The sequence below is a fragment of the Desmodus rotundus genome, chromosome 2 (assembly GCF_022682495.2).
Source record: "Desmodus rotundus isolate HL8 chromosome 2, HLdesRot8A.1, whole genome shotgun sequence".
Taxonomy (NCBI): Eukaryota; Metazoa; Chordata; class Mammalia; order Chiroptera; family Phyllostomidae; genus Desmodus; species Desmodus rotundus.
This window is the reverse complement of record NC_071388.1, coordinates 121303887-121448065: the sequence shown is the minus strand read 5'-3', so window position 1 is coordinate 121448065 and position 144179 is coordinate 121303887.

The following is a 144179-nucleotide window of genomic DNA, read 5'->3' as shown; positions in this document are numbered from 1 at the left end:
ATTTTCCCCTTCCATGCCAGGATCAGTTTGCTGAGGTAACATAGCTACACAGAATAATATAAAAATATTAGGTAGCACATCCTCTCTTTTACCATGTTGCCTTTATAGTCAGTCAAAAAAAGAAATAGAGGACATTTTAATGGCACCATTTTTGTTGTTTATATACTAACTGTCTGCTTCAAGGAATTTGGAAAAAGTGCACTGACTTTCCTCTGAGTGTCCTGGGTGTGAAAATGTGCTGCTCTGTGTCCTGGAAAGAGACCATTCCCAGTTAATCTTACATAGCCATGAAGCATCAACAAACATTTGAGGCTAAAACACCAGTTTCTGTAATGCTTATAGATATGTGAAACACTTTATCTGTCAGGCCATTAATACTATTTACATGTTTCCGACTATTAGTAATAAAAATATGAAGCTAGTATAACGTATTAAGATTTCTTTCCTCTTCCTTACTGGAGTAATCTTGTATATCTTTCATACACATATATCTTGCACTCCTTGTTCATATTTTTAAGCCCTTTTCTTAACAAAACAAAGTGTATTATATTGTCCAGGAATGTTTCCACTACCTCCATTTCAACAGAGAATATTATTTGGATCTTCTATTTGTCAATATTTACTTCTTAGCTCAACAGGATGTGTAAGAATCAATTGATAAAAACTCAACTATAAAAAAATTGTGGTGATCAATATTTTATATTAATGTATCTCAGTGTTTCACAAATTGTATATAATATCCCTTGCAAATACCAAGGGGACTTGTAATAAGTCAGGAAAAGTAAAAAAACACACACACAAAGTTTTCTCTATAAGAACTCTAAGAAAATAGTGGCTTCTACTTATAGCTGAATTATGATTAATTTGAAATAGATTTAACACTAGAATTTTGCTTAACTTTGGATCTGGCATTTTATGTGAACTATAAAGCAATTTTAGAAACTTTCCCCCACCATGGGATCTTTCTTTCACAAAGTTCTGGAATATGTGGCTTTATTGGAAGAATTCAAAATTCAGGATAAATTAAGTCACATTATATAGAAATTGTTAGAAAGTTAGAAACATGATATGGTAAAAAAATAAATGTAAAGGAATGGTAAAAGTTGATGATTAAGAGACATTACAGAAAAATTACCTTAAAATCATTTTTAAAATCTGGAGAATAGTATAGGAGACCATTCTGTGTGGCGTGGGCCCAGCTCCCACTCTTAAAGGCCAGTGGAAAGTGCGGTCCAGCACATAGGACCCACACCCACGGGTAGGTTCTTCCGTGGGGAATCAGGCCTGCATTGTACCTGTGCCTCTTTGAGACTTGCTTTTTGCTAAAACTGCCTAACCCTGAATAGAGGCAGCAAACGTTTACTGCCTATCTTTAAAGTGACTTCCTAAAATCTATGCTAAACCTCCCAAGGACAAGCATAACCAGTTCAACCACTTTTCCCTTTACATTTGCAAACATCCTTATTCTGTGATGTAATTATCAAGATCCTCTCCTTTGTTTTCTGTAAAAGGTAACCACCTAAAGCGAATCTGTGCATAGTAAATGAGGACCATCCTCAATGTTATGTGCCCAGAAAAGCAATAAAAGCCTGTCCAGGCAAGGGACTGCACCAGCCCCCTCTTTCTTTGAGAGCGTGATCTTGTCATCCCTTTTCCTCCACAGGATTTGTGTAGTCCGTGGGAATTTGTCTCGTCTCACCCATAACGCTGCAGACACTGCGGGCCAGTGTCTGCATCAGAATAGTACAGACAAACCTAATATTCAGCTATTGATAGTAGGAAGAGTTTGAAAATATTTATACTTTTGGGAATGTTCTAACAACCAATAGTTATTAAAAATATTTTCTTATTTGGACAAATAACCACTCACAGGAATCTAGCCACTGAAAATACATATTACATAAAGGAAAAGAAGATCCACTTCAAAACAGAGGTGATGAGAAGAATATTAAGGAGCAAAAAAATAGAAATAGACTGGAATATGATGTATTTTAATTAATTTAGAGTGCATTGTATTTATATTTAATTAATCCTTTTTGGTACAAATGTGTTTATGTGGTTTTGTAATAGGATCATAAGAAATTTGTTTTGTAAACTATAGTTTTCTATAATACCTTAAGTTATTTAAAAGTATTTTTTTCTACCCCAGAGTTTTATTGACCTCAATCCCTGGTTCTTCAGTGATTATATAAAGTTCACTTTATACCATATTTTCCACTTGTTCATGCTAATGAAGGTAACATGTTTTATTAGGAAAAAAAATACTGTCTCAGATATTATATTCAGAGGAGAGTCCCCAAGTTCCTGCCAGGGCATAGATCACGTTCTGTAATGTAGACCATTTAATACTCCCATATTAACCCTACCTAGAAATCAACATTCACTCTCCATTACTTTGCACAAATATTCCAAATACATCATATTTAAATGTATCACACAGCTAATTCATGTTGTCTAGAGGTTCCATTTGACTCTGTGGGGCTTGAATGTTTAAACAGTCTCAGTCTCCCTTTTATGGCATTGCTACCTAATCATTTTCTGCTAGCATCTGATTCAGTTTAAAACAGGTATATATTTGAGGAAGTATAGGAAAAGATGTAAATATTATACCTTGTAAAAAGTGCTTTCTTTCTAACACAAGTATGCACCTCTATTTGGATAGTATATTTTCTTCATTAATTAATTGAATTAATTAGTTAACCCAATATTCAATTATTGAAAATAATTCGGTAAGTAATTATCTATAAGTTACTATGGAGAAGGTCAACAATCTAGTGATAATGGTACAGGGGGAAGATATAAAAATAAGTAAGTTTTGTGCTGTCAAGGAACTTTAGTCTATTAATGAAGACAAGCTGTACATAAAGACAGTACATGAAAGAGAGTAATAAGTATCATGAGAATGAATAAAAGTATTTTGTTCTCAAAGAAGAGAGAATGCTCTTAGCTGTGATGATTGGAGAGTTTATGCAGCAGGTAACATATTAGAAAAATACAAATAAGGAGTAATATTTAAATAGAATGTTAAAAGCAGCAACAACGACAGTTCAGATTTGGGAAATCTCAAGTTATATTTAGAAAATGATGCCTGCTCTGAGGAGAGCAGAGGTCCTCTTCTGTCAGGTAGTAAACCATTTTGTGAAGGACCTTGAAGGACCCAGGAATTAGTCTTGGGTGGAGGAGGACTCTTCACAGTCTTTGAGCAGAGGAATCATATTACATAATAGAATTGCTGGAGGGGTACACTACTGTATGATGTTTTGACGAAGGCTGGTGACAGAGCCTTGTTAGGATGAGGGAAAACTTGTGAAGAATGCAAAAGGTATTCTGTAAAGCAATCAATAAAGTGTTTGTCATAAAGAAACAGGAAAAATTAAGTGCCCACTCTGAGGAGCTGGTGAAATATTTAACAAGAAAATGAGAGGCTGAAGTAGGAGGTACTGTGTGAAAGGAAAGACATAGTAATGGCAATATAGAGACTGAAGTGTGGATGTGCAGATGTTTGATGGGCCAGAAAATATGAGGAATAGATCACAGGAGTTATCTGGGTCATTCGAGATGTAAGTCTTTATTTACTTAAGCATTATATTTTGCAGGCTAACTACTGATGTTGAAGCATTCCATAAGGATTGGGAGTGCTGGCCATAGGAAATGTAAAAGATACAAGAATATGAGACATCCAGAGGTCCAAATCCCATCAGAGCTCTGGTTATGTGCATGAAAGCTTTATAGGACAAAGGAATGGAATGTGTCAAAAATCAGAATGAGTTCTAATTCTTTTAAAAATTTACCCTAATTTCCTTACACTACTTGCATCTAGTCTTCGGATACTACAGATTTTTTTAATAGAACAGTATAAAAATTCTGTTCTATTTTTTTATTTGGTGAACATTTGTCAAATGTGATGTATGTCACACACAACTTTGAGGTCAAGATCAAGGCTGCAGAGAAAGAGCTGCACATGGTACAGACAGAGGATGAGGTAAGTATCAGAGGTAAAAGCAGGTTGTGGAAAAGGATAAACTGGGCCAGCCATAGTCAGAGAGATGACAGTGTGCAAGGATGAGGGAATGCACTGGGCCATAATCCACGTGAGATGACAAAACTCAGAGGTTCACAGATCTGGGGTGCAGAGTAAGAATGAGAGCTTTGAAGGCCTGGGAAACAGGTATGCATCAAACAGCAGAGCAAGCCAGCGAGGGGCAGCAGAATAAAGTAATAATTTAATGGCCAGGCAATGTCTAGTCAGTAAGAATTTAAGCATGTATAAACTAATAACTAAAATGTGACTGGAGGGTTTAATTCATTTGCTCATACAGTCAGCCCTCCAGATTTGGAACTCGCAGATTCAACCATCTATCAATTAAAAATATTTTTTAAAATTACATCATTGTTACTGTGTACTATGTGGTTAGGGCTACAATGCTTGCTTCTGTATTGAACATACACAGACTTTTTAAAGAAAAATTGTAATTATCCCCTAAACAATACAGAATAAGAACTATTTATATAGGATTTATGTCATACTAGGTATTATATGTAACCTAGAGATGATTTAAAGTATATGAAAAGATGTGGGCAGATTATGCAAATACTATGTCATTTTATATAAGGGACTTGGTCCTCAGATCTTGGTATCTGCAAAGGGGTCCTGGAACCAGTGCCCCACAGATACTGAGGATACTGTATCTTATTTTGTTATTGTTTTGCAGCAGCAAGTGAAATTTCTTACAGAATCTCTGTATGTCATTGACTCTCAACTTCAGGTACACATCTGAGTAAATTTTAAATGCATTGGTGATGGGGACCCTCCCTGAGATTCCAATTTAACTCTCCTGATGGTAGCCTGGGCGTCTGGAATTTTGGAAGCTCCCCGGATGATTCAGCTTGCCAAGGCTGAGAACTGCTGCGTGTGCGAAGCTCACCCCAGGGGTTGCTCGCAGGGAGGGGACTGGGAGAACCTGTGGGCCAGTGCCACACCAGGCCAATTCCATATGTGAAGCAGAATCCCTGGGAACACTTAGAAGAGTACAAAAGCTTCAGTTCCACCCCAAATCTATTGAATAGGAATCTGAGTGCTGAAGATACAACAGGGCATAACTGATGCTATTTACGATGCACTGCCATAGGTCTCTCTTACACATGCTTTGTAAAGATTTTTTACTTCATCTGAGTTTCCAAGCCTGATATGAAAGATAATACTTTGACTTGATTAGGATTTAATGATTCAATGCTATTAGTTTTCCTCTTTATAGTAAAAATAATTAATACTACTAATCAGGGCTATATAACAATATTCTGCTAGTTTCTGAAAATTCAAAGAGTCTAGCCATGATTTTTTCACCTTAAGGAGCTGTTGATTTAGCTGAGGAAAAAAGTGGATATTTACAAGGTGGTGGCGCAGTGGCTAACCGCTCTAATAGAACTGGAAGGGGCGTGTGGGGCTGGCATAAGCAGGAGATCAACAGCATTGCCCAAAGGAGCCAGCGGGAAGCTTCCTTGATGGCAGAGATTCAAAGACTCTGGGTGGCTAATGACAGAACAGGATGTGTTAAAAGGGAAGAATGTGGAAAAACAAACTAGAAAGCAGACAACACTCTAAATCATGCAAATTTCAGGGTTTAAGCAACATACAACCTGCTTTCTATGGGAGCTTGGTGATACCTCTCACCCTCCTCCTCTTTGGAGCCCTGACTAATGAGGTACATGTATAAATGTCTATTAGTTTGGCACAGGACACATGAGAGGTTTCAGGAAGCAAGTATGCATCTTTTTAGAACCAGCAACTCTGCCTTCTAGTAAAAGAGGACATAATTAGTTTCCATCTCTAATCAGTCAGGTTGCCTCTTCTTCCCTTATTGGGAGATGGGTTGAAGGTGGGTGATGAAGCAGAGCAGGGGGAACAGGGCTGAGATTTCTCTCCCAGTCCCCCTGTGACAAACACCGCTAGTTGCTTATTAATACTTATTTTCTCCTTCTACTTTAAAAACATAACCCAGATTTTGTTGAGACTGTTACTGTGTTCAGTTCCTTAATTTATTTAACTTTTTTGGGTAGGGGAGTGGTGGTATCTCGGCTAGTTGTAGAATAATTATGATTCCTGATACACTCTTCCTCAAGGGAAGAAATAACAAAAGTAAATCCTCTGTTTTATAAAGCACGGAAGCAAAAATGCTTTTCTTTTTACTTAATGATAGCCAGTAAAATCTATTGACTTAAACATGTATATATTGCACCAAATAGTATACCGAGCAATAGCTGGATAAAGCAAAAAAAGACACTACAAAATCCTCCAAATCTGTACTACTTCTCTAAATAAGAGAAACATCTCATTCCTAAACAATGGTAATAAGAACAGCTTACCATTTCATGTTAAGTCGACTCCTAACATTATTTTGGAGCACAATCCTTCCAGCTTTTCCCAATTATTAAGTGAGAAATTTGCCAGAGCTGGCCCAGGAAGGGTCTGGGACAGGATCTGTGAGTCTCTTAAATGGAGTGACAGCTGCTGGATAATGCTGGAGCTCTGACTTCTGCCTTCTGCCCACCCACAGTGACAAAGCTGTGATGATTTACCTTATGCTATGAGTATAGACACATCCTTAATGAAGAAGAGTGAGAAAAATACCAACAGTATTTCTGCTATAAAATTGACTAAGCAATTTGTAAGAGATCTGCTCAATTATCCTCACATATTTTTAAGGAGCTGATTATCATTGTGAACATTTCATTCTTTTTATGGCTTGGACTTAAAATTAATGATGGTCCTCAAGCTCTAATGATCAACTTTACAATAATGTTTTCCACAAGTGTTTAGGGATGCAACATTAGACACTGGTCTGACATTGCTCATCAGTAACAATATACCCCTATAGAGATCGGATGCTCAAGAAAAACAACAAAAAAACTTTTTATTAACAAAAAAAGGAATTAACCATAGTAAAAAATGTTATTTTCCCATTGTTTCTTTTACTAAAGAATTACATTCTATCATGCCTCTGATGTTCCAGTATAACTCTCAACCCAACACATTCCTGAAGCTTGTGGACACAAGGGTTTAAGCTTCTTAAATCAAGACACTGGGTGCACTTGCATTGTGGGACTGTAATTCAGCATCGAGATCCCAACATTAGACTTGACAGTTTTCAAAGATGCTTTGCTAGAAGCAAATATGTAAATGTAGAGGTGCAGCCAACATAGAACATTTATTTTAAAAACTTAGTGAAAATCCAGTTTGGCTGCCTGTCTATATGTTTTGGGGAATCATATTTTCCGGATTATTATTCCATCTTTAGAGACCATTGTAATTAGAATACACTGCTGAGTCCACATTCCAGCTAAGTCATCCAGCTAAGCAGTAAATTAAAGAATTATACAATAACCTCCATGATATTTTGAATTAGAATAGAAATAGACAATATTTTTGGTATCTTGAATAGGAAAACTACTGGATAAATTTTATTACCGACAAACTTAGCAAAGCTGGAGACAGGAGGAAGACCAGGAGAGCAAAGACTGTTGTTTCATACTCCACACATTCAATAGAATTATGAAGCCCTAATTCCACACATAATAACTATATAAATATCAGCAAAACATAAAATCCAATCTGGTTCTGCCAGCCCCCTTTACTCAGATATTAATTTCCCCTACACCAACAGGCAATTTTATTTTATTTTTATTTTTACCAAAGTTGGACAACAATAATAAAAGCTCTTCTTATCACTCACTTTACACACATCTCTTTCTGTCTTATTAAGACTACATTATTGTTCTGGAGCGGTGACATGGAAAGCCAGGACCAGGGCTCACGAAAATGCCAATGTGTCAGAGGTTAGTTAGCTTTTGCTAAGCTCGTTTCCCACACTTCTTTGCAATTAGATGTGTCTAACACATCTTTCTCTTTCCACTAACTTGATGTAGATAGGCTTGTTAACCTTGGAAGTCATGTGTTCAAAAATGATGAAACCATGAGATAGATGAAAATTAAATATCTAAATTATTAATTGGTGGAAAGCTCCTGCCGATTCAAAGGAACTATTTGGTCTTAATGTGTTCAAGAAATGAACTAAAATATAAAACTTTGGTGTATTTGTTTGCTAAAATTACCTTAAGTAAGCACAAAAAGAATCATTAGTATTCCTTTATTTCAGTGATATCCTGTTCATTTTGAAGATCTTTCTAGGAAATCAGTCACCTATGTTTGCCTACTATAAGAGTGCACACGTTTCTTCTAATAACACTCACCTATTTCTTTTATTAAAACTGACTCATCCCTGCCTCATGTCTTCATGAACTTTTTTCTTTGTAAAATAATTAACTAATTCACTCAAATGTGTAAATATCTAAAAGTGATTTAAAACTTTGTCCCGCAAGTGCTATCTCTTTTATATTTTAAGACTTTAAATACACTAATTTAAATGAAGGACTAATATAAAAATATAAATCAAATTACCAACTTTTGGAAGACACTGATTTAGGAGGATTTTTTTATCACATACTGTAATGTGTTTCCTGTTATAGAATATGCAAGGGATGCCCCCAGCTTGACCATCCACTGGTAGAACCAGGTTAGGGACTGTATCCTCACCATATCATCATAACCTCATCACTACCATCCTCCCATCTACTTACCTCAACACCTGCCCTGCCATAATATTTGCATTCTCTGTAGTCTTTGGAATTGGGATTATTCCAGTGTAGCTGTTAACTGTCAACCTGTTTCCTTCTTCCTCACTGACACCTGCTGACCCATAGAGCAGGAAGTCAGGGTGATTTCACTGGGGCATATGGATTGATCTGTAAATTTCCCAATTTACAAATCAGTTAGAATATACCCCAGCCTACATTAAGATAAACTAAAATATGTGACTTCACGGAGATTTACCAAATAATGCCTGCTCTTAATCCTGTTTTGTTAAGTGTACTTGATTTATTAGAGAGATATTCAGTTGAGGTCAGGTCCATTAACACAGGTCAAAGTGTTAATGTTCTTTTCAGAAAGTTTGCCCACACAGCCACTTCCAAATTAGCTATATTGTAGGTGATTTGCTCCACCTAAGCTGCTGTTCTGGATGGCATAGCCTGAATAAAAAAGTCTATAAATCTGGAAAGGTCCAATTCTGTTTGAATGCCTATAGGGATCTAAAACCTGGTGGCGTATTGTGGTTGTGTTAAATGAACACCAATTCAGGCCTCACTCTGCCCTTCTTCAAAGGTACTGGGTCTTTTCCCAGTGAGTTTATGGAAGTGCAGGGGCTGGCAATGCATGCAAAATGGCTTGATCTTACAAGGGCCCTTAATATCCAATTCATTTGTATTTGTCCCCGTGTATTAGAGCAAATTGCTAAAAAAATGCATAAGATTATTGTAGTTTTGTTGAAGTTCTGATATATGATTGATGTCTTAATTAAGCCTGTTAATAATAGTCTTTACAGGGTATGTTGTAATAACAGTCAGGTTGGGATTTAGGGTCACTGTATTAGTTTGTGCCATTAAATGAGTTTTTCTTTTCAGAACCAAATTGCAATTTTATAGCTAACTCATAAACTTAACTCAGCTCAAATACGATTTAAAAGGCTCAAAGAGGTGCTTATTTACCAAGCTTTGAACCACTAAGCTGTAAACCGTAAAAGCTGAATTCCAGCTATTAGAATTTTCAGTCTTCACTTGATAATAATTCTCTTTTAAGTAGTGTTCTACATTTAATAAAAGAGAATGTGTAAATTATACTACACTACAGAGAAAATTGTGACAGCATGGATAGAACTGGAAAGTATTATGCTAAGTGAAATAAGGCAGCTGGAGAAAGACAAATACCATATCTCACCTATAAATGGAACCTAATCAACAAAACAGACAAGCAAAATAGAACCAGAGACATAGAAATAAAGAACAAATTAACAGTGACCAGAGGGGAGGAGGGAGGAGGATAACAGGGGAAAGAAGGGGAAGGGTCAAGTCAAGGAACATATATAGAGCACCCATGGGCAGGAACAATGGGATAGGGACTAATTGTGTGAGCGGGGAGTGGGGGTGGGAGTAGGGGAGGGGTGGGGGCTTTGGGTAGGGCAGGGGAGAGCAACAGGGAAAAATGTGGGATAACTGAAACTGAACAACAATAAAAAAAGAGAAAGTTGTAAGTACACACATACTAGTATAAAATTGTATTTACTACTTTTAATCAAATTTTAAAAATTGTAATTGCTTTAAGTTCTCAGTGTTTTTATTAAGCCTAATTTCAATCAACAGTGAGAAGTACCAAAAAAAATATATTTGGTTTCAAATATGCCATAAAAAATTCCTTAATAGCTGAAATTTAATATGGGTGAGTCTCCTTTACTCCCATTTTTAACTTATATCTATGTTATTATTTTATTTAATTCTATATTTAACCTAAAAAGACTTTGGCATTCATCACATTATTAACGGCAGAAGCATTTTATGCATTTAAAAGAAAATTAACATGCTTAAATTCTGATTCATGAATAGTGTACTTAGAGAGATAGACAGAAAAGTCTATGTTTATCTAAATCAGCACAAACATCAGTTGCAGAGATCCTACTAAACCCACATATTTTGATTTGTGTACTAAACCTTCCTTACTAATTCTCATAGCATATATAACATATTGACAGAAAAAAAATGAGCTAAATAGAAAGATACAATTAAAAAGAAAGTTTGACAAATAAGCTTCTATTACTATGACAATGGAGGTAACACAAAACCAGGCCCATCCCGTAGGCCACTGAGACATAAGGTCAACTTGGTTGTGGAGTTCCTCATACTTGTAGAGAAAATGAATGCACTGGAAGACAAGTGTTTGATGGTTTGATAGAGAGGCTGTTCTGGCTTAATATGCAGACAATGAATCCAAACCAAAGAAGTCTGAGGTCCAGACGAATGTGGATAAAGGTAGGTTAAAAAATAAAGCAATACAAAAAAAAAAAAACAGGAAAAATTGAGAGAAAAAAGTTTCAGAATGAGTGAGTAAAGAATGGGAAGGCTTGTGAGATCACACTCCTAAATCTGCAGCAGAGTACAACATGCTCCCAGTGCACATCTGCAACCAGATATGCAGGAAGACTCCTTGCTGATAGTGTAGAACAGGTTGGTGGGTTCAGGACCAATGATAAGAATACCTAATAACCAGAATGCACATAAGATAAACCATTGTTGGTAATAGGATTATTCATTTGGTCTGTTCACTTCATAAAATATAGGCTCAGACTCCATGCATAATATTACTTACATACATTAAGGTCATTTTTACTAGCATTTAATTAAATCAACTTTATTTTGGAGAATGACTACTGAATATCTGTTCGTTTTCAATATATGATGTATTAACTAATTAATTTTTCCTTCATTCATCAACAAATATTTACTGAGAGCTTATTTACTGTGTGCCAAGCATGCAAAATAAAAATGATAGCACAGTAGAGATTCACGGAGCCTACAATCAAATCCTGAATCTAACATTTACTTGATGAGTGACCTTAGACAATATGACCCTTTTGTACCTTAGTTTCATTATTTTTATGATGGAAACAATATCTACTTTACAGGATTGAATTAAGAATTATTTTTTTTTTCAAGAGAACTACTTACAACACTTCCTGGTACAGTGTAAATAATATTTACATTTTTTTAATTTTCTATTTTTATAGAGAGGAGAAGAGAAGGAGAAAGAGAGGGAGAGAAACATCAATGTGTGGTTGCCTCTTGCTCACCCCCCTTGGGGGGCCTGGCCCACAACCTAGCCATGGGCCCTAACTGGGAACCGAACTGAAGACCCTTTGGTCTGCAGGTTGGCACTCTATCCACTGAGACACACCAACCAGGGTTAAATTGTTCTTATTATGAAAGAAAATAAGCCATATTTCTTACCCTCAAAGAAAATACATTATAACACAAAACAAAGAAGTTATATAATAGAAACATGTCAGGGGTATGATGTGCATAAATAGTGACATGTGATACTAACAGGACATTCTCCCTCTCAAACAATCATTTCATAGTAATATGCAATGAATTTGAGTTCTCTCTGAGCTCTAAGACCTGTGCCAGTGCAAGTGAAAGCACCAAGAATAACACATTAAAAAGGCATTGCAGTTTAACTACTGAACGTGGATTCTGATTCACGAAGCAAGTGGTGTAGCAGAAAAGACAAACTCAGATATAGATTTCAGTCTGGTTCCAAAAACTATTTCCTGGTTAACCCATCAAAATTTGATAAAACTTTCTATACTTTCTTGGCCATTTTTTCCTAGATATCAGTTATTCTGCACAGGATCTACTAACCAACAATAGATGTTGAATACATGGCAGCTGTTACTTTCATTTTTATTTAACATATAAAAATATGTGACATACAAAATCGGAATGTCATTTCTCTCTTTACATCCTTCAATATGTTTTCAATGTCTACTCCCTTAAGCTTAAACCTTCAGGACAATGAGGTCTGATCTGCATCAAATAATCTGAAGAAAAAAGCTTTGGGTCTGTTGACCACAGAGACAGTCTATTGGTCAAACTAGAAATAACAACTAGGCCTTGGTTATATTTCAGCTCCAGGCCCCAAAATGCAGCAAGGCCAGGTGGAGCAATGCCATGACTGATGTCAAGACAAGCTGTATTCACCAGTGACCCCCTTGCCTTGGTGCTGACCAATCAGTAGAGACCATAACTTTGGAAGGACACACCTGCGAAGTTGATTAATATAGTGGTATCTTGGTATTTATCATTAATTCATTCTGATGACTGGTGAGCAAGCGACAACTGATGAAGCATTTTCTCTTGTGGGGTGGCATTGTGCCTTATACCAGTTCTAGCAAGTGAGACCAGTGGCGAGCAGGCGCAGAGTGCTGAAACATTTTTTTTCATCAAAATGAAATGAGTACCAGGTTTGACAAGTTCTGAAGTCACTGAGTACTGGGGTATGACTGTGTTCTATTGACATCCTCTCCTTGTACTTCCCTTAGGGTTCTTTTTTTCTGGAAAGCAGATAAAAGCCCTCAAGTTGAAGGACCCAGTTTGTGCTCTCTCTCTTGAGCACAGCCTGCATCTTTCCCCACCTCTTTCTTTGCCCAGGCACTCTCTCTCTGGAGTACACGTGCATTTTCCCTATTCCCTTTCCCCCAGGCAAGTTTTTTTTGCCTTCCTTACTCCTAAATTTCAAGGATCCTGGTTTTGTCTCTGTAACTTGTTTCTTCTACCTCTGTGACCTTCTAAATAAACTTTCTCTTGTATTTGAGTCCCTTGGCTCTGAATTCTTTCCCAGCAGAAATCAAGAACTAAGGCTGCTGAACTTAGGTTTAACATCTGGTGCCATTCATTGTTAACATTTACCATACTTCACTTTTTTTTTATTGTAATGTATAAAATAAGCTCCCAAACTGCGATTCTCCAGACCATTTTCTCTATCCATTAAGTTTTGCTTCCCGGCAGTTGTCAGTTTTGCTCAACTAAATTCATTAAAGTTCTCTACAGAATTCTGAAAGGCAGTGGGTCCAAGTGTACTTGGTCTCTCTATCTTTTCTGAATGGTGCCTTCCTCGTTCCTTCCTGGTCAAGGGCAGTGGCAGTAAGAGCATGGCCCCTCTAATATGTGTGATGTGGGCCAAGAAGTGGCCACAGAGATGGTCTGTGGACAGGTGTTGGATGTAAGGTCTTATTACACCAGTCTCTCCTATATTTGCAAGGGCACCTACAACATGGATTGGAGCCATTATGGATGGAGTGACACCCCAAGGTGCAATAATGGTCCCGCCAAGCTCCTTCCCTTGTGCCCATTCTCAGCATCATAGCATTAAGCCTCCCTAGTTTTGAACTGTATCTGTGAGCATCTGTGTCCTTATCTCAATTGATTTTGTGTATGTGTTAGCATGATGTATCCTGAGGTCATTGCTTCTTTACATCATCTCAACTTATGGAAGATTTACTAGAAATGCTCTATCTTCAGAGAATGGGGAAACCTATATATGTAGATAAGAAGAAAAAAAGACATATAGTTGATAAAAACATTCTTTGAAATATGGTTTCTTAAAACTAAAATTTTGTTGAGTTTTTTTTTTAATTTATCCACTTCACAGCGCATTTTACTTAGATGTCCGTGAACATATGGGGGCAATAAAATGGCAGGAATGTGTGATGATGGTACTTTAAATCAATAATATAACCTTGGATTTTCTCAGTATGTCTTCTTTGTTCCTTTCAACTCGAAATTCTGACTATTGATTGTATTTGGGGACAGGTAATTTCCCTCATGTATCTTTTATACAAAGACAGAAAATAATGTGTGGATCTAAGATTCAGTGTTTAAACAAAACACTTGCTCTGAAAAGCAGTAGCGGTACCCCGCAGCGTGGATTCTGTAGTCCTGCTAGAAGTTCCTTGATGCTCTGCCACAGTGCTTCTTTGGTGAAGTGTATCTTGTCCCTGATACTGACAGCCAGTCTGTGTGCTGAGTTTCTCAAAGGATAAAGCTATTTGAAACATTGTTTTTTAAAAATTATATTTATTTTTATTGGGAAATACTGTCAATGGGGAACTGTTACTTCAGAGGTATGTTCATGTTGGCCTGTTGAATGCTGTCCCTTCAAATGGCTTGTTAATGTTTCTCAAAATACATTTTCATCATTTCAATTTTTTGCATTTGTCATGTAGAGTTAAAAGTATAGTATTTCTTGTTATATTTACCATCCTTCAATATTCACATAGATATTCATTGGGAAAATATAAAATGTACATTCAATGCTATTTTACCTTGTTCAAAACTTATTAAATTATTAATTTCAGGAAAAAATTCGACATGTTTGGACATTTCTTACATTGATTTCAGGAGAGAAAGCTTTCTCTCTCCAACTTTTAAGAACATATGATTATGCATCTCTGTCTCTATATGACTATTTTATTTATTTTTTTCTCAACCAAATGTGTTTTTCCTGTTTCTCCATATAAGTGGCAGAATATGATGGCTTCACAGCTAATGAATTTACATATTTTCTCAGTCTGAATGTTTTAACAGAAACTAAGTGTGTGTCTCCCTAAGACATACACTTGATAATGACATAACTTGATAATCAATGAACATATGGTTAATAAAACAAGGAATAGTTTCAGGACTTCCTCAGTTCTTCATTTTAACATATGTTCCAGAACTCTCCTCAAGACAGAGACTCTGCCTGTTAAAAAAATAATAATTTATTAATCTCTGGCAATATGCCAAACACTCTTCTATAAAGTTGACTTATAATCAACATTTTTGATTCTTGTAAATATCTGGGTTTTAGATGTATTAATTCATCTATTTTATAGATGAGAAAACGAAGGAGAAGAAGGGTTAATTTATGCAAATCATACAACTAGTAAAGGGAGAGGAGAAAACAATTCAAATTGAGGCTGGCTTGGAGCCAGAACTAAAACCACTACCTATCTTTGCATTCACCTGTATTACTCATCTTCAATTTCCTAGCACTTTGGACATTACTGATGTTAATCCAATAAGTAAAGCATGCATGGAAACTTCTCTCTAACTGATCTCCTTTAACAGTTTATTAAGTTAAATATGCTTTCCATGTCTTAGTAAAACAGAGTGACTCATATGTATGTATTTCTCCTCCCACTATTTGACATATTCCTCTGTGTCTGTTTGAACTCCCAGTTTAATTATATAATTTCATCAAGTAAGGAATAAACTGATTAAAAAGAATCATGAAGAGTTTTTTTCTATGAAAAACAAAGTAAGCGTTTTCTTAGAACTTAAGTAAAACTAGCTATATTACTAATAGTCTCTTTAAATCAGCTTAGAAAAGATAGTATACAAGAGAGAGGAAACATTATTAACTCCTACAATAATGGGCTAAGAGAAATTAATAAAAATCTTAAAATTCTTGCTCCACTTTAAAGATTTTATAACTGGGAAGTATTATTCATATTATTATACAAAAGCATGTTAATTTCTATTAATAGAGAAATGCTTAGAGCTCACACCAAAATTGTCAAATAAATATATATTCATATGTTGTAGGGAAAATAAGATTTAAAGTAGACAGGTATATTTTTAAATTCTATACTCTTATTTTTATATAAAACCATTTATTGAACACTTTTTGTCTTATATACATTAAAGTGCATAATTATCAATCATGAGTGTCAACTGTAAATAGTCACTACTATCTAAATCCACAACATATTTAAACCCTAAGAAAAATCTTTTACTCATTAGCAGTATCCCTTTTCTTATCTCCTCCACTCCCTGGCAACTACTAATCTACTTTTTTGTCTCTTTAGATCAGTCTATTCTGGACATATCATATAGATTAAATTATACAACAGGCTACATTTTGTCTGAGTTAATTGTGTTATCATGGTATTTGCAAGATTCATCTGTGTTGTTGCATGGTGTCAATACTTCGTTGCTTCATATCATCATTGTAAGGGCATACTACATATATTTATCCATTCACCAGTTTATGAACATAATAAGTTTCCACTTATTGTGCTATTATGAATGAGACTGCTGTACACGTTTTTGTCCAAGTCTGTGCGTGAGTGTATATACTTCTTTTGAGTGTATACATGGGAGGGGAATTGCCGGGTCATATAGTATAAAGGTTAGTTTTATATGTCAACTCAGTAAGACTATACTACCAATTATTCAAACATTAATATAGGTGCTCTTTGGAGGTATTATGAGTATATGAATATAATCAGTTGACTTGATTGTCCTTAATAATGTAAGTAGGCCTCATTTAATCAGGTTTTAAGAGAAAAACAGGTTTCTATGAAAAGAAGAAATTCTGTCCCAAGACAAAAGCATCAACCCCTTCCTGAGAGTTTACAGCCTGCTGGATGAGCCTACTGGTTCTGGATTTCACAGTTCTCACAACCATGAAGCCAGTTTCCTGAAGTAAAGACACCCATATGTCCAAATGGTTGTGTTTCTCTGGAGAACACTGATTTGTTCGAATGGTGGTATGGAGTGTTGTTTGTGAAACAAATTTTAAATATGAGTTTTCTGCTTTGGTTCTGAGTTTTTTGGAATTGATTATCTAATTGGATTAGATTTCATGTTACTAATGGCTATTTCCAGTGGTAAAGAGGACACCACTCATCTCTGCGGCAAAGATGTAAAAAATATCACTATTCCATACTCGTAATCAAATACTTATAAAAGGCAAGTTTCTGGATGACCATGTATTTGAAACTTAGATAATTTTTGTCAAACTAATGCCTAATGAGATTGGTTGGTTGCCCCTAACTGCTAGAAAGTAGAGGGCATTAGTGATAAGCCAGGACTTCAGACATTGCTTTGCATAAGTGACCTGAACATTACTACATCCTGAAAAAACAAAAGATATTATGTCTTGTAGCCATAGGGCTGACATTTTCTAAATCCAACCCAGACTCTCATCTTTTAGTGGCTACATCACAACACAAATTAAATTCCTAATCTTTCAAATGCTACTCAAGTGAGGGCATTGATTGGGACACTGAAATTTTGAATGGAAACAAATGGAAAGACCACAATGAAGATGGGACATCAAACCCCTAAAGTCTGTTATGTCTTATTTGACGGTAGTCTGGTATACCATTCTGTGGAGTTCAGACCCTGTCTGAGGAGATTAACCCAGCTTCAGTGCCTGAAGAAACTATAACAGCCTTCCCAGAGGGCATCACTTTGCAAGCTACCTCCTCCACATATCTTTTCTTCAAGGCTTATAACTCAGCTCATGCCCCAGTAAGCCCAGAGGGTGAGATCAATGTATAAATTACAGAGGGATGGACTGTACATCAAAAGTAGTGTGACATTTTCTTAAATGTGCCTAGAAATCTAGGGAATATGTGTGGGAATTAATATTATGGGTATGGGGTATTAGAGCAAGGGAAAAATACTGGATTAGGCTAAATTCATTCACATGGGGCTATTATCAGTAGACAACAAGTTCTTGTAGTGTCATGAGGAAAATAATTCCCTAAGACCTACATGGGAGGATGGGGTTCCATGGTAAACTTCATTGATGATATAAAACTAAGGGGGGTTCCCCTCCTGACATCCCTATGTCCCATCTCTATCCATCTCACATTGAAAAGGTCCAATCTTGTCCTCAGTAGGGCCAGAATAAAGGCCACTGCTAAGTTTCTGCTCCACATTAAAGTCCAATCCAGTCCAGTATTCAGCAAGCTTAAATTTAGCATGTGTTTCCAGCTGCAGTCCATTGCTCTGCTGTGGTGTTCAGACTCCCTACTGGGGCCTGCATGTGGAGTCCACATGGCCATGGGCCATTCAGCTGCTTAGGACCACATGGCCATGGAGAGAATAGGCAAGGGCACAGTGGGAGTGCAGGTCAACAGGTGAGAAAAGAGAGAGAGAGATTCTCTTTTCCCCTGGAATTATATTAGCTTGGCTGGGCAAAGACCAGAAGCCTTTTTAAATTAGCCAATGAACTTGCCAAGTTTTTGCAGGCCTTGGTTGGGTTTATATCCCCTAGTTAGACTGACAGGCCTCTTTGTTCAAACATCTTCCCCTGTGCCCCCCCAACAATCCAGTACCAGATGGGGTAAGGAAAGGTTGTTAATCCCCTTAGTGGAGCAATGCTGTAATCCCCTGGGGTAAAAACTGAAGCTTCCTGGCTAGGCAAGCAGGCATATGCTCCCCAATTTATTAAACTCAATGTTCAGTCCCTTTGCTCCTCTTTTTAAAAAATTAATAATCAGGTAAATCCTGATGTTAACAGGACCACTGAGCAGAAAATCTGGATTCAATGTTGCAGCTCAAGAGATTAAAAGGGACTCTAGTAATTTCATTAATTGGTTGGGTGAAGCATGGACCAAAAGTTGAAATGTCAGAACAGACCTGATCTACTGTATAAGCAGGTACTGGAAGGCTTGGTAGGAGTTGAATGGTAGAGTGGATTTATCACGTAAGACCTATTTCTGCTGGAAGTTTCCAGAAGGCACACCTTTCACCATAATATGAGAAATAAAAATGTGAGGGATGTACCAGCTTCCTTGAAGTTCTCTGTGGTTGTACTTCCCTATAGGTCAGAATTTATAGTGGGAGCTGTTCCCACTGAACTGAGATTGTTAAATTGAGGGGGGAATAGTGAGATGCCAGGGTACCAGAAGCCAAGTGTTAGCACTTAATTGCCAAAGACAAGGCAGGCATAGTTGCCTTAATGGACAGAAAGTCAAAGTAGTAATCAAAACAGTCTCACTCACAGAGACCTAAGATTTGGTCATGGTATATAATCTCACTTTGTCATAGCATATAATATTATTTGAACATTTTGAATATTGTTTGCTAATATTTTTGTACAGGTATTTGGTATGAGAGTTATTGATCTGCAATCATGTTTTTGGTGCAGGCAGGCTGACTTTGTTTACATGTGGTATCAAGGTAATAATAGTCTTAAAAATTAGTTGGGCAATATTCCATTACCTTCTTTTTTCTGGAAAGAATTGTGTAAAACTTGATTAACCCATCTTTAAATGTTTGATAGAATTCTTTGGCAAAATTCTATGTTCTTGGATATTTATGTTTTGGGAGCTCTTAAATTATGAGATCAATTTCTTTGACAATCCTTCAGATTGTCTATTTAATTTTGTTTGAGTTTTGGTTGTTTGTGTGGTTTTGGAGAAATTGATCCATTTCTTCTAAGTTGTCAAGTTTATGAGTACAAAGTTGTTTCAAGTACTCTCCTGCTATCTTTTGATTGGTGCAAGATCTCTGGTGATATTTTCATTTTATTCCTGATAATTCCAACATTTGTCTTTTCTTATTTGATATTTATCAATCTTGTTAGAGATTTATCAATTTTACAGGTGTATTCCAAAGGAACAACTTTTTGTCTTATTGGCTTTTTCTTTTGTTTTACTATTTCGAATTTCTTTGACTTTTGATCCTAATTGTTAACACCTTCCTTCTGCTTGTTTTGGGTTTATTTTTCTTTTACTGGTGTCTTATTATAGGAAATTAGGTTATTCATTTGATAACTATTCTTATTTCTAATGTAAGAATTTATTTTTATAAATTTCTTTCTCATCACTGCTTTAGAATCATTCCCCATATTTTGTTTTCTTTTTTCTTTTTTATTCAGTTTTTGCAATTTTGAATATCCTTTGAGCCCATGGATTATTTAGAAATGTGAATTTTTAAAAATTATGTATATTTTAAGAGATTTTTATTGTTCTCATTTTAGTTTTGATTTCCAGCTTGATTCCATTATGGCCAGAGAACAACACACTATGTACGTTTAAATTCTTTTAAATTGGTTGAAACATTTTTATGACCCAGAACATGGTCTCTATCTTGGTAAATATTTCATGGAGTCTTGACAATACGTGCATTCTAATATTGTTGGTTGGTGTGTGTGTGTGTGTGTGTGTGTGTTTTAACATGCCAATTAGATTCTGTTGGTTGGTTATTTTCTTTTTTGCTTTATTTATTTTTTATTTTAATTGAATTTCAATTAAATTCAAATTTAATTGAATTTTTTAATTCAACTTTATTTTCAATTGAATTTTAATTGGGCAGAGGGGTGACAATGGCTTGCAAAATCATACAGGTTTTCAAGTGTGCACATCATTGGCATACTAAATCATGCACACATTGCCCCAAGCAAAGTCTCTTTCCATCCTCATTTTCTGCCCTCTGACTGCCTCCATTTACCCCTTACCCCTCTTTCTCTCTGGTTATCACCATCACCATACTGTTGTCTATGTCTATGTGTTTTATATATTTTTTTCTTAATCTTTTCATCTTCATTCATCCAGTCCCCTAACCCCCTCTCCTCTGGCAGTTTTCATCTGTTCCATGTATTCATGTTCTGTGTATATTTTGTTTGTCCATTAGATTGCACATATAAATGAGATAGTACAGTATTTGTCTCTTGATCAGGTTGTTCAGATCTTTGATGTTTTTGTTGATTTTCTGTGCAGTAGTTCTATTGGTTGCTCGGAAGGTAGTGTTGAAGTTCCCAACTATGATCATGTTTATTTTTTTATTATAACATTATCAATCATTGCTTCATGTATTTTGAATCTCTATTGTTGGTGCGTACACTTTTCAAATCATTATACTTTCTTGGTGGGATTGATTTATTTATCATTATGATCTATTTATCAGTAATTCTGTCTCTAGTAAGGTTCTTTGCTCTGGAGACTAGTTCATTTGATATTCATATGGCTTCCTCTGTCTTTTTTAAAATTAATCTTTGCATGCATATCTTTTTTTCATTCTTTACATTCAATCTACCTATTTTTTTATTTGAAGTGACTTTCTTGTAAGTAAGTAGCATATACATATGTCATTTTTGTTAGTCAACTCTGCAAATCTCTAGCTTTAAGTGGTATATTGAAAACATTTCCTTTAAGGTTATTATTGATGTCTTATGGCATGTCTGCCATTTTCTTATTTGTTTCCTCTGGTTCTTATTTCCTGTTTCTGCCTCTTGCCTTTCTATGGAATACTTAAAATTTTTGAAGTGTATGAATGCCAAATGTTTCTGAGTATATATCTTTGTATAGTTTTTCTAGTTGTTGTTATGTGTATTACAATATACATGTGACTTACAATAGTCTTCTGGTATCAACACTTTTAATTAAATTTGAAAATGTTACTTCCACTTAGGTCATTTTGCCCTCCCAATTTTTAAATATTAGCTCATTGTGGGGGCAGCTCTGGGGTGGGCTGCATGGTGGCATGTTCTTCATTTACTACTGAAGAGTTTTCATGAGTTATAGAATTTCAATAGGCATTTTCTTTCAGCAATGAAACATGTCAGGCCTCCATGGTTTTGTATGGAAACTCCACTACTGTTGGAATTTGAATATGTGTTCTCTTATAGATAATAAGCTGCTTATCTCCTACTGCTTTCAAGATTTCTCTTTGCCTTAGGTTTTCAACAGTTTAATTATGGTATATCGTGGAGAGGATTTCTTTCAGTTTATCTTGCTTAGCCTTTACTCAACTTCTTGGATTTATGAATTGTGTCTTTCACCAAATTTGGAGCATTACATTTATTTCTCCAAGTACTCTCAGTCAGCCCCACATTCTTTTACCTAACATGGTAATATGAACTTTGGCCCTTTTGTTTCTATACCACAAGTTCTTGAGGCTTTGTTTATTTTTCTACTCTATTTACTCTCTGATATTTAAATTGGGTGAACCCTATTGTTTTGTCCTCAAGATAATTAAATATATGTTTTGTCATTTCTCCTATATTATTGAGCACATCCTATGAGTTTTATTCCTATATTGTATTTTTCAGTTCTAAAATTTTCATTTGCTTCCTTTAAAAGAAAGTTATACTTCTTTGTTGAGGTTTTTCATTTTTCATTTGTTTCAAGAGAGTTTATAATGGATTGTTCAAACATTTTTACAGCTATTCAAAATTTTAATATTTGATCATTTGAATACTTGATTCACCTTGATGTCTATAATGTTTATTGTGTTTTCTTATTAAAGTTATATTCTTGGTTCTTGGTTTAATAGGTAATTTTTTTATTTATCTTGGACATTTTGTCTATTATGTTAGGAGACTCTGGAAATTATATGAATCTTTTATTTTAGCAGTGGTCACCTTTTTATGTTGAACTTGTAGGTGCTGGTCTACTCCATGGTCTCTGGTTCCAATGGCAGTTTAATTTTCAGAGGCTTTGTTGTTGTATTTTGCTCTGTTTGATTAATCTGGTACCATTGGAGTTCCCATTAGTCCTTGTTGGTGGTGCATGAATGATCAGAAGGGGTTCCCCCACGCCTGCCACTGGGATGCTTTTCAGTTAGGGAGCCAGTCTATCAGGACTACGCCTTCTTCCACCCTCCTACTGCTCTGATGTTTCTGGGAAGTAGAGAAGTGTCTTATTCATAAGGAGAAAGAGGTTTCCTAAACCAGTCCACTTTCTCTAGCTGGTTCTCTCTTGTTAGCTCCATCTGACCCTGTTATACTTCAGTATCTCTTAGAGGAAAAGGGGAAGTCTCAGGTCCAACAAGGGAGGATGTCTCCTCTGATAGCTTACTTTTGGCAGGGGTCCTGAGTAATTCCCTTTGTTGGTGGTGTTGTCCAGCTCATCTGAAGTTGTCATAAGGGCTCCCTGCTATTTGCAGAAGGAATGAGCTGCTTTTGTTGCTAGATCAGGTCAGGACACACTGGGTCTGTGTGTCCTTTCTCTGTTGAGGGGTCAGGGGGATAAAAGATGCCCTGTGATTGTATTGTTCTTCTCACCTTAAATTAGATCAATTATTTTTACTACTTCACAGAGTTCTACTCTGGTTGTTTCTTGGGTCATTTTAGAGTTTCTAATTGTGTTTGGCAGAGAGGGACGGGAAAACAGGTGTCTCAAAAAGACAAGAAAAACACTATCTTGTCTTTATGAGACAATTTATAAATTGAGGGAAAAAAGACAAACCTCACATTCAGTGTTTAAGTGCATATGATGTAAAGAAGTATATAACAACAAGATCTTCTATGCTAGAAAAACTTTTTTATATGTTGTATATAATAGATCATTATTCCTTTGATATCTTTGTTAAGTTTTCTTTTTGAAAGCCCTCTGTGGTTCAGAAATAACTTTGATTTGAAGATTTTCAAGTATGATGATGATGGGGGCTCCAATGTTTAGACTTTCCCTTTATGTTTCTCCAGGTTATGTTTAAACTTATCAAGATGAAAAGTGTAAAATACAGAGAGAATAAAAATCTATGTGGTTACTTTGCCCAAGTAATGTTGTCACCCTCATGCCAGAACTTAAGGAATTTCAGTGACATAGAAGAGTGATGAAATTGGAATCAAAGAAGAATGATGAGTAACTTCTAATCAAAAACAGCAATGAGATGGTTGTGGAGAAGGAAGACAAACCCACACCAACACCCACTCCTAAATTGGAGGGTGAGAACAAGCCACAGGACAGGCAAACAGAACAAAGAAATGTGGTAAGGGGGTGCTGGATGAAGAGCTGCTGGTCACAAGGCTAGGGGTCAGAGTAATACACCCCAGTTCTTTATGTACTAGAGTTTCACCAGGGCAAGTTGTGAAAAATAGCCCCACAACTGTGAGCATAGTAAGAAACACCTGATGGCCACAATAAGCAAACCTGACTTCAGAGTGAACTAACTTGGGGAAAATCTCTCTGGATTGATGAAAACTACCTTAATTCAAAAGAAAGTTCCTACCCTGAAAACTCAGAAAATCCCTTTATCTAAAATAGTTACTCTGTAGAATCAAGAAAACAATTAGGCTATATTTTATTTGCATGCATTAGTACAATAAAGCAGACACAAAACTAGATTATACAGTTGTGAAGAAACAATAATAGGAGATTTCTATTCTGTTCATGACATACCTATTCTATTTCCACCAAGGACGTCCAACCTGTGGCCCATGAGCCACATGACGTCCAGGATGGCTATGAATGCAGCCCAACACAAAATCATAAATTTACTTAAAACATTATGAGATTTTTAAATTTTTGTTAGTGTTTGTGTATTTAATGTGTGGCCCAACAACATAACTCTTCTTCCAGTGTGGCCTAGAGATGCCAAAATGTTGGACACCCTGAATTTTCTGCCATGTGATCCAGAAGTTAAATTAGTGCAAGGAGAGAATAAGAGAGGAGTTGTGGGAGGTTATAAGAAAGTGAGTAAACTTTTTCATCAATATAATAAAAATTGTGTAGATATTCAAAAACTTAAATGAAGTGACAAATTTCCAGTGAAGGGTAGTTAAGAACCAGATACATTTTTTCCTTAAAAAGTGGTTTCCGTAATCTGTTTACATACCCTTTGCTTTAATTTAGCTGATTTTAAATGCTAACATCAAACAAATATTGTTAAAATCTATGTATTTATTGTATAAGACCTTCTAGAAGGTTACACATACAGCTTTGGCAAGTGTATCTCCAAACATCCCAACAAGAAATCATGCCAATCCCCAAAAACATGTCTGGGCAATCTTACAGTAGCAATTTTGAAAACTGGGATATAAGATTCTGTAGTCACAATGAGAGCAATGTGCTGTCAAAGAGGATAAGAACAAATGATGTAAAGGTGGCTTTAGCAGAGATAACTATGTGCTTATATCTGGGAAGTATTCCAAAGGACAGGTCCTAAAAAACAAACAAACAAACAAAAACCCCCCACAGTACTGGCAATGGACCAGGTAGATAATGAGGCAAATTCTGTGATTCTATACCACTTACAATTTAGAGCAACTCAAGGGATGAAACTTGAAAAGTGAAATCATGGTAATAATTGAGCCATAATTATTAGCATTTTAAAGAGAAAATTAAAATTAAACTCAATGTGCTGGATCTGTTCTCTTTCAAAATGGAATATCCTATGGGAAGAAATAACTCTGAGTAAAAAGTCATCCCAATTATGAAAACAAAATTATATTGAAAATCTGGAGGTCAGGGAAGCTGTGGTAAGGTCATTTTACTTCAAAATTTTAATATATATTAGAAGGTATGGCTATTTCTTGCCTAGAAACTCACTCACAGAATTCAGAGAGACTGAGTCATATTCAGATTTCTCAAAATACATTTTGTATTTGTCTGCTCAGTCTGCCATAACAAAACTCCACAGCCAGGATGGCTTAAACCAGGGGTCTTCAATCTCCAGCCATACAGGAGGTGAGTGGCAGGTGATTGAGTGAAGCTTCATCTGTGTCTATAGCCACTCCCCATCATTGGCATTGCTGCCTAAGCTCCACCTCCTGTCAGATCAGCAGCAGCATTAGATTCTCATAGGAGTATGAACCCCACTGTGAACTGCACATGCGAGGATCTAGGCTGTGTGCTCCTTATGAGAATCTAATGCCTAATGATCAGAGGTGGAGCTTGAGACAGTGATGCTAGTGCTGGGGAGCAGCTGCAAAAAGAGATTATCATTAGTAAAGAGGTTTGCTGCACAGAGATCACAATAAATCAACTGCTTGCCGACTCATATCAAAACCCTATCTATGAGTAGCAAGTGACAATTAAGCTGCATCTGCTGGCAGGCTTTATAGTAGCAAGTAAGATGACGTACTTCAATTGTACAGCTGCATCTGGTGGAATGCTTTAATTCAGAATCTGACATATATTTTAGTGTGTGTGTAATCTACCCATTATTTATTTACCACTTCCATCCATGCCTCTTTCCTGCACTACAAACTTGTCTCAGTCACATTTTTGGTAAGCCCACCAAGTAACCCTATGCAAAAGGAGTAAAAAACAAATGTCACTGGAGTGCTTCTTTGCAAAGAGGGAAAGACCCAATGATGAGACAATAGAAGACTCTGTGACTGCCCACACAAAGAAAGCTGCATTTACAAGAAAATATTGAGTCCTACTTAAATTATGAGGTCATTGCAACAGGTGATTCACATTATCCAAGCCCACTTTGTATAATATGTGGCAACTGACTATTCAACAAAGCTATGAAAACTTCAAAACTGCTTTGCCATATGGAGTCCAAGCACCTTGCATTAACAGGCAAGCCTTTGGAGTTTTTCAAAAGAAAAAAAAAATGTGAGCATGAAAAACAGAAGCAGTTATTGAAGACCACCATTTCATCAAAGGTGTCTGCACTGAGAGCACCATTCTTCATAACTCATTGCATTGCTAAAGTTAATAAGCCTTTTGATATTGGTGAAGAGTTAATCCTGCGTGCCGCTACAGACATTTGTTGTGAACTTTTAGGAGAGGCTGCAGTTCAAAAGGTGGCACGTGTTCCTCTTTCATCCAACACCATAACTAAAACAAGTGATGAAATAGCAGAGGATATTGAGGTGCAATTGTTAGAGAGGATTAATGAGTCACCATGGTACACAATCCAGGTTGACAAGTCTACTGATGTTGACAACAAGGCAACAATGCTTATTTTTATGTGATATAATTTAGAGGAGGATGTGCATGAAGGTATGTTATATGCACTTTTGTTGCCAACCAATACCACAGCTGCAGAACTATTTGAGTGTTTTAATGATTACATATCAAGAAAACTGATTGGGTCATTTTGTGTCAGTATATGCTCAGAAGGAGCAGCTGCCATGACTGGATGGCTTTCTAGTTTCACTACTTGTGCCAAAGAAGTCACTTCTGAATGTGAGTTTATGCACTGTGTCATCCATAGAGAAATGTTGGATAGGTAAAAAATGTCACCTGAACTTAAAAACATTATGCAGGATGAGATGAAAATTATCAACCATATCCCATGTAGCAATATTTTTGCTGAAATATCTCCTAGGGCAAAGTAAATAAAGGCAAAAAAAATAAACAAATGGGATTACATCAAATAAAAAAGCTTCTGCACAGCTGAAAAACCATCATCAAAATGAAAAGGGAACCAAAAGTATGGGAGAACATATTTGCCAATGATGCATTGAACAAGGGTATGACCTCTGAAATATATAAAGAACTCATAGGATCAACACCAGGAAGACAAACAATCCAATTAAAAAATGGGCAATGGACCTGATCAGATACTTCTCCAAGGAGGACATAGAGAGGGCCCAGAGATATATGAAAGGATGTTCAGCATCATTAGCTATCAGAGAGATGAAAATTAAAACCACTTCAATAAGATATCACTTCACAATGATCAGAATGGCCATCTGTAGGGTAAGTGGAGACAGTCTGGCTTCCTAACCTAGATGTCTGAGTAACCTAGGGAAGCAGTGTTCCCATAGCCTTAGAGGGGCCTGATAACCAGTGTTCTCATAACCTTGAGACTGGGTCCAATAAACTGTTCCCATAACATGAAGTGGGCTCACATGTGCAGAATTATGTTGTGTTATGTAATGTTCTGGCAGTTTTCCAGCTTTGTTTCCCTCTAGTACTTAGCAGGTAGGGACTCTCTGCTGGGGGCAGTTATGAGAGACATGCAAGGGTACAGGTGCCATGAAGGGCGGTACACGGGGGAGCAAAGGCCATGACATGTGCCACATAGAGATGTGCAGACAGACATGCAGCTTGCAGTGTGTGTGGTTCACCCACTGACAAATAAGGGCATGCCAGACATCCCGATGGCTCCATGAATATTATTGTGTCTGTGTGAATATCATGGACCTGTCTGGCCTTGAATGGTCACAACACACCATCATAAACAAAGCAACAAACAACAAGTGGTGGTGAGGTTATGGTGGAAAGAGAACCCTAGTGCACTGTTGGGAATGCAGACAGGTTCAGCCACTGTGGAAACCAGTATGGAATTTCCTGAAAACACTAAAAATGGAAATACCTTTTGACCCAGCAATTCCACTGCTGGGATTATACCCTAAGAATCCTGAAACACCAATTCAAAAGAACCTATGCACCACAATGTTCATAGAAGCACAATTTACAATAGCCAAGTGTTGGGAGCAACCTAAGTGTCCATCAGTAAATAAGTGGATCAAAAAACTGTGGTACATTTACACAATGGAATACTATGCAACAGAAAGAAAGAAGGAACTCCTACCTTTTGCGACAGAATGGATAGAACTGGAGAATATTACGCTAAGTGAAATAAATAAGCCAGTTGATGAAAGACAAATACCATATGATCTCAACTATATGAGGAACCTAATGAACAAAATAAACTAATGAACAAAATAGAACCATGGGCATGGAAACATAAACCAGACTGAAAGTGACCAGAGTGGAGGGAGGAGGGTATAATTGTGGAAAGAAGGGAATAGGACTAGACAAGGAACATGTATGAATGACACATGGACATGGACAACAATGTGAAATTGACTATGTGAGCTGGGAGTGGGATGGGCAGAGGAGGGCAAAGGGGGGAAAGCTGGGATAACTATAATAGAATGACAATAAAAATCATTTAATAAAAAATAATCAACCACATTAAAGTACATGCCCTTAACATGTGTCTGTTCTCACAGCTCAGTGAGGAGATGGACACAGAGAACACATGTCTTCCCTTCTACATGGAAGTGATATGGCTTTCTACAGGTAGATCACTGGCCAGAGTGTTTGAGTTACTAGAGCTGGTCCAGAGGTTTCTTTTGGAAAAACAGTCACCACTGGCAGCATGTTTCAGTGACACAAAATGAGTTGCAAAACTTGCTTACTTGTGTGACATATTTAACCTGCTCAACAAACTCAATCTGTCACTTCAGGGAAGAATGACAACTGTGTTCAAGTCGGCAGATAAAGTGGCTGCATTCAAGCCATACTGGAATTATGGGGCAATGAGTGATCATTGGGATTCTTGACATATTTCAACCATTAGTAGAGATTTTGAGAGATTGAGTCAGGGCCTTCTTTTTCCCAGCTGGTATATGATCACTTTTCTCAGCTTTCAAAAGAGTTTGAGCATTATATAATGATTTAATTATATATTGCAGTGTAAAAATAATAGAAATAAGGTATACAATAAATGTATATAAATATAATCAATGTAATATAAATATATCCTGAAACCATCTTCCCACCCCAGCCTGTGGAAAAATTGTCTTCCACACTGGCCCTTGGTGCCAAAAAGGTTGGGGACCACTGGTTTAAACAACAGACAGTATTTATTTGTCACATTTCTGGAGGCTGAAAGTCCAAGATTAAAGTATCAATTCAGGTTATGGTGAGAGCTTTCTTCCTGGCTTGCTTGGGTCATCTTCTCACTGCATCCTCTAGATGGGGTGGGGGTGGGTAGTGTTTAATAAGGTCACAAACCTTACCAAATTAGGAGCTCACTCTTATGATTTTACTATACTTTAATTACCTGATACTGGATGTTAGATCTTCAGTATACAAATTTTAGGGGACACTATTCAACCATGGCACATTTGAATGTTTCATTTGAGTCAAAGGCCATACATAGTAGGGTCAATAGAACCTGCATCCATGGGCTATATGTTTAAGCCCTACTCTGTATCTCTAATATTTCTGTCCACTCTATTTAAGCATCCTGACCTTGTTAAAATGCTAAATATATTCTCCTCTTGGGGCCTTTATAGACAGTACTTTCTTTGCCTGCTTTACAATAGTTTCTATGCATTGCTGATACACTTCAATCAAATATCTGCTCAAGTGTAGCCTCATTATTTCTTTTTTTAATTATTTATTTTTTATTTTCATTAATAGACTGAGTTCAATGAGAGACACACTGTTTTGCCTACTATTTATTGCATAGTAATAACTACATTTTTATTGAATCAATAAATGAATCTTGAATTAAGTCAAGAATAAACAATTTTAGGGACCAACTCTATTTTACTTACATGTCAAGGAAGACCTAAATGTCTTTCCTTTTTCTCATTTGTTTATAGGTAAAAGTCTCATGAACCTGACAGCAAGCTCATGTGGAAGGGTTGTCCACTGTACTCTGTGGTCCCACCAGTCTAATACACATTCATAGATACACACATCTAACTATTTTTTTAGATACCCAGTATACTCAATAACTTGCAAGAGCACACATTTATTCACATCTCCACTTAGGGGCATGCTTTCTCAAAGGCATTATGAGATGCCATTGTAAAGGAGGCTCTCAAATGGGGCATTAACAATCACAGTCTTACCTCAGGAAATGTAAAATTCATGTTATTGAACAGTTTAAGAAGAACACAAAGATCTTTTTTGTAAAAAGTACAATTTGCAGCAGATTAAGTAAAAACATGATTTATTAGAAACCAGATAGTGAAACTGAATCCACTGATAATCTATGCCACTGCCTTTGGATGGTATCTACAATCTTAGTGACAGCAAGGAGCAGAAAGAACAAGCAAGGTAGCAGGTTGACATGTTTATAGAAAGCCTTCATAATATGCACTAACTATGCACTAGGAGAATGGCTCTATCTTCTCTCAGTTTTAGCGTTTCCTTCTTTACTGCAGTGGCCAGCAGGTAGAATTTGAGGCCATATAAATAGTTGACACTATTCTACTTAAGGTATCAGTATAAAGTAAATGGTCTTAATTATTAAACTCATCATTCTTTCTCTTACTTATAATCCAAAGCTCATTCTCCTGTCATTTCTTGCTTATCCATCCCCTCAAAAAACACTTATCACAATTCCCTAGGACTCCCTTAAACGTGAAATACGGGCAATCAACCCAAACATGCTATTTACTTCAGTTGAGCATGGTATTTGTTATTACAGTATGTTTGGCATTGGGAGGCAGTTATACAAACGTCCACATGGAACATCATTTCCCAGTTTAGCCAAGTTTGAACTTCATTTGAGTGTAATTGAGCCATCCTATCTATCTCAGATATGTCAACTATATAAATTAATTTTTTACAAGCCAAGGTAATTGTGACATAGCATTTAAAGTAATCAAAGTATTTTGTCCATATAATCACCATTATAATGTTGCTAACTTTTTAACAAATAACATTAACTTTTTACTTATAGGATGACATATGTTCACTAAAATTACCATCAATTTTTATACAATACATTTTGTTGTTCATTTTGTAAAGACCTTACAGAATGCATGAGAGGCAAAGAGAACAGACTTGGGGATGACAGGAAACTAAAATGTCCCAGAGGGTTATAAAAGGAAAGAACAGTCACTACCTTGATGATCTTAATGTTGGCTCCCAGCATATTTATCAGAAATTCTTTTTGTTCTCAGAAGTATCCCAGTTTGAATGTTAAATTATACTACCACTGTTATAATAAGACATCAAGCTATTGAACTATTCATTGTCTGGTCCAGTTCCACAAGTTAAGAAGCCTAAATGTCAGTGAGGGATCCAGTCGTGAGAGTATTCATTATATCTAACTGACTTGTCTTTAAAAATAAGTGTGAATATAACTTATGAATCTATTCCCATTCTTTCTTCTGTTTTTTCCCTTGGGGAAAAATAGAGTACAGGAACCCTTGGGATTTAAAGCTGAAATTGTATCTGAGGCTCACTGGGGAGAAATTTATGCCCAAGTACATTTCTTAGAGTGTGAGTGATAAAATGTGTGAACAGAGAATGGTTAAAATCATTACAAACAAAATAGAAAATTTAATGCAGGGGATTGCATGAAGCCTGAAAATACCCCAGAAAATTGAATAAATAAAAAGAGATTTAGAAATAGCTTCTCTAGTGATCAAAAACCTGATCTAAAGAGATTGCTTTTTTATCTATATGCACATGAAGTACTTTCTGTTAATAAAGTGATCTGCAGTGTTAGAACAAACCAAGGAACTATTTCTGCGATGCTACCACACAAATACAAGGAGAGGGAAAGAAAGCTGGTGGGCTGCTGCTACCTTTCTCACTTTTGCTTCGGAGTGAGAACTGTTTCTTCAAATCTCTGCCAGGAGACTCCTGTTAGGATTTTCACTTTCACTGTTGTTGCCATGGTTCCAAGGAATGAACATTTTAGTGCTGCAGATAGATCTTCGAGAAAGAAATATCCATGTGCTTTGCCTGCGTTCACTGAGAACAATCCTCTAGGCAGGGGTGACATAATAGTGAATCAAATTAGTTTGACAAGAGGAAAATATGAGGTATGTACAATGGAAAGGATAATTACTTCTCTTTCTCTCTTTCTAATATTTAATCATTTAGAATTATTATCTTTTGTGTTAAATTTAAGATTTTTTTTCCCATGGAAAGGGATTGTTCTACAGATAAAATACAAAATAATGGCTAGAATTAGAACTCTTTTAATGTTTTAAATATGTAGGTTTCACTTCAACAAATTACATGTGAGCCATTCTTCTAATGATTTATTTGAAATGCTTTGTGAAATTGCCTTGATATGAGAAAAAACTTGTATATTTATAAATACAATACGTATTCTTATTGATATATGGAACAATACAGATATGTGAATTATGGCAGCTCATTGTGTAAAAGATGTCTTTTATTCCAAAAACATGCAAGTTTTTTTTTTTTGGGGGGGGGGAAGGCAGTATGAAACTGATACACCATAATGGAAGCAAAAACTTTTGACCAATCAGGCCTTAAGTAAATAAGAGGAAGGAAGAAACAGAGAGAGACAGAGAGACAAAATGAAAGAAAGACAGTTAGAGACAGAGACAGAGAGAGACGGAGAGATAGAAAGGGCAAACAAATTAAGCATTTCACTCAAGGATTTGGAAAAGTAAATAATAGGAGTGCAAGGAAAGAGGAAGGATATAATTAATAAAGAAATAAAAACACATCTGAAACAAATGTAACAATAATATGTAAATCCAAATGTGATTTATTTCAAAAGCAATAAAATGTAATCTAATCAGGAAAAGATAAGAGATGAAGCAGACACAAAAGATTAGAGGCTGTATGGTAAAGAACCAACAGTGCGGAGGAAATTAAAGAAATGAAACAATTCATCACTTCCTTCAAATCAATAGAAAGATGAAAACAGTAAATTATTTTCTGAGAAAATGCAAACTGCTCAAATCAACACATAAAGTCACATAAAACATAAACAGACCAATCGCATGAGAGAAACTGAGCATGTTCAAAAACTAGCCAGCTTCCTCCTCACCATTGCATCTCTAATATTCTGCAAAGACCAAAAACCACAGGTTATTAGAGGTGAATTTTATCAATATTTCAAGGAATTGATCATTCTGGTGCTATTTAAACTTGTCTGGAGCACTGAGAGCAGAGGAAAAGTTCAAAACTATTTTTAAAAATCAAACATATCCTTGATATCAAACCCAAACACATCACTACAAAGAAAGAAAACTCATTTAAAAATATTGATTTAAGTTTCAAATAAAACAGACTTTAGCAAAAAACTAAACTAAAAAATACCATAGAAACCTGGAGTTTTTCCCCAATAAAGACTGACAATATTAAGAAATATATGTATATAATATAGTGTAAAACAAATACGAGTATAAAAGCATTCAGCATAATAAAAAAAGGTATAAAACATATATAGCATATTATGCAATTAGTATAAAACATAACTAGTATAAAAATATATGGAAAATCTAGATTGATGGCCATTAAATATGATAAAATTTTAAATATATTTTATTAGAATCACTTAAATTTTAATAAAATAGTAATTGATTGATACTGGCCGTGTAATGTTTAATAGTAGAGCACAGAAAAATGTATCATTACATTCAAGAAACAGAAAAGATATGTATCATTACTATCACTATTATTTAACATTATCCAAGAAATATTAGTAAGCATAAATACACAAGATATATATATGCATAAAACATCTTTGTTAAGGACGAAACAAAATAATTTTTATATGAAATGATGATATCACATGGCTGGTTAGTTCAAGTATTTATGTTTAAAATCTACTAGAACCTCTAAATAAATTCATTACTACAGGTACAAAATTAATATACACAGCTTTCACGTTTACAAATAACAACCTTAGAAATACAGATTTCATTTACAATAGTGAATGCATGCAAATAAATTAAATAATAAAATTAATAGGAAAGGTCTGGGACCTAGAGGAAGAAACTTTAAATATCTATCAGTCATTCATTACTGTGTTACTCACTACCTCCAAATTCAATGGCTTAAAACAAGAATAACATTCACTCATATTTCTTTTGGTTGGCAGTTTGGGCTGTGCTCCGCTGGAACAACTCACCTCTGCCCCATGTGGTGATATTGGTCTTCACTGTCTCCACATGACTCATAGCTGGCTCAGGCTTATTCGCATGGTCACAGCAGCATTCTAAAAGGTTCAGAGTATAAGCCACAGGTTATTTTATTTCTAACCTAAAAACTTGTAGGGACCCACTCAGAACCTTCGAGTTGGTTTAAAGTTTAATTTAAGCTGAAGACATTAGAGATTCAACAGATGCAGAAAGAAGTCTTGTCAGAGCTTCCCTTATGTGACTAAAAGCAGAATGTCTGGAGGAATGAGGATTACCATAAATTCCCTCTTTGGGGAGGCTTCTATTCCCAGGAGAAGGCCTGAAAGTAAATCTGCTAAAATTTTTCTCTTTGGGGAGTTTTATGGCCCTAAAAAACTCACACATACCTGTATACACAAATATTATTATAAGCTTACTTATCTCTCAATTCTCCTAAGAAATCATTTGTCTTTTCTAAAAAAATCTATTTTGTCTTCCCACATACACCGTTTCTTCCACATCCCTCTTGGCAACTAAATTATTACATAAATTGTCTCTCTCTCCTTGAGCTGGGGCGTTTATTTTCTCCTGCCCTCAGACATCAGAGCTCCTCATTCTCTAGCATTGGGACTCTTGGACTTAAAACTAGCAGCCCCTTGGTTCTCAGGCCTTTGGAATAGGGCTGAATCATACCATTGACTTCCCTGGTTCTCCAGCTTGCAGATGACTGACAGGCAACTTTCTCAGCCTTCAGAACCATGTAAACCAATTCTAATAATAAATATGCTTATCTATCTATCTATCTATCTATCATTTATCATCATCTATCTATTCATTTTATTTGTCTGGAGAACCAAATGTAATACAGGGGTGAGAGAAAGTTATGGTAAAATGTATAAACAGGTAAAGTAGTGTACCTATAATTAAAATGAACTGACTCATAAACAAAATAAAGCAAATTGCAAGGGCATATCACACTATACCAGCAGAAATAAACCAAAAATGTTGACATGTGATATTTCTGAGCTTTATGAAAGAATAAGCTAAACCATTGTTAACTGTTGGTAGGAAGGCAAATTAGTAAAAGCAACGTAGAGAACAATTTTGCAATATTTAAACACAAGGTGTAAATATACATACTTTTTGATCATTTGGATATAAGTTTTTGACCTCCAGCTTAAACAATATCAGACAAAAAAGAAGAGTCTATTGTCTCCAGTTCTGAAAATATCCTGGAGATGGATGCTCTTCATTTCTTTGCTCTGCTTTTTCTCTTTTGACCCCTCAGACAGATTTTCTTCATAAGATTTTCCCATTTTTTCCATTTAAACACATTATTTCATGGGGACATTTTTACAGGTGAGCAAAGATTTATGTGAGAGGATGTTTATTGTAGCACTGTGTTATACAGCAAATCTAAATATGTGCACTTGTGCATCCCCAGTAATAAGGTCTAGTTAAACAAAATGTGGAAAATGCATATAATAGAATAAGTAATTTAAAAATAAAAAATAGGGTTAGCTACTTGTGCTAAAATGTAAACTTTCAACAAGATGTTTTTTTGAAAACATAAAGTTTTAGTACCATATGTGCAGTTGGCTTTCATTTGTTATTATATTAAGTGATAAATAGATATGTTTATATGAAGAAGTTCTTTTAGAAATATAGATAACACCAAAGATTATAGTTTCTTAAGAGGTGGAGGCATGATTTTTGCTGGCTGATAGTTCGTTCATACCTAATTGTAGGATCTTTTGTATTTGAAATATTTTTTAAAATAAAGCAATAAGATAATTTTATTTAAAACTACTAATTCTGATCACAAATACTTTAGTGTTTATTATGAGAAAGAAGGGCCAGGTAGATAAATGTTCTTATAGGGGAGCTAGGGATGTTTTTAATAAAATGCAATTTCTGAGCTCTAGCTTAGGGAATGAATAAGTTTTGAACTTGGATAAGTAGACAGAAATGGGATCAAACTCATGTCATTAAAGTGAATTATTCAACTTGGAATTGGCATAACATGTTTTTATTATGCATTTAGACAAATTTAGAAAATTTTCAAAAAATAATTAAAGAAAAACATTGTTTTTAATATAATTCCAAAGAACATAATTGTAATCAGGACTTTTTTTAGACATCCAACTTAAACAGAATTAAGCAAAAAGAGAGCTTATTTTCATGTTCTGAAAATGTGCTGGAGATAGCCTAGCTAAACCCAAAACCCAAACAACACAGTTAGAATAAACACCCTTTATTTCCTAGCTCTGCTTTTCTTTACTGGTTTTATTCTCATATGGATGTTCTCCACAAGGTAGAGTCCAGCAATTCCAAATTTATTTGTTGATGGATATCTCAGGCTTTTCTGAGACAAATGTTAACACTAGTTGAACCATTTTGCTTTACTGCAAAGGATACTAGTCTAATGAATTCACCACAGCGTAACTTCCAGAACATGCACCCAAATCTTATTGCACAGAAACACAACATTGTGGGGAGGAAAGATCGCCACTGGATTGTGTTTGTAGCCTGGCTCTGTCCACAGTGCTCGGAGACTCTGGACAAATCTGGTCTTTCTTTTAGTCACAGGTCCCGTCTGTTTGTATGAAATGGATATAAGGATGTGTATCACCAGGATTGTGAGAGTTGAATGAAGTTTAGGTACAGCCATATGCTGCATAACAACACTGGGTCAGTGATGGACTATACACAATGCTGGTCCCCCCAAATTATAATAGACCTGAAAAGTTCCTATCACCTAGTGATGTCATAGTGTTGTAATGTCATAACACACAGGTGAAAAAAATTCAATGAGGCTGTGGTTGAGACGCCAAACAACTTTAATCTGGGTATGGATAAAGATGACATTGAGGAGCTCCTAGAGATCATTCTGAGGAATTGATTCACGAGAAATTATTGGAACTGAAATAGGCATGCCAGCTGAAAAAGAAACCAGAATAAAGGAAACTGTAGGAAACAAGAAGACTCCTCCCCCCTCAAAGGAAATTCACAGCAAAGAGTTTAGCAGAAGCTTTTGCAAACTGCAATAAATCCCTTAAAAAGTTTGCAAACATGGACCCCAACGCAAATGATTTGCACTAATAGAGAGAAATGTTCATGTTGCATTTTCTGCTTGTAAGCGAATCTACGATAAAAAAAGAAACAAACCAAGCAAACCACCAAGGACATACTTCTGAAAAGAGTGAAACCTCCTCAAGAAGAGCCTAGACAGGTCCTTCAGGAGGTGTTCCAGAAGAAAGAATTGTTTTCACAGGATTTGACAGCCCATGTCTATTATTGCCCCTGGAGACCTTCCAGTGGGACAAGATGTGGAGGTGAAGACAGTGATACTGATGATTCTGAGCCTGTGCAGGCCTAGGCTAATGTATGTGTTTATACATTCCATTTTAGCAAACAGTTTTAAAATAAAAAAAATAGAAAACATCTTATAGAAAGAATAAGAATTTAAAGAAACAACACATTTTTGTACAGTTGTCCAATGTGTTTGTGTTTTAAGATATGTTATCACATAAGAGTTAAACAGTTAAAAAATTAAAGTTTGAAAGTAAAATAGTTACAATAAGCTAAGGCTAAGAAAGACAATTTTTTAAAATAAATTTAGTGTGGCTTAAGTGTGTACTATGTATAAAATCTAAGTACCACGTTGTAGGCGTTTACATTCACTTACCAGTCACTTGACGCACCCAGAGCAATCCCCAGTCCTGCAATCTCTATTCATAGGAAGTGCCCTCCACAGGTGTATCATTAGTCATCTTTTATACTGTATGTTTACTGTACCTTTTCTATGTTTAGATATGTTTTGATATACAGATACTTACCATTATGTTACAATTGCCTATAGTATTCCATACAGTAACATGATGGACAGGGAGTAGCCTAGAAGCAATAGGCTACACCATATAGCTTAGGTGTGCAATAGGCTACACCATCTAGGTTTGGGGAAGTACACTCTATGATCTCCACACAAAGATGAAATTACCTAAGGATACATTTCTCAGAATCTATCCCTCCCCTTAAGTGATATATGACCATATAAAGGATGCATCATATTTGTGGAATCATAGCCTCTTTTTAATATATGAGACTTTCCTTTCCCCTTCCCTTGCACATACCTCATTCCTACTCTTTACTGTCCCTGCTATTCAAAGTTTTCTCAGCCTGAGTGCTTGCTAACATGCTCAGTTTCCATTTTCTAACCCAGCAGTTGCCTTTATTTGAAGTATTTCTGGATTCTTATTTCCCAGAACAACAGTTCATGCCACACCAGACAGCATCACAGTGGGTGGCTTCTGCACTCCGTTGAAAGATCAGAAACAAAGAACCCTAGAGGTCAGAACACTAGATGCCCGAGGGAGGGAGCTGCTGCAGAGAGTAGCAGCAGTGTTAGGTCAGAACTGACTGTCACCCATGTTCAGTGGGCAGACAGTTCTCAGGACTTAAAAATGTCCTTTGTAAATGACCTGGGATAAGCATGATTCTGAAAGCCTGAGGGGACAAACCTGGTGAATGTCCCACCAGCTGGAAGTTACAAAAGATCGCTAATTCAGTGTTGTCTACCTAGAGAAGTCAGATGTTAGGCAAGAGAGAAGCTGGCCACACTCTGATGCGAAAGAAGCAGGATTCACAATACCCTTCAGGGCACACAAATGATTATTGCAACAAAACAATCTCTATAAGTTAACTGCAGAGAACCTAAATTAACCTACTTTTTGTTCTGTGATAAAAACCATTCTAGGTGGGAAAGTACTTTCTTGCTTTTGTGCTACATGATATTGGACCCTGCAAAAAAGTATCTGCTTGATTTGGAAAATACATTGTTCTATAAACCAACTAAAGAGATTACTTTTTAAAGTTAATAGTTTTCTTATCAAGACTTACTTTAAAAATCCTCACTTCATTTTACTGTCCCCATTAATCCAAAATTTTTTAAGTCATATACTCTCCCTGCTTCGTCTCAACCAAGTCCCCATTTTATAAGACTTACCTTAAAATCAGTCAGCTCAGGCTATAAACCCAAAATACCCTGGATCCCAGTTTTTCCACTTTGAGGCACTGCTATGAATTGGTCAAGACAATGTTCTGCCTTACTGCTCAGCTTGGCTTGAAACAAATGTTACTGGAAGTCTTGCAGTGGGGGGCATTGAAAGTTGAATACATCAATAAGGACATTCTGGAATATAGGTCAAAGGGCACTAGATGTTAAATTCAAATGTTGTTAGGTTGGCAGTAACCTACACACTCATCACCATTACCTAAATGATGATACTTTTTACAGTCATAATCATTCGGTGTGTCCTTTTCTATATGTGAATGAAGAACTTGATATCTAAGGATGTGAAATGAATAGTCAACACTAATACAGGGAATTAAAGACTCAACCTGGGCTACAGGCACAATTTCTCATCTGTCAAAGTTAATTGTTCCATGCCAGTCTCTGAGGAAGTTTATATATATTTGCCTTGAAATTATTTGATGAAATTCAAAATGTTGATTGAGGCACTATAAAAATACTATTATAAGTAAAAATATTATCAAAATACAATTCATTTATTTCAGGAATATGTGCAGAGTTCTGAATGAGAGATTCTAAAACTCATCTAGCAATAAGATTGCTTAGAATTCCTGTTAAAATTATATATAATTGGCCCCTCCTTGATCTACTGAATATTTTATATGCATGAGAACTTGCTTGTAAATCAGATTGCCAGATGTTTCCTGACCTAAGGCAAGTGCGGGAAATGATGCATCTAAGCCAGTGGCTCACAACCCTGTCTGCACCCTTGAGTCACCTGGGAAGCATTTTCTGCAGATCAAATAAATTAATGCTTTTTTTTTTAGAGAGTGAACTAAGCATGTATGTTTTTATATCTCCTCAAGTTATACTAATGTACAACCTAAGACTGAAACCTATTCTATCAAACCAGAGCTTCTCATTTATGTGCAACAAATCTTAGTAAAATGCAAATTATGATCCAACAGATCTAGTGAGTTCTGAAATTCTGCATTTCTAAAAACATTCCAAGGAAGGTTGATGCTGCTGTTTCTCACACCACACATGAATAGCAAGAAATTGGAGTAGTAATTCTCTAAATCTGATTTCCAGACCAGCAGCATCAGCCTCACCTGGGAACTTGTGAAAATACAAAGGCTTGGGCCCCACCCTACTCAATCAGAAACCATGGGGTCTCTGGGGCCTTGTCTTTCTTTATAATGCACCACTGTACCCTCATGCCACCAGCACATTCCCTGTCCTTTATTTTACACACTGAGCTCCCACCAATAATTTTGCTTAAGAAAGTCTGAAAGAAACAACTAATAAATAAAACTCAGTATGTTGGTAGACAATTGAAAGCACCACATGTGCAGGAAAACTAAGCATTTGGAATCAGAAAAGGAAATTTAAAATTTCAGCTCAATTTCCTTAGTTATATGAGCTTGGGTGAATCATGTAATCCCAGGCCTCAGATTTCTTGATTGAAAAACATTTTTAAATGAATACTAATATCTTCTTCATCTACATGTTAGCTGTGAAAGACCAAGTTATTATTGTAGGTTGTAGAAATGTATACTTGTTAATGACAGGTAGAGTGGGTAAAAAATGTAAAACTTAAACTTGGTTCCACCATAGACTTTTAACCTTTTTAGAAACAAAAGTCAAATAAACACTAAGAAAAGCAAAAAGCCACTAAGAGAAATAAAAGAAATTATAGCAACATTTACTTAAGACCCATTCGGTGCTTTACATATGGAATTTCATCTTTCCAACATTGCAATAAATTACAAGCGAGGAAATTGGGATTGAAAAGAAATTCAATGAATTGTTTTAGGCTAAAAAAAAAAAAAAAAAGAATTGTTTTAGGCTATATTAATGGGCTTTTGTGTTAGGTGACCTAAGTTTGAGCAATACACTGTCAGTAGCTATGTGATCATTAATTACAACTCTCTGCTTCAGTGTGTCTTCAATTAAATGTTAGTATCTGTCCCACCAAATACTTCAGTATCCATAAACTCAATAAACGATGTGAACTTGCTATTAAAATTTCAAGGATTGTTAACAATAAAACTCATTGTTATGCAAAATAGCATGTAAAAATCTTTTAATAATGACTACAATAATATTAATATTTTGTTAAATTTTCTTCAATTTATGTGACATACATATAGCAAAGGCAATGCTGAATTGTGGAATATACACATCTTTAACCTTCATTTTTATTCTTTTTAATTTATTCATTAATGTTAATGAATATTATTTACTAAGAATTCAGAGGACTCTGAATAATCAATCCTGTTGAAGCTTTTTGTCTGATTACTATGTCATTTTCATTGTATCCAGAAGGAATTTATCTACAAGTGTTTAGTTTATTGGCAACTTCTATAGTTCCTGTACTTTATGTATTTAGAGTTTTGTTTAGCTGGTGTTTAACAGGGGAAGGTCACTTTCTCTATCATCTCTAGTGGTTTTTGCAGTTGCTTCCACACAGCTGCCCAGGACTCCCTGTTGAGAACTGGGCCTCTGTGTATAGCTTAGTTCCTACTCCATGGTGTCAGCAGATGTTACTGATCCAATGACTGAGCTGGTAGGGATGTGTCTGTCCTGCTGCTTCTGAAGAAAACACAGATACAGGAGCCATGTTACCAAGCAGTTTTTGCATTTTTCATCTTTTTCACTTTTTTTAAGCAAAGGTCTTTTATCATGTCTTGCTTTTAACATGGTGACCCTAACTCCATTTCCTCCCCTGTTGTGGAGAATGTCTTTCCTTGACTCCCTGTATGAGTCAAATGCTCAGCTGTGTCTGTATCTCGAGCCTGGAGTGTTCATGGCTTCAGCTCTGCACTGTGCTTTGCTTTCTGGTTTTCAGATATGTATTTATTTAATTTTATGGCATGGTTATATCTTTTTAAATGTTTCTTTTATCCACTATAACTTTGTCGTTAGAGTTGAGGAAGGGCCTCAGAATATAACTTTCAATTCTAGCTTAGCCAGAATGATCTGAACGTTGCAGATACCAGAATCAGAAGAGTGAGAAAGGCATCATGAAAAAGGGCATGAAAGCAGCCCACCTAGGCAAAATCAGATCACCACTACTAATTACTGTGTGTTTACTCTGCAACATGGAAGCAATGCTTGCCCAGCCTCAGTGATGCTACAGCTGAGCCAATCCTTTGTCCTTTTTGTTATTGTCACTTCTTTGCTTTTTCTCACCTGTTAGCCCCCAGACTCATGAGCTGCTTTGGTCTTTCCAGAGCCTTTAAATTGGCCATTTCCAGTTGAAGTTCCCTGCAGCCAGCTGCCACTAAATCGAATCAACATTTTGCAACTTGACGATTGTTCTTTACTCTGTCAGCAAGAAGGCTGAAAAAGAGTGTCAAGAAAGTTGTCAGATTTGTATATTTTCCTAAGGACAGAGTCACTTGCCCAATCAATGCCCTGCTTACAAAACCCACCTGTTTGTTTAACACTGAATTATAAAATACATAAAAAATCATGAACTAAGAGCTATATATGGATTTTTTTGTCATCTTTTCAGTTGAATGGGTTATATTGACCCATGGACCATAATTTGGCAAAATTATATTGTTATATTACCTTCTGGCTTTGTCTGAATGGAGACACAGTTCTTCTCATCATTAGAAACTTACTTTGAATAATATCTCAAAGTTACTATAATGTGAAAAATTACAATTAAAAATTTAAGTGGTTCATTCTCAGAATCACTACTGAGCTTCTTCATTTATCTTTATGAGAGTGGGAAATATGGGCAGATTAAGAAAATTTTACCAAATTAAAGTGATCTGAAACAACATATAGAGGTCTTAAAATGGACTTTATCTAAACATCAAAAATATTTAGAGAGAATAAATATAATAAATATAATTTTTCATTAAGGTACACTTTTTCTTTAATTGGCAATCTGGAAAATAATTATCAATTATGTAAGTGGTGGATAAATCACTTTGTGGTGGATTAATCAGTGGCAGATTAAAGAATAATTAAAAATAATAGTAGTATATGATGTTGGAAAAAATTTAAATATGAAATTCACTTTTTTTATTCAGTTAAGAATATTAATAGAGGCCAGACCATCAAGGAAGCAGAGGTCAAGAGATTGTTAAGCAAGTTTTGGAAGCCTCACTTCATTCTGCTCCTGGATGGATTTCAGCAGTGAAAAATTCTCTGAGGAGTGGAGTATGCCATATGTTTCCTGGGAAGACAGGTTTGGACTGGTTTGTTTCTAGCTCCTTGAATTTGGGCTTCAATATATGAATACAGGAACTTGTATATAGTTTACTCTTAAAATATCCTCTCGTTGCAGAACAGAAGAAATGGGCAAGGGTGAAACCAAACTGTTCTACCAAGAATGAGCTAACACCTTGCTCTTCATGCTTTAGGCATTGACCCAAGATAGTAAGGGTCTGCACTTGAAAGGATTATGTGGAGGTGTCCTTCCTGAACCTACGGCTTAAGGGCTATATAATCAGTTATGTCAAACAACTACAACTATTAATTAGCTAGTAATATAGAGGGGTCTTTGAAGAACACTCAGAAGTATACCATGAGAGAAAACATTTGAGCAACTTTGTTTCCTAAATATACCAATACCACATTACATCTCTAATAATAAAATCATTTCTAAACTTTATTTTCCTCCTCACCTATTATTTAATTCTGTAGAAGCCAACAAGAGTAGTGAGGAGAAGGTTATGAGAAGTGTCCATATATAGGAAGAGACGGAAGGACTGAAAAATGCTTAAATTTATGAGACACTTGGATATGATATTTAATACTTATTATATTCTAATATCATGATACATAGTAGATACTATATATGTAAGAGGTATTCATTAAGAATATTCTAAATATTAATAAGTCATATGAAGACCACCATATTCATGAGGTCTTAGTTGGGCCACCTATTGGTCACACCCATTATCATCTCATATGCTCCATATTCAAGAACAAAAATAAAGCTCATTCTATTCATTAAGTTGATTGACAAGCTGTAGTTGATGTAGCCAAGCATACTTGTCCTTGTGTCTCTCTGATAGAACAAAAATGTCACTGATATCTTCCACAGAAAGTGTTCTGTCTGTGAACTTTTTTGGTTAAATCTTAACTCTGGTTCTCATAAAAATATCATCAGTGTGAAAGATGATGTGGCTGAGGGACAAACAGAACATAGGAATAACGTATACAAAAAATTAAGGTAGTGTGGATAATGTAGCCCTTCCAACCCTCCACACTATATCTTCCATATATTAACTTACTCTACCCCTTTCCCACTGCTTATTCCTGTGTGCATTAAGTTGATTTTAATATACCATGTGATTCAAGCATTTCAATTTGGTCTGGGGTCAGTTCAATTTTTTTCTACCTTTTGGATTGCTTTCATAGCAATATGCCTTTAGACGACCATTGCCTTGAAGTCAAATATAAGAGCTTCACATGCTGTAGTCTAGTTTTCATTTTAAGGCTTGTAACAAAATATCTGTTAGTATATTTGTATCTTCCTTACTTGATATACTGTAAATACAATGAACTATGAGATATTTCTACAGTGCTTTGTAGAATGTCCAGAATATACCAGGTATTCAAGAAATATATAGTGACTAAATAGATGAATACAGAGTAAGTAAAAAGTAGGTTTATAGTTATTCTAATGGAAAATAATACAATATTTAATAAATAATAATACAAGAATAAACTCTGTATTTTGCATATTCACAACTGTAAAGCTACTTTGCCCCAGTAGGATACTTTTTATTTTTAAATGTTTTAGACTTAAAGAAGAGTTGTGGAAATAGTACAGAGAATTTCCAGGTACTCTGCACTCAGCTTCCACTAATGTTAAGATCTTACACAGTATATTATCAAAGCCAAGGGGTTAGCATTTTTACACTATTAATTAAACCATAGATTTTATTCATTTTCAACATACTTCTACTAATAAATGTTTTCCATTTCAGGATCCAATACATGAAGCCCAATTGTATTAACTGTTGTGTGTCTTCTTAGTGAACTATGCAATAGTGGCAGTTCCTGAGTATCCATAACCTTGATAGTTTGGAGAATATTTTTCAGGTATTTTGTAGACTACCACTTGATTTGCATATATCTGATGTTTTCTCATGGTAAGACTAAGGTTATACAATTTTGGTTATGTGCCGTTTCTAGTGTATCATATCAGATGATATGTGATGTCAAGTTCTTACTACTATTTATTACTCTTGAACATATTGATCATAGTTACTTTAAATAAATTTTCAGTTTCTACATCTGTGACATATATGAATTTTGTTCTGATAATTGCCCAGTACCACTTGCAAAATGAACCCAGGCCCAGCACTAAAGACAACTGGCACTGGTTTGCAACTTGACTTCTCCTGGGTACCATCAAAACCAGCAAAAGTAGCAGCCATCCTCAGCTCACTTTGTAGCTCATGCTGAGTGACCCCAGGCAGGTGGCAGCTTACCTTGGTGTACACTTCTTGGGAGGCCCCAGGGCCAGTGCACCTTTTGGACACTTTTAAACCACCTCAAAGAACATTCTCAAGCAGCAGACTTTTAGGCACCAAAGCCCTGCTGAAGTAAGTCCTGTTCTGTTGGGTCAGTCCCTGCATAGCTGATCCTCCACAGTGACCACAACCAATGGGCTTGGGGGTAAATTTCTCCAATTAGGTAACAACAGCAATGAAGACCTAACTACAGCAGAAGGGCTTGCACAGCCTACACAGGAGATACACCTGGAGTGCCCAGCTTAGGTGATCAGGGAGGCTGTGCCAGTGGACACTGTAGGGTAACAAACTACATTAGGCTATTACACCAAGCCCAGGAGACATAGAAGTTCTACTTAATACACAGAAACTAACACAGGAGGCCAGGCAAAATGAGGACAAAAAGAAACATGGATCAAATGAAAGAACAGAACAAAACTACAGAAAAAGAACTAAACAAAATGGAGACAAGCAATCTACTAAATACAGAGTCAAAACACTGGTTATAAGGATGCTCAGTGAACTTATGGGAAGAGTAGAAACTAGTGATAACTCCAACAAAGACATAGAAAATATAAAAACAGAGATAGAAAACAAACAAACAGAAAAGAACCAGTCAGAAATGAAGAATACACTAACTGAAATGAAGAATACATTACAGGGAATCAACAGTAGAGTAGATGAAGCAGAGAATCAAATCAGGGATTTAATGGATAAGGAAACAGAAAACACCCAAACAGCAGAAAGAAAACAACATAAAAAAAAGAGTATAGTATGAGGAACCTCTGGAATAACTTTAACTGAAGCAACTTTTGCATCATGAGGATGCCAGAAGGAGAAGAGAGAGAGCAAAGAATTAAAAACCTATGTGAAAAAATAATAGCAGAAAACTCCTCTAACCTGGTAAAAGAAACAGACATACAAGCCCAAGAAGCACAGAAAGTCTCAAACAAGATGAACCCAAAGAAACCCACAACAAGACACATCAAAATTAAAATGCAAAAGGTTAAAGACAAAGAGAATCTTAAAAAGAGCAAGAAGAAGAAAAAAAGCATTTAGTTACCTACAAAAGAGTTTCCATTAGACTGTCAGCTGATTTCTCAACAGAAACTTTGTAGGCTAGAAGGGAGTGGCAAGAAATATAGAAAGTGATGAAAAGCAAGGCTCTAAACCAGGATTAATTAACCTAGCAAAGCTATCACTTACAATCAGAAGATGGATAAAGAACTTCCCAGACAAGAAATGCTAAAGTTTATCACCACCAAAGCAGTGCTAAATGAAATGTTAAAGGGTCTTCTTTAGCAAGAAAAAGAAAAAAACTATAAATAATAAATTGACAATAAATAAATAAATAAATAAATATATCAGCAATTGCTTCAAATGCAAATGGATTAAAGTCTCCAATCAAAAGATATATGAAGGCTGAATGGATAACAAAAGAATACCCTTACGTATGTTGTGCACACGACTCACTTGAGATCAAAAGACTCATACAGATTTATAGAAAAGAGTAGAAAAAAATATTTCATGCAAATGAAAACAAAAAAGCAAAAGCTGAGGCAGCAATACTTGCACCAGACAAAATAGGTATAAGAGACAAAATAAATAAACTAGCAGAACAGAAACAGACTTATACATACAAAGAACATATTGATGGTTGCCATTTGCAAGAGGTGTTAGGGGACTGGATGAGAAAGATGAAAGATTTAGAAATACAAATTTAGAAATACAGAATACTCATGGCAATGTAAAATACAGCAAAGGAAATATAGTCAATAACATTATAACTATGTATGTTGTCAGATGACTACTAGATTTATCAGGGTGACCACTTAATAAGTTATATAATATCTAATAACTGAGTGGTATACTTGAAATTACATAATATTGTATATCAACTGAAGCTGAAAAAAAAGTAAAAAAAATCATGTTCTTATTTTAGTGTGAAAAAGGTATGTGAGTTTTATCAACTCAGCTCACCTCTTTCACATGATTTTTCTAATATACAACATAAGAATATGGAACAAGGACATTTCTAAAGTCTTTTCGAGTCATAAAATTATTTAGAGTGAAATAATCTATCATATTGGTAATTTCAATCTTGTTACGATAAAAATGGTTTTCTACATCAAAGATTTAGAGAGAAATGCCAACAAAAATATTTCTTGCTGCTTTTGTCTTGCATTGAAGTTTTTCTCTCTCCCTTAATCTCTCCTTTCTTGTCTCTTAAAAAGCAATGAAAAAATGTCCTCAGGTGAAGATTAAATATATACACATTAAACTATATTATTAAATTATTAAGTATATAATATATTCATATCATATACATATATTATATATAATTTATAGTATACACATACTTATATATAAATACTATATATATATATAAATAATATATGTATATATATACACATATATATAAAATACAAAGTGGTTGTGTTATTCATTTAGGGCATTTATTAGTTACTGAGTTGATGTAAGACAAAAAAAGAGAAAAAGACCTGTAAGAAATAAGAAATATCTGTGAAAGCCACATCCTTAAAAATTTCAACCAAATTCCCATATGTATATTTTATTTCTCTTCTTTATTTAACACTGTTTGAACCAAATATTTTATTATTATGCCCCAGACTACTCTGCTGGCTCAAATAAATAATGGATTCCCCAGATATAAAATGATTTTTACCTTTCAAAGGGGTTTTGCAGGGTTCCAGTGACCTGCTCCTTAAGCAAACAAAATGTCTTTTTCTGCACATAATTCTGAGTTGAGAGAAGATAAATTGAAATGACATTTAAAATTTTAAAATTAGTTTTGGTAAATTCAATATTGACAGTGTATTACTTGAGGGAACCTGACACTTGAGAGATCAGAGATCAGACCTTCCTCAGAGAAATCCTGCTTTTCTATGTCAAGAGGGATATTTATTTACTTTTTTGAATATTTTAATGTGAAATTGAGCATCAGAAATAGCTAATGCCTTCCTTCCTTACTTCCTCTGTCTTCTTTTTACATCCATGGCTAGTCCTGAATTCTAACTTCTTAATAACAAGTCTGCCAAAATACTTTCTCAGATTTTTAGCTCCCCCCAAATTTTCATACAGTCCATCACTTGCTTTTCAGGAGTCTCAGTTTGCATATACAGTATAAGAATTAGACAATATCTGAACTGGAGGCAATTACCTACACATTTCAGGGCTGTAGTGGCTTTTTCCTCTTAAGTTTTTGTCACCTGAGTATATCTGAACTACAACTGTATCCCCTGCCCAGTTTGACTGCCTAAATCTTCAGGCTACCATGTATTCTGTGATAGGCAAATTGTCTGAGACAATACAAGAAGTGAATGGTTTACCTGGTGTACTTTCACCCCCTGCCTGCCTTGGTTGCTATTATATGTCTTTAAAAAGTAGTTTTAGGTATTGTATTCATCCTCTATATTTTCTTTCAGTGATACGATCAATCTCTTAAAGGTTCCATTTTCACGGTTGGAAATGAGAGTGATTATTCTTCTTTTTTTTAAGTAGGTATGAAACACATTTTACTGCTGAATGGAAAAATAGAAGAAGTAAACATTAAGAGGAAGTAAATATTGCCTGTGATCACACAGCAAGGCATTTGTGGACAAAGATTAGTATTTTAGTCTCAAAAACTTTTGTACAAGCTTTTTACTCTACACACTTCCAATTTGAGATAAGCTGGACTTCCATGGTTAAATCTTGGTCAGATCATATTGAAGAGGAAAATTAACAAACCAACAATCCCATTTTGTAACAGAATATAATCTTGAGTGCATTCTTACAAATGCTGATTTAATTAAATATTTCATTAAAAAACTAAGAAGAATTTTCCTTGAATTAGCTATTGATGAAGTTCACAATCTAAAGGTAGTATATAGAATACTATGGAAACAAAAAAAAATGATTCCTAACTTTAAATATCATTACCTTGTCCAGAGGTCACATGACAACATATTGAGTGAAGTATTGTATTCAAATATCCAAACCAGTGACTAGTAAGTGAACCTTTTAAATGAATAATAACATTCATTTTATAACATGTTATAATGTTTATAGTGATTTTCAATTGCTAAGAAGTATTTCACAGTGACACTTTATTATAATTCCATATATTGTAGAGAAGAAAGAAAATGGGTGCCTAAATATGATCACAGAAATTTACCAGGGCAGCGAAGAATTTGTGACAATTGGAAGTAAAACTGAGCTATTTTGTCTCAAGCTCAGATCCATTCCCCTCCTGCTATACTGGAAAAGCTGAATGTGTTGTGGGTACAGCCTAAGAGCTTTGTTTTACATTACATCTCTAGCTCTACCCTCCGGCACTAGGAAATACAAAATGAACTCCATGGGGAAAGGTTTCTGAAGCTTAGAATGAAAATATCCTGGGAAGCATCTGCTGTTTAAAGTGTAACTGGAATCTTGCTCTCTTTTAATTACCATATGCTCTCATGGGAAGTCCAATCCTCTGCACAGATCTTTTCTTGTTTCAGGAATTTAGGGAGTTCCCAATGGAAATCTCACATGAGAATCAAGGACATTTACACAGATCTCAACATGAATAGACACCCCTTGAGTTGGTGATACATTAACCTTGGGATCAAGTGCCCTTCTGTTCTCTTCCATGTTCTATCAATAAAGGTTTTAGCAATGTCCCACATTATAGTTGTCACTGCTTTTCCAGACACAATAAATCCTAAATATTTTCTGCAACTGTTCATGAGATTTTCTTTCATGCAAATTATTTATAAACTGTTTGATGCCCCCAAGCAATTAGAATGTCACATTTTTACAAAATACAAAATGAGAGAGACTGAGTCTCTTCTTTGTGTCTTACACTCTGCCAGAGAATCCTCAACACAGTGATACTTGGTCTTGAATATGAGACAATTAATGAAAAATATTTCCCATTCAGTTGCTATGAATTTTATGATATCTATGTTAGAAAATTGATACTATTGACAAAAATTATGATGTATTCACAATTTTATTTTTCCTCTGATGGATAAACCATTATTAGGTATAAAACTTTTTGTTCAAAAAAGGCCCTCTCTGATTGAATAAGCTGTTTCAAAAAAAATTACTATCTTAGTAGCTCAACAATCTTAAAAGAAGCTCATAAATATCTGCATTTCTCAGAATGTAATTGGAACATCCCACTATAGGAATTAAAATTGACTACATCTATAAATTGAAGAGACTGGCTAGAAAAGAAATGCACAAAATAAATAAAATAATGTGCTTATGTGAAATCTATATAATTGGTTATCAGTAATCATAGAAACAAGTATTCCTGGATGGCATAACCATTTACCTTGTAACTAGACTATAATAATCCCAATTTTCCAATAACTGATTTATTTAAAGATATCATTACATTTTATAAGTTGGAGCCATTAATTTCTGAGTTGTCATAGTAATTTTTATTTTTACTGAATCTAGTTTTACATTCTGTAGAACTTAGTGAAAATAGAGATATCTTTAATTATAGCTTTTTTCTGATTTTTAGTATGGAAAAATTGATTAAATTGTACTAGAAGACACTTTTACAACAATAGTCTAGGTAAAAACTATTTTACACTTTCCTTGAGACATATGAGTTATTCAAAGATTATCATTTCATAGGCTAATTTTCTAAAGTGAATGAGTCAGATAATTCTATGATTTCTTTTCTTAGGAGTTATCAGTTATAGCATGCCTGTATTCTATTCTAGAATTAAATATTTTAAAAAGGCTTTCTAATTTCTTTCTTATTTTGCTTAAGAATTCAGAAAAGTTCAGGATTTAAAAAATTGCATTTTGTTCATAATGAAAGTACTTGAGAAAACAAAGTGTTTGGGGGGGGAAGGAAAGAAAGGCAACTGTGGTTAAGTTTTACCTTGCGAGCAACAGATACACAAAAGAATTTGTGCATTAATGCCAACTGCTTTAAATTTAGTTGTTATATACACTGAGATCTAACTCTTTCTTTTTTTTCTTTTTTAGCTCACAAAAAACACTGTGCCTTGAAAATCTTGCAAGTATGTGGCATGATTGCCTCAGAATAGCAAATTAAACTATCCCAGTTCTTGTGATTTATGGTGGAAGCTCACCAGAAAGAGATTATTTCATATTCATGACAAAAATAATTCAATGTTTAGTAAGATAAACATTATATATCACTTCCTTTAAAAAAAAAGTCCATTTAACACTGCATCCAACAGGTCATCATTGCTCTTGAATGTCTAACATTTTTGAGAAGAAAATGACAGTAGCTAACAGTCAAGGAAATATTAGTTAATTACAGCACTTCATTTGTGGGGTTGCTTTGAGAAATATTGGCATAGACTCAAACATCGAGGAAAGTATTCCTTAGAATCTAGAAAGTGTTTATTTACTGTATTTTTCAGATGATAAGACACACCAGACCATAAGAGGCACCTAGGTTTTAGAGGAGGAAAATAGGAAAAATACCCTGCTCCACCGCCGCCCCCTTCCCCACAGCGAGCCAGGTAAGCTACATTAGGACTTTAAGACGCACCCCTATTTTCCTCCCAAATTTGGTGGGGGGAGAGTGTGTCTTATAGTCCAAAAAATACAGTAAATATTTGAGGGCAAGGCTGTGGCAAAAGTTAATTTGACCCTAACTTCATAGATAACAAACTTAATACTACAAAGATAATTATCACAGTATAAATGCTCATTTTTAATTACATGGCAACTTTCCCCCATATATTTTGTGTAGTCTGGTAGCTTCTCTCTTGTATGCACAAACTTTTTTATGTTGTTATGAGATAAATGCCATGCCCGTCAACAGCTAGTATTAGAGTACAGTCCCAACCATGCCTCTGGATTTATGTTTTTACATGGCATCAAGCCCTTCAGAATTCTTTTTATTAATTTAGCCTCCATAACCCAATTTTTTCTTTACTAATATTTTCTCAATATTTTTTCATTTGATTTCAGTCATGATGATATATTCTTTTGTACTAATATTCTCATTGAAGACTTCTTAGGTATTGTTTTCTGAAGGTTCACCAAGCGAGACATGATTGGTTCATGGCTAAAAATAAAGTCTTGTTTTCTGTCCTTTACATCAAGCTGGAAATTTATTCAAAATATTTTTTAAGACAATGTATATTATCACCTCAGCTAGATTGTAAACTAGCTACAAGTCTTCTATGATCTTCCTATTTCTCCTTGGTACCCAGTGAGAGAATTATGTATTTTTATTTAACATTACAATAGTCAATATAAAAATAAGGGAGAGACAAAAATGTTTTTAATCTTTCTGACTCCTCTAGCTGATATTTCTTTCATAGTAAAAAGTTATATGTACATTTTTCTATATATTCTGCTTTTATAACATATATTTAGAATCCTTATCAGATTGTCTCATGATGGGATTTCTTCAGCTACTTAAAATTTGAGCAAAAAAGGAAAAGGACTCATTGATATTAACAACAGTGGACTGTGGAGGGGGCAGGATGGATGTGGAAGTGGGTATCAGGGGCATAAATGGTAATGAAAAAAAAAATGCAATTAAAAAAGTTCTGGGACTTTGGGCCAAGATGGAGGTGTAGGTAGATACACTTTGCCTCTTCATACAACCAAAAGAAGGACAACTACAAATTTAAAGACAAAAAATAGACAGAACTGCCAGAACTGAATTGAACTGTATAGAAGTCTGACAACCAAGGAGTGAAAGCAGAAACATTCATCTAGACTGGTAGGAGGGGAAAAGAGAGGCAACTGAGGTGGAGAGGACTTGGGGCAAGCCGGCAGCTAGAGGACTGGGGTGGGTGAAGCTGTGGCTGGAAGACCAAGCAAGGAAGTGACTGGCAGATGGGGCATCTGTTAAATGTTAAAGGGACTTATCTAAGAAAAAGAAGATCAAAAACTATGAACAGTAAAATGACAACAAACTCACAACTATCAACAACCAAACCTAAAAAAAAAAAAAACAAAAGAAAAATGAACTAAGCCAACAACTGGAACAGAAACAGAACCAGACAAATGGAGACAACATCTAGGGTTATCAGTGGGGAGGGGGAGGGAAGAGAATGGGAGAAAAGGTACAGGGAATAAGGGGCATACATGGTAGGTACAAAAAAGACAGAATAGACAGGGAGAGGTTAAGAATAATATAAGAAAGAAAGAAGCCAAAGAAGTTATATGTATGACCCATGGACATGAACTAGGGAAGGGGAATACTGGTGGGAATGCAGTGCAGGGCAGAGGGGAACAAAGGGGAGAAAAAGAAATGGGACAACTGTAATAGCATAATCAATAAAACATATTTTAAAAAGTTCTGAGCTCTATGAAATGCATGAGTTTTTCAAGGTTATGTTAATTCAGATGTTGTTGCCAAGTTTTGGTGATGTAAATGGTCCAGTTGTGCAAATGTCAAAATAGGTATCCTCTTATGTTTATATAAGCTTGCCTTGGATATATTGTGAGTTTGGTTTCATGCCACCCCTTGCAATATACTTGTATAGTGAATAGTGCAATAATGTGAGTCACATGAATTTTTTCATTTCCCAAGGCATATTTACACTATACTGTATTCTATTAATAATACAATAATATTTCATGTGAAATATTTACATACCTTCATTAAAATACTTTATTGCTTAAAAATGCTAATTTTATGAGCCTTCAGTGAGTAGAAGTAATTTTGCTGTTGGAAGGTCTTGCCTCAATTTTGATGGCTGCTGACTGAACAGGATGGTGGTTGCTGAGGGTTGAGGTGGCTGTGGCAATTAATTAAAACAACAATGAAATTTGCAGCATCAATTGACTCTTCACTGATAATTTCTCTGTAGCATAAAACACTGTTTGATATCATTTTACCCACAGTAGAACTTCCTTCAGAATTGCAGTAAATCCTCTCGAGTCCTACCATTGCTTCATTAACTAAGTTTATTCAGTATGTAAATCCTTTGTTGTAATTTTAACAATTTTAACAGCATTATTACCAAGAATAGATTTCATCTCTGAAGAAACAACTTAATCATTTGTAAGAAGCAATTCCTCATCCATTTAAAGTTTTATCATAAATTGCAACAATTTGGTCACATCTTCAAGCTCCACTTTTAATTTTAGTTCTATTTCTACCACATCTGCAGTGACTTCCTCTGCTGAAGTCTTAATCCCCTCAATGTCATCCATGGGGTGTGGAATCAACTTCTTCCAAACTCCTATTTATGTTGATATTTTGACTTCTTCATACAAGTTAAGAATATTCTTAATGGCATCTAGAATGGTGAATTTTTTCAGAAGTTTTCAATTTACTTTGCCGAGATCCATCAGAGGAATCATTATCCATGGGAACCATAGCCTTACAAAATATATTTCTTAAATAATAAGACTTGAAAGTCAAAATTACTCCTTGATCCACAGGCTGTGAAATGGATGTGGTTTTAGCAAGCATGAAAAACACACTAATCTCATTGTCCATCTCCATCATAGCTCTTGAATGACCAGTTACCTTGTCAATGAGCAGTAATATTTTGAATTTTTTTTCCAAGCAGTGGGTTTAAAGTATTCAGTAAACCATGTTGTAAAATTATACCAATAAACTTGCTCAAAAAAGCAATACCTGCAAAGTGCAATGAAGTGAATAATAATAAAATAAGTTATGTCTGTACTGCTTGATGTCTACAATAAAGTATTCATTCATTTACTTTCACTTTACTTTTTCTTTATCTACCTTGTTTCTTGTCTCGTTACTTTCTCCCAGCAACTATTTCTCAAAGGTTTATTATAAACTGGGGGGGGGGGGGGCACAGAACTTCCAAAGATGTTGTAGCACAATCGAGGCTCAGACTTTCAGAAGCTCAAGTGGGGAAATCAATTGCTGAATGAAACCTGTGTGCAATGAAATGATCTCTGTGGTGAGGTGATTTAGAAAAGACTGTGTTAATTAATTTACTAGGGAAATTGGAGAAGATTCTATTTAAAAGATGACACTCATAACAGGTCTTGAAAGATAAATAAATTTCTTAAAATGAAGAAAGTGTGGGATGTCTTTTAGGTAGGCACACAGCAATTGCAAAGTCACAGAGACATGAAAGATCACAGGGTATTGAAGAAGAATAAGTCTCAGCGGATTCATATGCAATTGTGATTTCTTTGCTCCCTTATCGTAGTGAAGGAGTTGTAGGAGGGATGACACAGAAAGGACTGCCTCCATGGGACAAATTAGTAAAAGGTTACTGTTGCAATTGTTCTCTGAAGATGGTGGTTGATAATTATTTTTCCTGCAAATTGCTCTAGGAACATAATAAAAAGAAACATATTTAGATTATCACACGAATAATTTTGAGAACAAGAACGACACAACCACAAACCATACTTCCAGGAGTGACACACCATTCTTCATGTGAAAAGCAATCCCTTAAAATCAATTGCTTATGATACAATTTTTAAAAAGTCAAAATATAGGTTCACGTGGCCCTGTAGCTGAGAAAAAAATATGGTTCTCTACTCAATCTATCCATTGGGCAGAGTCAGTTAATCAAATTTATGTTATCCTGGTGAACATATTTTTTCTTTTAAAATTAATATCCTTTCCCTTAACAAGGTATGTTTTCTTCAATGCCAGTAGCTATTTAAAATCAAGATATATTGTTAGAAAATGTTTGTCCTTGGCAATCTACTCCCCTCAGCATACTGAAGAATCTGAAGAAAAAAATATATATATATACTGAAGAATATATACATATATACAGAAGAATATATATAATGAAGAATATATACATTTTTCAGTATGTTATATATATATGTGTGTGCTATATATATTCTCTATATATACATATACACACACACATATATAAACATGCACACATGCATATAAGATCTTTATCCTCACCAGAGGACATGCTTATTGATTTTAGAGGAGAAGGGAGGGAGAAAGAGAGACATCAATTGGTTTCCTTTTTTATATGATCTGACTGGGGACTAAACCCTCAACCCAGGACTGTTTCCTGAAAGGGAATCAAACCTGTGACACTTTGGTTTGTGGGACAACACCCAACCCACTGAGCCACACCAGCCAGGACAACACATGGACATTTTCTACCCGTTAGGATTAAAGACTGTGCCAGTGGATTGCATGAACAGGTGTACTTATTTTTATTAGCTCTTGGTAGTACAATCTAATTAGAGAAAATATTTTGAACTTTAAAAAGAGCTCTGTCGGAGAGAGAAGTTAGTGGTGAGATAGGTGGGAGTGGAGTTAACTTCCCCCTGCACTTGGGTGAAACACCTACCCACTCTACTGAGAAACAAAGCGAACAGCCAAAAGCAGCCCAGCGTTTATGAAGATAGGAGACCAAAAAGTACAGAGGACACTGAGAAAACAGAAGGTAAGGGGATTGCTTCAAGACAAAAAGGTCCCTGGGAGCAACAGGGGGACCAGGGCGGCTGCAGTCCCAGGCCCGCTCATGCGGGGCCTGAGGCAGGACTCCTGGGAGAGAGCCCGGTTAAAGGCCCCCTCTGCTGCCAAACAAGGCCTGAGCAACACTGTGAGAGACCTGGTTGCCTAAAGTCGCAGGGAGGGGAATAAGGACGAAGTGGAAAACCCAGGGAGACTGCAGGTGCTGGCCGAGGAGAGTTGAAAGTTGGGCCGCCTGTGATCCTGACCCAGACAGCCCCCAGCCTAGCTGGAGAGGTGGGCTGTGTGAGAGGTCAGGCCCTTCCTTGTACAGAGGGAGCCACAAGATCCAGCAGGAGGATTTTTCCCAAAAAGGAAAAGACCCTCTGGGGCACTTTGGCGAATTCCCCTGCAGCAACAGCTCCAGTCTCCTCTCTTCACCCCACCACCCATCGGGGGAGTGCTCGCACCTCATCTCGGAGTGAGCTGAGACTACAGGCACCACCCCGGGCAGGGTGCCCAGCAACCAGGAGTGTGCCCATCCACCGGGGAGTGCTCTCACCTCATCTCAAAGGGAGCTGAGACTACAGGCACCACCCAGGGCAGGGTGCCCAGCAACCAGGAGTGTGCCCATCCACCGGGGAGTGCTCTCACCTCATTTCAGAGGGAGCTGAGACTACAAGCACCACCTGGCACAGGGTGCCCAGCAACTGGGAGTGTGCCCAGCTACCTGGGAGTGCCCGCACCTTATCTCAGAGGGAGCTGAGACTACAGGAACCACCCGGGGAGGGTGCCCAGCTAATGGGAGTGTCTGCACCTCATCTTGGAGGTAACTGAGACCACAGGAACCAGGGAGAGAGCTAATCAAGGAAGGCTCTGCACGCACACCCATAGCCCCAAGAAGGCCTACCATAAAAAAGAGTGGGTAGAAGCTGGGAACACCAGGATTCCTTCTGGAAGTGGAAACCCACCAACATAGGACTCACCAACAGATAACAACAGAAGAAGGTGAAGGAGGGAGTGGAAGTCACACTAACTCAACCCAGGAGCTATCTGGAGATACAACTAAATAGTGAGAACAAACAACTGCACAAGAGCAAGAGAAAAGCCTCAAAACCTTGTAAACATGGAAGAACCAGCTCCAAAACAAACTGCCCACACCTGCACAACAGAAGACAAGAGGTGGGGGACAGACTGACCCTCAGACCCAAGATCAGTAAGATCAGGAGATCAAGGAGATTGTACCACTGAATCTCACAGGTACTCTACCACAGGAGTTTACACCAAAAACTCAGGGGGTCAAAAAAGAGCAACTTAAGAAGCAGAGGCTAACAGGAAGAGTCTCACAAACAATGGGAAACAAAGAAACAATCCCCAAATGAAAGGAAAGGGGGAAGTCTCAGAAACAATGCTAAATGAAAAAGAGGCAAGTCAACTATCAGATTCTGAGTTCAAGGAATTGGTTATGAGGAAGCTTAATAAGCTCACACAGAATTACCAAAAACTACACGGAAACTACAATGAACTCACTGCAAACTATATCAAAATGAAAAAGGAAATAGAAACTATCAACAAAGGCCAAGAGGAAATGAAGAATACAATTTCTGAACTGAAGAACACAGTAGAAGGAATCAAAAGCAGGCTTGATGAACCAGAGGACCAGGTCAGAGAACTGGATGACAAAGTAGAAAAAAACACCCAGAATGAGCAAGAAAGAGAAAAGAGGCTCAGAAAGAATGAAGAGGGGTTAAGGGAAATGCAGGACAACATGAAATGCAATAATATCGGTATAATAGGGACACCAGAAGGAGAAGAGGAAGAACAAGGGATAGAAAACCTGTTTGAAAAAGTAATGATGGAAAATTTCCCTAATTTGATGAGAGAAAAAGTCACACAAATCCAGGAAACACAGACAGTCCCAATGAAGAGGAACCCAAAGAGGCCCACTGCAAGACACATCATAATTAAAATGGCAAAATCCCAAGACAAAGAGAGGATCTTAAAGGCAGCAAGGGAGAAACAGGAAGTAACATAGAAGGGAGCCCCGATAAGGTTAGCAACTGACTTCTCAATGGAAACACTCCAAGCCAGAAGAGAATGGCAAAAAATATTCCAAGTAATGAGAACCAGAGGCCTGCAACCAAGATGACTTTACCCACCAAGGCTCTCAATCAAGACAGAAGACCAAACAAGGAGTTTCTCAGACAAAAGAAGTCTAAAAGAATATACATCAACCAAACCAGCTCTGCAAGAGATGCTAAAGCAGCTGCTGTAAGGAAAGGAAGGAAAAGAGAGAAAGAGGAAAGAACACAGGTACAAAGAATCAGTAATGAATAACTACTTATCAATAATAACCTTAAATGTAAACGGATTAAATGCTCCAATCAAAAGACATAGAATAGCTGAATGGATAGGAAAGCATGACCCACACATATGCTGCCCACAAGAGTCCCACCTCAGGACAGAAGACGTACACAGACTGAAAGTGAAGGGCTGGTAACAAATATTCCAAGCAAACGGACAGGGAAAAAAAGCAGGGGTAGCAATACTCATATCAGACAAAATAGACTTCCAAAGAAGGGCCATAAAGAGAGACCCAGAAGGTCACTTCATAATACTCAAGGGAAGAATCTACCAAGAAAACAGAAACATTGTAAATGTATATGCACCCAACATAGGAGCACCCAAATACATGAAGAAAATCTTGGAGGACTTCAAGAAAGATATTGACAGCAACACAATTATAGTAGGGGATTTTAATACTCTACTGTCAAAGATGGACAGATCTTCTAAACAAAATATCAACAAAGATATTGTGTCACTTAACAATGCCCTAGGTGAAATGGACTTAACTAATATATATAGAGATTTTCATCCCAAAGAAGCAAAATACACATTCTTTTCAAATGCACATGGAACATTTTCAAAGATAGACCAAATGATAGGACACAAAACAAGCCTCAACAAATTCAAGAAAATTGAAATCATATCAAGCATTTTCTCTGACCATAAGGGACTGAAAATATAAACAAATCTCAAGGAAAAACCACAAAACACTCAAAAACATGGAGATTGAATAGTATGCTATTAAACAATGAATGGGTGAAAAATGACATCAGAGAAAAAATCAAAAAGTTTCTGGAAACAAACGAAAATGAACTCACAACAATCCAAAACCTATGGGACAGAGCAAAGGCAGTCCTGAGAGGGAAGTTTATAGCAATACAGGCCTACCTAAAAAGAATAGAAACAGCTCAAATAAATAACCTAACCCTACACCTACAAGAACTCAAGGGACAATAACAAAGACAGTCCAGAGCAAGTAGAAGAAAGGAAATAACCAACATCACAGCATAATTAAATGACATAGAGACTAAAAGCACAATTGTAAGGATCAATGAATCCAGGAGCTGGTTCTTTGAAAAGATAAACAAAATCGACAAGCCCTTAAGCAGGCTCATCAAGAAAAAAAGAGAGAGGACCCAAATAAACACAATCAGAAATGAAAGGAGAGACTACAACTGATACCACCGAGATACAAAGGATTGTAAGAAACTACTATGAAGAACTATATGCCAGAAAATTTTAAAACCTAGATGAAATGGACAAATTTCTAGAAAAATACAACCTTCCAAAATGCAATGAGGAAGAAACACAAAGCCTGAACAGACCAGTAATGCCTGATAAAATTGAAACAGTAATCAAAAAGCTTCCAACACACAAAAGCCCTGGACCAGATGGTTTCACAGGAGAATTATACAGAGCATTTAAGGGGGAGATAACCCCCATCCTCCACAGATTATTTCAAAAAATTCAAGAAGATGGAAGACTCCCAAACTCGTTTTATGAAGCCAACATCATCATAACCCCAAAACCACATAAAGACATAACAAAGAAAGAAAACTACAGACCAATATCAGTGATTAACAGATGCTAAAATCCTCAACAAAATATTGGCAAACCGCACCCAGCAATACATTAAAAAGATCATACACCATGATCAAGTGGGATTCATGCCAGGGATGCAAGGATGGTACAATATTCACAAATCAATAAACATAATACAAAACATAAACAAAAGCAAAGACAAAAACCACTTGATCATATCAATAGATGCAGAAAAAGCATTGATAAGGTACAGCACCAATTTATGATAAAACCCTCAACAAAGTGGGAATAGAGGGAGCATTCCTCAACATAATAAAGGTCATATATGAGAGACCTACAGCCAACATCATACTCAATGGACAAAAAATCAAGAGATTTCCCACTAAGATCAGGAACAAGACAAGGATGCCCTCTCTCACAACTACTATTCAACATAGTACTGGAAGTCCTAGCCACAGGAATCGACAAGAAAAAGAAATAAAAGGCATCCAAATTGGAAAGGAGGAAGCAAAACTGTCACTGTTTGCAGATGACATGATAGTGTACATGGAAAATCCTACAGACTCCACCAAAAAACTACTCGACCTAATAAATGAATTTGGCAAAACAGCTGGATACAAGGTCAGTAAAAGAAATCAAAGGTGTTCCTGTATACCAACAATGAAACTGCAGAAACAGAAATCAGGAAAAAATTCCCATTTGATATAGCAACAAGAAAAATAAAGTACCTAGGAATAAACCTAACCAAGGAGGTAAAAGACCTGTACTCAGAAAACTACACCACATTGAAGAAAGAAATTAAGGAAGATACAAACAAATGGAAGCATGTACCATGCTCATGGATTGGAATAATTAACGTCATCAAAATGGCCATACTACCCCAAGCGATCTGTAGATTCAATGCAATCCCTATTAAAGTACCTATGACATACTTCACAGATATAGAACAAGCAGTTCAGAAATTTATACGGAACCATAAACAACCCAGAATATCTGCAGGATTCTTGAGAAAGAATCACAAAGCAGGGGGGATCACACTACCTGATATCAAACTGTATTACAAGGCCACTGTCATCAAAACAGCCTGGTACTGGCATAAAAACAGGCACATAGACCAATGGAACAGAACAGAGAGCCCAGAAATAAACCCAAGTCTCTACAATCATTAATATTTGACAAAAAGAGGCAGGAGCATAAAATGGAGCAAAAATAATCTTTTCAACAAATGGTGTTGGGAGGTCTGGACAGCTACATGCAAAAAAATGAAACTTGACCACCAACTTACACCATACACAAAAATAAATTCAAGGTGGATAAGACTTAAATATAAGTCGTAACACCATAAAAGTCCTAGAAGAAAACATTGGCAGGAAAATCTCAGACATTCCACACAGCAACATCCTCACAGACACGTCCTTTAATGCAAGGGACATAAAGGAAAGAATAAACAAATGGGACCTCATCAAAATAAAAAGCTTCTGCAAGGCTAAAGAAAACAGCGTTAAAATACAAAGAGAACCAACAGTATGGGAAAACATATTGGCCAATGATACCTCAGGCAAGGGCCTGATCTCCAAAATATATAAAGAACTCACAGGACTCCACTCCAGGAAGACAAAAAACCCAATTAAAAAATGGGCAAATGACTTGAACAGACACTTCTCCAAGGAAGACATACAGAGGGCCCAGAGACATGTGAAAAGATGCTCAGCATCACTAGCCATCAGAGAGATGCAAATTAAAACCACAATGAGGTACCATCTCCCACAGGTTAGAGTGGCCAACATAAACAAATCAACAAAAAAATGTTTGAGAGGATGCGGAGAAAATGGACCCCTAGTACACTGTTGGTGGGAATGCAGACCGGTGAGGCCACTGTGGAAAACAGTATGGAATTTTCTGAGAAAACTAAAAATGGAACTGCCCTTTGACCCAGCAATTCCTCTGCTGGGATTATACCCTAAGAACCCTGAAACACCAATCCAAAAGAACCTGTGCACCCCAATGTTCATAGCAGCACAATTTACAATAGCCAAGTACTGGAAGCAACCTAAGTGCCCATCAGAAAATGAGTGGATAAAAAAATTATGGTACATTTACACAATGGAATTCTATGTAGCAAAGAGAAAGAAGGAGCTTATACCCTTTGCAATGGCCTGAATGGAACTGGAGAGCATTATGCTAAGTGAAATAAGCCAGGTGGTGAGGGACAAATACCATATGATCTCACCTTTAACTGGAACATAATCAACAAAAGAAAAAATCAAACAAAACATAACCAGAGACACTGAAATTAAGAACATTGTAACAATAGCCACAGGGAAGTGGGGAGGGGATAGTGGGGAGAGCGGTCAATAGGAGTTATAGGCCAAAATCAAGGGGGACGGTAGAGGTGGGAGAGGGAGGTGGGACTGGCTGAGGTGGGGAGGAGGGAAGGGGAGAAAATGCAGACAATTGTAACTGAATAAAAATAAATTAATTAATTAAAAAAAAAAGAGCTCTGTCATGGAACTCACTGAAATAAGAGCCTTACAATGGTGAAATTCCTATTGCTACAGCAAATAAAATATAACTTGAAATGTCATAGTGAGCATATACAAGTATGCTTTTCTATCTTCAGGAAGACTTAGATTAATGTTTCTTACATTTAAATTGTATACTTATATGTTCTAAAGAGAAGAATATATCTGTTGGTGCGCACAAGTGCACGTATAGATGCTTATAAAATGAACACCTGAGAATAAATATGGAAAACCTAGTTTCAGAAACACTTCAGTAAAAGGTAAATGTTGATTTTAATTTATGGTCGTGCTAGATAATAGACACTGAAGTTAGCATCATCCCAGAACAACTGAAAAATAGACATTATACATGAAACAATGGTTTTAAGACATCAAACATTGGGCAATGCCAGACAATACTTGAAACAAAGATAAATAAAATTAAACCAAGCTATTTTGTTCCATTTTATTATCAAGGGATTTTAAAACTGAAGCATAGGCACTTAGGAACCAGGTGAAGTCCAGAGATATCTCTGAGTTAAAAAGACAGAGGAAAGAGCCCAGAGGGACCAAGGCAGGTAGAGTTCACAAGAGTACAATGGGAGAGACATCTGTAGATATTTAGTCACTCTTGAGTCTTCAACAGACTACTTATCGGTACATCCTTGTGAAGAAACTGCTAAAGTTGAAGAGCAAACTATAGAACTCTCTGAAGGCAACAGGAGTGATTCTCTATTGTTATTATTAAAGGGAAATTCACATAACATAAAATTAACCATCTTAGGGTAACAGTTCAGTGCCAGTTAGTACATTCACCATGTTTCAAAATCACTACTTCTATCTAGTTCCAAAATATTTTCATTACTTCTATAGGAAATTAAACCAGTCACCCCTGTTCTCCCCTGCCCCCTACCAATTAATATACTTTTTATTTCCATAAATCTAACTATTCAGAATAATTCATATAAATGGAGTTATATAATATGTGACCTTTTGTGTCACACATTATATATAAATTTATAGATTCATCCGTGTTCTACCATGCATCAGTTCTTTATTTATTTTTAGGTTGAATAATATTCCACTGTATGTATATACCACAATTTCTTTATTTTTTCTTCTGTAGATAGACATTTGAACTGTTTTCACCTTCTGCCTATTTTGAATAGTGCTGCAATAACATGTATATGCATATACTTTTTAAAGAACCTATATTGTTCTTTTGCTTATATACTTAGAAGAGGAGCTTCTGGGTCATATGGTCATTCTGTTTTACTTTTCAATGGGCTGACAAACCATTTTGCACAGTGGCTAAACTTTTTATCATTCCTATCATCAATGTACTAGGGTTTCAGTTTCCCTATACATTCACCAGCATTTGTTATTTTCTTTGATTTTTAAGTAACCACCATAGTGGTGTGAAGTGGTACTTGTGATTTTGATTTGCATTTTTCTAATGACTAGTAACGTTGAGCAACTTTTTATGTTCTTGTTACCTGTTATTGTACTTTATGTAAAAAATGCTTATTCAAATTTTGCCAACTTTTTAAAATTCTCACCTAAGGATACCATACATGCCCCAACTGGGGATCAGACCCACAACCTAGGTATGTGCTCTCACTGGGAATGGAGCCTGCAACCTTTTGGTGTAGTGGATGATGCTCCAACCAACTCAGACACCTGGTCAGGAAAAAATTCGTCCATTTTTGAGTTGTTATTATTTTTCAGTTGTAAGAGTTTTTATACATTATGGCAACTAGATCTTTATTAGATACATGATTTATAAGTATTTCCTTTCATTCTGTATGTTATCTTTTAACTTTATTATGTCTTTTAATTTTACAGAAGTTTTAAATGTTGATAAACTTCAACTTAGCTTATTTTCTTTTTGTTGCTCCTGTTTTTGGTATAATCTCTCAAAAATCATTCCCAAATCCAAGGTCATATTTTCTTCTAAGAATTTTATGATTTTAACTATTTTATTTATATCTTTTGTCCATTATGAGTAAATTATTGTAGATGTAATAACTTAAAATTCCCACATTCAAGGATAAGTCTGCTTTCAATGATTAAATAGGAAAACCTCATAGTCTAAGGGGTATAGAGTGTATTATTTGAAATAATATTTAGAGGGAGTTAAATTAGCTCCATAAGAAAGGATGTTTGTGTCCTGTTCAACAGAACTAACAAGACTCCTTGAAGGAATTCAATTGTTTCCAAGCAATTTAACTGCATACTAGAAATATATACAAGTACAGTTTAAAGAGTAAAAAGTATATAGAAAATCCAACAAAGTAAAATTACCAGCATCTAGCATACAAAAATAACAGGAAAATCAAATTCATAAGAAGAGCAAAATCAAACAATATATTATTGCTATTATTGAATGACTAGGAAAGTGTATTAAATAATTTTATTTTGTAATTGTATTTTATATGTTTAAGAAATAGAATTAGAAAATGATAGATATAAGAAAGTTATAGAAAAGTTAAATGTAAACTTTTGGAATTGAAAAATTTTAATATCTAAGATTACAAAACACAATGGAGTTGATACTGGTTAGGTATATTAAAAACAAAGAATAGTGAACTTGAAGATATAAATATTGAAACTGCTAAAAATAAAACAAAAAGTAAAGCCAAAGCCCTCAAGAAAAGGGAACAAACATGATTTTCTTTATTATTCAATTTTGAAAATTGATTGCACATTTTGAAGACTAGTTCTACACTAGATAAATTATTTTAAAAATATATTTTTCTAGTACATGGCTTTTTCACTCTTAACCAATACTCTTAAAGTATAGAGATTTTTGACAAGAAGTAACAAACAAAGGAGTTCTGATAAGGCTAGCAGCTGATTTCTCAACAGAAACACTCCAAGCCAAGAGAGAATGGCAAGGAATATTCCACGTAATGAAAAGCAAAGCAAAAAGCAACCAATACTACTCTACTCAGTAAGGTTCTCAATTAAAATGGAGGGTGAAATAAGGAGTTTCCCAGATGAAAGAAGGCTGAAAGCATACACCCTCACCATACCAGCATTGCAAAGTATGCTAAAAGGACTGCTATAAGAAGAGGAAGGAAAAGAGTTTGAGAGAGAGGAACATAGGTACAAAAGAGGAAAAAGAATAGGTACCTATCAATAATAACCTTAAATGTTAATGGATAAAATGCTCCAATCAAAAGACATAGGGTAGCTGAATGGACAGGAAAACATGACCCACATTATGCTGCTTACAAGAGACCCTCCTCTGAGACCCACCTACACAGACTGAAAGTGAAGGGTTGGAAAAAAATATTTCAAGCAAATAGACAAGAAAAAAAAAGACTGGGGTAGCAATACTTATATCAGATAAAATAGACTTCAAAACAAAAGTCATAACAAGAGACACTGAAATACACTTCAGAATACCCAACATAAGAATCTGTCAAGAAGACATAAACATTGCAAACATATATGCATCCAACATAGAAGCACCCAGATATATAAGGAAAATCTTGGAGGACTTCAAGAAAGATATAGACAGCAACACACTTACACTAGGGGATTTTAACACCCCACTATCAAAAATGGATAGATCTTCCAAACAAAATATCAACAGGGATATTATGTCATTAATCAAGGCTCTAGATCAAATATACTTAACAGATATATGTAGAACCTTTTATCTCAAAGAAATGAACATTCTTTTAAAATGCACATGGAATATTTTCAAAGATAGACCACATAATAGGACACAAAACAAGCCTCAACAAATTCAATAAAATTGAAATCATATCAAGCATTTTCTCAGACCACAAGGGGCTGAAACTAGAAACCAAATCAAGGAAAAAACTTAAAAACACTCAAATTTGTGGAGATTGAATAGCATTCTGTTAAACAATGAAGGGGTTAATAATAAGGTTGAGGAAGAAATCAAAAAGTTTTTTGAAACAAATGAATATGAACATACAACAAGCCAAAAGCAATGGAACACAGCTAAGGCAGTCCTGAGAGGGAAATTCATAGCAAAACAGGCCTACCTAAAAAAAGATAGAAACATTTCAAAAAAACAATCTAACACTATATCTACAAGAACTGGAGTAACAACAACAAATGAAACCCAGAGTGAGTAGAAAGAAGGAAATAACCAAGATCAGAGCAGAATTACACGACATAGAGACTAAAAGGATAATCCAAAGACCAATAAAGTCAAGAGCTGGTCCTTTGAAAGATAAACAAAATTGACTAGCCTTTAAGCAGACTCATGGAGGTGTAGGTAGATACACTTTACCTCCTTGTACAACCAAAAGAAGGATGACAACAAATTTAAAAACAAAAAATAACCAGAACTGAAACAAAGTCCAACTATATGGAAGTCCAACACCCAAGAAGTTAAAGAAGAAACATTCACCAGACCATTAAGAGGGGCAGAGATGGGCAGCTGAGGTGGAGAGGGCCTGTGGCAAGGTGGCATATAGAAGGCTGGGGCAGGTGAGGTGGCAGCTGGTGGAGCAAATGGTCCTACATTTGTGGGCAGATAAACTGGGAGGAACAACCAGGGAGGGAGTGTGGGGAAATAAAGACTCAAAACCTCTGACTGAAAAAAAAAATTGTCACGGTTGGGGCAGTGGGAGAAACTCCCAGCCTCACAGAAGAGTTCATTGGAGAGACCCACAGGGTCCTAAAACATACACAAAACCACCCACCCAGGAATCAGCACAACATGGAACCAATTTGCTTGTGGATAGCAGGGGGAAATGACTGAAAGCCAGCTGAGAGCTAAGCAAGCTTCATTGTTCCTTCTTGGACCCCACCCCTACATACAGTGCCACAGTGTGGTAACCTGAGTTTCCTCACCCTGGTCAATACCTAAGGCTCCACCCCTTACTACATTAATAGGAGTGCCAAGACAAAAATGTATGGCCCAGATGAATGAACAGATTAAAGCTGCAGAAAAAAAATACAACTAAGTGATGAAGAGATAGCCAACCTATTGGATGCAGAGTTCAAAGCACTGGTAATCAGGATGCTCACAGAAATGGTTGAGTATGGTCACAAAGTAGAGGAAAAGTGCAGGCTATGAAAAGTGAAATTAAGGAAAAAGTACAGGAAACCAACAGTGAAGGGAAGGAAACCTGTACTCAAATAATGGTTTGGAGCAGAAGGAAGAAATAAACATTCAACCAGAACACAATGAAGAAAAAATAATTTAAAAAATGAGAAGAGGCTTACAAATCTCCAGGACACCTTTAAATGTCCCAAAATCCAAATCATAGTGGTGCCAGAAGAAGAGAAATAGCAAGAAATTGAAAACATATTTGAAAACACAGTGAAGGAGAACATACCTAACCTGGCAAAGGAAATAGACTTTCAGGAAGTCCAGGAAGCTCAGAGAGCCCCAAGCAATTTGTACCCAAGGAAGCACATACCAAGGCACATCATAATTACATTACCCAAGATTAAAAATAAGGAGAGAAGCTTTTAAAAGAAGCAAGAGAAAAGAAGACAGTTATCCACAAAGTAGTTTCCATAAGGCTATCAGCTGATTTTTCAAAAGAAAACTTGCAGTCAAGATGGGACTAGAAAGAAGTATTCAAAGTCATGAAAGGCAAGGACCTACACCCAAGATTACTCTATCCACCAAAGCTATCATTTAGAACGAAAGGACAGATAAAGTGCTTCCCAGATAAGGTCAAGTTAAAGGAGTTTATCATTACCAAGCTCCTATTATGTGAAATGTTAAAGGGACTTATGTAAGAAAAAGAAAAAGATCAAAAATACGAACAGTAAAATGACAACACACTCACAATGATCAATAAGTGAACCTAAAAAATGCAAAGACAAAAAACAAAAATGATCTAAGCAAACAACCAGAACAGGAACAGAATCAGAGAAATGGAGATCACATGGAGGGTTATCAGTGGGGAGGAGGAGGGAGGAGAATGGGAGAAAATGTACAGGAAATAAGAAGCATACATGGTAGGTACAAAATAGACAGGAAGAGGTTAAGTATAGTATGGCAAATGGAGAAGCCAAAGAAGTTATATACATGACCCATGGACACAAACTAAGGTGGGGGAATGCTGTGGGAGGGGGACAGCAGGACGGAGGGGAATTGAGGGGAGAAAAAATTGGGAGAACTATAATAGCATAATCAATAATATATTTAAATATATTATTTATTATCAGTAAACATATTTTAAAAAGTGTATATTCAAAAAAAGAAAAAGAAAAAAGGAGAGAAGACCCAAATAAATAAAATCAGAAATGAAAGAGGATAGATTGCAACTGATACCACAAAAATAAAAAGGACTGTAAGAAATTACTATGAATAACTATATGCCAAGAAATTTGAATACCTGGGTGAAATGGACAAATTTCTAGAAAAATATAATCTCCCAAAACTGAATGAAGAAGAAGCAAAAAGCCTGAACAGACCTATAACAGCTAATGAAATTGAAGCAGTAACCAAAAAACTCCCATCACACAAAAGCCTTGGACTGGATGTTTTCACAGGAAAATTTTACAAAACATTTAAGAAAGAGTTAATTCCTACCCTTTTCAGACTATTCCAAAAAATCCAAGAAGATGGAAAACCCCCAAACTCTTTTTATGAAGCCAGCATCATCCTAATTTGAAAAGCAGATAAAGACACAACAAATAAAGAAAACTATAGGCCAATATTGCCAATGAATGTTGATGCTAAAATCCTCAACAAAATATTGGTAAACCACATCCAGCAATACATTAAAAAGATCATACACCATGATAAAGTGGGGTTCATCCCAGGGATGCAAGGATGCTGCAATATTCACAAATCAATAAATGTAATATATCAATAGATACAGAAAAATCATTTGATAAGGTATAGAACCCATTTATGATAAAAACACTCAGCAAAGTGCGAATAGAGGGAATATACCTCACCACAATAAAGACCATACACAAGAAACCTACAGCCAATGTCATACTCAATGGGCAAAAACTAAAAGCTTTCCCACTAAGATCAGGAACAAGACAAAGATGCCCACTTTCACCACTTCTATTCAACATAGTACTGGAAGTCCTAGCCACAGTGATAAGACAAGAAAAAAATAAAAGGCATTCAAATTGGAAAGGAGGAAGTAAAACTATCATTGTTTGCAGATGACATGATAGTATACATAGAAAACTCCATAAACTTCACCAAAAAACTATTTGACCTAATAAGTGAATTTGGCAAAAAAGTGGGATAAAAAGTCAATATTCAGAAATTAAAGGCATTTTTGTACACCAACAATGAAATATCAGAAACAAAAATCACACAAAAAATCTCGTTTGTTATAGCAACAAGAAAGAGGTAATGGAAAAGTTGCTTAATCTCCCTAGGTCTAATTTTCTTCACATCTAAAATGTGGGTATGAACTAAGTAAACGTTACCATTCTCTCCACGTGTATAGTTGATTTTTCATCATTTTATATATATATATATATATATATATATATATATATATATACACACACACACACATATTATTATTTTTATTATTATATATTATTTTAAACAAATTTTTATTTTATTTTTAATATTTTAAATAACTTTTTTTTTCATTTTATTTCCTAAGTCTAAATCTTTTCTGTAGCTCTTCAGTGTTGCCTTACTTGAGAACAATTCATTTGCTCATTAATTTATAAAATACTTACTGAATTCTACCTACTTCATGCTGGGCATTAGGTTATAAAATGAAGAAATTACCCCTGTTTTCTAGATACTCTGTCTGTGGTAGACCTCCATCTTTACTGTACATCAGAATCACTTTAAAGACAACTAGGCCTTTCCTTGGGAGATTATTTTTTATTAGGTGTTGGCAGAGCCAAGGCATCTATAATTTTACTTATTCTCACAAATGATAACTCTATGCAGCCAGTATTAGGAATTTGTGGTTTAGTGGAGGATAAAAGTATAGAAAAGAAGGGATCACTTTGCAGTTATATGAGTAAGGAAGTCAAGTCAAACAGCTTTTATTTGCTTTCCTTCTCTCTTTTTCTTCCTTCCTTCCTTCTTTTTTTTAAAGATTTTATTTATTTATTTTTAGAGGGGGGACGGGAAGGATAAAGAAAGGGAAAGAAACATCAACATGTGGTTGCCTTTCATTTGTCTCTTACTTGGGACTTGGCCCACAACCCAGGCACGTCCCTTAGTCTGGGATTCCAACCTGCAACTCTTTGGTTCTGAGTCCGGCACTCAGCCCATTTAGTTACAACAGCCAGGGCTCTTCATTCCTTTCTTTCTTCTTAACAGGTCTTGAAGGAATTTGTTGTCTGTCAGATATTAGTGATCACAGGAAACACAGTGGGAGCAGTGTAAACTAAAAAGCAAGGACCTGGTTTGAGGCCACTACTCTTCCAATATTCTCCAGAGATCTTGGACAAATTGTTTTAACTCTTGAGGTTCAATTCCTTCACTAGTAAAATGAGAGCTTTTGGGATTGTTCTCTAAGAATCCTTATATGTCTATATGCTCAGCCCTATCTCCTAATAGGCAGCCTGGAATTTTAGGAAGTAGGACTGAGTATATAGACACGCCAGAAGTTTTCTAAAGGTTAACTGTTGATACAAGTTTTTGAAGTGGTCTTATTTCTAACAATTTTCTGATATCTCCTATAAGTGGGTTCAGAGGAGGGAGAGGGGAAACAAACCAGTGGTTTAATATTCTGTTTCCTTAGACTCCACCCATCAGTGCTTTTATTTTGGAAGAGATGATTGTGTCTTCTGGGTGGTTCAATAAACATCATGTACTTTCAGACTGTAGACCTCTCTTTACAGCAGTCTAAATAATCAAATAACCATGTTCAATGCTATGCTTCCAGAGTATCCTCTTGACTGGTAAGTAAATTTAAAAACAAGAGAATCCACTTAAAGAGACACTTTCTTGGGAGAAAACTAAAACTCAAAAGGATAATATCAATTGAAATGCAAATGCTTCATCTTAAATAGACAAAAAATCTGCTCCCTCATTTACCCTAAAAATATGAAATTTCATCTACTCTCACAGAACTCTTTGAAAAAGGCATTTCTCAGAGTGATTAATGTGTCTGACAGACCATTCTGTGGGCAATATGCAATGAGAGAAATGAAATTCTGTTTAGTGTGATTTTTCTCTAATACAAAAGAAGTGAATGTTATGCCATCGTGTTAAGCCTTTGCAAGTTTTAAAGCAAAGTGATAGATTTTAATTTTACCTTTGCCATCACAAAGCAGGCTCATATGTCTAGCTTGTAAAAAACATGAAGGACAGTGGTTTTAAATGTAGTGAAGGCTGGCATTGGTTAAGAAAAATAAGAAAAGGAGGAAAGAAAACACAATTTACTAAATGGTTGGAGTTTCCAATGGAATTTTAGTTTGATATATCAAGAAGAACATGACTGAACTATGTATGGTTAAAAAGACTGTTTATGATTATTAATATTAATAGCATCATCATTTCAAATAATGACATACAAGTGCAAGTTACTTTACAGACCATTATAATCTGTTTATGTTATTTAAGTTAACTATCTTAACCATCAAGGGGAATAGAAAATTATTGCACTTATTTTAAAGATGAGAAGCTCAGATAATTTAAGTTCTTCATTCAAGGTTATGAAAATTATAAGAGGAATTCAAATTTAATTCTCCTATGCAAACACTTCAGTCAATGTTCTTCTCTGTCCATTCCCTGGAAAATCCCCATCCTAGCAACAAAGTTTAATGTGTGTAGACAACAGAATGCCTCTTATGGTGCTGGGTAGTGAACTGCAGCTTACAGTAATTAGTCGCAAATAAAAATGTGAATGTTTCTGTTCATATGGAAGCCAATGCTCATGATGACTGTAATATACACCTGCCATTAGTAGGAGCACTAGCCAGGGCACTGTTGACAAGCTGAAAATTTTGCTGGTGGCTTTTCTGACCCCCCCCCCTTGAGAGTCTAGTGGGTTAAGAATTATATGAAGAACAAAATACACCCAAACCCCATAAAGGCAAATTGTTTAAAACACATTGTAAATGTCAAATGCGTTCAAATATCTTGTCAATGTTGAATATTATCTTAGTAATGAAATGTTTTCAGACGTTGTCTTTCTCTTGATAAGTATCATGTGTTATAACCTACAAACAGATTACTAAGGCTGGAAATATCTCAGAGAGGTCTTCATGATTTTTCTGATGCTCTCCTGCACAGTGGGGCTGAGCTTCCTTGGCATACTGGCAGTCTTTTCTCTTTCATCTTGCTTCATTTCTCCATCCATGCCCTCAAAGCTAAACCACCACTTGTGCGTTATGTTAATATGTGTGAGAGAGTCTTGAATTCTATTAGTGTATATATTACAAGCAACACACCCTCAGTTGGGACTCCAGTTTTACTTTTGTGCCAGGCTAAGATAAAACTTTTCTAGTTACATCATACTTGCTGTTTATATACCCTCTTTGTTTGCTCACTGTTAGGGTCCATGGTGAGTTTAGTCAGATAAATTCATCTTCCTTACTTTTTTAGTCAACATGATTGTCCATTCTATTCTAGTGGGTTTCCCAAAGAGCCTAAAAAGATGGCATTAACTCAGCACTATAACATGCATATTGTTGTATTCCAGAGGTACCTAGTTGCCTTTCAAAAGTATTCAAATGATAAAATAGTTCATGTATCCTAATCTTCCCTTCAAAGGCCTCCAGTGGATCCCCATATCCAGGTAAAAAGGTAAAAGCCATCATCTGATCATTAGCCTATAAGTACTACATGAATTCCATGAGCTTTATGACCTTCTACTCCTACTCTCCCCATCTTTCACTTTGCTTTCAGCCACAGTGTCCGTCTTGCTGCTCCTCAAAGACACTTTGGGGGTTTTGGCACTTGTTCTCTCTGTCTCTCTATATTAACACAGGCTGATTTCTTCCCATCCTTTAAGTGTTTGTTTATATGACATTTGCACAATGAGGAATTGTGTAATAACCTTATTTAAGCTGCAACACTCACATAGAAATTTTAATTCCTTTACTCCTTATCTAATATATTTTTGATGTTCCATTTAATTCATGTTTTGTTTTTATTTTTCTTTCTGTCTCCTCTCACTTGAATATGGTTGAAAGTTTGTTGTTGTGTGTATGTTTTTGTTCAATGTTAAGTTCCCAGGGTCAGGATCAAGTGTCTGGCCCATGATCTCCTCAAAAAATATTTGTTTTATAAATGAACATGTCTAGGCAGTTCCTGTGTAGACTCACACTACTCATTTTCTCTGCCAGGTATAAAGAACAACAAAGTGAAGAAGAGAAGTCTCCAAATGTCTGGGTTAAGAAACCAATTTTCAATGCAAGTTTTCATTGAATCTCTCATGATGGAAAGTAGATTCTATTCATTAAGAAATCACATACTAACAATAAAGTTAATTTAGCAACTTAAGATTGACTTAAGTCAATCTTCACCTTATTAATCAAAATTACATGGCAAATAATTTTTCTTACCTTACAGGTACTTTTTGGGTCCTAAAAAAGATTCTTTAGAGCCTTACTGACTCAGATATACAACCATGAGGCCCCAAATCCTCCTGAGCTTAAAACAGATGGTTTCTTGAGCAAACAACTGAGTTTCAGTCCCAACACCATCTATACTTTCAGCCAATAAACTTAGTAATTTCAAATATCTTATATAAACAAGGTAGAAATACAGAGAATGGTGATATCTAGCATATGAAGTCAGAGAAAATGCTTGTTAGGAACATTCTTTGTTTCATCTGAGATAATTAGTATCAATGTATACTTATTACAGGAAAAGCAAATACTCTCATTTATTTCTTAAGGGTATTAACAAATCCTAAGGAAACTTCCTAGAGCCTTTCCTATCCCAGATCATGATTTTCATACCCAGAAACACACAGTTTAAGGAGGGATTATATCAAATAGAAAAATTAATAAAAGTTAGAGACAAAAATTTCAAATAAAACTACCAAATTTCGGTCTTGTCTAAGTGGGTCTTCAGTTGATATTGTACACTATTATATATATTTTATAAACTTTCTTCATCAATGTTTAATAAAGGTGTAATATAGATTGATAATGATTTTCTATTGAAAGATATAATATCCTGGTAGCCTAGAACAAAGATTAGAGTTTAGCAGCATTCTTTAACTTATAATATATATATATATATATACCCACTGTCTTAGAAAGAATGAATTGCTTTTATTCAATGAAGTCAATATTTTACTAATTTTATCTTTTTTTAAATCTTGACAGTACTCAGCACTTACCATAATAATCTTTTATTATAAAATTCGGATTGCTTCAAAGGTTTTATAATTTGGGGTAAATGAAACATTATTTTAACATACATAAAACTGTTCAACACCTTCTAATGTAATATTTAATTTAGTAAATAAAACTAGCTACCACAAAGAAACATCTTATAATTAAATGACTGAAAACTTCTACATAATATTTTCATCTAAATAGAAGTATGCATCTCCTGTAACTGCATCACAGGTCAGATGAACATGAGACTTATGTTTCCAATTCCAATGTAATTTATAATTTGATGATGAATGGTGGAAACAGGTTGGTTTTACGAAGTAACTGCATTTTGACAAACTACTCTATTTGTTTATAGTTGTAATTGTAATAGACCCAGGCAAAGATTATTTTAGTTATGATCTACCTGAAAATACATTGTAATGACTCTATCAGGAGTTTTGTGTTTCCAAGACCTAGCTGAGTAAATGAGCAGTCTGCGAGTGTCAACTGAAAGGGAGAGTGACAGGTGCAAACTGATTCTGAAATCTTCCTAGCATTTCTGATTCTGAATAGGCCAAAAAAAATGCCAGTTTTATGAAATTATTAAGACCCAGTGAACTCCTCTGTGATATATTTTTTAATGATCTAAACCTATTAAAGAAGGATAACAAATTTAAGGATAGCCTTACATTCTTTATCATTGATCTTTGCACAGTAGGTACTAAGAAATACAATTGATTGACAATAATTTTATATCTTCCTTATTGTTCCTATTTATCTAATGTCTGTTCTGGCCCTAGGAAGTGCAATTTGAATTAGACTCCCTACCATTCTTCAGGAGCCTCCATTTAACACTATTCAGTTTTCTTGGAGCAAGACCAAAATAAAATTGAGAATTCTTCTTTCAGAGAACAGATGAATGAGAACATGGAGCAAGAACTCCTTAGGACAGATTGTAGCTATCTAAAAGATAAAATGATGTAGATTTCTGTCACCAAAGATGATTCTTGGCAGGAATATTCTTGTCTAGTAAAAGGGGTTCATCTTTTATTTTACTACTCCCACTTCACAAAGTGTCTTTCTAGATCCTTTTGTCAGGATTCTATGCTTAATATAAAGCTACTGTGCTCTTTATTTTGTTTCCTTCAAGCTTTAAAATTTTTTTCATTGCTTTTCTTCATTTATTCTGGCTAAATTATATTTTGTGCAAAATACCCAATTAATATTTAACCCAACATCTCAAGTTCAGTTTAATTTTTTAAGAGTATGTTCTTTTAGTTTTCTTATGCAAAGACAATTCTTTTCAAAACTATTAGTTGGCAGGAATTAGCCAAAAAGTAACATACTCAGTATGAATATTTTGTGGTAAGTCCCTGATTCCCTTACAACATGGATGTATAAGCGTTCTATAATGTATGAATGGAAATGTGAGGCACTTGGACCCACTACTGACAGAGAATATATAGAGAGGGGAGAATGATGAAGGACTGCACAGTAAACACCTGATTCTGAGCAGCACACACAAGCTTCAGGAGGAGATACATGGAGTAAGAAGAGAAAGGGCAGCTGTGGTTGGGATGGTGACTGTGAGAAGCATGCAAAATAACACTAGAGTTTTAAAAACAATTTCTCCCCCCGCCAAAAAAAAATAAAGATACCACAAAAGAATACATTTGATTGATACTTTCTATAACACGTTCATGAGCTGAAATTAATAGATAATACAAAATCGTTGAAAGTTATTTCTGCCACTTCGAAAACCCTAACAAATCATTCACTTAGCAATGACAAGTTTGTATACATTAACTAAAATCTTAACTTTTTTTTGCTTTCTTTGGATTTACATTAGTATAGTATGGCAATGAATATTACGTGTTACTTATCAGAATATTAGTTCATCAGTTTGGTGATGGTGGTAATAATACAAAAGGTAACATATAGATTAAACTTTCCAAAAATACTTTCTCTTTCCTGTGTCACTTTTATAGGAGACATATACTTCCCATATATGTAATTTTAGATTTATCATACTATCATAAGATGGGTGTGTACAATATGATATACTCTCTTGTATCTCTGCTCCTATCTTGAGAATAATGTAACCTCAGTCATCTGCTTATGCAAAAAGAAACTTTTGAAGTAAAACTGTCCCTAAACAGTTGCTGAAAGCCACCTAACTACCAACCATGGATCAAACAGTATCAATTAATTCACCAACGCTTGAGGAAAAAACAATCCTTATTGCTATATATACTAAATTACAAGTATAGCAAATAAATACTAATAGATCTGGCTAGAAAACAGAGGAAGGAGCTTCTTTTCTTGATAAGAAAAATAAGTTTAGAGTTTATTTATGAATAATGAGTACTTTTGAATATGTTTAGGAAGAGTGACTTGGAATTCCTGCTTAGGCAAATCATTTAGTTGGATCAGTAGAGATATGTTTATATTTGGAGGGTCACAAAAGATGACAATGATAGAGGAAAGGGGCAAGGGTGTTAATGCACATATTCAAAAGAAAATTAAGATAATATGCATTTGATAATTCCTAGCAGTATGAATATTGCTGTGTGATAATAAAGTTGGACTCTGTAAACAATTCACCTTACAGGTATGATGTTGAGCATTAGCAGTAGAGGGCATAGGAAGGAAATTGAAAAAAGAGGGTATTTCTTTCCCTGGTTTGCACGTGCTGTCTTGAATTTTTTTTCCTTCTGCCATACAGGTGCATGTCCAGAGCACTCAGTCCATAGATAAGTTTGCAGCCTTAGTTCTGACACAGTTACCACCTCACCACAGTCTTTCTAATGAGGTCACTCATGCTGGCCATTCAATGAGAAGGCTGCTGAGTCAAACCTACATGCACCCATCTATGTGCCTTCATCAACCAGAGGCATGCCAAGTAACACCTAACAGACACCATATATGTCAGGCCTCACATTCCCCAGCCACTTAGCAGATCCTAAAACCCTGATCTTGTTTATTGACTTCCTAACTGGAGTTGGTCACCAGTACCTCAGAGACAATTTAAAATTGTCTGCTTTAAAATTCTCAGAGACAATCTTTACTTACCTACCCTGGACAGGTGTTCTCTGTTTGCTTGGAAAGTATAAAACAGCTTTCATCTAGCTAAAACCAGAAAATTTTTCTACCAACTGGTGATCTGCCACCATACTTGCCCCAGCAATATCTCAAACCTAAACCTGGAAATAATATTGCTTCCAACTTTGTTTTTCCTTTGATATTCTCCTTCATCCCTATTATATTTTTTAGAGTTATCCTTCATTTTATACCATGACATAGCTAATTCTTTACATTGTTTCTCCATTTCAAATTACTATGTGGTTTCTGTCTCCTGATTGGATTTAAACCGCTAAAGAATGATGTTGAATTAATTGTGAAGGTGAATAAAAGATTAGTCAAGGATGTTTCTAAGATGGAGCCTGATTAATAGTGGCACTCTTGACTGATATATGAAGTAGAAGCAAGTAGGGGAAGAAAATCAATTTAATTTGAATCTGGACAATGTGAAGTACTTGTAGGGCATTCAGAGGAAATTGGCCATCAGGTAGTGAGATAGCATAACCGAAGCTTAGTGGAAAGAGGGCAGATAGGAAATATGAATTAATGACTAATCAACATTCAAGAGCAAGTTGAAATTATGACAGTGGAGGTGATCACCTAAACTTCCAACATATGATGAATGGTAAAAGCAGAGACTCAAGGACAGAAATCCATGGAAGACAAATACATAATAATTACCAAGAAACACTTAGAAGTATTTATGAAAGGAGACATTTTCTCAAGTATGGAGTAGCTAGTGATGCCAAATATAACAGAAAATTGTATAACATAAGGTCAGAAAAATATCATTAAATTTGACAATTCAGTTCTACTAAGAAAAAAGGTAGTTCTTTTTTGAAAATTGAAACTAAGTCATCATGTTGAAAAGTAAATATCAGGTGAGATGATAGAGGGTAGGTTTTATGTGTGTGTGAAGTTTAAGTAAAAAGAGAAGATAATACATTATTGTGCAGGACACATGGTATATGAGGCAAAGGAGGAATTAGTTTTTAGCATGCAGGAGTGTTATGCATGATTAACAAAAGAATGCAGTCAGAGAGAGAAATTCAAGTAAAAGGAATGCAGAAATAATCAATAGTACTCAATCTCTGGGAGATAAAGGGTATTCTGATTAAAAACATGTGGAGAAGTGGCTTTAAAATCAAGGTGGTACTTGACCCTTTGTAACTGGAGGATATTTTGGGGTTTACAAAGTTATTCAAGAAAGGCAGGGGAAATCAAAGAATTTTATGCTAAATGACAAATCTTCCCAGTGAGTTGATCTACTGAGATTGATGAAATGGGGATGGGGTGGCAAATATAATGCTCTATAAAGGAAGTACATGTAGAATATGTTGAGAAGCTTGGGTTGGGAATTTGTGACCCATATATATTTAATAGCAATAATCAGCAGGAGAGTATGTAGGTATGTGTTTGTGTTTCCGTGTGCATATATATTCAAAAAGTTCTTATTTGCAAATATATCATATATGTGTGTATATATATATACACACACATATATATATACACATATATATATATTTACTTTTCCCAGATTACTTTTGAAAAATATTTCCTTCAATTTGTTTTCAACTGGTAGTGTATAAACGAGACTATCACATTGCCTAAGTAACATTTAAGTAGAATTACACACAGCACTCAAAGTCAATTGCAAATCCCTATTTTGGATTGCGTTAAACCAAACATGGTATAGTGGAAAGACCATAATTTTGGTATGAGAAAGACCTCATTGACCTTAAAAATACAACAGGCAGTTATTTTTCTCTTTTTTATTTATTTTTGACATTTTTACAAGTGTCCCCAAATTCTCCCCCTTTGCCCACTTCCACTCAGCCCCTGCCTCTCTTCCCTCTGGCCATCACCATACTGTTGACTGGGTCCATGGGTAATACATATATGTTCTTTGGCTAACCTTTTCCCCTTCTTTCATCCAATCCCCTGCTCCTTTCCCCTCTAAGAGCTGTCTGTCTGTTCCATGTGTCCATGCTTCTGTTGCTATTTTGTTTGTCAGTTTATTTTTATTAATTAGATTACACATATAAGTGAGATCATATAGTTTTTGTTTTCTTTCTGACTGGTTTATTTCACTTAGCATAATAATCTCCATGCTTTTGCAGAAGGTAAAAGTTCCTTTTTGTGACCACGTAATATTCCATTGTGTAAGTGTACCACAGTTTTTTTTTTCTTTTTATTATTCACTCATCTGATGGGCACCTATGCAAAGAAACTTTATGCCAACACTCACTCATGAAGAATACCAAATTCTGGAGGGATCAGGTAGGGATAAAAATACCATGCAAAAAGAAAATAATTTTTGTCCTTCAAAATTGCATCTTCATACCTGTGTCTTCTACTACTAAAACTATACAAATTCTTTCCAACTTAATGTGAACTTCTAACTCTTAGAAACAGCAATTTATATTCAAAACACCTAAAAGGAAGTACTGGGAATAGCCTTAGAATTTTACTCACATCAACCAGTACCACAGATGATGCTGATGAGGTCCAAATGGCGTGAAGCCTAAATGGCAGAGACACATGATTCCTATACAAAACAGCAAAAATCAAACTAAGTCTCCAAAAGATAAAGCAAGCAAAGAATAACTGTAACCAAATACTGAGGTTTCTTTCTTTTCAAATTTAAATTTTTTTACAAACTTCTACTACTGTCACAACCTTCTATACTTCTTTCTACAACCTTCACACACCTTCTTACCCATTCAGAGATAACCATTTTGGCCTAACTCACTTCCAATCTTTGTCCTTTTAACAGTGGAAACGACCATATTTTAACTGTATCAGACAGCCAAAAATCCTTAGTTTTGTGAACACATTCCAAAACTTCTTGAAACACAGGCTTTTTGTTCTTATTCCTTGCTAAATCCTTATTGTGTAGTAGGGCTTTGGGTGGCACTTCCCTTTCACCCAAGCAGAATAAATTTGCTAAGGAAGCCACCACCTGGGAAATGCAAAATGGAAGAAATGGAAAGCTTTGGGATCTTCTGTCCCTTTCCTAAACAGGAATTTTAAATCTTTTCAGGAGGTCCAGCTTTCCCTTTCAGTATCAACCAGCAGCAGGGTCCCAGTCCTCCTCAGGTGACACCTGCTACATTCGTGTGAGGTGGATCCAAGGTTTGACTCCCTCAGTTTTAGAGAAGAGTGTGTTGTTAGCAGAATATCATAGGGATCTATTAACTGCTTGACTAACTGCTGTTTAGGGCCTTGAGTCTTCCAGGTCTTTATAACACTCGGTCTCTGGGCCAGAATGGGCACAGGGGCTTGACAGCCAGATAGATGGACCTACAATGAGCAAACTTGTGCAAAATTGTTGGTGTTTGCCTTAAATATTGTACATATTGTTTAGTTTTTGATTTTATCTCTAAATCTGAAGGGGACATACCTAAAACAAAGATTTGGAAGGTTCTCACATAAACTATTTCACAAGGGCTCAATTTAAGCCCACTTCTAAGTACTACCCTAATTCTACTACCCTAATTCAGAGCAAGGCAATAGAGAGTGACTGGTCCCATTTCTAATGTGTTTCTTGGCATATTTTCACCAGGGTCTTCTTTATTGTGTGGTTCATTTTCTCAGTCTTTCCTATAGATTGAGGTCTCCAAGATGTATGTGGTTTCCATTGAACCTGGAGTGACTTTTCAATCTTCTGGGAAATCTCTGAAATGAATGATGGTCTATTGTCACTTTGAATTATTTGAGGAAGTCCAAACCCAGCTCATCATTGGCCATTTCCCATAAAGCCAGTCCCATGTGTATATAATTCCCAGCCAGGTGCCATAAGTAGCTTGTCCAAGCAATCATGCTGGAGGGCCAAGTTTCCCTGTGAATCTGGGAGCAAGGTGGCCTGGTCCAAGGTTGTGGTAGTCTATAAGGGAACATTTGGGTTGTCTAACAAAATAGAAGGGTTGGGCACCCTAGAATTATAGTCCTGGACATTGTGATTTATAGCTACTGGTTGAATCCCCTCTAAGGTTTTCCTTTCTTTGGGTGTATTGTTTCTTCTGTGGGATCCATGCCACTTCTTTTAGGCTAATTTTTAAGGGTTGGATGTTAACTGCTCTGCCTGTGGTTCCATCAGCCCAAATGGCTTGATCAACCTTCTCATTGATCTTGGGTGAGACGAGTTTATCATTGGGTCCTTCTGGACAAGTCAAGAGTGCCTGGAGGTGAAGAGTATGGTCCAGCAGGGCTTTTACACATAATTGCTCCTTCTCAGGAGAAAGTTACTTGGGCATGCAATTTACAAAGAAAATGTCAGCCCAGCAATGGAATGGGGCAGTCTGGCAAGTAGAGAATACTATGCATAACATTTTGATCCCCAAGCTGAAATTCTACAGGTTGAAGAATTTTAGGAATTGTCCAGTCACTCCAGTAACCATTACTGCAGTCAAACTTTTCTTGCCTAATTTTGTATTTAATTAGGAGTACATAGCTCTTGTATCTACAAGGAAATCAATTAGCTTGTTTCCCACTATCAGTTGTACCTGGGGCTCCTGCAGGGAAAAAATAATAAGTTGTGACATGTCTAGGGAAGCCCTTGGACCTACTCTTTTTTCATCAGATTCCACTTCCCTTCCTAACACTTCTCGGTGAGGATTTTTATCCATTTTATTGCTCCTTTTGAATTTCGGGCATTCCCTTTTTCAATGACCCTCCTCCTCACAACAGTCACATTGGTGCCTAATGGGCCTTTCCCTTTTCCTTTCAGATTCCATCTCTTCTGGCTTCCCCACACTGTTTCTAAGAAAATGGTGGCCTGCCTTAATTTCCCTGTTTCCTGGGCACTGTAAGCTTTAAAAGTTATGTCCACCAACTAGGAGAAATTCATTCCCAATGTCCCACCTAAACACTGGAGTTTCCTTCTGATATCTGGGGCACTTTGCCTAATAAAAGTCATGTTTACTATCTGGACATTTTCTGGTGCCTGTGAGTCAGCATCAGTGTACTTTCAGTAAGTCTGATAGATCCTTTCTAAAAATTCAGAAGGATCTTCATCGGTTTTCATTGAACAGGAAGTATCATATTCTGGATTTTTTGCTAAGGCATCCTTTTTGTTAAACCCTTCCAGCATGCACCTTGTGTAATGTTCTAGAAAGGTAAGGTCTCCACTATTTATGCCCCAATTTACCTCTGTCAATGGAATTACCCCAGCTGGGTTGGGGTTCCCATTGGGATTCTCTTGGTAGAGTCACTGAGTCTCTTCATTAGCTTTATTTATAACTAACAACCTTCATCTGCTGTCAGCAGGATGTTAAGGAGAGCTTGTATATCCACTAGAATGAGGATTGGCAAAAAAGGACATGATAAGGTCTGTCATTTTCTGAGGATCCTCCTTATGTGAAGGGTTGGGATTCCTCCAATTTAAAAACTGTAAAGCAGTAATCAGAGTATGGGACCAATAGTAGCCTGTGGGTTGGCCTTCCTGATTTACTCTACCTACAGGGTATTGCCTCAAATGGAATTATCTTGCTCTGGACAGGGGTATTCCCTGGACAAATTGGGTGTGCTGATTGGTCTTTGAGGGGAGACCATCCCCTTATCATACTGGGGTGGGACCAGTGGCTCTCTGGGCCCTATTTCAAGGGTATCTAGCAGAGGATGTCTTCCTGCTACTAATACTGTGTCCCCTGAGTTCAGGGCATTAACAAGACCTTCCTGTGCCTTACTATCACGGAGGAGTTTTGAGGCCACTTCCTTTCTATACATAATTCAGTGGTTCCCTTTCCCTGATGAATCCTTATTATATAATGACATAAATACTCTGATGTAATGGATTTCATCCCATTTGCCTAACAGTTGGCAAAACAAATCTGACTGCATGATGGTATAGTAATTTGGGGAACTATTTAGGGGCCATTTTCCCCACAGTCCAAAACATACATAGGCCATACAGTGTTACAATGAAAAAACAATTCCTCCTTAGACATTGAATGATGGCTGTATATGGACCAGTCAGCTAAAATGCATCTCAGTGGGCTGCCTCCAGTAGCCAAAACAGAACAGTCCCTGATGACCTCAACATGCAACCAAAAAACAATGACCACAAGAACCTGGGTGATCTGGGAATGCATGAACAAAACTTGAATCCACGCCTCCATTATTTCAAACAAATGTTCAAAAACAAGCTTTAGTGTCTTATCTTTTGCCAACTGGTAATGCAAATTGTGGCCCTAAAATCAATGGTCCCCCAAAACTTAGGTTATCGTCACCATCTTTTAGAGTCTGTCCCTTACTCATGCATTTCAGGTGGCTGGTGCCTTAGGCAGGAGTGCAGGGAAATTCCAGGAGAATGGGAAATCCTGCGGTCCTACTCTTGGGGTTGGCCTGCCACAGGCAGTTAGTGCTCTGCATTCGTCACAATTTTTGTTACTGAACAGCAGTGGGGTTTGGCTGCCTGCTGTGACTCTTAGGCAAGTTCCAGAGGCAGAGTTTAGTTGAGAAAAGGAAAGGTGTTTTATTCAAAAGCTACACAGTATGGGAAGATGGCAGGATCCTGCTTCAAACCCAATGCCATCCAGAACACGCAGAGAACCCAGGCAGAGTAGTCAAAGGCTGTTCCAAGAGTTCCTGCTCCTACTTAAAAATACTGTCCTTTAGGAACCTCAGGCAGCTGTGGCATGGTCATCCAGGTGGCTTATCTTGTTCCCAGTTGCAGTGTGGCTTTAGGCTCCTCTGTGGAGTCTGTGTGTGTTGTCAGAGCCACCTTTCAGCAGGAGGCTTCCAGGATGAAAAAGGTCCCCCATGCCCCACCCTACATCCATGCCATGGGTCCAAGAGTAAGTGCACATTTTTGCCATTTCTCTGTTTAAATCTCTTGGTCCAAATTTTCGAATCCTTCAGGAGGGTCTGTCCCCTTCAGCAAATCTCATCCTTTGCCCAGGCTAGACTGACAGGGAATCAGCCAGTGACCTTTCAGTTTCTGGGATGACATCTGACCCACTGAGCCACACCAGTCAGGATTGCCCATGTTTTAATTGGATTGTTTGTCTTCCTGGTATTGAGTTTTGTTAAGTCCTTTATATATATTGGAAATTAACCCTTTATCAGATGTATCATTGGCAACTATGTTCTCTGATACTGTGGGTCCCCCTTTCATTTTATTGGTGCTTTATTTTGCTGTGCAGAAGCTATTTAGTTTAATGTAGTACTATTTCTTTATTTTTTCTTTATTTTCCTTGCCCTAGGATATATATAAGCAAAACTAATGCTATGAGAGATGTTTGAGAGTATACTGCCTATATTTTTTTTCATGGTTTTGTGACTTACATTTAAGTTTTTTATCCATTTTGAGTTTATTTTGTGTATTATGTAAATTGGTGGTCCAGTTTCACTCTTTTGCATGTACCTGTCCATTTTACCCAACACCATTTATTGTAGATATTGTCTTTACTGCATTGTATGCTCTTGCTTCCTTTGTCAAATATTAATTGACCATAAAGATGTGGGCTGATTTTTGTGCTCTTTGTTCTGTTCCATTGATCTAAATGCCTGTTCTTATGCCATCACCAGGCTCTTTTGATTACAATGGTACTGTAGTATAGCTTTATATCAGGTATATGTATATTCAAGAAAAGGGAAGACCTCCAAACACTCTTTATGAGACCACCATTAACCTAATGATTTTTTTTAAAATTTTAACTATATTTTATTGATTATACCTATTATAGTTTTCCCAATTTTTCTCCCTTTTATCCCCCCTCCACCCTGTAACCCCAAACCTCCAGCATTCCTCCCTCCCCTTAGTTCATGTCAATGGGTTGTACATATGTTTTTTGACTTCTCTATTTCTTATAATATTCTTAACTTCTCCCTGTCTATTTTATACCTTACCAGTTATGCTTCTTATCCCCTCCCCACTGAAAACTCTCCATGTGATCTCCATTTCTCTGGTTCTGTTCCTGTTTTAGTTGTTTGCTTAGTTTTTGTTTTTGTTTTTTAGTTGTTGATAGTTGTAAGTTTGTTGTCATTTTATTGTTCATAGTTTTTGATCTTCTTCTGTTTCTTAGGTAAGTGCGTTTAACATTTCATGTAATAAGGACTTGGTAATGATGTACTCCTTTAACTTCACTAATTATAAAACCAGATAAAGAAAGGAACTTACAGGCCAATATCCCTGATGAATATAGATGTGAAAATCTTTAACAAAATATTAGCAAACCAAATCCAGCAATACATGAAGATATTGCTACAACATCTTCAAATCAATAAGTGTATAAATAATGAAAGATAAAAATCACATGATTATATCAATACATACATCAATGTATTTGATATAATACAGCATCCGTTTATGATAAGAACTCTCAATAAAGTGAGAATAGAGGGATCATATGTCAACATAATAAAGACCATATATAATAAAACCTACAGTCAACATCATAATCAATGGGTGAAAACTACAAGTATTTTCCTTAAGATCAGGAACAAGACAGGGATGTCTGCTTTTACCACTCCTATTTAACACCGTACTGGAAGTTTTAGCCACAGCAGGCAGACAAGAAGGAGAAATAAAATTCATCCAAATTGGAAAGGAAGAAGTAAAACTGTCATTATTTGAAGATTATATGATACTGTACAATATGATATACTCTCTTGTATCTCTGCTCCTATCTTGAGAATAATGTAACCTCAGTCATCTGCTTATGCAAAAAGAAACTTTTGAAGTAAAACTGTCCCTAAACAGTTGCTGAAAGCCACCTAACTACCAACCATGGATCAAACAGTATCAATTAATTCACAAACGCTTGAGGAAAAAACAATCCTTATTGCTATATATACTAAATTACAAGTATAGCAAATAAATACTAATAGATCTGGCTAGAAAACAGAGGAAGGAGCTTCTTTTCTTGATAAGAAAAATAAGTTTAGAGTTTATTTATGAATAATGAATACTTTATATTATATATATTATATGATACTGTATATAAAGTAACCTAAAAATTCAACCAAAAAAACTACTAGAGTTGATAAATGAATTTGGTAAAGTAGCAGAATACAAAGTATATATCAGAAATCAGTTTCATTTTTGCAGACCAATAATAAACTATCAGAAAGGCAACCTAAGAAAACAATTTCATTTACAATTAAGGAAGATGCAAATAAGTGGAAGCATATACTGTATTCATGGATTGGGAGAATTAACATCATTAAAATGTCCATACTACCCAAAGCAACATGTAGATTCAACACGATCTTTATTAAAATACCAGTGACATATATCACAGATCTAGAACAAATATTCCAAAAATTTATATGAAACCAAAGAGGCCCCAAGTAGCCTCAGCAATCTTCAGAAAGGAAACAGGAAGTTATTTTTACCAGTAAAAATTGGTTTATTTAAGAATAGCAGAGAATTGCAATTCTGGACAAGCATGCTATAGTGAAAATTATGGGCAAAAACAACAAGCAAAGGAGAGGAATGTTACTTTGTGGAGAAAAGAAGAGAAAGTTGGAGTGGGGTGATTTAAATGACAGCCCACTGGAGGAAAGCATGGGTTCATAATGGTGATGGCTTTTCATTGAATGAATTGCAAAGATTTCCAATGGCTGAACTTGCTGCTAGGAAAAGAGGAAATCTCTCTTCCTCCCGCTGGGATGTTGAAGTACAGACATTTCTTACTGGAAATGAATGCAAATTATGTCTCTTCCTGGGGGTCTATAATTGATGTTTCTTCCTGTGGGGTGGTAATTGACATCAAGTTGTATGCATGAGAGCTCCTCCTTCCTTTTAAAAGTTTTTTTTTAATATTATTGAGTCTCAGTTTCCTCATGTCTAAAATCAGAATGATCTTTACTCTGTAAAGTTGTTGTGAAGATCAACTGAATTAATCATATATATATATATATATATATATATAAAATCCATGCCTCACTGAATTTACAAATTTTTAAGTTACTGATTGAAAATTAACAGAAAGTATAGATTTCCTTAATTTTCTTACTGACTTCTCTTTTTCAGTCCAAACATTTAAAGCAATCCACATACACATTAATTATATTAACCATTTGTTCTTTCTTATATTGGCTTTTACTCCTCAGAGCCACTATTAACTATTATTGAGGACAGAAAGATTTTAATTGGCAATTAATTGGTCATAGTTGCAAACATCACCAAAAAGCAAACAGAAATCATTAAGAATATATTTATTGAGAAATGAGTAGAGAATCTTTAAATTTGCAAACATAGATGAAGACTCCTATTTCTAGAAATATAGCACATTAAACATTCCGGGGGGGCGGGGTGCGGAATCTCTTACTAGAAAAAATAACTAGAAATCCTGGATAAAATGCAACAATACCCACATAAATGCATATCTAAAATAACAAGAAAGCATACAGACAGAGTAGCTGAAACCTGCAATGAAAATAAGAAATAAGATAAAGGTTTCCTTACACGTATTTGCTTATACCATAAATTTAATGCCTTGGGTTTTAAGGCCTCTTAAGGAAACAAAGAGGTGTCATTGAGTTTACACCAGGAAGGAAGTAAAATGAGACTTTTTTTTTTACAAAGATAGGGACCTTATCTACAATAAAGTTGTGCTAAAAAATATTTGCCTTCACATGGTATTTGGGGTTTGAACTTCAAAGATCTGCATAATCCTATAAAACTCAAGTTGAGAATTTTATTTAATGTGTTCTCAGGCTAATATTACCCTAGATTCCTGATACTCAATGTATGATCTACAAACAACAACAGCATCTGTATCACCTGGGAACTTGTTAGAAATACAGAAACTCTTACTCCTTCCTAGTCCTACTATTCAAATTCTCTTTTTAAATAACATCCCAAGGTGATTTACATACTCTTTGTTTTGTTACTATAATAAATTTAGTGGAACAAACTGCTATAATCACAAAAAGTGGAAAACGACACAAAATGATTATGTTGCTGAAGATCAGAAGTCATAATATCAAGGTGGAAGTCTGTTATTTTTTCTGGAAGCTTGAGGGGAGAATCTGTCACTTTGCCTTTTCAGGTTCTTAGAAGCTGCCTATAACCCCTCCATCTTTAAAGCCTTCGGGGGTAACATTTCAAACCTCTTCCTCTCTTTCCATTCTGTTTCCATCATTGCATCTCCTTCCTTTACTATGTGAGTATTCTTTATGCCTCTTATAGGTCCCCTTGTGATTACTTTGGGACCACCTGCATAATCCATTACCATTACCCTAAGCCTATCTGCAAAACTCTTTGGCATATGAGATAACATACACACAGAGTCTGGGAATTAAGATATGAACATCTTTGGGGAGTTTTTCTAATTTCTACCACACATATTAAAGACTGAGAAGCACTGCTTCAGAGAATCATAAAGAATCAAATGTAAAAATTATCTAAGGAAACTCAAGCTCAACCTAGATACTATGGGATTTGAATTAAATAAGATCAGCTGAATAAAAGTTTACAAACAGAAATTAGAAATCAATTAAAACAAACATCATGTGAAATATTCAAGAGAAAAGGTAAACAACAAAATGAACCAAATGCAGAATTAGGACTTCAGATGCTATGAATATGTATTTAAAAAAGTAATATTCTCAATAAAATATATGCACATGGCTTTCAGAAAAAAATTGGCAAATGTAAAAAAAACTAGTATATTACAAAACAAATTAAGAACATATTAAAAGAGAAAATTAGTGTACTGACAAATACATGTATAAATGACCCAAAATGCAACACTGAGACACAAAACAAAGATTTTAAAGAAGATTTATACCCATTCAGAATATAAAAAGATCCAATATACAAATAATTGGAATCCAAGAATAAAATAGTGAGAAAGGATAACTGAACATATTTCAAAAAGATATCTGAGAACTTTTAGTTGTTGAAACACAATAATATTCAGGAATTATAATTAATTCCAAGAAGATTAAATAACAAGATGTATTTAGATATATCAGAGTGAAATTATACAACACCTTTGCAGGCTGTGGTGGAGGGGAGACATAATGTACAAAGGACAATATCACAATATTGAAAGCCAGATACAGTAAGCTATCTTTGTAGGACTATAAGAAATAATTTAAAATCTGGAATTGTATAATTAGCTAAGAACTAAGGTTTAAGTGAGCCCTTTATCAACATAATTATTATATTGCACAAGGATATATTTGTGTGTGTAAACATAAATTAACATTAAAAATGTAGAAATAACAAATGCTGATTTATCAGAGTTGCCAGTTTAAAAGCGAATGCAGGATGTTTGGATTACAGAAATGTACATAAAGATTTTAAATTCTATTGGTATCATTTTATTTATTAAGACAGTGTCTTATATATATATATATTCTTATCAATTATAAACACCCTCATACTTTTTTGAATGTTTAAAATACATAATAAAATCAATGCAATATATATGACTTCGATTTCATTCCCCGATATGTTAAGGATAGAATTTTTGAATTAAATATCTTGTCTACTGATCACAGTTTAAATGTTCTACAGGTCTAAGTTTACTTTAACTTAAAAGTCTATTTGCCTATCCTCATTTCTACTCTATTTGCATCTTTCCTATTTCTACTCTCTGCTAATAATTTAGGGTATGGAAAGAGCACAAACTAGGAAGTCAGGCAACCTTCAAATTGGATCATGTCATGGAAACTTTAGGCAGGTGGGTTATGCAAAAAAAAAAAAAAAAAGCAAAAGCAAACCATAATATTTTCTTATTTTTTTACAAGAGTAATAATGCAGAAGTAATAGATGGCCTAATACAGAACCACTACATGAAAGAAGGAAAATAAACAATAGTTGATAATTATTATCCTAAAGATTTGGAAGGAAAATATACTAAATTAAAAACGCAAAGGAATTTGATACTCATTAATTCAAATATACACATTGGTTTTTCAAGGACTTCTTATAAAGTAATACAACTATGAAACCATATAAAATTGCTGAGACATTAGTTAAAGACTGTATCAGGATCAAGGCTGGAAAGTGGGGATGGCTGGGGTGTGGGGAGAAAATGGAGACAACTGTACCTCAACAACAATAAAAAAATGGGGAAAGGTTTAGGGAAGATGGCGGCAAGATAGGTAGGAGCAGAGTCCACTTCCCCTCCGCACCAATGAAACACCTAGCATATCTGAGGAACAGAGCTAACAGGCAATGGTATTCCAGCATATATGAAGATTGGAGACCAAAGACAGAGGACATTGAAAGATCAGACAGTAAGAAGAGTGCTTAGGGACAATACGGTCCCTGGGACCAGCGCGAGGACCAGGGCGGCTGAAGCCCCTGTCTGAGGCAGCAGGGTCTGCTGCAAGATTCTTGGAAGAGAGCCAGGCTGGGCTGTGTGAGAGGTCAGGTGCTTATTTGGACCAGGGGGGCTTGAATAGGAGGAATCACTCAAAAAGAAAAAGAGAAAGTAGAGGCAATCAGTGGCTGTTTAGAGAATTCTCCGCAGCAACAGTGGCCTCTTGCACCCCCACTCCCTCAGCCCCTGGACTGTGAACACCAGATAAGAAGCCCCAGCACACACCCGGAGCCTGGTTGGCGTTCACCCAGATTATCGACCAGGCTGCCTGGGCACACACTCCCAAAGCCCTTAGGTCAGTGTGTACCCCGATCAGCGGCCTGGGCTCCCACAGGTGGGTGCACACCTCAATCAACGGCCTGGATGCCCACAGGCGACCACACCTGAAGCACCTGGGACTGAACACCTCCCACCTAGCCCCTGTGCACAGAGCCCTGCAGGGCCTACTTGCTCTCTAGGAGGAAGGCAGAGTGCCCAACAGAGGGAAGCTGCAGGGCTAGGGGAGACTGCAGTCCCCAGAAAGACTTGACTCAGTATGGGGCTGAACTACCCTGAAGGAGCACGAGAGCCCCTAGCATCTAAGACAGCAAAGAGGAAGAAGGTGGAGTGTGAGTTGCCCCTAATTGGTGCACCTTAAGGAGAGCACAACTGGTGGGCTAAAGGCCTAGGAGGGAGCAGAAAGGCACTGAGGAACTGGACTGCAGGCTGGACGACAGCGAGGAGTGTGGCTCAGGAAGGGAGAAAAGTGAAACCAATCCCTACACACACACCCTCCCATTTCGCAGACAGGAAGACCAGCAGAACTGACCTGACTGTTTTAAAGCCAGCAGAAGAACTATTTTTTTAAAAAATTCTGTCTTCCTTTCTGTCCTTTCTTTTTTTATTCCTTCTTCCTTCCTTCCTTCCTTTACTTTTTTTATTCCTTCTTTGTGCCTTCTTTTATTTATTTTTTATTTTAATTTTTGTTAAAATTCCTACTTCTTATCTTTCCTCCAATCTTTTTTTATTCCTTCTTCCTACCTTCCTTCCTTTCCTTTTCTATTCCTTTTTCCTTCCTTCCCTTTTCCTTTTTCTTTTTTTTTCTCTCCTTTTCCCACAGGTGAGAAAATAAAACCTGGAGATCTGAAAAAAACAGAGTTAGACCCAAACAGGGGTCATCTTAACAACTGAGACAGTGAGAAAAATTTCAATTTGCTACTCCAGAGAACTTGCAAGGTGAGAGTGTTGAATACCAGTACACCTGCTGGAAGTGGAAACTGACCAACAAAGGAACCACCAACAGATAACAATGGAAGAAAGTGAAGAATTGAGTGGAAGTCACACTAACCTCAATCCAGAACTGATTTGGAAATACAACAAAATAGTGGAGAAATTACTCAGAACAAAAAAACTGAACAAGAGGGAGAGAGAGGCCTCAAAACCTGGTATACACAGAAGAATCAGCTTCAACACAAAAGTCCACATCTGCATAACAGATTACAAGACGTGGTAGACAGAGTGATCCTCAACCAGCTTGAGGGAAGGACCCATCAAAGAAACACCCAATGACTATCAAAACCCAGACATACATAGAGCCAACATAAACAACAGCCCAAGACTAACAAGCTCAGGAGATTAAGGAGACTGCACCACTGAATCCCACTGGCATTCCACCATAGAAATTCATACCATAAACCCACTGAGTAAGAACAGATCAATTTAAGAAACAGAGGATAGCAGGAACAGACTCACAAATAATGGGAAGACGAAGAACCAATGACCAAAATGAAAGGAAAGGAGGAAGCCTCAGAAAGAATGCTAAATGAAATAGAGGCAAGTCAACGATCAGATAATGAGTTCAAAGCAATGGTTATCAGGAAGCTCACTGAGTTCACAGAGGATTACCAGAAACTACAGGGAAACTACAATGCACTCACTGAAAACTATATCAACATGAAAAAGGAAATAGAAACTAACAACAAGGGCCAAGAGGAAATGAAGAATACAATTTCTGAATTGAAGAACACAGTAGAAGGAATTAAGAGAATGCTTGACGAAGCAGAGGATCGGATCAGCAAGCTGGAGGACAAAGGGGAAAAAAAACACCCAGAAAGAACAAGAACAGGAAAAGAGGCTCAGAAAGAATGAAGAGGGGTTAAGGCAAATGCAGGACAACATGAAACATAATAATATCAGCATAGTAAGGACACCAGAAAGAAAAGAAGAGAGCAAGGGATAGAAAACCTGTTTGAAAAACTAATGATGGAAAATTTCCTAATCTGATGAGAGGAAAAGTCACACAAATCCAGGAAAAACAGAGAGTCCCAAGCAAGAGGAAACAAAAGAAGCCCACTAAAGGAAACATAATAATTAAAATGGCAAAATTCCAAGACCAAGACAGGATCTTAAAGGCATCAAGGGAGAAACAAGAAGTAACATACAAGGGAGTGCGAATAAGGTTAGCAGATGACTTCTCAATGGAAACACCCCAAGCCAGAAGAGAATGGCAAAAAACATTCAAAGTAATGAGAACGAGAGGCCTGTAAACAAAGATACTTTACACAGCAAGGTTCTCAATGAAGAGAGAAGGCCAAATAAAGAGCTTCTCAGACAAAAGAACTCTAAAAGAATACACCTCCACCAAACCAGGTCTGCAAGAGATGCTAAAGGGGTTGCTTTAAGGAAAGAAAGAAAAGGAGAAATAGAGAGGAAAGCAGGTATGAAAAAATCTAATGAATAGCTACATATCAATAATAACCTTAAACATAAATGGATTAAATGCTCCAATCCAAAGACATAGAATAGCTGAATGGATAAGAAAGCATGACCACACATATGCTGCCTGCAAGAGACCAACCTCAGGAAAAGACTTACACAGACTGAAAGTGAAAGGCTGGAAATAAATTTTCCAAGCAAATGGACAGGAAAAAAAAGCAGGGGTAGCAAAACTCATATCAGACAAAATAGACTTCAAAAGAAGGGCCATAAAGAGAGACCCAGAAGAACACTTCATAATACTCAAAGGAAGAATCCACCAAGAAGACATAAACATTGTAAATATATATGCACCCAACATAGGAGCTACCTAATACATAAAGAAAATCTTGGAGGATTTCAAGAAAGATATTGACAGCAACACAATTATAGAAGGGGATTTTAACACCCCAATGTCACAAATGGACAGGTCTTCCAAACAAAATAACAGCAAACTGTTGTGTCACTGAACAATACCTTAGATGAAATGGACTTAACTGATATATAGAGAGTTTTTCATCCCAAAAGAAGAAAAATACACTTTCTTTTCAAGTGTATGTGGAACATTTTCAAAGATAGACCACATGATAGGACACAAAGCAAGCCTCAACAAATTCAAGAAAATTGAAATCATATCAAGCATTTTCTCTGACCACAAGGGACTGAAACTAGAAACCAACACCAAAGGAAAAAACCCCAAACACTCAAAATCATGGAGACTGAATAGCATGCTATTAAACAATGAATGGGTCAAGAACAAGATTAGGGAAGAAATCAAAAACTTTGTGGAAACAAATGAAAATGAACTCACAACAACCCAAAACTTATGGGACACAGCAAAGGCAGTCCTGAGAGGGAAGTTCATAGCAATACAGGCCTACCTTAAGAAGATAGAAACATTTCAAACAAACAACCTAACCCTATCACTACAAGAACTGGAGGAACAACAACAAAGATAGCCCAGAGCAGGTAGAAGGAAGGAAATAACCAAGGTCAGAGCAGGGTTAAGTGACACAGAGAATAAAAGCACAATTCAAAGGATCAATGAATCCAAGAGCTGGTTCTTTGAAAAGATAAACAAAATTGACAAGCCTTTAAGTAGACTCATCAAGAAAAAAAAGAGAGAGGATCCAAATAAACAGAATTAGAAATGAAAGAGGAGAGATTACAACTGATACCACAGAAATACAAAGGATTGTAAGAAATTTCTATGAGGAACTGTATGCCAAGATACTTGTAAACCTTGGTGAAATGGACACATTTCTAGAAAAATATAATCTTCCAAAACTAAATGAAGAAGAAGCAGAAAACCTGAACAGACCAATAACAGCAGACGAGATTGAAGCAGTAATCAAAAAACTCCCAACACACAAAAGCCCTGGACTACATGGTTTCACAGGAGAATTCTACAAAGCATTTAAGGAAGAGCTAACCCTATCCTTCCCAGACTATTCAAAAAAATCCAAACTGATGGAAGACTCCCAAACTCTTTTTTATGAAGCCAGCATCATCCTAATCCCAAAACCAGATAAAGACACAACAAAGAAAGAAAACTTCAGGCCAATATCACTGATGAACATAAATGCTAAAATTCTCAACAAAATATGGGCAAGCGGCATCCAGCAATACATTAAAAATATCATACAGCATGACCAAGTGTGATTCATCCCAGGGATGCAAGGAAGGTACAATATTCACAATTCAATAAACATCATACATCACATAAACAACAGCAAACACAAAAATCACATGATCATATCAATAGATGCGGAAAAAGCATTTGATAAGATACAGCACCCATTTCTGATAAAAAGGCCCAGCAAAGTGGGAATAGAGGGAGCATTCCTCAACATAAGAAAGGCAATATATGAGAGACCTACAGCCACCTTCGTACTCAATGGACAAAAACTTAGACCTTTCCCACTAAGATCAGGAACAAGACAAGGATGCCCTCTCTCACCACTCCTATTCAACATAGTACTGGAAGTCCTAGCCACAGCAATCAGACAAGAAAAAGAAATAAGAGGCATCCAAGTTGCAAAGGAGGAAGCAAAACTGTCAGTGTTTGCAGATGACATGATAGTGTACATGGAAAATCCTATAGACTCCACCAAAAAACTACTCAACCTAGTAAATGAATTTGGCATAACAGCTGGATACAAAGTCAATACTCAGAAATCAAAGGCATTCCTCTATACCAACAATGAAACAGCAGAAACAGAAATCAGGAAAAAAATCCCATTTGATATAGCAACAACAAAAATAAAGTACCTAGGAATAAACTTACCCAAGGAGGTAAAAGACCGGTATTCAGAAAACTACACCACATTGAAGAAAGAAATTAAGGAAGACACAAACACATGGAAGCATGTACCATGCTCATGGATTGGAATAATTAACGTCATCAAAATGGCCATACTACCCCAAGCAATCTATAGATTCAATGCAATCCCTATTAAAGTACCCATGACATAATCACAGACATAGAATAAACATTTCAGAAATTTATACGGAACCATAAACGACCCCGAATAGCTGAGGCAATCTTGAGAAAGAAGAACAAAGCAGGAGGGATCACAGTACCTGATATCAAACTGTATTACAAGGCCGCGGTAATCAAAAGAGCCTGGTACTGGCATAAAAACAGGCACATAGACCAATGGAACAGAACAGAGAGCCCAGAAATAAACCCAATCTTTATGGTCAATTAATATTTGACAAAGGAAGCAGGAGCATAAAATGGAGCAAAAACTCCCACTGATGTTTCCTATCAGACATTTATCCCAGATGTGATTTAGTATTTACTGTATGATTTGTTGTTTGATGTCTTCCTTTGGAATCTATAAGAGCAGTGTAATTGCTCTTTTTGTAAATGCAGTTAGCAAAGAACTTTGTAACCAACATTTGAACAAAAATATTCACTAAGTAAATGGATTTGTTATATTAAAAAGTAAATGAAATAAATGATGTGGTCATCACGTAAAAACGAACAAACAAAAAGAATGTATCAGAGATGTATGCCTATAAATATGGGGTACATGTGTTGCAAGGAAGTTAGATCAAGTACCAGTTAACTATTATAACATAGTCTGACATATTTAGGAAATAGTTAATGGCATAGAATATCAACTCTTAGAACATATAAAGCCATCAAATTATTTTTTATTTCATTTTCCAATGCCTAGACATTGTTAAAACAAAGGTTATTTCAGCATGGTGATTATCAGAAGTAAGGATTACTTTCTTTAACTGCATTGCTAACACACAGAATTAGCTCTGAAGGACATAACTTTGTAACATTACACTGTTTTTACCTCAGTTCTGATGACCCAACTACAAAGATATAAATACATTATGGTTTAGTTACCCGGTATATCATTTACCAATTGCTGTGTAACAAATCACCCACAAATTAACAGCTTCGAAATACCCAAACATTTATTTTCTGACTGTTTCCATGAGTCAGGTATGTGGGACATTTGAGTGGATAGTTCTGGTTCAGAATATTTCATGTGATTCTAAACTGGAGTTGCAACCACTTGAAGACTCAGATGGGGCTGAAAGAATCGCTTTTGACATTGCACATATATGGCTGTGGGTAGATGTCAGTTCTTGCTAGCTATTGGCCATTCCCTGGCCTAGTGACCTCTTCATATCACTGATCATAACATTGCTTCTCTCAGGGTGAGTGATCCAAGAGAGAATGAGAGAGAGAATACACTCAAGACAGAATCTACAGTCTTTCCCTGGCTGGCAGGTACAGTGGATTAAGCACTGGTCTGTGCACCAAAAGGTTGCCTGTTCAATTCCCAGTCAGGGTACATTCTTGGGTTATGGGCCAGGTCCCCATTTGGGGGTGTGAGAGAGGCAACCCATTACTATTTCTCTCATATATCAATTTTCTCACTCTCTCTTTCTCCATCCTTTCTCCTACCTCTAGAAATAAATAAATAAAATCTAAAAAAAAAAAAAAAAGCCACAGTCTTATCATTTAATTTGAACATTATATACTATCATACTGGCCATATGCCATTGGTCACTTAGATCGACCCTGGTGCAGTGGGGGAAGGAACTATACAAGAGTGACGATATCAAGACATGTGGTTTCGTGGGGGCCATCTTGGAGGCTGGCTACAACATGCAAATTAGGAAGTTTATGTTAAATATAAATCAATGCACTGTTTTATTCATTAAGGAATTATCGCTACAAAATTTTTTTAAAAACCTCAGCTACACTAATTGTTTTCATTTTTCACTAAAATCTGTGAGCACCCTAAAGAAAATGTGTTATACTCAAGGTTATTCTCTTTATTACACAATGCTATCAAAACATTATAACAAACTTATTTAATATGGAGGTACAGTGGCTAATAAGAATTCTGTCAATCATGTTGAAATTATGGGCCAACACTTTTTTGTGAGGTAATGTTATTGTGAGGTAGAAGATCAGTGTTCTCCTTATATAAATACACAGTTCCAACAGCTATACTTTATTTTTTGTTTATATTCATTATTTTTAATGATTTTAACATTTCCATGCAAAGAAGGAATGCAAGTATTGTCAATTTTATGCCATTTAAAAGGGCAAAAAGCAAAGTTTGAAACTTGTAAGAACAGAGGATTAAAATTATGATATTCCACAATTTAAGAATAATTTTCAATTAGGCGATCATAATAGCATATGTCTGTATACCTGCAAAATTTGATAGAACATTTTAAATTTTATTTCCATCCAGATAATACTCATGCATAAAATGTTTATAATCAAGATCTATTTTTAATTAAAAAAGTGAAATTTAACTTTTAAGTTGCAAAATAAACACACTAGCTATTGATGAAAGATTGACAACTGATTTTAAAAATAAACCATCACTTGTTACATTTTGGATAAAAGTTTAAAAGAATAACTTTAGCTTACTGAAATTGCCTTAAAATCCTTATATGCCCATTAGCCCACTATTACAGAGCAACCTGGGGGGGATGGCAAACAATATACTATATCGAATAGACCCACCCTTGTACTCCAAGGGTCCCCCCGCTGTACTAGGTTCACCTTGCCTGTCGCCAGGGAAAGACATCTCTCAATCCCAGATAATGGTGAAAAGAAAAAGAAAGGAATTATTTATTCAAAGAGTTATACAGACTTAGAGTAATGACTTAATGTCTTCATTAAAATACTAAAGTCCTTTAGAATACCCATAAATGCACACAGTCCTTCCTTCTCCCTCTGCCCGGTTCGCGGTACTGTATCTCAGGAAAGGAAGTAGAAGTCTGCAGTTCAAGTAGCCCCTCAGTCCCGGCACCATCAGCTGTGTATCCACCGTGATCTCCACTTAATCCAACACCATGTGGCACCTTCTCATGGCCCACCAGTAAGAATCCTTTAACCCCTTTTCTTCCAGGCAAAGTCTCTCCTGCTTCCTAAGCCACGTGGCAAAAAGCCCAGCATCCTAAAGCTGCATGGTCCCAACTTTCACCAAAGCTGCGTGGTCCCCCCCAAAAAAGCCCATTTCTTATTCCTCCCACAATCAGTTATACCTGCCAGCATTCTGGTATTCTTCCAGCTTTACTGGGCTGCCATAGTAAGTCTGGGCAGGTGTGGCCCCATGGCGTGGAGCCAGTCATCTTCAAGCTCTCAAGCAGGTGCTGTAACCAGGGAGAGTTGCCTCCCAGTTACATCCTGGGTTGAAGTCATTCCTATACCCTTGGCTCAAAACATGGCCACAGCTATTTATCATATCTATGAAACCAGCTACGGGTTATAGATATGTTAAATGACCATTTTAGAGGTTATCTGCAAAGCTGTTGGTATGCAAAACAACTCTCAATGGCCCTGCTCCATGCATCCCATCCCCCAGCTCAGACTTGTGGGAGTGAGGACATCATATATATATTTCTAATATTTCCTGGTCACCGAGTTCTGGACCCCATTACAAATCCCCATTTGCCCCACCCCCCCTCAGCTGCACCGTGTTACAACACCACTATAGCACAGGTTCTCCAGTGTGTGTTATTAAAGGAGTTCAGTCACACATTATTTTGTGTGACTAGCACTATTGTCTATCCAACCTATATTAGATAAGTTAATAAGTGACAGGCAAGCTCATTTATCTTATTAGTATTTCATTGTTAACACATATAGTAGTTTAAGTGTGCCTGTGAGTATTTTATGTGGAGAATTGTTATATCCTTCCCAAATATCCATTTAGTTATGAGTATAGAATGACAACAATGCATTTAATATTTTCTATATCAATTAATTACTCATAGTTGTAATTAACATGGCATATATTTATTTACCCCATTATGTTTGGTTTGAATATATAAAAATTTAATAAGCCTATTGACTCTAAGAAATGAAAAAACCTTGAGATTGTATATTATTTATCTTTATCATTCATTTTATTTTTCTAGTAATTTACTTCACTCTTACATTTTAAAGTGTTGAATTGTGATGAATTGGAATTTTTACTTTTCTTAAATTAAAAATTGGCAAATGCTGATCTAGTGAATTTTAGTAAGCTAATTATACATTTACTAAAAATACTTCAGTTGGGACCCACAGGAAAGTAGCAATAGATTCAAAGTTCAATACAGAAAGAGCTGTGGGTATTTCAGGGGAAGTCATGAAAGAAAAAACATTCAGGCTCTGTAGATAGAGTATATAGAGAAATTTTCTTTTTCTTTTTACTTTTTTTTACAATTAAAAAGAAAGAGAAGATGAGTGGGACTTAAAACAGCAACTTCAGTTCCTCTAACTTTGTCAAAATGACTTTACCAATAATGTTGGTAAAGAACTTTGATTATTTAGAAAAGAAGATGAAGATTTTATCTGATTGCCTTGAAATATTTTTAAATTAACTCTTTCATGTAATGCAGAGATATGTATTCTCTTTATTACATGTTTCTGTAGTACTAATGAAAATAGTGACACTGATGTATTTTTTTTAATTTGGTTGAAGAGACTCTCAAATTGTGAGAATTTTCATCTAGTTTGTTTTATGTTAATCTTAGATGTTTTCTTATATGCAAGGTCACATTGAATCAGAAATCATCCATGTGAATAGATATTATAATACTTTGAAAGTCTATTATATATTATGTCTTTTATATTTTAAATTATTACATGTTAAATATTTTTATGCATTTTCTCTAACTTATACAAGAATTCTGCAGAATAGGTAATATATCATTATCTTGCAAATGGAAAAATTAAGGCACAAGAAAGTTAAATATTATGCCCAAACTACCAGATAGATTGTGTTGGTGCTGAAAATTAAAGCTAGTTCATTTTAAATCTACTATATTATTTTGTCCAAACATTCATTTCCTGCCATTATTTCATAAGCATCTTTACATGAAAGCCACACATGCCTAATGAAAAAAATATATATTATGCAAAATACTAAATGAGAAAAATCTCTAATTGTAAACTTGATTACTTGAAACTTTTTATGTTTCCAGTTCATTGAAGTTATTATGAGACCTGTTTTTCTTAATGAAATTTGCAAAACAAAACAAAACACTAAACAAAACTAGGTCAATATACACTACTACTTGGACAATTTGTATTTGTCTGCAATCTTGAAACGAAGTGGAAGTTACAAAGTTCTCCAAAGTGACATGTTTTCTAAAAGTGGTAATTTGTATGAAGGAAATGATCCTTGGAAAAAAGGTCATGTAGATATACAATTGTTCTGTGATTAAGTGATTAAGAAATCATTTACTAAATTTGTAGCAAAATTATTATATTTTCTATGTATGTTCTGTTTATTTGACTGATTTTTCTGACACTATTGTGAGGTAGTTGTTTGTGAAATATCTAATATAACCTTGCTAGTATTAAAAATCATGTGATATTTTCCAACTGATTTTGTCTTTCTTTTCCCATAACATTTACTATAATTAAACAAATAAGAAAATATGTTGGTTCTTCCTTCCCACTCACCCATAACCTCTAAAAAGTTATCAAGATTCACTGATTTAACCTAATACTGAACTTTTTCTTCACTCTGGCTAAAGCTTATCTGCTGGGGCTTTTTTTTTTCTTGGATTAATAGAGCAAGCTCTTAATTCTGACTACCCACTAGACACATGTGAACACTGAGCACTTTAAATATAGCTGGTGCATATGGTGATGACTTGAAAGTGTATATGACCCACTAGACTTTAATATAGTATTTAAAAAAGAATGTGGACTATTTCATTAGTAACCTTAAAATAATTTTTATGTTGAAATGATCATATTTGAATTCTTAAAGTTGATTTTACTTCTTTCATTTTACTTTTCCAATGTGGCCACTAGAAAACATAAAATGACCTTTGTGGTTCTATTATATTTTTATTTGATAATGCTCCTCTCTTGTTGGTCTTTCTGCCTTAAAAGTTGACCCTCTTAAATTTATTATAATATTCAGAGTGGCGTATCTTAAATATAATTCTAATCACTGAACAGACAATTTCAGATGATGTACAGAGCTACTAGCAAGTTTGAAGTTAGAGACAGTTAAGTAAAAGATATGGTAGCACTTAAAAGGAGTCAAATGTAGGTAAGTATCTGTGTATACCTTGCACAGCATGCTACTACCCTGAAATCTGCTCTATGCAACAGGCTGAGAGGGTGGAATGCCTAATTACAAAGCATCATCCTCCCTCTTCAAGTCATAAATGTACACTCACATGTACACCTCAAAAGCTACCCAGTGTTTATAGATTTTTAGTTGCAATTAAAAATAATATCAATTAAAACTAAAATAAAAACTATTTCTGTCTATGTTAGTATAGTTTCCCACTTCCTATTTCTTTATACTCCTTCTTCTCAATAAAATGAAATCATCTACTTCCCTAATCACAAATTTAAATTTACTAATATTATATATCAACATTTTTAATAATAAAGAAGCAAAATTACCTTGCAACTGTTTCTTTTTCTGATACACCTTGAGAGGAAATGAAATTGTCATTTTTGACTCATTTATGTTAGTGGAATACACACACGCAAGTATATACAGGTTTAACAACTCTCCTTTATAAAAAGTACATCAATGCAATGCCATTTTCCTTTAGTTTTTATTTTACCTTAGTGATAAAAACATAAGCTGGCATATCTTTGGAAAGCAGTTGGTTGAGGTTTGTGATGTGGACAGATGAAATATTGAACTAAATTTAGCAGGTCTATACAAGGATTGAATAGGTAATCGGGTTTCATTATTAGACCAGTGATTCAAGCTACTAAGTGAATTGGCCATGAATGAAATGGAGATAATTAGAGAGTGACTTTTAAAGGTACTAAAAGTGAATAAACATTATGAGTATTTTCATTCTTTTTTCTTTAATTTTGTAAGAGTTTAGCCAAAACTGACAGGATCTCAAATGCTCCAGAGAATAAGTTTTGTAGTTTATGTATTTGAGATTAAGCAGAGAACCTAAGGAAGATTACATGAAAGTAGGAGAAAGCAAGGTATGGGATACTTAACAAGATTATGAGCTCCCTCGTGTGTGGTTACATCTTCCAGGTGTCTGGAGAAAAGGACTTCTCTTACCTCTCAAAGGTGTGTTAGTTAACCTAGATGCACAAGGACAATGGACAGGGCTGGCTTAAAATAGGTGGATATTTGGACTTTTCTAATGAGATCAAGTTTACTCCTTTGTTCTTATTTTTAAAATATGTCACAGGGTTTTCTTTCAATAGTTCACATGAAAACAGGAGCTTAACATCTGCAATATAAAGAAAGGCTCAAAAGACTGAAAGTAAAATGAACTAATTCTAATATGTTTTAGTAAGGCATTTCAAAAGCTGTCATTTTACTGATTAAGTTTCAGAGTAGTAGTACTGTTGTACTGTAGGCGTGTGGGATGAATTTTTAAAATATGACAATGCTTCTATATTTTTTCCTTTGAGAATGCAAAGAAAAAGTAGGAAATAAGTAATATTTAAAACATCATTTCCAACATTTTCTCCTTTTTCATTATATAACTGTGGATAAAGTTAGTAAATGATTTAGATTTTTTGAAAAAGTCAAATGCTTTCTGCCTACATTGAGATTTTTTCTATGAAAACATACATGGGTTTCAATGAACAAAATAAACTGATGAACAAAATAAAACCAGAGGCATGGATACATGGACCAGACCAACGATCTCAGAAGGGAAAGGGGTGGGAGGGACTGGAAGAGATTAGCCAAAGAACATACTCATATATGCATATATGCACAGCCCAGGAATGCAGAGGACAATGTGGTGAAGGCAGGGTGGAGTGCTGGATGGAGGGGACAAAGGTGGAGAGGGAGCAGGAAACATCTGTAATAGTGCCAACAATAAAAAAAAAAAAGAGATCTTGCAAAAAATGCAAAACTATGGCACTGAAATGTTTTTCTATTGAGAAAAAAAAATTATGTAATGTAAATGTTTTGTTATTATTTTAAATAAATGAATAAGTAGCCATTTAAAAAAACATATGTGGGTTAACATTTATGAAAACCAAATAATCTATGTATTATATAGATGTATATTTTTATTACTAGTGCAACTATGTCCTGACGTGCAATTGAATTTAGCTAAATAGATTTAAAAATATGCTATATAGAATTTTATTATTCAGTTACAGTAGTTATATATACTCTATCTGTAATTTATACAATAATATATTATATCATCTCTATGCAAATGAGAAAACTGAGGCACAGAAAACTTAATGGTTAACTAAAAATCATAGTTTGGTGGTGCTGAAATTATATCCAAGTCTATGATTCCAAAGTTATTTATCTTTCCCCTGTATTATTTTTATCTCACATATAAATGTGACTTTTGTGTAAAAAGCATAGTTTCATAAAAGCAAAATGTGCATAAGTTGGAAAAACTCCACTATGTAAAAATTTGCTAAGTTAAGCAATATCTCTGTGTCAATCTCAATCATTTCATATTTTGCTTGTCTGTGGTATTGCCGTTGTTAAGAGATCAAACTGATCTGTAGGAAATTTCAAACACAAAACAAAATTGGATCAGGTACCCTATTAATTTGGAGATATATAGTTCTGCCTGCTTTATAAAATGGCAGTTAATACAGCTTCTTACAGGGACATTCAGGATGTTGCAACTTATACAAATAAAATATGATCTCTGGGCAAAGGTTAAAGAGAGATGCAGTTCTGTATCACATATCCATTCCCCAAACTTCCAGTAAAGTGATTCTGCCTCCCTTACATGTTTTATATATGTGGGTGACTTATTTATTTCATTATATAAATACATTTATAAGTGAATTTAAAATATCCTTAAAAGCATTCAACATATTTGTTTTGTGGAATGTATAGTGTATTTTTATTTGGTTCATTAGCCATAAGATAGCCCTCTAACCAATTCTCTATTTCTTATTCAATAACATTTATTCTAATATTCTTTTTTATTTTTTAATTTATTTTTATTATTATGTTTTTAGAAAGAGGGGAAGGGAGGAAGAAAGAGAGGGAGAGAAACATCAATGTGTGGTTGCCTCTCACGTGGGCCCCACTGGGAACCTGACCTGCAACCCAGGAATGTGCACCGACTGGGAATCGAACTGGTGACCCTTTGATTCACAGCCCACACTCAATCCATTATTCTAATATTCTAATGTTAACTTTTCCAGGTGATCTATCTAAACACAAGTTGACCTACAGTACTCTCTATTATTATTCTTCAGTGATCACTCCATCACTTAAACGATAAAATGAAAGTCCTTAATTTATCTCACTACACCTTTTATAATATATGATGATTGCTTAATTTTCTGACCTGATTTCTTACCACCCCCTCTTTCATCACTGATGTTCCAGCAGCATCTTAGGTTACTCATTTCATTCATTCACTAAATACCTACTCTGAGCAAAACACTGCACTTGTTTGGTGATGAGAATTTTTTTTAAATAATGTGTCTGCTCTAAAAAAGTCCATTATTTAGCAAGAAAAGTCCTTCCAAAGAACCAAAAAACTCACTATAATACAACATAGTAGCTTCTTGGAACCCAAGTTAATATATTACACTTCTTAAATATCTCAAGTCTTCTTTCTTCTCTACTTGTTTTTTTTTTTAATCTCCAAATCAAGAAATCAGGTCGTCATCCATTTTTAAGCACCCACCATGTCATGAACTCTATTAGGAGCAATGGAAACATACAATATGTAGAAAACAGGTTAGTTTCTCTCAATAAATGTATATTATATATGAAGAGAATTAAATGAACCAACTAGAGATTTATGTAATTAAGGATCAGGAAACTATTTCAGTAAAGGGCTAGTCAGTATTTTTGGCTTTGTGTAGCATAAATACAGTCTTTAATGTACCTGATCAGCTCTACCACTGTTGGGCAAAAGCAGCCAGAGATACATGAATGGGTATGTCTGTGCTCTATCAAAAGTTTATTTACAAAAATAGGTGGCAGGTCATATTTGTCCCAGGGATTATACTTTGCTCACCCTTGATTTAATGGTTATTAAATCAAAGGTATGGTATAAAATGTTAGTCATATAAACATTCAGAGAAAGATAATGCATTCTGAGTTAGGTCTCTTCAGGGGAGAATATTTGATTATAATAATTACTAAACATGTACTTTGCGATAATGACCAAAGGAGGTATTCTGGACAGAGCAGAATACCAAGAATAACAAAATTAAATTCTTACAGTAAGTTATGCAACCAACATGGTAAACTTTAAAGAAGCAAATCAAACAAGAAAAATTCCTTGAATTAAATTGCACTATGTTAGTGTTCTCTGGAGAATCATGACCAATAGGATACATAGATGATAGATAGATAGATAGATAGATAGATAGATAGATAGATAGATAGATGATAGGTGATAGATGGTAGATACATAGATGATTGGGTAGATAGATAATCTTCTACATATATCTACATACAGAAAATATGTATCTATGAGATATTTATGTGAGGTCTAGCTATATGTTAATATACCAATAAATTTATTATAACAAATTAGCTCATGTGATTATGGAGCCTAGCTTGTCCCAAGCAAAATCTGCAGTTGGCTAGCTGGAGACTCAGGAGCACATATGGTGACATTCTAATTCGAATCTGAAGGCCTGAGAACCAAGAGAGCAAAACGTATAGTTTTTGTCCAAAGGCCAGCAAGCTGAAGAATCAGACAGAGCTGATGTTTCAGTTTGTTTGAAGGCAGGAGAAAAGGCAGTGTTCCAGATCAAAGTAGTCACACAGGAGGAATTCTCTTTTGTTCAGGAGATAGTCAGATTTTTTGTTTTATTCAGACCTTCACCTATTCAGAGGAGGCTCATTCATATTGAAGAGGGAAACTTGCTTTACTGAGTCTATCAATTTATTTATTTATTTATTTTTGTTTCTTTTTAAAATTTTTTTAATTTTTTTGATATATTTATTATGCTATTACAATTGTCCCATATTCCCCCTTCATTCAACTCCATCCTGCCCACCCCCTCCCTCCCACATTCCCCACTATAGTTCATGTCCATGGGTCATACTTAGAAGTTCTTTGGCTTCTACATTTCCCACGCTATTCTTACCCTCCCCCTATCTATTTTCCACCTATCATCTATGCTACTTATTCTCTGTACCTTCCCCCCCCCCACTCCCCTATTGACAACCCTCCATGTGATCTCCATCTCTATGGTTCTCTTCCTGTTCTAGTTGTTTGCCTAGTTTGCTCTTCTTTTTGTTTTAGGTGTGGTCGTTAATAACTGTGAGTTTGCTGTCATTTTTATTGTTCATATTTTTTATCTTCTTTTGCTTAGGTAAGTCCCTTTAACATTTCATATAATAAGGGCTTGGTGATGATGAACTCCTTTAACTTGACCTTATCTGAAAAGCACTTTATCTGCCCTTCCATTCTAAATGATAGCTTTGCTGGGTACAGTAATCTTGGATGTAGTCCCTTGCCTTTCATGACTTGGAATACTTGCCAGTCCCTTCTTGCCTGTAAGATCTCTTTTGAGAAATCAGCTGACAGTCTTATGGGAACTCCTTTGTAGGTAAATGTGTCCTTTTCTCTTGCTGCTTCTAAGATTCTCTCCTTCTGCTTAATCTTGACTAAGGTAATTATGATGTACCTTGGTGTGTTCCTCCTTGGGTCCAGCTTCTTTGGGACTATCCGAGCTTCCTGGACTTCCTGGAAGTCTATTTCCTTTGCTAGATTGGGGAAGTTCTCCTTCATTATTTGTTCAAATAAGTTTTCAATTTTTTGTTCTTCCTCTTCTCCTTCTGGCACCCCTATGATGAGGATGTTGGAACGTTTCAAGATGTCCTGGAGGTTCCTAAGCCTCTCCTCATTTTTCTGAATCCTTGTTTCTTCATTCTTTTCTGGTTGGATGTTTCTTTCTTCCTTCTGGTCCACACCGTTGATTTGAGTCCCAGTTTCCTTTGCATCGCTATAGGTTCCCTGTACATTTTCCTTTGTTTCTCTTGGCATAGCCTTCATTTTTTCATCTAGTTTTTGACCAAATTCAACCAATTCTGTGAGCGTCTTAATAACCAGTGTTTTGAACTGTGCATCTGATAGGTTGGCTATCTCTTCCTTGTTTATTTGTATTTTTTCTGGAGCTTTGAAGTGTTCTGTCATTTGGGCCATTTTTTTGTGTGTGTATTGGCATGTCTGTTACTTAAAGGGGCGGAGCCTTAGGTGTTCCCTGGGGCAGGGTAATGGCGGGTAGCTATGCTGTGATGCTGTACATGGGGGAGGGGCCGAGAGGGAGCAATGGCTCTTGCTCCACTCTCCACCAGATTTCAGTCACTCCCTCCACTACCCACAATCAAATTGGGCCCCTCTGGTGCTGGTTCCCGAGTGGGTGGGCTTGTGCACGCTCTAGGCCCCTGTGGGTCTCTCCAACAACCTCTCTGAGTCTATCAATTTAAATGTTAAACTCAGCTTAAAACATTCTACCAGAAACATTTAGAATAATGTTTCACCAAATATTTGGGCATCACATGGCCCCATCAATCTGACACATAAAATTATCCATCATAGTGACCAGGCTGGTATTTCAAAGCCAATGCACACAATAAGAGCTATGAATATCTATTGCTGTTCACAAAGTTTCACCCCCACTTGCCCCATCACTCATGCCTATATACCTCTTCCCCAATCTGCCTAGTGATTACAAAATGAGAACATATTTGACATCGAAAGTAATTTAATACTATTTATTTATTTATTTATTTATGTCCATAGTTTACATTACAGTTTATTCTTGACCACATACATTCCATAGGTTTTCAGAAAAGTATAAAGGCATGTATCTACCATTATAGTATCATATAGGGCACAGGTGACAAACACAAGGTCTGTGGGCTGAATCTGGCCCTCCACCTTGTTTTATCCAGCCCAGCACCTTGTTTTTACCCAGTGGCAGCACCGAACTCCTTGCCCCTAGTTAAGGAGTAGTTATATTTATACTGTCCTAAAAGTACATTCGGCCCTTTGAAGGCAACCGTGAGGCTGATGTGGTCCTTGGTAAAAATGAATTTGACACCCCTGATATAGGGTGACTATTTACTGCCCTAAAAATACACTATGCTCCACCTACCTATCCAAACTTTCCTCCTGTCTAATCCCTGACAACCACAGATCATTTTGCTGTCTCCATAGTTTTGCATTTTCCAGAATGTCACATAGTTTTAATCATGCAGCTTTTTCAGATCAGTTTCTCTCACTTCATATGCATGTCTTTTCTTAGCTTGATTCATCATTTCTTTTTAGTGTTGAAAAATATTCAGTTTACGGACCCATTCTTTTTTCCCCATACACTGGAACCTGGAGGCTGTATGTTCTGGAAGAGGCATCAGTAAAAAAAGCGCTTGAACCTCAATACCACCTTTTTTAAAAAGCTACATGATAGTCAACTATAGTAATTAGTTTTTTTATTGTATTATATTTGCTCTTCCTCATACACTCATGCACCCATACAATGTACACAATCTTCTAGAAAATTCACAAATCCATATAATGACATATAATATCATCTCTTTTCTCTAGTACAGAGAGTACATTGTCTTGTTGTATCCAGCTGTGTGTGAAGCAATATGTTGAGATATGGCATTAGTCAATTTAATTTGTGTATTTTAACAATTTATTAATGGAATGTGCTACTAAAAACTCCCATAGAAAGCAATAGGTACATGCAAAAAAAAAGAGAAAGAAGAAAAAAAAAGAAATAGGTACATGCTTAATTGTTTTTATTCCTTATTTAATCTCAAGTAATATTGTGGTATCATAATCTATGTTTTAATCCACTTTACCATGGAGAATGAAAAAATTGTCATTTTATTTATATCATCTATTCAAGTAACAAGTGTCAACATTCCATTTTTTAAATAAAGATTCATGCTAGTTAGGAATTACCAGCTGGCATTGTCAAACACTACTTTCTTTTACATATCTGCATCTCTGCCAGATTCTGACTAAGTTCCAAAAACCAGGTGCAGTAAGGACGCAAACATGTTGCATATTAGCATAAGGTACCAATTTGGAACCATCCATTTGCTTTGGGATCATTTTAGATTGGCACAGAAATTTGAAATTGAATTACTCTTCATATAACAATTGACATCCACTTAATTTTCATGGCATGGAAATTTCTTTGAGTCTTAGATTTCTAGATCTGTGTTTTTAAAAGTCACTGGCATCTAATTTCTGCAATTATTATTTTTTTTACCATTTTTTGAAATTTTTATTGTTATTAAACTACAGTTGTCTGCACTTTCTCCCTATCCCTCCACCCCAACCCAGCCAAACCCACCTCCCTCCCTCACCTCCACCCTCCCCCTTGATTCTGTCTATGTGGCCTTTACAGTAGTTCCTGCAATACCCTCTCCCCACTCCCCTCTGGCTATTGTTAGATTGTTCTTAACTTCAATGTCTCTGGTTATATTTTGTTTGCTTTTTTCTACTGTTGATTATGCTCCAGTTAAAAGTGAGATCATATGGTATTTGTTTCTCACCACTGGGTTTATTTCACTTAGCATAATGCTCTCCAAATTCCATCCATGCTGTTGCAAAGGGTATAGCTCCTTTATTCTCTCTGATGCATACAATTCCTTGCTGTAAATGACCCTAATATTTTGATCCATTCATTTGCTGATGGGCACTTCGGTGGCTTCCAGTATTTGGCTATTGTAAATTGTGCTGCTATGAAAATTGATTGGGAAGCATAGGTTCTTTTGGATTGGTGTTTCAGGGTTCTTAGGGTAAAATCCCAGCAGCAGAATTGCAGAGTCAAAGGGCAGTTCCATTTTTAGTTTTCTGAGGAAATTCCATACTGTTTTCCACAGTGGCCTCACCAGTCTGCATTCCCACCAACAGTGTACTAGGGGTCACTTTTCTCCACATCCTCTCCAACATTTGTTTGTGGATTTGTTTATGTTGGCCAATCTGACTGGTGTGAGATGGTACCTCATTGTGGTTTTCATTGGCATCTCTCTGATGGCTAGTAATGCTGAGAATCTTTTCATATGTCTCTGGGCCCTCTGTATGTCTTCCTTGGTGAATTGTCTGTTCAAGTCCTTTGCTCATTTTTTCATTGGGTTGTTTGTCTTCCTGGAGTGGAGTCCTGTGAGTTCTTTATCTATTTTGGAGATAAGGCCCTTGTCTGAGGTATCACTGGCAAATATGTTTTCCCATACAGTTTGTTTTCTTTTTATTTTAATGCAGTTTTCTTTAGCCATGCAGAAGCTTTCCATTTTGATGAGGTCCCATTTGTTTATTCTTTCCTTTATATCCCGTGTTTGAGGTGACATGTCTGTGGGGATGTTGCTGAGGGTAATGTCTGAGATTTTCCTGCCAATGTTTTCTTCTAGGACTTTTATGGTGTTACGCTTATATTTAGTCTTTTATCCACTTTGAATTTATTTTTGTGTATGGTGTAAGTTGGTGATCGAGTTTCATTTTTTTGCATGTAGCTGTCCAGATCTCCCAACACCATTAGTTGAAGAGGCTATTTTTGTGCCATTTTATGCTCCTGCCTCTTTTGTCAAATATTAATTGACCGTAAAGACTTGGGTTTATTTCTGGGCTCTCTGTTCTGTTCCATTGGTCTATGTGCCTGTTTTTATGCCAGTACCAGGTCATTTTGATTACAGTGGCCTTGTATACAGTTTGATATCAGGTAGTGTGATGCTCCTGCTTTGTTCTTCTTTCTCAAAATTGCTGCAGCTATTAGGGGTCATTTATGGTTTCATATAAATTTCTGAAATATTTGTTCTATATCTGTGAAATATGTCATGGGTACTCTAACAGGGATGGCATTGAATCTATAAATTGCTTTGGGTAGTATGGCCATTTTGATGATGTTAATTCTTCTAATCCATGAGCATGGTACATGCTTCCATTTGTTTGTATCTTCCTTAATTTCTTTCTTCAGTGTTGTGTAGTTTTCTGAGTACAGGTCTTTTACCTCCTTGGTTAGGTTTATTCCTAGGTACTTTATTTTTCTTGTTGCTATAGCAAATGGGATTTTTTTCCTGATTTCTCTTCCTGCTGTTTCATTGTTGTTATACAGGAATGCCTTTGATTTCGAGTATTGACTTTGTATCCAGCTGTTTTGCCAAATTCATTTACTAGGTCAAGTAGTTTTTTGGTTTAGTCTATAGGATTTCCATGTACACTATCATGTCATCTGCAAACAGTGACAGTTTCATTTCCTCCTTTCCAATTTGGATGCCTTTTATTGATTTTTCTTGTCCGATTGCTGTGGCTAGTAATTCCAATACTATGTTGAATAGGAGTGGTGAGAGAGGGCATCCTTGTCTTGTTCCTGATCTTATTGGGGAAGGTCTAAGTTTTTGTCCTTTGAGTATGATGTTGGCTGTAGGTCTCTCATATATGGCCTTTATTATGTTAAGGACTGCTCCCTCTATTCCCACTTTGCTGGGCCTTTTTATCAGAAATGGGTGCTGTATCTTATCAAATGCTTTTTCCACATCTATTGATATGATCATGTGATTTTTGTGTTTGCTGTTGTTTATGTGATGTATGTTGTTTATTGATTTGTGAATATTGTACCATACTTGCATCCCTGGGATGAATCCCACTTGGTCATGGTAGATGATCTTTTTAATATATTGCTGGATGCAGTTTGCCAATATTTTGTTGAGAATTTTAGCATCTATGTTCATCAGCGATATTGGCCTGAAGTTTTCTTTCTTTGTTGTGTCTTTATCTGGTTTTGGGATTAGGATGATGCTGGCTTGCTAAAAAGAGTTTGGGAGTCCTCCATCAGTTTGGATTTTTTTGAATAGTCTGTGAAGGATAGGGTTAGCTCTTCCGTAAATGGTTTGTAGAAATCTCCTGTGAAACCATCTGGTCCAGGTCTTTTGTGTGTTGGGAGGTTTCTGATTACTACTTCAATCTCGTCTTGCTGTTTTTGGTCTGTTCAGGCTTTCTGCTTCTTCTTCATTCGGTTTTGGAAGATTATATTTTTCTAGAAATGTGTCCATTTCACCAAGGTTTACAAGTATCTTGGCATACAGTTCCTCATAGAAATTTCTTACAATCCTTTGTATTTCTGTGGTATCAGTTGTAATGTCTCCTCTTTCATTTGTAATTGTGTTTATTTGGACCCTCTCTCTGTTTTTCTTGATCAGCCTACATAAAGGCTTGTCAATTTTGTTTATCTTTTCAAACAACCAGCTCCTGGATTCATTGATCCCTACAATTGTGGTTTTATTCTCTATGTTACTTAACTCTGCTCTGACCTTGGTTATTTCCTTCCTTCTACTTGCTCTGGGCTGTCTTTGTTGTTGTTCCTCCAGTTCTTGTAGGCGTAGGGTTAGGTTGTTTGTTTGAAATGTTTCTATCTTTTTAAAGTAGGCCTGTATTGCTATGAACTTCCTTCTCAGGACTTTCTTTGCTGTGTCCCATAAGTTTTGGTGTGTTGTGAGTTTGTTTTCATTTGTTTCCAGAATCTTTTGGATTTCTTCCCTAATCTCGTTCTTGACCCATTCATTGTTTAATAGCATGCTATTCAGTCTCCATGATTTTGAGTGTTTTGGGTTTTTCCTTTCGGGTTGATTTCTAGTTTCAGTCCCTTGTGGTCAGAGAAAATGCTTGATATGATTTCAATTTTCTTGAATTTGTTGAGGCTTGCTTTGTGTCCTATCATGTGGTCTATCTTTGAAAATGTTCCTCGTAGATTGGAAAAGAAAGTGTATTTTGCTTCTTTGGGATGAAAAACTGTATATATCAGTTAAGTCCATTTCATCTAGGGTATTGTTCAGTGACACAATGTCTTTGCTAATATTTTGTTTGGAATATCTGTCCTTTTTTGACAGTGGGGTGTTAACGTCCCCTACTATAATTGCGTTCCTGTCAATATCTTTCTTGAAATCCTCCAAGATTTTGCTTATGTATTTGGGTGCTGCTATTTTGGGTGCATATATATTTACAATGTTTGTGTGTTCTTGGTGGATTCTTCCTTTGAGTATTATGGAGTGTCCTTCTGGGTCTCTCTTTATGGCCCTTCTTTTGATGTCTATTTTGTCTGATATGAGTATTGCTACCCCTGCTTTTTTTTCCTGTCCGTTTGCTTGTAAAATTTGTTTCTAACCTTTTACTTTCAGTCTATGTAGGTCTTTTGTCCTGAGGTGGGTCTCTTTCAGGCAGCATATGTGGTCATGCTTTCTTATCCATTCAGCTATTCCTTGTCTTTTGATTGGAGCATTTAATCCATTTATGTTTAACTTATTATTGATATGTAGCTATTCATTGGATTTTTTCATACTTGCATTCTTCTCTCTTTCTCCTTTTCTTTCTTTCCTTAAAGCAGTCCCTTTAGCATCTCCTGAGACCTGGTTTGGTGGAGGTGTATTTTTTTAGACTTCTTTTGTCTTTGAAGCTCCTTATTTGTCCTTCTATCTTGATGAGAACCTTGCTGGGTAAAGCAGTCTTGGTTGCAGGTCTCTGGTTTTCATTACTTGGAATATTTTTTGCCATTCTCTTCTGGCTTGGGGTGTTTCCATTGAGAAGTCAGTTGCTAACCTTATTGGGGCTCCCTTCTATATTACTTCCTGTTTCTCCCTTGCTGCCTTTAAGAATCTTTGTTTGTCTTGTAATTTTGCCATTTTAATTATGGTGTATCTTACAGTGGGTCTCTTTGTATTCCCCTTGTTTGGTAATGTCTGTGATTCCTGGACTTTTGTGAGTTTTTCTCTCATCAAGTTAGGGAAATTTTCCCTCATTACTTTTTCAAACAGGTTTTCTATCCTTTTCTCTTCTTCTTCTCCTTCAGGTATCCCCTATTATACTGATATTATTTCCTTTCATGTTGTCCTGTATTTGCCTTCACCCCTGTTTATTCTTTCTGATCCTCTTTTCCTTTTCTTGCTCATTCTGTTTTTTTTTTTTTTTTCTACCTTTTTCTCCAGTTCACTGATCCGATCCTCTGCTTCATGGAGCCTGCTCTTGATTCCTTCTACTGTGTTCTTCAGTTCAGAAATTGTATTCTTCATCTCCTCTTGGCCCTTGTTGATAGTTTTTATTTCCTTTTTCATGTTGATATATTTTGCAGTGAGTTTATTGTAGTTTCCCTGAAGTTTTTGGTAATTCTGTGTGAGCTCATTAAGCTTCCTTATAACCAATTCTTTGAACTCATTATCTGATAGTTGACTTGCCTCTTTTTCATTTAACATTGTTTCTGAGACTTCCTCCTTTCCTTTCACTTGTGGCTTGTTTCTTTGTCTTTCCATTATTTGTGATACTCTTCCTTTTAACCTCTGGTTCTTAAGTTGCTGTGTTCTGTCCCCCTGGGTTTATGTTGTGAACTTCTGTGATAGAGTACCTGTGAGTTTCAGTGGTACAGTCTCCTTGATCTCCCGATCTTACTGATCTTGGGCTGTGGTTTATGCTGGCTCTGCATATGTCTTTGGATTTTGGTTCTTGTTGAAACTTTGTTTGGTGGGTCTTTCCCACCAGCTAGTTATCTGAGGGTCAGTCTGTCCCCCACCTCTCTTTTTCTGTTGTGCAGGTGTGGGCAGTTTGTGTTGGAGCTGGTTCTTCTGTGTGTACAAGGTTTTGAGGCTTTTCTCTTGCTCTTGTTCAGTGGCTTTTTTTCTTAGTAATTTCTTCAATATTTAATTCTATTTCCAGATACGTCCTGGGTTGTGTTTAGTGTGACTTCCACTCCCTTCTTCACCTTCTCCTGTTCTTAGCTGTTGTTGTTGCCTTTGTCGGTGGGTTTTCTCTTCCAGGATGTATCCCAGTGTTCACGGCTTCTAGCTACTCTTTTTTTTATGGTAGGTTGTAGGGGGAAGGCAAAATGGTTTAAGATAGCAGGAGTGTATTATATGATATTTAAAGTACCAGTCCTTAGAGAAGGGATATGATGAGATCCTTTGTGTGTATATATATAGTGTTTACCATGATATTTCATCCTCCCAGCTACTTTTTAGAAAGGGTGGAAAGAAGATAAGATTCTTTTTGTTGGGGGGGAAGGATTGTGAGTTGGATCTAAAAACGTGTGAGCTTGTGGGAGGTTAAATTATGAGGCAGAGAATAAAGAGTAGTAAATAGTTGTAATGTGTGATACAATAGATTTAACACCACCAGTAATAAAGTTCAGGAAACAGTGAAGTGGGCTGAGATCTGGGAGAAGTTCTGTGTAGTATCTACAGATGTATGAAAAAGCTGTTATTTGCATTAGTAATGGAGCAACAATCATATGACAGAATCTTAGTGATGTGGATAACTAGAATATGGAGCATAAGTCCTAGAGTAGTGTGCTAATGGAACCCAAGTGAAGTGAAAGACAGTTAATTAACAATACACTGTGAAAGAGATAACAAGGGGAAACCAGTCAAACAATGCAAATTAACCAGTCAAGTGAAGAAGACTAAACAGAAAGAAGAGAGACGCAAACATATTAATAAAATGAGTGACATAAGGATAATGAAAAAAAATAATAGTATAAATATACAATATCTTGCAAGTTCTCTGGAGTAGCAAAGTGAAATTTCTTTCACTGTCTCAGCTGTTGGGATGCCCCCTCTTTGGGTCCATCTTTGGTCTTTTCACAGTTCTAGGTTTTATTGTCTCACTTGTGGGGATTAAAAAAAGAAAAAAAGATGGAAGGAAGAAGAGACATAAAGGGAGAGAAACAAGGAGTAGAACAAGAAAGAAGGAAAGAGAGGAAGAAGGTGTTAGAAGAAAGAAAAAATAATAATAAATAATTACTTAAAAACAAAACAAAACCAAAGAAACAAGCCTGCTGGCTGAGCCAGTTTTGCTGGTCTTTTTTGGGTGTAGCCAACTCAGGCAGCCTAGCCCAGCTCTTCTCTGTCCAGACTAGCATTTGGGCAGCCTCTGGCCCAGCTCTCCAGTGGCCCCTGGACCCATAGTTTCAGGCACTCACCCTCGCCCCAGCTATGCTTGTGCGGGAAAGGGTCTTCCTTGATTCCCACTTTCCCTGGTGCCTTTGGTCTCCTGTCTCTCTGAATTGCATGCTCCTGGTTGGTGCCTGTGGTCTTGAGTGTGCACTCTTCTCCTGGTGCTTAGTATTTGGGCTGGATATCTCCCACAGCCCCGCCGGAGTGCTGGGCAGCGGGTTGGAGAGGAGGCTGGAGATGCTGCTGCAGGAGAGTTCCCCAAAGTGCCCCCAAGGTTTTTTTTTATTTTTAGGAAAATCCTCCTGCTCAATCCTGCTGCTCCATACAAGGAAGGGCCTGTCCTCTCACACAGCCCACCTCTCTGGCTAGACCAGGGACTGTCCGGGTCAGGGCCCAACACGGCCCAACTCTCAACTCTCCCTGGCTGGTGCCCACTGTCTCCGTGTGTTTACCACACTTCATCCTTATTCCCCTCCCTGTGACCTCAAGCAACTAGGTCTCTCTCGGTGCTGCTCAAGCCTTGTTCAGCAGGGAAGGAAGCCATTAGCTCGGCTCTCTCCCAGGAGTCCTGCAGCAGGCCCAGCGGGCATAGGCCTGGGGCTGCTGCAATTATTTTTTTGACCAACAAAATATAGTTGGGGGTTTGGCACTCAGAATTCATTTACAGGATTTTCGACCATATAAGGACTTTATAGATTGAAGCACATATAAAGTCATCAGTTTCCAATTTAGTTATAAATTTACCAAATGACATTCTTCTAAATAAATAGTAAATATTATTTCTTTTTGTTTTCTCTTCTCTGCTTTAAATCCTCTGAAACTGTCCTTAAGGCAAAGTAAAGTTTACTGGTGAAAATATGATTTGTAATTGAGATTTTCTGTTAACATTCAGTCTGTATTGGTTGTTTTCAATGCTTTTATTTTTCTTCTGAAAATAGCAGTAAATTAGTATATTGCTGATATTTCAGAAATCCCATCTTAGGCTATAACTTACACTTTATATTGCACTATAAATACTGGCTTGCTTTCAAACCCATGTGTATCCCTCATGCAGAAACCAAGTAGAAAGTAAAATCATTATTCAATTTAATTTGCATTATTTATTATACTTGCTGGATATGCATGTGTTAGCTATACTCACAACAAATGGTCTCTGGGTTGTTTTCTTTAAATTATGTTTCACACATTTTATATTTTTACTTCTCTTTGTGTGCTTAATGTATATTATAGATAAAAATGTATATGCATAATTGGGAATTAAAATAACACATTTGAATTTAGAATATGAAACTGTCTGAATAGAAATCCTGTACACTGTTTTTCTGGGTTTATTCTACACTATAAATTTTCATATAAGAAGCATTTCTCCTATATACTTATTATTAATTATATCTGAAGTTTCCCATTTCATCCCTTTGATTCAAATCTGTTTATGTTTCTTTTGTTATTTTTCTCTTCCTCTTTTGTTCTTTTTTGTCAGTGTTTATTCATATCAATGTCAGAAATAACACAGATGTTGTCCATTCTAAAAAAAATATTAATGTCCTGTTAAGTATCTAAGTTGACTGTTTAGTGTGAAACAAGAGATCCATATGAAATGTCAACTTTTCCAATGTATATGCTGAACAGCAACTATTTCTAAAAGCACTGGTAAAACATGGGAGGTAGAATTTATCCCTTCATTCTCTGTGTGGCAACATGATGATTGACTTACACGGAAGTCACTTTCATAGTATCGGATGAATTAAGTTTAGAAAAGTTTTCCAGGAAGAAAGCTTATGACTGTAATAAGCAGTTATAAAAAGTGTCGTTGCAATGATAAGCACACATGCTCTTGGACTTTCGAAGAAAAACTGTCTGCCCCTTATAGGGTCATCCAAGAAGGATTAAAGACAATAGGAATCTATTGGTCTGTTTGTAAAAATGTCCAAAATTTTTGATGACTGCCACTATATAATTTTCTAAATAACCCTATGAAGAAAGTTTGATGGGGTTATTATGACCACTTTACAGATGAAGAACCCAAAGCTTTGGAGGATTATGCTTTTTCCTAAGCTACTGATAGGACTCTATTCTTAAGTAAACTTTAATCAGGTTCCTCTATGCTCTGTAGGCCTCAACATTCAGTGTCTGTCCCTGTCAAAGCCACATCACCCAGTTTGGGTAGAATCACGATTGGAAAGAACCCCCACCCTCAATATCCAACCCCTTACCATGCCCTAAGTGATATCAGATCTACCTGGCCTGCTAGCAGCAAGGATCCTGTCAAGTCAATTTGGCCAGAAATACCCTTCTATCCCTGATGTTGCCTTTTAGTAATTTTTCCTCCACTGATCCCTACCTAGCCTTCTCCTTGGCTATAAATCCCTGCTTATCCATGCTGTCTTTGGAATTGAGCACAGTTCTACATTGAAGTCTTGTTCCCTGCTGCAACCTTGTCCCCTGGTCCAACGATGTTTTTTCTTTAAAACTACTAAACTACCGTGTGGTACAAGAGGACATCCAGGACTTTTCTACTCTGACTTAAAAATGAGCAATCTTTCTGTCGTACAAAGAAAAGCATGAAGAAGAATAACATTTTTCCTCTAGGCTGCAGCCAAATTTATTGTGGCTTTGCCAAAATTGAATATGCACATTTAATCCATTAAGAACTTTCCTTCTAAATTTGTAAGAGAATTTATAATGAAGTTGTAAGGGAGGTATACAGGGTTAATTTTTGTTAAATAATCAAAGAAGAAATATACTTTAAATATCACCCTGGAATACTTTGTTCATTTTTTCAAAAAATATTTACCCAGCATCTTTTCCTCAAGCAATTGTGTACACAAGTAGACATGTATTGGCCTTCAAGAAATTGGAAAGCTACTAGAAAAAACATAATATTAATAAAATAATCATATATTTAAATTAAATATGCATACTTACAAATCATAATAAAGGCTAAGAAGAAGAGGTAAATTATATTACTATTAGAGAAAATACTAGAAGGATTTGGCCTTGTCAATAAGTCAGGAAAGGCTTCTTGCAGAAGGGGAATCAAAGTCAAGAATCTACTAGGCAGAGACCAAAGCATAAGAAACTAAAATCTTCCAGGAGCCACTGCAGACTACAAGCAAGTTAGTGTGGCTGGAGTATAGCCTGTGAGGGGCCCATGGTGCAAAATGAAATAAAAGAGGCAGGAAATGTCTAGACTTCATCAGGCTTTCTATTATAGGTCATAGTCAACCATGTTAAATAGGCTGAGAGCAAAAGAAGATTTGAGTGGTGGAAAGATCTCTGTGCCTATCTTAGAAAAGTCAGATTAGAAAAAGCAGACATGGACCTTGAAAGGGAGATCAGAAGAAAGGCAATTGTAGCTTGAACTGATGAAAGGCAAGCAGTAGGAGCCATCTGAATAATAAGCCTATAAGCAAATGGGACAGATTATGTATGGGCAGTGAAACAAAGGAAAGGATTAAGGATGAAGCTACAGCTTCTGCCTACTAAAGTAAATATTGGTGGTTACAGTTACTGGTACCATGGGAATAGGAACAGATTTCAGGTGAAGATCAGAAAGTTAATTTAGCTATATTGGTAAAAGTACTTATAAATAAATAGACAAGCATATATTTTTCTAGAAAAATTGGTTTATTTGATAACAACAAAGAGTTGCAATTCACAACAACAGGTGATCTAATGGTGAAAGAGAAACAAAGGGGAAGAATGCTTTTTAATGGACTTTGGAGGAACTATTGTACGGGAAGACTTCACTGGAGCAAGCTGAAAATTTGAAGTATAATGACTTTTCATTGGTCAAGTTATGGCCATCTCCCATAAGCTGAGATGTTACTGGGTAAAAATAAATCTTCTCTTCTTCCTGCTGAGGTAGTAAAGTAGTATCACTTCTTGTCAGAGATGCAAGGGGAGTCTCTTCTTACAGCTGTCAGGAGTGTGCATTGAGTGACAACTGCCTAGGAATTCTCTCTTCTGGATTCCCAACTCCATTTTAAATGTGATTTCTTTTAATCAATTTTCACAGTATTAATGTTTAAATGCAATTGAAGATTTTAGTTGCAAGTTAGACACTTGGGTGTAACTCAGAATTTTTTTCTTTTTTTTGTTATTGTTTTTGTTCAATTACAGTTGATCCTAGTCCCCTCCCCCCCATTACTCTCCGTTGCCCTATCCCCCCCACCTCCCACATTCAATCCTCTCCTTGCCCTCATTGTCTTTGGCCATGTGTCCTTTATACATGATCCTTGAGGGTTCTTACCCTTCTTTTCCCCCTCCCCTGCCCCTCTGGTCAATGTCAGTTTGTTCTTTATTTCCATGTCTCTGGTTCTATTTTGCTTGATTGTTTGTTTTGTTGATTAGGTTCCACTTATAGGTGAGATCATATAGTATTTATCTTTTACTGCCTGGCTTATTTCACTTAGCATAATGCTCTCCAATTCAGAATTTAATATTATTTTCCTGACATCTCCTCTTGGAATCAATAGATTCCGACCTTTTAACACTTACTGATATTTTTCCTTACAATGTAGAAGAGAGAACCATGCAAACTCATTCTTGCAAGAAACAATGTGTTATTACTTTGTGTTCATTATTAATCCACAATGCCCTGGATGCTTATTTTTGCAAATAACTGAAAACCCAACCATAACTTAAACATGACTTGGTTTATGGGTTCATGTAAATGAAAATAGTTCAGAGGTAGTAAGGCTCCAGTGTCATTTGCTCAGTTCTCCAGCTCCAGTTTCCTGAAATTTTCTCAACTTCACTGTTCTTGTTCATCCTATTCAGGCTGGAATTCCTCAAGGAAGAAAAAGGACCACAGCAGTTTCAGACTCACCATTTGCCAACCCATCACTCAAAGGAAGAAGAACACATTTCTGTCATAAAATTTGTAAGTAGAATTCTGAGACTGACTGTCTCAACAGCCCACTCATAACAAGAATTTCCATCTCCTTAACCCACAGTTTAGAAATAATTTTGGGTAAATTGAACAAAGTAGACAGAAGAAACATGGTGAAGGTAATCTGTCCTTTCATCCCAACTGCATCCCTGCTCTTTTCTGAAGTGAAGTGATTTCCCCTTTGACAAATAAGATTGCTCTGCTGAAGTTGTTAAGGGAGGCTTTGGGGATCCATATTTTCCTCTGTCCCAGCTTTAAAACTTGCCAAGGTTTTAACTCTACTGTCTCTTTGAGAACTAATGTTATAATTTGGGGTAGAAAAATCTAACTCTTCGAATCCTAAAGTCACTCAAAATACTGAATCTCATCAGCATGGATTGATGTTCATGGACAGGAAATCCCTCCCATATTGAAGCTGCTGATCTTTCAGACAGATTTCAAAGCAGCTTGTCCCTGTGATGAATGACCTCATTAGAAACAGCACTGTGTAGCACCATTCTGACTTTTGAGCCATGTTCCCTAATACTGCAGTTTTGCTAAGCAAAAGATCCATGCTAAAACATTAAACAGGCCACACTTTAACCACTCTTTCACCAATGAAAATCCATAATCATCAATTTCTTACATGGGGCAGAGGTAAATTCAATATATCTTTCTATTTTAATTGAAGATAATCTTCTTTCAACATTCTCCATTTCCAGTGTTAATTTCATATAATTTGGGATGCTTTAACTGAATTTGAGCTAATTAAAATGTAAATATAATTTTATTGCCTTAAGTAATTCAAAGGGATTAATAGGTAAGGCAGTCTTCTGGCTCTATTTTTTTCTGCACTCTCATCTCCTCAGGGTTGCTTTCCTTCTAAGCCCATACATGACTACAAAAGTGCTAGGCCTTTTATTCCCCCAAACAAGAGAGAGTGTTGTTTTTATGTTTTCTTCAATGTCTCCCTTAAATGTTCTGACGAACTAAATTAGAAGAATTTAGATTAACTGCCTCACCTGAATTGATAATTATGGCCAGCTTTGTAGAATGGTTGTTGGGGTTAGGGCTAGTCACCTGCTCCATTTCTAGAGACAGAGGCAAATTCTACCTGGAAACCAATTGAATCTTCAATAGAAATTGTGGAAGTGACAAACAGCTATCTACTATAGTAGATACTCAAGGAAAAAAATGTTCAATAAGCAAATAGTACACTTCCAGAATTTAAACATTTAATTGATTGGCATGGTAAGTGGAGTAGGAAAGTTATGGTCTCCTACTTTGTTTCCAGTGTTTATGCAGGATTGGCCTCTGCTAGGATGACCATACCACAGTGGTGGTCTTGTACTGAAGTGCCTTCCAGTACAAACATGGAATTTGCCTAAAGGCAAAATCCAGATTGGTAAAATCATCCCATATATCTGGAGATAGACAAGATTTGTGCTATGAAATTGAGAGGACAGCCTCAAAGTCCTTCTGGCACATTCAGGGGAATGTATATTATAAACAATATTATTCATTAAGGTACCCAAATTTTCATCTGTGTCTTTTCATGACAACTTTTCATAACCAGTCAGAACATTTCCATTCAAGTTTCTTGTTTTCTTTTATCAAGTTGATTATTTAAGGAATTGTACAAAACTTTCAGTTCTATAAGGTTGTGCATTTAAAGAATAGTTTTTTAAATAAAAATATAAATAAAATCCTTTGAAAGTTTATGCTAAAGTTGTGTCCTTCTAAAATGCAGTCTTTCTTCTCTTTAATTTTCTTTCAGTACTGAAACTGGAATAATTACTTTGATTAACTTTGGTACTTTTGAATTAAGAGTCAACTGAATAAAATATATTTCTATCTTTTCAAAAGCAAAACTTATGCATATGTAGCTTCCATTGTGTTGTTCTACTTTGAAAAAATCTTCTTTCTTCCATTTCCAAGAATATTAGTAACTTCATTTTTGCTATTCCACTCTCTCAGCTCAAAGTCACTATTGGCTGTGTCCTACTTAAGTGTGTAGCATTACAAGTATTACATTTTTCCATTGCAAAAACATTTTGTGCTTTGTTACATTCTGTTTATCCTTGCTATCTGTTAGAAATTACCTGAAGAATTGACTCAAGCAAAGGTATTCAAGGATGAATCTTCACAAGGGAGATACCAAGAAGGCTACTTGAAGAGGTTTCTTTCTCTCATTAGTACAAAGAGTCCATCTGCTCACCAAGCTGTGCATCAAATTTGCATCTGTCTAGAATAAAACACTATATTTAGTTTGTAAAAACACAGTTTTTCCTAGGATTTTGGATCTAGTTGTACAATTTAATAGTTTCATATGAGTTAGGGATTTTATAGCAAACAATAAAAATTTACTTTGGTTAACTTATAAAACAGAAAACAACATTTTTGTAAAGATATTGGGGTAGTATATAGAACACTATGACTTGCAGAAGGACATTCAACAGGAGCAGGTCAGCTTGATTAAATCTTACTAAGAGAGGGTAAGAAAGGGTTCTTCACTAAAGGAAAATGAGACCTTGTTACCAAAAGAATGGAGAAGGAATGCTGGATGAATTAGAATAATAAAGGTCCATTCATGACACACATGAAGATGTGAAGCTCAGTTTATCCTTTAAGAAAGGTGTCATTGCCCATCTTTCCAAAGAGACAAGTGCTATGCTTGGGCATCTACTTTATGTAGAAGAAGAATTGATTAGAATTTTACAGAATAGAATATATACAGACTCACGCAAAGTTGCAGATGAGCTCATAGGCTGAACAAAGGGCTAGATTACAAACAATGAGCAATCAAAGACAAAGAGGTCTAGGGTAGAAAGATGCAGATGGATCTATGAGAGCAGGAACGAAGTATAAATATCTCTGTTTCACACATTAGTGTGCAACTGAGGACATCTACCAGAGAGACACTACCGAATAAGCACACAAAACAACATTTTTATGATGTGCCATCAGGTAGGTGCTTCTGGTTGGTCTTGCTTCATAGCAAAGGAAGTGCACCATGTGTTTAGGATCCCCCAGAACATTATACAGAAGCAGCTAGCTGGTGGAGCATCATAACGACCTGTTGAAGGCACAACTGATATACCAGCTGGGAGGTAATGGTCTATGAGCCTGGGTTACTGTCTTCTTGGAATTAAAGATCTCTTTATGGCATTTTCTGTCCAGCAGAAAGACTACTTCATTGTGGGAAGCAGGAATAGAGCCAATCACTGTCATACTCAATTCCAATGCCACTCTGGAGACTATGTACTTCTCGTTCTCTCCACTCTTGGTTCTGCAGGATTAGAAATCCTATTTCACAAGAGGTATACTCTTGCCAATAGACACAATCAACATCTTATAGGACTGAAAGCCCTGACTGCCAGCTGGCACTTTGGACTCCTGTGTCTCGAAAGCAGGGATTAGGTTTAGTGGTTTATTTAGCAAGCCCATCACTGAATGTGGTTAGCAGGAGAGTGCACAGCAGCTATTATGCAACAGCAGTAGTAACAAATATGTGTGCAATACAGATTATCCAGTTGGGTGCTGTTCAGTACTTCCTTGCCCAATAGTTATTGGAAATGAGTAAGTGCAGGACATTTACCTGAGAAGACCATGGTTGGCAGGACCTCACATCCACCAAGAATGAGGGTGAGACACATTATAAGGTAAGCTGCCAATTGAGACTGGCCTCGGTGTCAGGTGAGGGGCATGAGGATTTAAAAGGATGCATAAAGAAAGAAATGGATGAGTACCAGTTGTGGTCCTGGAATGGAGAAGGGGAATGTGATTCAAGCTGCTACATTCCTTTTGTAAATTTCCCCCCTGTGACTAGATGTCTTACAAATGCATACAGAGAAATGAATCCACAGGTTACAAGGGATGGATCATGACAAATATGGAGGAATATAACTCTAAAATCCCCCTTCAAGGAGACTTGTCCAACTATGGGGAGTGGTTAGCAGGCAGCTTCCGGCTGTTAACTTCTGCAGGTGTGCATAAGCTTTTGAGTTGAGATCATGATCTCCTTGGGGCAGCCTCAGCCAAAAACTGCTCACTACAAGATTACTCTAATATTTGCTCACTAGTTCCCACTGAGCTGGCAGAGAATTTGTTATATTTGTATCACACTTTTGACACTCTCTGCTCAATCTGTTTTCCTTTCACAGATGTCACTGGTCTTTAAGCTTGTTGCCCTACTAACTTCATTTCAGTGTCAGTTTCATAAGACCTTCTGTAGTTGGGTCCTATGGAAAAATCCTTTTTCCTTCTTTTAATTTTTACAGGCAGTGTATGAGTCAGAATCAGATAATCCTGACTCACAGGAAATTTCAACACCTTTTAGAGTGTCAAACATTCTAATCTTGTGTCTTGGTTTAGCTTGAAAACAACATGACTGTAAAATGCTCTCTACAAATTTTATCACTTAGGTTGATTCACCCTGTATCAGTCTAGAAGCATCATGTTCATTTAAATTATCCTATGTATTATGTTTACATACTCTAACCACCTAATAAAATTACAAAAGATCACATTTGCCAGCTGGTATGAGCAGCACTGCAAATGCCCAAATAAGTTCCGATGTTTTGTTTTTCTCTGCTCATTTGAAAGGACTACTTGAGAACATTTAAAATAAATGTTTACATCCAAGCATTACTTGTGGCTGACTCTCAGTTACTTCACAAGCTGATATAACCTTGGTTGTTATGGGAAAAAAAACTCAAGGTTTTAGTCAGCATCACCTAGGTTGAACCCCAGGTTTTGTCTCCTGCTGGGCATGTGACATTAGGAGAGCAACCTAAACCTAATCCCCTTTTTCCTTAACTTTCTCATGTAAAGTGGAATAGTTCTAACACCTATCTTAAGTTTTTCCTCTGAGAATGAATAATGTACATAATGCAAGCAGGGTTTCTGGAACATAAAACCCAATTATGAAATAATCTTTTCCTGAAATTATAGTAGGTAAGTATGGTCCAGAATCCGGAAAAGTAAATAAACTGTAATCTGTTCAGCACCTAGCATGAGTCATGCCCTTGGTTAATTTATTGCGCATATGGTCTCATTCTTTAAATCCATACAATAACTTTGTGAATGTAATATATACACAAACACATATATATCCTTATTTTATAACTAAGAAAACACTCGTCTCTGAAAGGTGAAACAACTTGCCCAATGCAATATGGTTCATAAGTTGCAAGGATAGAGAAGTTGGAATTAGTGACAGTCTTTAAGAAGAATTACTGCCAAAGGTGAATGATAATACTAGGTTGAAATGTGCTTTCTTATGTCTTGTGCACCCTGTTGTGTATGGCAAACCAATGCTTTTGCAGGGTATTCTCTATGAGAAGTAGACTGGGCAACTTCCTTGTGGGTTTGAAGGTCATCAGCTGAGTGATTCATTAGAAATGTAATTTGTTTTAAATATATAAAAAAGTCAAATCAAAATGAAAAGATTAATACTTTGGAGATCCTTCTGGGTCTACTTGAATGATCAGATCTTTTTGTCTTTAGTAAGTACCCTGTTAAAAGTGGTTGATGAATGGATGTTTATTTCTGCTCTGAAGAACTATCAGCTCCCAAAATGTGCCAAGCTCTGTCAGGTTTCCCCCTCTGCACCTGGCTGACATCTGTGACTTCCCCTAGGAAAGACCTTTTTCCTCATTTATTGGCTTAGGCAGACTTACTCAAACTTCAACATCAGCATCAACTCTTAGAAATGTTTCTTGACTTTCTGCCCTACCCCAACTTCCCAAGCCACAACCTAATCACATTAACTGGTCCAATGTCTTTCTCACAGCCTATTTTTGTGAGAGCATTTTATAAATTATGTACAATTTAATAGCTTGTGCTGTTTGAGAACAGGAAAGGTACAAGTTCAAAATATGTTTAGGGAGGGTGGGAGGATGATCCATTACTACAAACCCTGGCTAGACTATTGAATCCAACAAGCTTGAACCATATTCTGCAGTAGACATCATCAGTGTTCCACCAGCATCTGTTCAGACCTGTTTTCCATTTCCATATCACCCTACCCCAGTTTACTCTTCTTTTGTTTGCAAAGGCAATGCACTTGCCCCTCCTTAGATGACTGTCCAGGGGCTACTACATTCACTTTGCCTGCACCACCAGAGAGACAAACAAGAATACCTGAAGGCTGTGTCCTTCTCATCTTCCTCCTGCATAGTCCTTTAGCAGAGACAGTCTATACCCTGCAGTGGAGGGTAAAAGCCCAACTCCCTTACACACACACAGTCAAGACAAGATCTTACAAGATTAGTCTGAGACTTCCATCTGAAATCACCCTGGTAGAATCTTTTCCTTCCTGGTCCAGCTCAGAAGACTGTTTAATTGGTTTCTCACAGAAACACTTCAGTAATAAAGTATTTGCACATGAAAACATGTTGGGCTGTTTATGGAAAACCTATCTTGGAGATATTAAATGGTCATTTAAACATATTGTTTATTTTATCAAAGAAATTCCTACATAAAGACCACAATAATAGGTTGGGGAAGATGGTGGTGAGATAGGTGGGAGCAGAGTCCACTTCCCCTCGGCACCAGTGAAACGCCTAGCTGATCTGAGGACCAGAGCGAACAGCCAACAGTATTCCAGCATATATGAAGATCGGAGACCAAAGATAGAGGACATTGAAAGATCAGATGGTAAGAAGAGTGCTGAAGGACAATAAGGTCCCTGGGACCAGTGTGGGGGCCAAGGTGGCAGAAGCCCTGGCAAGGGCAGCAGGGTCTGCCGCAGGATTCTTGGGAGAGAGCTAGGCTGGGCTGTGTGAGAGGCCAGGTGCTTGATTGGACCAGGGGGGCTTGAATAGGAGGAATTTCTCAAAAAGAAAAAGAGAAAATAGAGTTACTCAGCGGCTGTTTCAAGAACTCTCCACAACAGCCGTGTCCTCTTGCACCCCCATCCCCTCAGCTGTTGGACTGTGAACGCCCCATAAGCAGCCCCAGCACCCACCTGGAGCCTGGTGGGCACACACCCCAGTCAGCAGCCTGGACGCCCACACCTCAAACCCTGGGTGAGCACGGACTGTGATCAGTGACCCAGCTGCCCCAGTACACAGGCCCAAAGCCGGGGATCAGTATGCACCCAGATCAGCAGGCCGGCTGTCTGGGCACACAGACCCAAAGTACCCGGGTGGGTGCGCACCCCGATTAGCAGACTGGGTGCCCACACCTGAAACCCTGAGTGGGAACGCACTCTGATCAGTGGCATTGCTACCCAGGAGCACTGGCCCAACCCTGGGATCAGTGCACAACCCGATCAACGGCCTGGCTGCCCTCAGGTGACCACACCTGAAGCACCAGGTCTGAACATCTCCCACCTAGCCCCTGCGTACACAGCCCTGCAGGGCCTACTTGCTCTCTAGGAGGAAGGCAGAATGCCCAGCAGAAAGGAGCTTCAGGGCAAGGGGAGACTGCAGTCCCCAGAAAGACTTGACTCAGTAGGGGGCTGAACTACCCTGAAGGAGCACCGAAAGCCCCTAGCATCTAGGACAGCAAAGAGCAAGAAGGTGGAGTGTGAGTTGCCCCTAATTGGTGCACCTCAAGGACAGCACAACTGGTGGACTAAAGTCCTAGGGGGGAGCAGAAGGACCCTGAGGAACAGGACTAAAGGCTGGACAACATCAAAGAGTGTGGCTCAAGAAGGTAGAAAAGTGAAACCAATCCCTACACACACTTCCTCCCCTTTCACAGACAGGAAGACCTGAAGAACTGACCTGACCGGTTTAAAGCCAGCAGATGACTTTTTTTTCCCTTTCCCCCTAAATTCCTTCTTCCCTTCTGTCCTTCTTTCTTTTTTATTCCTTCTTCCTGCCTTCCTTATTTATTTTTCTATTTTATTTTCTTTGCTAAAATTCCTTTTTATCTTTCCTCCGATCTGTTTTTATTCCTTCCTTCCTTCCTTCCTTCCTTCCCTTTTCTATTCCTTTTTCCTTCTCTTCCTTCTCCTTTTTTTTCCTTTCTTCATTCTCCTTTTCCCACAGGTTAGACAATAAAACCTGGAGCTCTGAAAAGACCAGAATTAGACCCTGTTAGACTCATAAAAGCAAGACCAAGACCAGTGAGCTCAGGAGATTAAGGAGACTATACCACAGAATCCAACTGGCATTATACCATAGAAATTCATACCATAAACCCAGGGAGTCAGAACAGATCAATATAGGAAGCACAGGCTAACAAGAAGAGTCTCATAAAAAATGGGAAGACAAAGAAACAACCCCCCAAATTAAAGGAAAGGAGGAAGACTCAGAAAGAATGCTAAATGTAATAGAGGCAAGTCAACTATCAGATACTGAGTTCAAAGCAATGGTTATCAGGAAGCTCACTGAGCTCACAGAGAGCTACCAGACCCTACAGGAAAACTACAATTAACTCACTGCAAACTATATCAACATGAAAAAGGAGATAAAAACTATCAACAAGGAGCAAGAGGAAATGAAGAATACAATTTCTGAACTGAAGAACACAGTAGAAAGAATCAAAAGCAGGCTAGATGAAGTAGAGAACCAGATTAGCGAGCTGGAGGACAAAGTAACATAGAAGGGAGCCCCAATAAGGTTAGCAAATGACTTCTCAATGAAAATGCTCCAAGCCAGAACAGAATGGCAAAAATTATTCAAAGTAGTGAGAACCAGAGGCCTACAACCAAGGCCACTTTACCCAGCAAGGCTCTCAATCAAGATAGAAGGCCAAATAAAGAGCTTCCCAGACAAAAGAAATCTAAAAGAATACACCTCCACCTAACTAGCTCTGCAAGAGATGCTAAAGGGGCTGCTTTAAAGAAAGGAGGGAAAAAAGAAAGAGACAGGAATAAAGGTATGAAAAATTGGCAATGTATAACTACCTATCAATAATAACCTTAAACGTAAATGCTCTAATCAAAAGACATAGAATAGCAGAATGGATAAGAAAATATTACCCACACATATGCTGCCTGCAAGAGACCCACCTCAGGACAAAAGACCTACACAGACTGAAAGTGAAGGCATAGAAACAATTTTTTCAAAACCAATGGACAGGAAAAAACAGCCGAGGTAGCAATACTCATATCAGACAAAATAGACTTCCAAAGAAGGGCCAAAAAGAGACACCCAGAGGTCACGTCATAATACTCAAAGGAAGAATCCACTAAGAAGATATAAACATTGTAAATATATATGCACCCAACATAGGAGCACACAAACACATAAAGAAAACCTTGGAGGACTTCAAGAAAGATATTGACAGCAACACAATTATAGAAGGGGACTTTAACACCCCACTGTCAAAAATGGACAGATATTCCAAACAAAATATCAAGAAGGATATTGTGTCACGTAACAATACCCTAGATGACATGGAATTAACTGATATATATGGGGAGATTTTAATCCCAAAGAAGCAAAATACACTTTCATTTCCAATCTACAAGGAACATTTTCAAAGATAGACTACAAGATAGGACACAAAGCAAGCCTCAAAAACTTCAATAAAATTGAAACCATATCAAGCATTTTCTCTGACCACAAGGGACTGAAACTAGAAACCAACCCCAAAGGAAAAAAACCAAAAACACTCAAAATCATGGAGACTGAATAGCATGCTATTAAACAATGAATGGGTCAAGAACGAGATTAGGGAAGAAATCCAAAAGATTCTGGAAACAAATGAAAATGAACTCACAACAACCCAAAACTTATGGGACACAGCAAAGGCAGTCCTGAGAGGGAAGTTCATAACAATACAGGCCTACCTTAAAAAGATACAAATATTTCAAACAAACAACCTAGCCCTATGCGTATAAGAACTTGAGGAACAACAACAAAGACAGTCCAGAGCAAGCAGAAGGAAGGGAATAACCAAGATCAGAGCAGAGTCAAATTAAATAAGGACTAAAATTCTAAGGATCAATGAATCCAGGAGCTGGTTCTTTGAAAAGAGAAACAAAATCGTCAAGCCATTAATTAGGCTCATCAAGATAAAAAGAGAGAGGATCCAAATAAACACAATTAGAAATGAAAGAGGAGACATTACAACTGATGCCACAGAAATACAAAGGGTTGTAACAAATATCTATGAAGAACTGGATGCCAAGATACTTGTAAACCTTCGAGAAATGGAAACATTTCTAGAAAAATATAATCTTCCAAAACTGAGTGAAGAAGAAGCAGAAAGCAGGAACAGACCAATAACAGCAGACGAGATTGAAGCAGTAATCAAAAAACTCCCAACACACAAAAGCCCTGGACCACATGGTTTCACAGGAGAATACTCCAAAGCATTTAAGGAAGAGCTAACCCCTGTCCTTCACAGACTATTCCAAAAAATCCAAACTGATGGAAGACTCCCAAACTCTTTTTTATGAAGCCAGCATCATCCTAATCCCCAAACCAGATAAAGACACAATGAAGAAAGAAAACTTCACGCCAATATCGCTGATGAATATAGACGCTAAAATTCTCAACAAAATATGGGCAATTCAACGAGCAATATATTAAAAAGATCATCCACCATGACCAAGTGGGATTCATTCCAGGAATACAAGGATGGTAGAATATTCTCAAATCAATAAACATCATACATCACATAACCAACAGCAAACACAAAAATCACATGATCATATCAATAGGTGAGGAAAACGCATTTGATAAGATACAGCACCCATTTCCGATAAAAATGCCCAGCAAAGTGGGAATAGAGGGAGCATTCCTCAACACAATGAAGGCCATATATGAGAGACCTACAGCCAACATCATACTCAATGGACAAAAACTTAGAGCTTTCTCACAAAATCAGGAACAAGACAAGGATGCCCTCTCTCACCACTCCTATTCAACATAGTATTGGAAGTCCTAGCCACAGCAATCAGACATGAAAAAGAAATAAAAGACACAAGTTGGAAAGGAGGAAATGAAACTGTCACTGTTTGCAGACGACATGATAGTGTACATGGAAAACCCTATAGACTCCACCAAAAAACTACTCAATCTAATAAATGAATTTGGCAAAACAGCTGGATACAAAGTCAATACTCAGAAATTAAAGGCATTCCTGTATACCAACAATGAAACAGCAGGAAGAGAAATCAGGAAAAAAATCCCATTTGATATAGCAACAAGAAAAATAAAGTACCTAGGAATAAACCTAACCAAGGAGGTAAAAGACCTGTACTCACAAAACTATACAACATTGAAGAAAGAAATTAAGGATGACACAAACAAATGGAAGCATGTACCATACTCATGGATTGGAAGAATTAACATCCTCAAAATGACTACAGTACCCAAAGCATTTTATAGATTCAATGCAATCCCTATTAAAATACCCATGACATATTTCACAGATATAGAACAAACATTTCAGAAATTTATATGGAACCATAAACAACCCCGAATAGCTGCAGGAATCTTGAGAAAGAAGAACAAAGCAGGAGGAATCACACTACCTGATATCAAACTGTATTACAAGGCCACGGTAATCAAAACAGCCTGGTATTGGCATAAAAACAGGCACATAGACCAATGGAACAGAACAGAGAGCTCAGAAATAAACTCAAGTCTCTACGGTCAATTAATATTTGGCAAAGGAGGCAGGAGAATAAAATGGAGCAAAAATAGCCTCTTCAACAGATGGTGTTGGGAGATCTGGACAGCTACATGCAAAGAAATGAAACTCGATCACCAACTTACACCATACACAAAAATAAACTCAAGATGGATAAAAGACTTAAATATAAATTGTAACAGCATAAAATCCTAGAGGAAAACATTGGCAGGAAAATCTCAGACATTCCATGCAGCAACATCCTCACAGACACGTCCCCTAAAGCAAGGGACATAAAGGAAAGAATAAACAAATGGGACCTCATCAAAATAAAAAGCTGCTGCATGGCTAAAGAAAACAGCATTAAAATACAAAGAGAACCAACAATATGGGAAAACAGATTTGCCAATGAGACCTCACACAACAGCCTGATCTCCAAAATACGTAAAGAATTCACATGACTCCACTCCAGGAAGACAAACAACCCAATTAAAAAATGGACAAAGGACTTGAACAGACACTTCTCCAAGGAAGACATACAGAGGGCCCAGAGACATATGAAAAGATGCTCAGCATCACTAGCCATCAGAGAGATGCAAATTAAAACCACAATGAGGTACCATCTCCCACAGGTTAGAGTGGCCAACATAAACAAATCCACAAACAAATGTTGGAGAGGATTTGGAGAAAAGGGAACCCCAGTGCACTGTTGGTGGGAATGCAGACTGGTGAGGCCACTGTGGAAAACAATATGGAATTTCCTCAGAAAACTAAGACTGGAAGTGCCCTTTGACCCAGCAATTCCGCTGCTGAGATTATACTCTAAGAACCCTGAAACACCAATCCAAAAGAACCTGTGCACCCCAATGTTCATAGCAGCACAATTTACAATAGCCAAGTACTGGAAGCAACCAAAGTGCTCATCAGCAAATCAGTGGATCCAAAAACTATGGTATATTTACACAATGGAATTCTATGCAGCAGAGAGAAAGAAGGAGCTTTTACCCTTTGCAACAGCATGGATGGAACTGGAGAGCCATTATGCTTAGGGAAACAAGGCAGGTGGTGAGGGACAAATACCATAAGATCTCACCTTTAACGTGAACGTAAGCAACAGAAGAAAAAAGCAAACAAAATATAACCAGAGAATTTGAAGTTAAGAACAATCTAACAATAGCCAGGGGTGTGTGGGGAGAGGGGATTACAGGAACTACTGTAAAGGACACATGGACAAAATCAAGGGGGAGGGTGGAGGTGGGAGAGGGAGGTGGGTTTGACTGGGGTGGGGTGGGGAGATGGGGAGAAAATGCATACAAGTGTAATTGAATAAGAATAAAAAATAAAAAAAAATTATAAAACAGTAAACTATGGTACATTTACATAATGGAATTGTAAGCAGCAAAGAGAAATCAAGATCTTATACCCTTTTGAGACAGCATGGATGGAACTGGAGAGCATTATGCTAAGTGAAATAAGCCAGGTGTTGAGGGACAAATACCATATGATATCACCTTTAACTGGAACATAATCAACAAAAGAAAAAAGCAAACAAAATATAACCAGAGAATTTGAAGTTAAGAACAATCTAACAGTAATCAGAGAGGAGTTGGGAGGGGACAGTGGGTAGAGGGGATTACAGAAACTACTGTAAAGGACACATGGACAAAATCAAGGGGGAGGGTGGAAGCGGGGTAGGGAGGTTGGTTTGGCTGGGGTGGGGTGGAGAGATGGGGAGAAAAGGCATACAAGTGTAATTGAATAGCAATAAAAAATTTAAAAATTATATAAAGAAAAAGGCAAAGAAAATATAACCAGAGACATTGAAGTTAAGAACAATCTAACAATAGCCAGAGAGGAGTGGGGAGGGGATAGTGGGGAGAGGGGTTTTCTGAACTGGTATAAAGGACACATGGACAAAATCAAGGGGGATGGAGGAGGCAGGGTAGGGAGGTGGGTTTGGCTGTGGCGGGGTGGAGGGGTGTGGCGAAAATGCAAACAAATGTCATTGAATAACAATAAATATTTTTTAAAATACCACAATAATAGAATAGGCCCATATTGAAAAGCAACAGTGATAGCCTTCTTTTCCCCATTCTTGTATCCTGGACACATGGCTATTGTTTGCTTTGGGGATTAATTTAATGTTGTTTTCTTTCATCTCACTAAATAACGTCCTGCTATTACTTTATATGTCAGATTTAGTTGCCATGCATTTTTTGGAAATTAGAAAAGAGATTAGGAAATAGCTCATATATTCAATGTAACCTCTCCACTCAGGGCCTTCATCCCCATCCTTGCAAGAGGGTTTTTTGTTTGTTGTTGTTCTTGTGTTAATTCACATTTTAACAAAATTTTATAAAGAATTGTTATTCATATTTGTTGAGAAGTCTTCAAATTTTTATTTACTTAAAAGACTTCACAATAAAAACAAGTCAGAAAGTTTGAACCCATGTAAAAAGGAACCTGACAGAAGCGGAACTGAAAGCCTCCTAAGGCCAACAGTTTAATACAGGGTAACCGAAATCCATTTATAGAGTATTGTAAACAGCACAAGGATGGAGACACTGCTCTCAGGTTGACACAGCTTCCTATCCTTGTACTATTGTTTGGTGTGTGAGCGTAGACACCATAACTCTGTGCAACCTTTATTACACAGAGTACTGAAGGCTTCTCATCGGGAAGACCAAGTCCCAGAAACATATATACACGCCACTCTAAAACCTAGACTTCTTGATATTTTAAGTTATATCTTATCAACAAAAATATTTTATAATCACAAAAAACTTTCCTATGGATATGGTTTGCACGTTTATTGCAAGCCATTGACTAACCATGGACAGAGCAAATGCTAATATCTGGGTTGTTTTTAATTTTTAGGTGATAGATGGTATATCTATACTACTGTGCTTAATAATGGAAGAAGAGTCAATTCCTAGAAATCTTCACTCTTCAGCGTATGTGGTTGGCTGATATTGGACTGCTGGAATAGTCTATTTACTTTGAATAGTATAATTTCTGTTGTGTACCAAGCAGTCAACAGCCCTGGTCCACGTAGCTATGGGAAATTGACACCCACCCCAGCACTAAAAAGAAAAAGGACTTAGCAAACTGGGAGTGGGGGGTCAAGCTTCAAGGGTTTTTTTTCCTACTTTAACAAAATCCATATTTATTGACACCTAACAAATATATGTGGAAGAGAACTTTGATCAGTCCGCTGGCCTTTGCCTCTCTTTCCAGTGATCTTCTCCACCCGGCCAAATTTCACTTCTTTAGGAGAGAGAACCTCTGGCTGACTTTCAACTAAGTGGAATTTGAACATTTGCTGCTCTTCTGTGACCTTCATGTTAACCTGGTTCATCAGAATTCTAATTTCTGAGATACTTATAAAGGCAATGGCTTGATTTTATCAGCAACTTGAGTAAATCATTGACAAATAATCAGCTTTACTAGTAACCAGCACAGTGCTACTAGAGGGGCACTTTTCTCCCAGATATACAAACTGGACCAACAGTCCAATTCTACAGATAATGCTTAGGGGCTGATGAACATTATGGCTTCTCGTAGCACATATGAGAGAGCAATAAAGTGAATTAAAGCTGTCCACTAGAGCACAGTATCTACTCAATGGCAAATTGTTTTAAAGGTGAGAAGTTGCAATTTGAATATGCAATTTAAATAAAGTAATTGTTCACGGTTTATATTTTTCAAAAGTAAGCAAAGCACATACATACTAGCTTACACACCACTTGGTATGGTTGCCTAAAAGTGCTGGGAAAATATAAAATTAACACACCAGTCAGAAGGCTGGGGGTAAATTCTACTATGTCCTAGAGAAGAGGTAGTCAACTCTACTGCTGAAGGGAGGACTGTCCAGTCCAATTTGCTTATGGATTTGGAGTTGGCATGAATGACCAGAATTTCTTACCCACAAAGTTAAAATGTAAACCAACACAAAAGGAATAAAGGCATTATTGTCTTCTTGGCCTTACAGAAATTCACGGTTTTGCTTTGGTCATGTCTGCAGCTTCAAGTAAGTCACTATCTCTCCATCTCCTGAAATGTTCAATGTTCAAGATCTCCTTTTCTTCAAGAGAAATCTCTCAGACTCTCTTCCTCATATTCTAATTTAGAATTTTAGGCCTGCTACATAGCTGACACCACAGGACTTTCTTTTCTGCTCTCTTGAGTCTATGTCTTCATTTTAATCAGATAATTTTTTTCCAGGAGTATATTCCTAATATATCCTGGGATAAGGGATATACCGCTAATTAGACTATATCCCAAAGTAATTTCCTAAATGTGCATAAAGGTAATTCTTTGAGCCTTTTCATGATGAAAATATCTTTATCCTGCCTTCTTACTTTATTGTAGCTTGTCAAAATCTGCTGTTTTAGGTTGAAATTTTTTTTCTCCAATAATTCTAAAGTTTTTTTCTTCATTGTCTTCCTACAGTCATTGATGCTAAAAAAAAAAAAATGCTTAGGCCACTCTATATTTCATGCCTTTTTGTAACTGACCTATTTTTTCTGCTTTGATCATTTTAGGGCCTTCACTTTAACCTTAGAATTCTGTAATTTAAAATTGGTACATCTTGATTTCCAACTTCATTTTCAGATATCTTGCTTGGTATTCACTGTATACTTTTCATATAAATGCTCATGTATTCTTTCTGATGTGGAAAATTTTCTTAAATGTTTCTTTAATAATTTTCTGCCCCATAATTTTTTTTTTGTATTCTGTTTTTCTGGAACACCTATGCGTCCTCAGTTGGTCCTCTTTGTTTTTAATCTTTTCTTTCATTTCTGAATCATTTTTTGTCATATCTTCCAGTACATTTCTTTACCTTAATCTCTATTTCATCTAATGTTTATTTTGTTTTGCCAATAATAATTTTAGTATCTAATTCTATAATTTTTCTTTGTCATAGATCCTGCTTTTGTCTATAGATAAAATTTTTACATTTTCCTGAACTTATTTCTTAAATTCTTTTTCTTTTATTGGTTTAGTTATGAACTCCTCTCATTTCTTCTAATGTTTATTGATCTTTCATTTCAGATGTATATGTGTGTGTGGAGCAATAGCAAGTCCAGGATTCTCACTATTCGTAGACAGCCTGCTCACAGACATGCTCAGGGGTGAAGCTGTGCTGAGAGAACTCTCACATCTGGTTAAGGAAAGGAGCACTGTCCTCAGGGAAGCCCTTGGTCTCCCCAGACATTAAATGCACATTTATAAAGAGGAACATTTGTTTAGACATAGATACTAGACTGCAGATTTATTCTGTGTTCTTACATGGAATAAAGTACTCCCACTTACTTATGTGCTATTAGTCTCGTGATTTAAGCCTGAACCCTCATTCTTGTCTACATTGTAGACCGATTTCTAAATGTAAAGTTTCTCTGAAGCTCTGTGAACAGACAAGCATCTTCTTTTGGCTGGAGACCCTGTGCACATGGCCAATGTTGAGTCTGTATCACTTGACACTCCCTCACTCCCTTTCCATATTCTAATAATTGTTAATTATTTTAAATAAATGCATCATTATTTTCCCACTCTATTTATTTTGGTTTATGCCATTTTATAAATTCCTTTATTATCTTTTTATAGAATACTAAGAGAGAGAAGAGATTGTATGGTGTTGTTTTATCAGCCTCCTTTACTTTTAGAAATTTATAACTTCACTCATTACTATCATTACTATTATAACTATCATTGATTCTAGTTTGGGTCTTATTATTAGCATGTAATTGCATCTAATAGTAGGATTGAGGGTGGGAGGTGGGGATAGCTGGGGTAGGGGGCAGTGATGGGGAGAAAATGGAGACAACTCCACTTGAACCACAATAAGAAAAAGAAAAAAAGTTGGATATCATTCAAACTTAAACATCATTAACATGATATTTATGATACATATTATACATATGACATATACATAATCTGATCATAGCAATTAACTCTTTTTAATTGGGTTTTGTTTACTGGCCCCTCTTGGAGTCTTGTGTGTATAGTTGTACTTATGAGTACTGAGATGCAAAGCAAAAAGACTATTTTTGTCCTTCTTTTGATGGTCTGTGTTCATGAAAATAATATTCATGAGAATAATAAATAAAAATAAAAGATAAGCCTAACAAGAACTGGGGCCATGTAAAGTAATTTTTTACTGTGAAAATTAAATTTAATTTCTTCTTAATTAAAAAAAAATCATAGTTGTGACCTTGCGCAACTCTTAACCTCTAAATGTTCATATCTTTTATCTTTAAAGTAAAGTAATTAGAATAGATCAATAGTTAAACTTATTTTCTCCAAAACCTTTTTGCTAGAAACAGTATTATACAGAAGTCCAGCATTAAAAAAAAATCAGATAAAAGCCAAGCTTCTCTGGTGGAAATTGTGTGAGGTGAGCCAGAGAAGATGAGGCACAACTCCTCTGCCTTCACCTCACTCCAAATGGAAACTTCAGGGTATCTCTCCTAACTGCCAAGTGCTAAGGAATACTGCTCACAGAAATAATGTGTACATATGCTTCAGTCTCAAAATTTATGACACAGAGTTATACATTTTTTAAAAAATAAGGAATAGGAAAATCACCAATCAAAATAGAAAATGATAGCTCATACCTCATTGGCACTGTTTCCCCGCCCTGCCTCCCCCTCCCCCTCCCCCACCCCGCCCTGTTTTGGAGTTTCCTGTAATAAAATTTATCTTTGTATCTTACTATTGTATGTGGCCATTTAAATAAGATTTTCTAGGACCAAGTAATTTACAGGTTCCCACAGCTAACCCAGAGTAGAGTATTCTTTTGAAACCTTTCCTAAGCCCAAATGATGTAAAATGAAGAAGCAATTACCTTAGGACAGATCTTGCTAAAGAATGCACAAAATAAATCAAGATAAAGAACAGACACAGTTCAAAGCCAAATTGGCTTGATACTGAGCTGCTGAGTGTGGTTCCAGGGGAAGGAGCTTGATGGGGCCACTTTTCCTACTGGAGGTGCTGCTGGTTCTATACATGGCTTCAGCAAAACAACAACAACAAAACATTGAACACCATTTTCATTTTTCATCTTTTTTTCTTAAAAGCAGAAGTCCTCTTTGGGTATATTTTGGTTAGCAAAATCAATAGTAAGGTAGGTCTTTCATAAGAGCAAAGTGATGTAAAGCAAACTTTGTAAAAGTAAGGGACACCTGTATCACCTTTTTTCGTAACAATATAAATAAAATTTGTGTACTTTTATAAGTCATTTCAGAGAAGCTTAGAGATGAGAAGTTCAAATCAGAAAGCTTGGGCCCCCAAGAAGCCTATATTTTTGATTCTGAAATTACAGACAAGATGAAATTCAACCCCATCCTATTTAGCAGTAGACTTCTCAATCTTCAGAAACCCTCTCACCTCTGTTTTCCTTTTATAACTAGTAATTGAATTACTCGGGAGAACCTTAAACACAAATTATCTTGGAAGTCAAGGTGTTTCTTTAATCTTCTTGATGTCAAAAGTTTAATCTCCCTGATATTTTGCTACCTCTTATTTATTTATTTTTTAAAGATTTTATTTACTTATTTTTAGTGAGAGGGGAAGGGGGGAGAAAAAGAGTGAGAAAAATATTGATCAGCTGGTTGCCTCTTGCACAGAACTGACCTGCAACCTAGGCATGTGCCCTAACAGGAAATCAATCCAGTAACCTTTTGCTTTGCTGGATGAAGCTTAACCAACTGAACTCTTCCAGTCAGGGCTTGATGCCTTTTTCTTATTTGAATTATATACATTATTTAAAGTAATGCCACACATGTAAAACAAGCTCAATCAATATGCATCTTTGTTGGAAGAAGAGGTGATAGAGTATCATGACTGACAGAATTGCCTCTCTATGGGATTTCTAACTTTTTAGCTTATGCCTAGATAAACTCATTAATATAATACAAATCATAAAAATTATTGGGTTAATGCATCCCAAAAGTTTGAAAAGGAAACATTGATTGATAAAGTATAGTGATGAAGAATGGATTATAACTATTAAAAGTTGAACCCATCTATTATTTTAGTAATATAGTCAGAGAAATAATTATAGGTAAATATAAGAATGGCGAAATTATTAGCACTGTAAAAATATGAATCAATAAAGTTGATTGAAATGTAAAAATAATTTTTAAATTTTCTTGTATAAATTTTTTTAACCTCACATGAGATACTTTGTAAAACAGTGTCCAGCATTTAAAAGTTGCATTTAATTGAGCATGAAAATAGACATGTTTCAGTTCAATATGATAGTGTGCTGGGTTGAGTCTTTTGGGATCAAAGATCAAAGGACGCACAACTCTGTTAAATGAAAAATGCAATAAAGACTCAATATAAATCTGAATATATCTTGATACACTTCATAAATTCTGAGTATTCTAGGGATGTAAGAATTTTTCCAGTCTCTCAAAAATTCATGTTGCAGAAGGCAATTTTATTCAAATCATAAATCCCTACATCAACAATTTAGAGTTCCCAATTACCCAAATATTCTTTCCTCCAGAGATAATAATGTGCAGTTGGTAAATGTTTGAAAGAATCCAATTTTAAAAGTTAAATCTTAAGGGTGACAAAATACTAGTTATAATATTTAATATCAATCATATTTTGATGCTACAACAATGACTTAGAGCATTATGCACACTCAAGGATGAGCATCTCAAATCATATACTGTGAAATGTGTCGCTAAGGTTTGTATTTTTCATGAGAATGTCGACCATTCTCTGGGTCTATATTGTCATAATAAGCTTGCCAGGGAATTGCAAACTGAGACAGAAAATCCAGGGGAAAAAATAAGATTTCTATGATTGTATTTTGTTATAAACTGAACAGTAAAAATGAGAGGTTATTCTTTTTCTTAGACCCTAGGGTGTTTTCTGAGGATGCAAATAAAACATCAAGCTTTCTGCTCTCACCTAGTATTTTACATCACTTTTCTCCACTACTAGAACAGAGGGATCCCTGCCACCAGTTCTCTTATTGTGTTCACTTCCAGATGTAGTATGTTACAGCAATCGTAAGGAACGCAAGCTGGTTTTCTCCTAAGAGAGTGCGCCACAAGGGAATGCCAATCACATTCTTCCTGTAGACACCTCATATCCTTGAATGGGCGTGGAAGAGGAAGTTCGCTCTGTAAGACATCCTCCCCATTTCACTGTAGATTTCAAGAATTCCTGGAAAAACATAAGTACTTCCTGGAAAAATACAAAGAAGCCTGATATAGTTCCTAAAACTCATGAAAAATGTTGTGTAATGCTTAGAGCATTTATATCAACTCCGTCTATAGTTACTGGTTATCTATTATGTACTGTAATTTTTGTTCTACATT